At 33.3% G+C, this 144,179-nt stretch overlaps 1 pseudogene; it reads right to left on the bottom strand.

Annotated features, from left to right (window-relative positions):
• Window positions 1-46,478: 46,478 nt before the first annotated feature.
• Window positions 46,479-112,734, bottom strand: LOC149580394 (protein trichome birefringence-like 36; annotated as a pseudogene).
• Between the last annotated feature and the right edge of the window lie 31,445 nt (window positions 112,735-144,179).

The following is a 144,179-nucleotide window of genomic DNA, read 5'->3' as shown; positions in this document are numbered from 1 at the left end:
AAGGGTTTTTCAAAAAAATTTCATTCTATTGGAAGTTAGCAAACACCAAATTCAATCACTAGATACACTATTTGAAGGCTTTTTAAACATTTTTTCTATAGAAAAGGTTAGTGTAGTCCTTTTTAAATATTCTTTGTTACTATAGAGACAAATTTCATAATAATTTGATAAGTTGTTTAATATATAGTGAATTCATTGAAATTTATGTTTGGTTAAATTGTTATTTGGAAATGGTTAGAAATTTGATAGGTTGTTTAAGATATATTCTGTATTTGTTGACGTAATTGACATATAAAAATCATCATCATGCCAAGGAAGAAACCAAAAGCTCAAACAATGGAAGAGAGGTAGAAAGACTTGGCAATTATAAGAGATAAAATAAAACTACTACATGAAAAAATAAAATTATAATGCAATAAAAAAGAATTATCTTTCGAAGAGAAACAGGAACCACCAATACAAAGAAACAAAGAGGAAGAATTGGAAATACAAAGAGAATGAATGAGACACTTACACTCAAGAATACAATTGAATTATAAAGCTACACCATCATCTAATGTTGGAGTCATATCGTCATCGCATGTTGAAGAGATGCTAATTTCTACATCTAACAATGTACACACTCCATCATGTCATGTTGAAGGCACAACATCAATATATCATGTAGGTGATATTCCACCTTTTGCATCCTATTGCCAAGGCACATCATCTTTGACTCAAGGTATGCAAAATACTCAACCTAATGTTGATGTTCAAAATGTTGAGGGAATGGAATAGATTATAACACCTTTTAGATATCATTTTAGAAGTCCAAAATATTTGATTGATATTGATACTGACATTGTGAAATCAATGCCTAACAAGATTAGTAAGCGTAGATGTCAAATAAAAGTTATTCTTTGAAGAATTAAATATTACAACTCAATGCCAATTATTTGTTGAAATGATGAAGAATTTGAAATTCAGGCCCACTATGAAGATTCTTTGTCTAAGAACAATGGATGATTCAAATAAAAAAAGCATTGTAAAGAATCTAATGAGTGAATATGAAAAAGTAGGTTCTAAATCATGCACTAAAGATAGTAATATCACACGACACATACTTACATCAACAATAGTAAATACCCAAATGAATAAAGATCAACTCATGAGAAAGAAAAGAATAACAATGAAAATTGGAAAAGGTACTCTAAGGAGATCTATGGTAAGGTGTGAGAGATTAGAAGATCCAACAAAAAATGAGTTATGGGCATTTAGCGGTAGACTACTACAAAAGGATAAAGAAATTAGTGAAGATTTGAAATTATTGATTGAATATTTTTGGATAAATAACATGTGTGTTTCCCTTGATCAAAGAGATGTTTTAAGAAGGAGGATTAGCAGGCAAAATCACAATCCATGTGCAAAACATTTTTTGAACTCAACTTAGACACATTTTTTTTACAAAATTTATTGGTATGTATCCTCAAATTTGAATAAGTCAAAGATTTTTTGAGATGGGTAAACCTTTTTTTGTGAAGATAAATCACACACACACACAACTTGTTATTGTAGGATACATATTGAATTTTCTAACCATTTTAATGTTTCTAGCCATATATGTGTGTTTTTACATTCTAAGTTTGTTTTGCAAGATTGTGACATGAATGATCCACCTCGATCTTCAAAGGAATTCATATCCAACATTTTATATGAAATAGAAGATGGTTAAAAAATTTACAAAACATCATTCTTGGATGGTACATGCTTATTTTGTGGTTCTTTGTAGCTTTTATCAACTTGTGAACATATGGATAGTACACATGCAATTGGAAATGAAATAGTAGATTATGGAAAATATAAGATAATGATGTATACTCTAAAAGATGGGAAACATGGTAAAATATGTGATTTAGTCATTGAAAAGATTCCAATGTATGAATTCATGAAGATTTTTTGTGAAAAAATTATGTACAAGTATGCAAGGCATACACATAGAGCTTGATGGTTGCATTTGCAGTTCAAGTTTTGCAAGGATACATTTCCACTAGATACCATTGTTTCAATTGTAGACTTTACAAAGAACTACACACTGCAACCACAAAATAAAGTGCAAGGAAGCTAGTATGCTTCTCAATAGATTTCTATATTTTTTTACATAACATTCATGCATTCACCTACAAGTACATTTAATGATAGGAGACAAGAAGATATTGAGGGAGTATTATTTTTACATCAATGATGATAAATCACATTCTATGGAGTTTGTACATGGTTGCTTTTAACTATTTTATAAAGATTTGTCTAATAGGGGCATACCATATTGGCAGCACATTATTTGGTCAAATAATTACACATCTCAATTCAAGAATGCATGGATGTTCTATTGATTGAATAGGATGCATAGGTTGAGCCTTAGCTCATAAAGAAATAAAGTACAAAGATAGAGGAACATTGATATATGCAAAATCTATTATTTAGTGTTGTAATGCTACAATGGGTCCAGGTAAGGAAGGTGTGTATATGGTTCATACATTATTTTGGTTGATAGATAATACTAACATTACACTATATGAGGATTGTTGCACACTAAAAGAATCAAGTAATTTGTACTCTTTTAGAAGCTCTAATGTAGGTTCATGGATTACCCACACACCAAAAATGGCATGTTACCACCCGTCATATGCAAAAGAAAATTGGGATGAGTGTGAGTTGATTGATTGGTGGACAAATGGGATATGTGATTTTTGGATGCAATTGACACCTAATGTCCCCCATAAGAACTGGAAATGGTAGAGATGGATTCATCCATTAACTTTGATTGCTTTCCTAATCTAGTGCAACCTAGTAGTATATTTGTAAATGTAATATGTAACTTTATAACTTTTACCTAAGTATTTACTAAATTAATGACCATTTTTTATACATGTATCACTATAGGCCATATTTTTTTTGTTATTGCATCTAAAGACAATGAAGAAGGGACAAATTATTATTTGTATCATTGTGTCCAAACCAAAAAAAAATTGGTTCACTCAGTTATAGATGGTGAAGTTTTAGAGTACCATATAGGTGTGGTGGTTGTAACTAACACATGACTTAGATGATATTCTATGAAGAACCCTAACTTGTGGTTATTCAAGGATTGAAAAACAAAGAGGAAGATTCTTCATTATTCAAACCTTGTTTTCACATCAAGTTTTGACTTGATAAAATATAGTGGAAAACCACATAATAAGACTCTTTAGAAGGTTTGTGAGTTAGACCATGAGGCAATACTTGAGACATTAAAATGTACAACAAATCCAATTGGTTCATTAGATTGAATATAATTACAAGAACATGGGATTCCAAGGTTAAATGTTGTTAGATTTGGGAAACTATGGTATTTGGTTACCTAATAGGTCCCAATAATCCTAACTGGGGTCCTAAATGAACCTATTTGATTAAAAGATGTAAAGAACAAAAATTGCTCAAAAGTTGCAAAGTTGCTTGAGAAACTTTTCCAATTTTTGGAAAAGGTTGCAAATGATAGTTTGGGAAGTTGTAACTACCCATGGTTGGGTATTTGAGTATGGGGAAGTATATTTTGGAAGGATAGAAGGTTTTTAGTAGGGGAAGCACTCAAATTCCTAAGTTGGTCAAAAGTTGCTTAGTGAGCCAAAAGTTTCTCAATAGGATAAAAATTGTTAGGGATGGGAAACTAATGTATTTTTTTACCTAATAGGTACTAGGAATATTAACTAGGGTCCCATAATATTTGTAGATGGACCCAGTTGACCAAAAGATGTAAAGAGCAAATTTGCTCAAAAAGTTGCTTCAGTAACTTTTGCAATTTTTGCAAAAAGTTGCAAATGGAGGTTTGGCAAGTTTTAACTACTTATGCTTGTGTATATGAGCATGGGAAGCATATTTTCAAAGGTTATAAGGTTTCAATTAGATTTTACACTCCTTTCTGACCAAGTTTCATTTTTGACCAACTTTTACAATTTTGCACAAAAAGTGCAACTTTTGCAAAGTTCATTAGATTTCATTTCTAAGACTTGGAAAAGGTTTAAAATTATTTTAAAAATAACTAAAAATACATAATCCTAGGCTATGTTGACCAAAAACTCTAAAAGACCCAATTTTGCCTAATTAGCAACTTTTTCTCATATCTTACACAAAGTGGCCTTGACATACATATCTTACTCATATCTCTCTCACCATTCATCACATGATCAAATCATGTACTTCATTAGCTTTGAGTGCTTATGTAAGCCCTAGTGCCAAGATCATCCCATCTCATTGAGTGCTTGAATGTTCTCAGCACACCAAACTGAATTGACCCTAAGAGTCATTAAATGCCATAGGGAAACAATCATTGATGGGGCATATCTCAAAGCTCTTTCAAGGTATGGATGCAATTATAAGTGGCATAGGATCATGTTTTTGACACCTAAAATAACCTCTTTCTATCTTTTTAGAGATCAAATTCCATTTTGATTTTGTGGCCCCATCTTAGGTGATACTGAAACTTGTAGTGTTGGCTAGTACAAAGTTCCCAACTAGTGAATCTATCTAATTGTTCATCGTGAGATGAAACTATCTATTCCATTAGCTCTAGGTGTTCAGGTAAACCCTATTCCTAAGCTCTTCTCCTCTTTTTGATTTCTCAAACATTATCAGACATGTTGAACTGAATTGATCCTAAAATTCATTAAATGCCATAAGAAAATAATCTTTGACAGGGCATATCTCAGAGCTCATGTGAGGTATGGATACAAGTCTAGGTACTATAGGATTGTGTTTCCACATATAAAATAACCTCTCTCTCTTTTTGGACATTGGATTCCATTTTGATTTTATAGTCCCATCTCAGGTGATGTTGAAACTTATAGTGGTGGGTAGTACAAAGTCACCAACTAGTTAATCTCTCTAACTATTCATCATGGGATAAAATTGACTATTCTATTAGCTCTAAATGGCTAGGTAAACCCTAGTCCTAAGTGTTGGAAATGATTGAAAAGCTCATGGATGAAGACTAATGAAACTGGTAAAGAATGTTTTCAATCATTGTTTTGTCATTGATGTCAAACTTGCCACTTGTAGGAATGACAATTGCTTTAGTGATCCAAATACTATCAATTAGTTGATTGACAAGGAAGTGACAATCAATAAGATGTAACTAGAGTACATAGAGAAAGGTTGAAGTTATGACGTCGTAATGAAGTATAAGGATCAGCTAAGCTACTGATAAAATAGTGTATTGATGACATACTTTAAGACATAGAGGATGCACACACTGAGACACATGATGTAATGATTAACTAAGTTCTAGTTAGTGCTTAATAGATTCTCAGTTGGAGCCGAGTAGTCTTTAGGTGCCGAGTGAAGATCAAGTGCTGAGTAACACAGTGAGTGATCTTCAGGTGCCAAGCAATCTTCAAGTGCCGAGTGAAGATCAAGTGCCAAGTAACATAGAAGTTCTTCTAGTGTTGAGCCAAAATACTTCAAGTGTCGAGCACCAGTAAATAACATTAAGAAGTTGAGTAACACAGAAGGTGTTGAGCATCAATAAACCAATGATGCCGAGTTGCTGCACTATTTTGAAAAGTTGATGATTTTCTAGATCTAAGGTGACATAGTAGTTATCTAGAATTTTGTGAACCAGATAGAAGATAAGAATGATGAGCTGGTGGCACAAAACACTATGTAAAATGTTTTTGGTGAAAGCTAAAGGATTTATCATGAAGTTTCTAGAAGAAATAATTTGGAGGGAAAACAATACCATTTTTTCAAGAGAAAATTAAGATTTGAGCAGGAAATTAAGAATAGAACTTCTTTATAAGGAGCTACAAGTCAGTGATCAAGTGTGCATGCATGAGAGGGAGTTGGTCATAAGTATATTCATGCAAAGAAGTCAAAAGAAGTAAGAACATAGCATCAAGACTCTGAGTTGATCAAGTGACCAAAGATTGCATTGGCATAACGAGTGGAGGAACTTAAGGAGATAGATCTTGAAGGGTGAACAAGTTGTCACCATTGCAAGGGAGAGAAGCCAAGCAAAGAAAGGGACTAAAGAGTGATCTAAAATCTACATAGTTAGGGTTGCAATCTGTATCAGGTCAAAACTCCTCTAATACTTTCTTACCATTGTATTAGATATTGAAACCCTAAATTGTTATGTTAGCTTAATAGCTAGGAGGATAAGCCTCAGGAAAATGATAGAAGATCTATAGGAGAAGGATAGAAGATCCTCAGGACAAGGATAAAGAGATCCTTAGGAGAAGGATAAAGAGATCCTTAGTAGGAGGACAAGAGATCCTTAGAGAGGGATGAAATATTCTTTTGAGAAGGTGACTGTAAATCCCATGGACTTGGGTGAGCCTAATAGCTCTATGTAAATCCTTTAACAGGGTGACATTCGAAGTTGAATGTTGTTAAATCCTTTAACAAGGTCACATTTAACAATGTGTTGTAGCCTTTAATAGGGCAAGCCTTTAATAGGGCAGACCATCAGAAGTGGTTGAAATCAATTGCACAGTTATTTTGTGGGTATCATCCCCACTCCAGTTTTACCTTCTTATTCATGGAGGCTTTCTGAGTTAACAAATCCTTAGTGTTATGGTGTGATGCATGTTTATTTTTCATGGTTGTTTAATGTTCAATTACATGATGATTTCAGTTATGTGCCATTAAGGATTTGTAGAAAAATTTGAATTTGACATCATTGGACTTTGAATAACTGATTCACCCCCCCCGCTCAGTTATTCTAAATAATTCAAACAATTGGTATCAGAGCCTAATTGCAAATTTTTTTTAAAGTACTAGCAGCAGTAAGATGAAGATCAAGATGTCTAAGAGATAAGTTCCCAAGCTAAACAAAGACAACTTTGTTGCATGGAAAAGTTTGATGAAGCTACACCTAGGATCAATACGTGACTATGCAAAGACCTCAATCACAGTTGATTATATGTAGACTCTATAGGACCCCTCACTGAAGATGACATGAGCAAGAAGAAGGAGCACAATCAAGCGATGTTGAGTATGATGACATCAAAGGATGTGATACTTCACATTAGATGTGGGAAACATTATCAAGAATCTATGGAGGAGATGGCAATGTCAAGAGAGCCAAAAGAGAAAGCCTAAGAGGAAAATTTGATGATATGAAAATGGAAGAAGGAGAGAATGTTGCTCAATACGGTGCAAGGATGAAGGAAGTAGTCAGTGCCATAAGAAGCCTAGGAGGATAGTTAGCAGAAGAAACATTATGTAGTAAATATTTGAGAACTTTGCTTCCTATCTATGCTATAAGAGTATTAGCCATCCAAGAGCTAAGGTGTGTACCAGGAAGCACATTATCATTTGAAGGAATAATTGGAAGACTCTCTACCTTTGAGCTATCTAACTTTGATAACTACAAGCCAGAAAACTTTGAATCTACTTTTAAAGCCAAGATGACAATAAAAGACAATGAGAAGTTTCAAACAAAGAAAAAGAGTGGAAAAAGAAAGTATGTTTCTAGTGATAGCAACACTGATGAAGATGATGTAGATCAATTGGAAGCATTACTAGAAAAAAGATTTCACAGAGGAAAAGGAAAATTTAAAGGTAAGCTACCAATCATTTGTTTCAATTGTAATGAAGTTGGTCACATCACAGCCAGATGCACACAAAAAAAAAACTACAAGGATGGAGGCAATTTCAAGAACAAGAAAGAGGACAACAAGGACTACAAAGGTAAAGGCAAAAGATGCTACATTATTGAAGAAGACTCTAACGAGAATGATGATGAAGTAGTCTATGTGGCTCTGAAAGATGAATTAGATGAAGATGAAGTAACTGCTCTAGTAACTTGCATGAACAAGAATGATAAGTGGATCATAGATAGTGGATGCTCTCATCACATGACTGGAGACAAAAGTAAGTTCATTACCTTTACTCAATATGAAGGGAATAGTGTTAGATTTGGTAACAATGCACCATGTTAGATCAAAGGGAAAGGTAGTATCAAGCTTACTGAAAAGATATCATGTGATAATGTATACTATCTTGAAAGCCTAAGTTATAACTTCTTAAGTGTCTCACAATTAGGCAATAGGATACAAGGTTGAATTTGGAAATAAAATTGCTAAGATCTATGATTCTCAAGGAAGTCTAATAGGAAAAGGTGACCAGACTAAGAGTAATTTGTTTTACCTAGACATGGAAGATGTCTCTTGTTTCATTGTTCAAACTGATGATGTATGGTTGTGGCACAAGAGGCTATGTCATGTAAATTTTGACAATTTGGTAAGCATCAACAAGATGAAGAAAGTCAGAGGTCTGCCAAAATTGAAGAAACTTGATAACACCATGTGCAAACAATTTCAACTAGGGAAGATGACCAAGTCAACTTTCAAAAGCAAGACTTATACTTCTAATGAAGTATTAGAACTAGTTCATACTAACTTGTGTGGTCCTATTGAAGTGCAAAGCTACAAAGATGACAGATACATAATGCTATTTGTAGATGACTATTCAAGGATGATGACAATCATGTTCCTGAAAGGAAAATCAGATACATTTCAAATGTTCAAATGGTACTTGGCCAGAGTAGAGAAAGAAATTGGAAAGAGCCTAAAATGTCTCAGATCTGATAGAGGAGGTGAATTCACATCAAGAGAATTTGAAGAATTATGCAATGAAAGAGGAATCAAAAGGAAGACATCAACACCTATGACTCGATCTCAGAATGGTATAGTAGAAAGAGAGAATAGATCAATTATTGACTGTGCTAGAACCTTAATGATGGAGAAAAATGTTGCACTCAAGTATTGGAGAGAAGCTATAAGTACTGCAGTCTACATGCTCAACAGAGTTCAAGTCAAGAAAGGTACAAATGCAACACCTTTTAAATTATGGTATGGTCATTCTCCTAATGTAAAACATTTCAAAATATTTGGATGCAAATGCTATATATATAAAGAGTTTAGGAATGGAAAATTTGATGCAAAGAGTGAGGAAGGCACACTTCTTGGTTATTCTACTAGAAGAAAAGCTTATAAGTGCTTGAATGTTAATACTAACAAAGTAGTAGAAAGCACAAATGTGAAATTTGAAGAGTTTGTAGAAGTGCAAAATGTTGAGAAGACAAGGAAAGCAGAAGAATACAAGACCTTTGTATACTTTTATGAAGGAATGCATAATAATGATGAAGTTGCAATTTAGAATGATAATTAGCAACAAAATCTAGTGTCTGCTGAGTCTCAGGCAGTGAATGCCGAACAACAGACACATTCAGAAGCTGAGCTGCAGAATATAGAGAATGTTCATTTGGATTCTGAGAACAACCAACATGAAGAAAATGAAGAAATATTGAATGAAAATGCACATGAGGGCTCAGACTCTGAAATAGACAACATACAAACAAGGAAAGAACCAGTATTGGAAAAGTATGTAAGAAGACACCACCCTGCAGATCAGATTATTGGAGACAAAGAAGCCAAACCAATGAAAAGGAATAGAATTAAAATTGAAACATGCTTGCTCAGCAAAATGGAACCAAAAATAGAAAATGAAGCCATACAAGATGATTACAGGTACAATGCTATGAAAGAAAAAATAGAACAAACCGAAAAGAACAAGACATGGACCTTGGTCTCAAGACCAACTGACAAGAATGTGATTGGAACCAAGTGGGTGTTTAGTAACAAGTTAGATGAAAATGGTGAAATCACAAGGAACAAGGAAAGATTAGTCTACAAAGGATATGCACAAGAAGAAAGGCTAGACTATGGAGAAACTTTTGCTCCTGTTGCCAAAATGGAAGGAGTAAGGACCTTCTGGCATATGCAGCTTTCAAAGGATTTAAAGTCTATCAGATGGATGTTAAGTCCATATTTCTGAATGGTATACTTGAAGAAGAAGTCTACATAGAGAAACCAGAAGGTTTTGTTGATGAAAAGAACAAAAACAAGGTATGCAAATTACACAAGGCTCTATATGGATTAATGCAAGCCCCTAGAACTTGGTATGAGAGACTTCACAAGTATCTAGTGCAAATAGGATTTGAAAGAACTGATGATAACAACAAAATGTACATCAAATCAGAAGAAGGTAAGGATATTCTTGTATCTAAAATATTTGTGGATGACATAGTGTTTGGAGGAAAGGAAGTACTTTGCAAAAGTTTTGCTAATAAAATGACACAAGAGTTTGAAATGTCTATGTTTGGAAAAATCAAGTTCTTCATAGGATTGCAAGTCCATCAACTAAAATAGGGCATATTTGTGACACAATCAAAATATATCAAGGAGTTACTCAAAAATTTTGGATTAGAAAACTCCAAACCAGTTAGCACACCAATGGCAACAGGACATAAGCTATCAAAAAATGATGAATCTGTTGAAGTCAATCAAACAATGTACATATCCATGATTGGAAAATTATAATATGTTGTACATAGCAGACCAGAAATAGCATTAGCACTTGGAATAGTGGCTAGATTCTCTGCTAATCCTAAAGAAAATCATCTCATGGAAGTAAAAAAGATAATGAGGTATCTTAAAGGAACTGATGATTTTGGCCTATATTACAAAAAGAATGAGAAATTTGAGCTCAATGCATACACAGATGTAGATTGGGGAGGCAACATTGATGACAAGAAAAGCACTAGTGGTGGAGCATTATTCTTAGGTAAAAGGCTAGTTACTTGGACTAGTAAAAAACAAACATGCACATCTCAGTCTACTGCAGAAGCAGAATATGTGGCAGTAGTAGTCAATTACACAAACATTGTGTGGCTCAAACATCTATTAAAAGGAATGGCAGAAGAAGTAACCAAACTTGTGATATTGTATTGTGATAATACAAGTGCTATAAACATATCCAAGAATCTTGTGATGCATGCAAAAACCAAGCATATTGCAATCAAGTATCACTATGTCAGAGAATTGGTGGAAGACAAACAAGTGAAGATGGAGTACATTCACACAAAGGAACAAACTGTAGATATATTCACCAAACCATTGCCAAAGGATGCTTATGAATATCTTAGAGGAAAATTGGGGGTAATACCCCTAACTCAAGTAGTTTAAAGAAACAAAGAAGCTGCCCTGCATCAACAGGAACAAATCATTGAAATATCAAAACAATGATGCAAAGGATAACAACAGGATCAGAAACTCTAGATTAGTCACAAGCATGGTAATAGAGGGAGAAAATATGAGATGCAAAGCTTATATTTTACATGTTAAAGATACTACATCTTTGGCATTTATGTCATAGAGGGAGATATATGAGAAACTGATCAATACAAAGCAAGAAGGAGATATATATGAAGGATCAGGAATACAGAATAAGGATCCAATAGTCTAGAGGGAGAAGAAAAACAAAGGATTCAGGTTATTTTGGTGGTAACTAAGTTGATCAATTGATCAGTTTGGTTTTCCATCAATGCCAAAGAGGGAGATTGTCGGAAATGATTGAAAAGTTCATGCATGAAGACTAATGAAACTGGTCAAGAATGTTTTAAATCATTTTTTTTTCATTGATATCAAACTTGCCACTTGTAGTAATGACAATTGCTTTAGTAATCCAAATAGTGATCAAAATACTATCAATTGGTTGATTGACAAGGAGGTGACAATCAATAACATGTAACTAGAGTACATAGAGAAAGGTTGAAGTTATGATGTCATAATGAAGTATAAGGATCAGCTAACCCACTGATAAAATAGTGTATCGATGGAATACTTTAAGACACAGAGGATGGACACATTGAGACACATGATGTAAGGATTAACTAAGTTCTAATTAGTGTCGAACAGATTCTCAATTGAAGCCAAGTAGTCTTCAGGTGTCGAGTAACACAGTGAGTGATCTTCAGGTGCCGAGTAGTCTTCAAGTGCTGAGCGTAGATTAGGTGCAAAGTAACATAGAAGTTCTTCTAGTGTTGAGCCAAAATACTTCAGGTGCCGAGTGCCAGTAAATAACATTAAGAAGCCTAGTAACACAGAACGTGTTGAGCATCAATAAACCAATGATGCTAAGTTGCTACATTATTTTGAAAAGCCAAAGATTTTCCAGATTTGAGTCAACATAGTAGTTATCTAGAATTTTGTGAACTAGATAGAAGATAAGAATGATGAGCTAGTGGCACAGAACATTGTGTAAAACATTTTTGGTGAATGCTAAAGGATTTATGATGAAGTTTCTAGAAGAAACAATTTGGAGGGAAAACAATACCATTTTCTCAAGAGAAAATTAAGATTTGAGGGGGAAGTTAAGAACATAACTTCTTTATAAGGAGCTATAGGTCATTGATCAAGTGTGCATGTATGATAGGGAGTTGGTCATAAGTATAATCATGTGAAGAAGTCAAAAGAAGTAAGAACAGAGCATCAAGACTCTGAGTTGATCAAGTGACCAAAGATTGCATTGGCATGAGTGGAGGAACTCAAGGAGATAGATCTTGAAGGGTGAACAAGTTGTCAGCATTGCAATGGAGAGAAGCCAAACAAAGAAAGGGACTTAAGAGTGATCTAAAATCTGCACAGTTAGGGTTGCAATCTGTATCAGGTCAAAACTCCTCTAATACTTTCTTACCATTGTATTAGATATTGAAACCCTACATTGTTAGGTTAGCTTAATAGCTAGGAGGAAAAGCCTCAGGAAAAGGATAGAAGATCCCCAAGAGAAGGATAAAAGATTCTCACGAGAAGGATAAAGAGATCCTTAGGAGAAGGATAAAGAGATCCTTAGTAGGAGGATAGGAGATCCTTAGAGAGGGATGAAAGATTCTTTTGAGAAGGTGACTGTAAATCCCATGGACTTGGGTGAGCCTAACAACTCTATGTAAATCCTTTAATAGGGTGACATTGTAAGTTGAATGTTGTTAATCCTTTAATAGGGTCACATTTAACAATGTGATGTAGCCTTTAATAGGGCAGGCCTTTAATAGGGTAGACCATCAAAAGTAGTTGAATCAATTGCACATTTATTTTGTGGGTATCATCCCCACTCCAGTTTTACCTTCTTATTCCTGAAGGGTTTTTGGGTTAACAAATCCTTAGTGTTATGGTGTGATGCATGTTGATTTTTCATGGTTGTTTAATGTTCAATTGCATGATGATTTCAGTTATGTGCCATTAAGGATTTGTAGAAAAAGTTGAATTGGACATCATTGGACTTTGAATAACTGATTCACCCCCCCCGCCTCTCAGTTATTCCAAAGAATTCTAACACTAAGCTAGTCTCATTCTATTGACCACTTGAACATTTTCGAGCATGTTGAACCAAATTAACCCTAAGAGTCATTAAATTCCATAGGGCAGCGATCTTTGATGGGGTATATCTCAGAGCTCCTATGAGGTATGGATGCAATTCTAGGTGCTATAGGATCATTTTTTCAACACCTATAGTAACCTCTCTCTCTCTCTTTCTTTGGATATTAGGTTCCATTTTGATTTTTTGGCCCCATCTTGAGTGATGTTGAAACTTGTAGTGTTAGCTAGTACAAAGTTTCCAACTGGTGTATCTCTCTAACCATTCATTGGGGGGTTGAATTGTCTATTCCATTAGCTTTAGGTGGATTTGTAAACCATAGCCGTAAGCTTATCCTATCCTATTGATCACTTGAATGGTCTTGGGTACATTGAACCAAATTGACTCTAAGAGTCATTAAATGTCATAGAGCAGTGATTTTTTATGGGGCATATCTCAAAGCTTGTGTGAGGTATGGATGCAATTTTGGGTGCTACAAGATACTATTTTTGAAACCTACAATAACCTCTCTCTTTTTTGAGATTGGATTCCATTTTTTATTTTGTGGCCTCATCTTGGGTGATGCTAAAACTTATAGTGTTAGCTAGTACAAAGTCACCAACTAATAAATCTCTCTAACCATTCATCATCAAACTATCAATTCCATTACCTATGGGTGGCTGGGTAAACCCTAGTTCCAAGCTCATCCTATCCTATTGATTGCTTAAATTTTCTCAAGCATGCTGAACCAAATTGACCCTAAGAGTCACTAAATTCCATAGGGAAGTGATCTTTGATAGGGCATATTTTGGATCTCCTATGAGGTATGGATGCAATTTTGGGTGGTACAGGATTATCTTGCTAACACCTGCAATAACCAATCTCTCTTTTTGGAGAGTAGATTATATTTTGATTTTGTTGCCCCATCTTGGTTGATGCTAAAACTTATATTGTTGGCTAGTACAAGGTCACCAACATGAACTAACTTAATCCAAGGTAAAATTTCAATGTTTAATGCAGTTTCCTCTTTGGCCTCACCCATGAACATTGTGTTTGAAATTTTTCTAAGAGTTCTAATTAATACTACAATATTGATAAGCAAGAAATATTGATATCAAATTTCATGAATAAATCAAAAACTATATTTCAAGTCTTCTCTTGTTTTGAAGATAAAACATAAATAAAATCTTCAAATGTTTATGATGATAATAAGCTTCAAGCTTACACATCTACATAATACAACCAACTCAAGAGTCAAACTTAAATGTTAATTGTATAATAGTAATAAGAATTCAAGTTTTGATGTTCTAATCCCATGAAAAACTCCAAATAAGTTAGTCATAATCAAAAGTACTCATAACCTATACAATTTAAGTACAAATAAATATCATAGCCTTATTCACATGTCAAAAGATACTATCAAATCTTATTATAGTGTTTCATACCCTTATTTTGCGGTGTAGGGAACCTAGGTTTATTTTCTTTTTGTGAATATTTTTACACTTTTGTGTTTATCTATCATGGTGGATGTGCTTTGTATGAAAAACCCATAATATCTTAGACAAAAATCAAATTTTTTTTGTAGATTATGCAAACTATACAAGGGATGCATACAAGTGTTCATTTCAAGTGTCAAGGAGATTAGGTAAACACAAATGGCTATAGTTTGAATTAGTCTATACATTTCTCTATTGTTTTTGACTTAGTTCTAAAGTGTAAATTGAACAATATGCATCTACCCTATCATTTGATAGATTTATGATATACTAGAGATTAATATGAGCTTTCTTCTTCATGAGAACATATTCCAACATGGGTACCTAGGGAAGTATTCGTGGTAGATTCCCATTTTAGCTTAAAAGATGTAAACTTATTGTAACAATTGTTTGATTTATTTGGATGGTAATGTTGGGGCAACATAGTATAATTGAAGATAGTGGGCTCTTTTTGATCAATGTTTTCGATACCCAAGTTACCCAACTATTCAAATTTCTTTTATAAGCCTTCAATAGATCCATGTCACTATACATTTGATTACATATCTATATCAAGTCATGTCCCTTATTGGACCCAGTATGAGTCCACCTTAGTGAGGACTCCAAAACCAAAATATATACTCCTTTATAGTATGCTCCAATTTTTATGGATAGAATTCAAATGTAGAATTTTTTTCTCCTATTTATTGTCATTAAAAGAAACCAAAAATAGGGCCCCAAAGTATTCTATGGAATCCTAAGAGTCTAGGGATTTGAATATTTTAAGTGGAAATTCATTAGAGAAAGATATCTTCATGTTTGGAATTATTATCAATAGGAAGACCATGGATTTCCATTGGTTTCAGCTTGTTGAGACCCAACAAACATTAATCTCTTTTCTCTTATTCTTTCTAGCATATCCCTAGCATTGAATATATGTTGACATAATATGATGTGTTTATTTTCCAATCAACCTGAGTCAATCATCATATGAGCCTCCATGAGAGAAAGATGACATACTAGGCATGGATCAACCATATGGCCATCATCTCCATTTTTTATAGTCAAAATTTGGCTTCCCATTTTTTACACAGTTGAACTTCACATCAATGTAAGAGCATTGCACAAACTCATAAAGAAGATTTGACTTTGTGTGCACCCATGGTCCTCTAAACAAGTTACATTTCATTTCATCCTTCACTTCATTCTCTATCACTCTTGAATCATTACTAGATGCTTGCTAATAATGTTCAAAATCCTTGGTAACAATGCCATTGTTGTCCTAGAGAAGGTAGAATTAAATCACAAAAACAATATTAGAGACCTTCATGAGATCCATAATAGAAGAACACATGTATGAACTAGAGTGCATTGGGAAAATATATATATACCCAACAAGAAATGCAATAGTGGCTCCTATAAATGAATAATTTTTCCTTATTTTTAGGGCATTAGACATTGTTTTCAACCCTAATATTAAAATCAAGCACAAAGACATATATTATGTTGTCTTCTTATGAACGCAATTTCTTGGAGATAAACTACATAGAATTATAATCATTATGTTATGGAACAAAAATTGACCGAGAGGAATAGTCATGTACCCATAGGATAGTGCATTACTTCCCAAATTAGGGAGTATCAAAAAATTTCATATGGTTTTAATCAAATGTGGTGCAGATTAAATTTATATTTTTTTGAAATGAGTATTCCTTGCTTATTCATATAGAGAAAAGTAGGAGATGTTTTATCAACATGTTTTATAATGAGAATACTTCTAGGAGTTATTCATAGAACTATAGTTTTACATGATGAAAATTGTTGTCTCGTAAGCAACTTGATTTTGCAAACTTAGTATCTACATTCATAGCATTCATAAAAGAAAATATTGGAGACATCAATTTAAAACTAATATCTATTTAAATAATCATCTAGGTAGGAAATTATAATTTGATTGGTCCTCCATACCACCATTTTGCTATCTTAAAAGTAATCTTATGTTATTATATTAGTAGATTTTAGAGGTTTTCAAATTTTTGTAATGAAGAAAAATTAAATTATAAGGGAATCCATTCTTTAGAAGAATTCAATCACAAGAAGAGTCATTTATAATATTGCAATTGTAATAAAAGGTTATCTTCACCAAATAGATGATGGGAAATAATTAAGTGGGGAAAATGAAATCTGGTTTAATGAAGGGGCTAGAAAGGGAATACTCTTCTCCATATTCAGGTATGGATTCTACAAAATTAGAAGACCCAAGAATTAAGAAGATGTGGTAAGGTTATAGAAGATCAATTGAGGCATGAATTCTAGTTAATCCTTGCTAATAAACCACAAATATGCAATCCAAGCTTACAACAATTGATTAAATGTAACTCATAATTTTACCCGAAAAAATTGTGATGTATCCTAGAAGGGGAAACTATATTGAATTTAGTAACTAAAATTTAATTAGCACTTAGGCCTACCCCCACAAATGAAGTTTCCTTAGTAGGTGATTTATGTCAAAGTAGTGGTCTAAAATTCTTGTTATATTGTTCACATTTATGATCTCCAATAACAATGTTAGGGAAGGTTCAATAAGTTAGGGAAAAGGCTAAACCATGTTTTAGTTCCCTATATGTTGATGAGAGGTGAGTATGTTTAATGTTTTCATGTTGGCTTTATGTAATAAAATTACAAATAAGGTGTCCAAGATCAACTTCAACAATTCTCTTATATCCTATTGCTTATACTAACCGTACATAAATCATATCCACATTATATTGTCCCTTTCAAAATATGATTAAGATTATGCATTAACAGACATCAACTGATAAGTTATATCTCTCCTTCCTCATTGGTATAATGTGATCTTATAGCTCAATGAGTTATTCTTCCTTATAAAACATGGTATCGATAATCAATCAATAGCACCACAAGATTCAACTTTAGTCTCATTGTCTTCCCTTAGCTATTGGATGGCTCTCTTCACTAATTTTCCCTCCTCAATGCCCTACCTCCATACTAGCATGGTTAGTTTCCCTTAGCTACAAAAAGAGAAGAGCACATAAGAACACAAAAAGATAAGGATTTTGTCCAATGGAACCTAAAGATATAACCCACAACCATTAGAGCAAGGGGCTATAGATACTAGGTCCATCCCACCATTATAGAGATAAAATCATTGACGAGGAGGACTAAGGAGACATGAGAAACACTAAAGAATTCCTTATTTTTACAGGTACACAAAAATTGGCTAATGTAGTTAAGCTAAGAACTCAAGAAAAATAACAATCTCTCTTTTATAAATAATAGGAAAACCTTTTTTATAAAAATTATGCTAGAGATCAGTTGAGATGAAAAGGAAGAAACCTAATTCAAAATAGTTTCACCTACCAAGTGCCACCAATCCACCGTCTAGACCTCTATGATGAATTAACTTTTGTTGAAATTAATACAATACAATATTCCTCAACCTAAATGCCACTTCAAAAGTTCAAACATTAAGAATTAGTTAGTATTGAATATCTAAATTTACTTTATCAATAATCAAAGCAGTAATATTTTTGGTATTACCTAATGAATCTATCATATGTCCCCTAATTATAATGGCTATAGAATAACATGTGTTCTCAATTTGATGTATGTTTTCCCCTTCTAATGTATTATTACTAACCTTTTTAATGTTTGTAGGAATAGTGTTTTATTCATTTCTAAATAAATTATAGGCCCTGACAGGACCGGGCATATTTAGTCCATCACAAAAATTGCTATGGGTTGGATCTAGACCAAATCTAGAAAATCTATGTGTGTACAATAGAATCTATATTGGAGAAGTAAAAAGTAGACTTATATGAACGAATACAATTAGAAAAAGAAAATGTTGTAAACTCTTGACCTTGTGTAGTTTATTACCTATGGTAAAAGCCAAACCAATGACATTAATACTTAGCATAGATCCACATTCATTCATGGCATCACTAGCCATTATTAGGTCAATGTACACAATAAGACTTTGGATTAAAACCTTGCTATACATGTGTGTGTGCGTGCACGCGCGCACGCGCGCGCGCGCGCGTGTGTGTGTGTATGTGTATTTATGTATGTATGCATGTATTTATTATCACCTAGTAATTGGATCAGTATCCTCTACTAGGAATTCTATTAGGTCAATGTACATTATGCATAGTCAAGGTCCTTTGTTAGAAATATGAACTGCAATGGCTATAGGATATGTACAAAATGACCTTGTTGAGTAGGCCTTGAAGAATTTTAGGCAATTACAACTAGTTGATGTAAAAAAAAACTCCATAGCCTTTACTAGAATCCTTTCTTTTGTGCCAAAATAGAAGCTAACAATCATTAGTCTAATACTCAAATAGGTTAGAGATTAAATTGTAAACACTTTTCTATGTGTGTGTGCATGTGTGTGTGTGTGTGTGTGTGTGTGTGTGTGTGTGTGTGTGTGTGTGTGTGTGTGTGTGTGTGTGTGTGTGCGCGCGCGTGTGTGTGTATGTATGCATGTATTTATTATCACCTAGTAATTGGATCAGTATCCTCTACTAGGAATTCTATTAGGTCAATGTACATTATGCATAGTCAAGGTCCTTTGTTAGAAATATGAACTGCAATGGCTATAGGATATGTACAAAATGACCTTGTTGAGTAGGCCTTGAAGAATTTTAGGCAATTACAACTAGTTGATTTAAAAAAAAACTCCATAGCCTTTACTAGAATCCTTTCTTTTGTGCCAAAATAGAAGCTAACAATCATTAGTCTAATACTCAAATAGGTTAGAGATTAAATTGTAAACACTTTTCTATGTGTACTTTGTAAATTTAAATCTATAACTTAAGTGAATTAAAAATCTATTTCAATTTGTTTTTTGTTATTTATAAATGTTGAAGTTGGTCCATTGCAATAGAAACATTGTTTAATTCAAAAAATATTTAGTAAATTAGAACTTGAGAAACTCTAGAAGCTATATGATAGTGTGCCTAAAAATTATAATCATTAAAAGGTGAAAAGGGAGCACAATGTTTTTTAGCAAATAGGTTTTCATGTTGCATTGCCTCTTTTTTAGAATATAAAAATTATAAGACTAGGGACTTAAGGTAGTAAATTTGAATTTATTTCCAATAGCTCATAGCCTATGCAAAATTGGGAGCTTTTGGGCAGGGTATCAACATCCATCAGTGCATAATAGATAGAGTATTTTTATCAAAAGTTAGAGTTGCATCTTTCACGGTAGAAATACATACAAAATATTAAAGTATATACACTAAACTTGAATTTTTGAGAAAATGAATAAAATCTATGATTGGATTTATTGAAAAGGTTTTTCTTTCTCTCATCACTACTTTACTTTTATGGTCTTGTATTTTTCTTTCTCTCATCAGTGCATATATTTAAATATTTTGCTTATTTGTTGGGTAGATTTCTAATATACATATTATTCAAGCCATAGATTTGTGTTAAAGTTGACTAGAAGTTTGATTCTAAAATAGAATTGAAAAAGTTAAGTTCTTTTTTTTTTGTTTCTTCCAGGTTTAAGAAGTAAATGTGGGTAGAAGAATCATGAGAGTATTTTGTCACTAGCTACAATCATACTACTTGTATAGTTTACTTATAATTTCATGTGAGATTTGTAGTATAAGTATTGATGAAACTATATCATCTTAAAATGGAAGCACTTCCTTTTAAGAATTTTTATCCTTCTAATTAAATGGTCTGGGATCATGTCAAATTCCTTGAAGAGGTCTTTGTATGGATCAAACTATTTCCCCCCTATTCTACTTCTCTCTTCTTGTTTCCAGCCTCTTTCTAACAACTTTCTCTATGAAATTGAAGACTTTGACTTTATAGGTCAAGGACAACCTAAAGGGCTGAGGTTGATGTTGAACTTGACCTAGGTTAAGGATGAACTTGACCCTAACTTAGGACAAGGTTGACCTCATCCCTAACACCATGTCCAATTTTCAAATTCTGGGAGTTTTGGGATATCAGGCTTTAGAAAGTTCCATTTACCCACTTCTAAGTTAGTTATTTTAGGTTTTTAAATGGTAAACTCTTAAATTATATTTAATCTAGGTCCATTTATAGGGGTTAAGGTTAATTGGGATTTAATTCTCCAATTGGCCTTCTCTAGAAGTTTGCACCCTCGATCTCTATATAAGGAAGCCTTCTCCTTTCATTTTCTCTAAGGCACATTATGATATCAGACTAACCATTATTTAGTGAATCTCAAGAAAGCATTCCAAAAAAAATTTCCAAGGAAGCATCTATATTCTACCATTCAAGAATCCAAGTTATTTATTGAAGATCAAGGATTTAAGCATCTAAGCCTTTGAAGGGATTTGGTTTAAGCATTCAAGATTCATTATTCAAACCCTAGATCTAACCATCATGATGGTGTGATCTTCCTTCAAGATGCTTAGTTCATCTTCTAGATGTATTCATTCTTCTCTCAAGGTACATTCCAAGCATACAATCATGGAGGTTTTGAATTACACTTTCTAATGTTATGTTTAAGCTTTCATATCAACATACTTGTTTACATTTCAAATACAATTGCATATCTATTGAATATCATAGGTTCATTGTTAGATTTACTTCTACTACTTACTAGCATTCCCTGATTCAATTCCATTATTAAGGTTGATTACAAATTGGGGTTTGACCAAGGTAAACCTGCCATTCAAACAAAAAAACCATTTTTCTTATAGGTACAAGTAGATGATAGCAAATTAAAGTATAGATTTTGATACTCTTTTTTTCCAAACTTGCAGGATCCGTGAAAAAAAATTTCATTGGAGGAGTGTAGGTCAAGGTCAACATTTTGGGGTACAGTTGTGTTCTAGGGTAAGATTGTTCCCCAGTATCTAGGTCAGGGTTGACTTACCCTTGGGAAGCATAAAAAAAAGGGATTTCTCCATCTTGACATTTCCAGTCCAAAGCATGTTCTAGAATTTCCTGAAACTGTACATAGACATCAAAAATTAGCATTTTCCATATTCACACTACTTTGAGGTTAGTATTTATCTTTTTTTTTTATTCAAGTTTTTAAGTGTTTTCTTTCTATAATAGAATATAGGATTTCCTTCTTCCTTCATATTCTCCATTTTTTGATTCTTTTGTGCATTGATCACTTCCTTGTACTTAATCAATCTAGATAATTTCTTTTGGGAACTTGGGTTAAGCATAGATCATATATTCCCTCTCGTATCATATTTCCCCTATATATACACACCATATTTTTTTTTATTTTGGTGAACCCATGATGGACAAATCTTTCTTTGTGGTGTTAGATCTTTTATTTCATTTTATGTTCTTGCATTTTAACATTCAGTAATTATATATATATATATATATATATATATGTTGGAAATCTGATTGAAAAGATCATTGAAGAAGATTTATTGAAAGAGGGAGATTGTTGTTAAAAGAATATTTTCAATCATTGTTTTGTCATTGATTTAAAACATGCTATTTGTATGAATGGAAATTTCTTATAAGATCCAAGTACTATCACTTAGTTGGTTGATGAAGAGGGTTTGATCAATAAGATGTAACAAGAGCACCTAAGGGAAAGGTTGAGTTATGGTTTTATAATGAAGTGCAAGGATCAGCTAAGACAATGGTTAAATGATGTATTTTGAAGGTACAAATGTTGGTCACACTTAGAAACACTAAAAGTATAAGTTAGAACAAGGTTGACTACAAAGCTTAAACTAAGTTCATCAGTGGGTGCCGAGCAAGCTAGTTTAAGCCGAGAAAACTTTTAGTTGGAGCCAAGAAAATGGAAAATCTAGTGTGTGCCAAGTAAACTTTAGGTGTTGAGTGATAGAAAATATTAGTAGGTGCTAAATAAACTTTAGCTACTGAGCATTAGTACAACAAAGTTGATTCCAAGTAACATAGTGTGTGCGAAGCATTGGAATTTCAATAATGTCGAGCTATTGCATTATTGGAAATAACAAAGATTTGTCGAATCTAAGATGATAAAGTTGTTACCTTGAATATAGTAAACTAGTTGGAGGATAAGGATGATGAGCTAGTGGCACATAGTTTTATGTAAATTGTTATTGAATGAATTCAAGAAGATTCTTCATGATGTTTCTAGAAGAAACAAAATATGGGTCAGATTCAATGAATTCAACCTAATCCATACAAATTAAAATTAAAGGAGGGAAGAATTAATCAAGAAAAGGAACTCCAAGACTTCTATTCAAGGAGTCATAGGCCAAGAAGTAAGAGCTGTTATAGTGCCAAACTGTGAAGTGGTTGAAGGGGGGTCAAGGAGAAGACATCTAGGAGATGGAAGAATAGAGAATAGAGATTACTTTGACAAGTGGTTAGATTGCACTAGAACATTGAGCATGGAGACTCAAAGAGACTAAGCTTTAAAGGAGGGCAAGCTATCAGAGTCGCAGAGACCAAAAGCCAAGCAATGTTATGAGTTGAATGGTGATATAAAATCTGCAAGTTAAGTTGTATTCTATAATCAGGTCAAAACTCTTATTGTTACTCTCTAGAAATTGTATTAGTTAGGGTAAAAGAAAATCCTATGGACTTAGGTTGGTCTAAAATCCATTTATAAATCCTTTAACAAGGTGATATTCCAAGTGAATATTCTAAAGTCCTCTAACCAGAACCACTTCTAACAAGGTGGTTAAATTCTTTAACTAGGTCGCATTTAACAGTGTGTTGTAGCCTTTAACAAGGAAAGCCTTTCATAGGGCATCACTTCATAAGAGGCATGTTATTGGTGGTTTTTCCCAAATTGGGTTTCCATGTAAATTAGTGTGTTGTGTGTTGATCTTTTATATGTTATGCTTGCATGTTGATTTATAGTAACTTGATGAATAGGAAAGTTAAAGATTGGATGAAAAAATAGTTAAATGGGAAAACTTTACTTCATGAAAAAGTTTGAAAAGGATATTTTGGAACTTGAATAATTGATTTGCCACCAGCCCCCCCCCCCCTCTCTCAGTTATTCTAAAAAATTTCTAACAATTGGTATTAGAGCCATCTACTAATTTAGTTTCAAGGTACTAGAAGTAGCAGGATCAAGATGTCCAAGAGAGAAGTTCCCAAGCTCAACAAAGACAACTTTGTTGCATGAAAAAGTCTGATGAAACTGCACCTTGGATCAATAGGTGATTATGCAAAAACCTCAAGTGGAATAAAACATGTAGACCTAGGTGCACCTCTTACTATAGTTGATTTGAACAAAAGGAAGGGCCACAATCACGTAATGTTGGAGATTGCCTCTACACTCAGATATGTTGAATTTCATGATATCAAAGAATGTGACACTATATTCAAGATGTGAAAAACCTTGTCAGATATGTATGGAGGAGATTATAATGTCCAAAGAGCAAAGAGAAAAAGCCTCAGAGGAAAGTTTGATGACATGAAAAAGGAGGAAGGTGAAAATGCTACTCAATATGCTGCTAGAATGAAAGAAGTGATATGTGTTGGAATTATAGATGGGGTAACTGAGAGGGGGGTTGAATCAGTTACCACAAAACAAATCCATAGATCCCTTAGATTTCTTTAATACTTATTTACTATTGATACTCAGTAAACAATGTAGGAATACTATAACTCGGTAGATTAACTAGTTACTAATCATCTAGCATTCATAGTTATTAATGTGCATGCAAAAGTTAAATAAAATGAACACAAGAGATACCAAATTCAACATGGAAACCCAATATGAAAAAAACCACCAAGTAACTAGCTACCAATTTTTCACTCTTCTGAAGTGAGCCCTATCAGGAGCCAATCCTATTAAAGGTTACAATACACACTATTAGGCGTGACCCTGATAGGAGTGGCCTTGCTAGAGGTCTTTAGAATTTTTTTACTAAATAGTCACCTTGTTAGAGGATTTACAAAATGGTTTTTAAACCAACTCTATTAAGAGATTTGAAATCACTACTACAATTGTTAGAAAGTAACAATGAATTAACCTGAATTAAGATGCAACTACTTTTGTTGATTATAGGTCTCTATTCATCATCATTAGATCCTCCTTGATCAAATATAGCTTTGCTATTCCCCAATGATCTTTGATCATTCTTCAAAATTCACTTCCACAATAATCAATCTTCATCTCATATCAAGTCCATCTCACGCACACTTAGAATTCACAACTTGACCTCTTAATTATACCATTTAGATTGTCAAGTCAGCTCATTCACATGTTACATTTACCAATAAACCATACATCAGTCAACTAAAACATATTACTCTAAACAAATAAACATTATTTCAAAAAATAATGAAATCCTTTATTGGCCGACCCTGCTTGGTAAATACTGCTACTAGAAATTTCTTGAGTTAACCTTCTTGACTTGGTTAACCTTGCAATATTTGTAAAATCCTTTGGCTGTCAAGTTTACTTGGTAAGAACTAAATTCATTCATGAGAGCTTGGTAAGAACTAAATTTCTTTGATTACCTTGAAAGCTTGGTAATAAAAATTTACTCAATAGATACTGCAAGTTTTCTTTGACTAACTATCTGAGCTTAGTAGATTTTGTCCTTTGCCTTGCTGACCTTTTGAGCTCAGTAGACACTGTTCATTGTCTTAGTGACCATTTGAGCTCAATAGACACTGTTCTTTGACCATCTGAGCTTGGTAGACATTGTTCTTCTATCCCTTGCCTTGCTGACCTTCTAAGCTTGGTGGATTCTATCTGATGATTGATATGACATTTGTGTGACATCAAAGAAAACACACAATTTGAACAATTGTATCCAACAATTTCCCTCTTTGGCATTGATGGCAACACAATATGTCATAGCAAAATGAAATTTGAAAACAAGTCTTTAGTGACAAAATACTTCACTTTCTTCTTCAAATACATCAAACTCTCTCTTTCATAATAATCTCTCCCTCTAACACAAACTCTTAGTATATTACAAATTTTAGAAAGATATGATAGTATATTCTCCCTCTTTGACATCACATGCAGAAGAAAACATAAATCACCTAAATAGCATTGTACCTGATGTAATGATTCATATGCAATGCCTTCATTACTTTGTTGCATCAACTGATAGATCTTTAATTTTGTTTTTGTTGATTCATCACTAAAACTATATTTTAGTGAGCTTCAGATAGGGGAATGGCCCCTAACTTACCTCTAAGATACAAGAATGCATCCTTGGGTAAAGGCTCTGTGAATATGTTAGCAATTTGTTCCTTTGTATGGACATATTCCAATCTAGTTTCCTTTTCTTGTATCAATTTTCTAACAAAGTGATACTTTATGACAATATGCTTGATTTTTGAATGCATCACTAGATTCTTGGAAATATTAATTGCACTTGTATTATCACAAAACATAACAATAGGTTCTTTGATTTCTTACTTCATACCTTCCAATAATTTTTTGAACCACACAATGTTTGAATAGTTTGTTGCTACTGCAACATATTCAGCTTCTACTGTGGATTGGGATGTACAATTCTACTTTTGACTTGTCCAAGAAACCAACCTTTTTCCAAGAAAGAAAGCTCCTCCACTTGTGCTCTTTCTATCATCAATATTTTCTATCTGATCCTGCATTAGTGAACACTTTTAAATCTATATTTCCTCCAAGTTTATATCATAATCCATAATCTTTAGTTTCTTTTAAATATCTCATGATCCTTTTGATTGCCATCAGGTGATTTTCTTTTGGTTTTGTTGAGAATCTTGCCACAATTCCTACTGCAAGGGCAATGTTTGGTCTTGTATGCACTACATACTACAACTTTCTAATTATAGATCTATACAATGTCTGATCCACTTCCTTTGATTCATCATCTTTGGTAAGTTTCAATCTAGTACACATAGGAGTCACAACTAGTTTGCAGTCTTCCATACCAAACTTTTTCAGTATCTCATTAATATATTTAGATTGAGTAATGTAGATGCCATTCTTACTTTGTTGAATTTGAAGACCAACAAAGAATTTTATTTCACCAAACATTGACATTTCAAATTTCTTATTCATTTGTTCTAAAAATTCTTTGCAAAGATCATCATTTCTTGTGAAAAAAGTATCATCTGCAAATATCTCTTCTAAAACAATATTATTATCTAGTCCTTCCTTTATGTACAAACTATTATTATCATTAGTTCTTTGAAAACCAATCTGAATAAGATAGTTATGCAATCTTTCATACCATGCTCTAGGGGCTTATTTTAGACCATATAATGCTTTATGCCATTTGTAAACCATATCTTTCTTGTTTTGATCAACAAAACCTTCAGGCTATTTAATGTAAACCTCTTCATCCAATATGCCATTGAGAAATGTTGACTTGACATCCATTTGATAAAATTTGAATCCTTTGTATGTATCATATGCAAGTAAGGTTCTAACACCTTCCAATCTTGTAGCAGGAGCAAAAGTTTCTCCATAGTCTACACCTTCTTCTTGAGAGTATCCTTTGCATACCAGTCTAGCTTTGTTCTTTGACACTTTACCATCTTCATTTAACTTATTTCTAAATATCCACTTAGTTCCAATCATATTTTTGTCTTTAGATCTAGGTACAAGAGTCCATGTTTTGTTTTTCTCTATTTGTTCTATCTCTTCATTCATGGCTTCAGTCCAACTTTCATTTTCTAATGCATCTTTGAAATTTCTAGGTTCAAAATTAGTAAGTAAACAAGTGCCTTTCAACTTACTTCTTATCATTGTTCCTTCTAATTAATCTTTGATGATCTGATCTAATGCATGATGTTTCTTGACATACTTGGCTAACACAAGCTCCTTGCCTTTTGAATTACTTCAATTGTAATGCTTCTATGTCTCAACTTCTGGTTCTAGATTTGGTTGCCCAAGCTCAATAGATGTTGATTTGATAGCTTCTATTTGCAACTCAGGTTCTTGCAAGTCGATAGGCATTAGCTCAGTTTAAACATCTTATGACTAAGTTACTGAAGACTCTAGAGTTGAGGATTCCTAATTAATATTAATACTTGGCATTGTATTAGGTTCAATGTAAACAAATCTCATGTAGTCTTTAGGTTCACTTTTGCTTTCTTCTTCAAATCTTTCTGCAAACTCATCAACTTTCATATCTACACTTTCTATGACTTTGTGAGTAGACAGATTCAAACATCTATATGCTTTACTTTTGCAAGAATATCCCAAAAATATTCCTTCATTACCCTTTATATCAAATTTACCTTTTCTAGATTCTTTCAAAATGTAACATTTGCTTCCAAATACTTTTAGGTAACTTACATTGGGTTTGCAGCCATACCATAACTCATAGGGAGTCTTGAATGAGTCATTTTTTAGCTATACTTGGTTCAAGGTATGAACTGCAGTGTTAATAGCTTCCTTCTAGTATTTGATAGCAATGTTCTTTTCAATCATTATGGTTCTTGTGTAGTCCATGATAGATCTATTCCTTCTTTTAGCTATTCCATTTTGTTCAGGAGTTCCTAGTGTTGAAACCTATCTTTTGATTCCCCTTTCAATACAAAAGTTATTGAATTCATGTGACATATATTCACCACCTCTGTCGAATCTTAAACATTTCAATCTTTTGCCTATTTCCTTTTCCACTCTGGCCAAATATCATTTGAATTTTTCAAATTTTTCTAATTTCTTTCTTAGGTACATGACAGTCATCATTCTTGAATAATCATCAAGAAAAAGAATGAAAAATTTCTCACTAGTATAGCTTTCAATGCTAATAGGTCCACACAAATCAGTATACACAATTTCTAGAACTTCTTCAGACTGATAGTTCTTGCTTTTAAAGCTAGTCTTTCCTATTTTACCAATTTGATAATTCTTGCATAAACCAACCTCAAGTTTCTTTATGTTAGGAATGCCTCTTACTTTCTTGAATTTACTTATTTTTACCAAGTTGTCAAATTTTACATGACACAACCTTCTATGCCATAACCAACTTTCTTCAAATTGAGCAATAAAACATGAACATTCACCAAGTTCAAGATAAAACAAGTTACCTTTAGTTTGAGTGCCTGATCCAATCAGCTTTCCTTTTCCATCCAATAGTCTTTCTTTTCCATGCATAAATTCCACTTTGAATCCATTATTGTGTAGCTATGCCACACCCAACAAATTATGCTTTAGTCCTTCTACACAATATGCATTATCAAATACAAGTTACTTGATCAGTGAGATTCTTCCTTTTCCTTTTATACAACAAGGTTTATTGTTACCAAATCTTACACTGCCACCATCATAGTCTTCAAAGTGTTCAAACTTAGTTTTGTCACCAGTCATGTGATGAGAACAACTGCTATCTATAATCCATGTATCATTTTTTCTCACATGAGAGATGAGTACCATTTCTTCATTACTATCAGATTCATCTTTTACAACTATCTAAATAATTTCATCTTTTTCTTCATCATCAGAATCATTAGAATCTTTAGCCATGAAACATGTTATCTTACACTTGTGACCCTTTTTCTCATCCTTGTTTTTCTTATTTGGGCACCTAGCAGAAATATGTCCAATTTCTTCACAATAAAAATAGATTAGAGGAACCTTACCTTTGTATTTTCCTTTGCCTCTTGACTATTTCCTTGCTAGCAGAGCTTCAACCACTTCAAGATCACTATCTGAACTCTATTATGATTCTTTATCACTATATAATTGAGGATCCTTTAATTTTTTGCCTTTTTCTTTGAGTGAAAGCTTGGCTTCAAATGTTGATTCAATGTTTTTGGCAGTTGGAACATAATTATCATAGTTGTCTAGCTCAAATGCAGTCAATCTTCCAACTATGGCCTCTAGATTTATCTTATGATTTGCTTCACATCTTCATTGTTTAATTGCAGAGACTCTGATTGCATAAATGGGAAGTAGAGTTCTAAGAACTTTACTTATAACTATCTCCTCCTTGATATCTCCTCTAGATTCTTTGATTGCATTAACACATGCTTTGACTCTTTCAACATATTTTGCAATGTTTTCATCCTCTCTCATCCTCATTTGATCAAATTTTTCTCTCAAACTTTCTACTTTGGCTCTTCTCACATTATCATCTTCTCCATAGATTTATTTTAGCTTGTTCCAAATTTCAAAGGTGGTTTTGCAATCCTTGATGTCATCAAATTCTTCATAACTCAAAGCATATGCTCTATGTATCATCATGTTGTTGTGGGTCTTCTTTTTAGCAATATCATTGATAGATAATGTACCAAAAGGTTCTACATATTTTTCATCAAGGTACTTCAATCCTATATCTCCAATAGAAGCTAGATGAAGTCTCATCAACCCTTGCCATGCTGTGAAGTTGTCCCTATTAAGTCTAAGAATTTCCCTCTTATAAGACATCCTAACCTTTGGCTTAGATCCTTGAAATCTTTTCTTGCAAGCACCAAAAGCTCTGATACCAATCATTGGAATTATAGATGGAGTGACTAAGAGGTGGTGGTGAATTAGTTACCACAAAAAAAATCCACAGATCCCTTAGATGTCTTTAATACTTATTTACTACTGATACTTGATAAATAATGTAGGAATACTGTAACTCGGTAGATTAACTAGTTACTAATCATCTGCATTTATAGTTATTAATGTGCATGCAAAAGTTAAATAAAATGAACACAAGAGACACTAGATTTAATGTGGAAACCCAATATGGAAAAAATCACCAAGTAACTAGCTACCAATTTTTCACTCTTAGGAAGTGAGCCCTATTAGGAGCTGACCCTATTAAAGGTTACAATACACACTATTAGGCATGACCCTGTTAGAGGATTTAATCACCCTGTTAGGAGTGGCCTTGCTAGAGGTCTTTAGAAAAATTCAACTAAACTATCATCTTGTTAGAGAATTTAGAAAATGGCTATTAAACTAACTCTATTATAAGATTTAAAATCACTGCTACAATTGTTAGAAAGTAACAATGAATTAACCTAAATTAATATGCAATTTTTTTTGCTGATTAAAGGTCTCTATTCATCATCATTAGATTCTCCTTGATCAAATATAGCTTTGATGTTCCTCAATGATCTCTGATCATTCTTTGAAATTCACTTGCACAATAATCAGTCTTCATCTCATATCAAGTCCATCTCATACATGCTTAGATTTCGCAACTTGACCTTTTAATTATACCTGTCAGATTGTCAAGTTAGCTCATTCACATGATACATTTACCAATAAACCATACATCAATTGGCTAAAAATGTTACTCTAAAAAAATAAATGCTATTTCAAAAAATAACGAAATCCTTTACTGGCCAACCCTACTTGGTAAATACTACTACCAAAAATTTCCTGAGTTAACCTTCTTGACTTGGTTAACATTTCAATATTTGTAAAATCATTTAGCTATTGGGTTTACTTGGTAAGAACTAAATTCCTTCATGAGAGCTTAGTAAGAACTAAATTTCTTTGATTACCTTGAAAGCTCGATAACAACTATTTACTCAGTAAATACTGCAATTTTTCTTTTACTAACCTTTTGAGCTTAGTAGATTCTATCCTTTGCCTTGCTAACCTTTTGAGCTCAGTAGACATTGTTCTTTTGTCCTTTGCCTTGCTGACCCTCTAAGCTTGGTGGACTCTATCTAATGACTGATATGATATTTATGTGACATCAAAGACAACACACAATTTGAACAATTGTATCCAAGAATATGTGGAATAAGAAGCCTAGGTGGTCAATTGGAAGAAGAGACTATCAATAGGAAATACTTAAGGACCTTACTCCCTATCTATGCTATTAGAGTTTTAGCCATCAAAGAGCTATGGTGTGCACAAAGAAACACACTAACATTTGAAGGAATTGTAGGAAGACTCACTACATTTAAACTATCAAATTTTGAGAACTACAAAAACTAAGAACCTTGAATCTACTTTCAAGGCCATGCTAACATTGAAAGACACTAAGGAGGTGACATAGAGAGAATTTTAGAAAAGGAAAACATGTACCCAGTAATAGTAGCATAGATGAGGAAGATGTGGAATGGTTAGAAACACTACTAGCTAGAAGATTCCATAGAGGTAAAGGTAAATTTAAAAGTAAGCTGCCTATCATTTGTTTTAATTCCATTGAAGTACATCAGATTGTTGCAAGGTGTACATAGAAAAAGAACTATAAAGAAGGAAATAAGTACAAGAACAAAAGAGAAGATGATAGCAGAGATTACAAGAACATAGGCAAAAGATGCTATATTGTTGAAGAAGATTTTGATGAGAATGCTGATGAAGTAGTGTATGTAGCAATGAAGGGTGAATTAGATGAGGTTGAAGCCACAACACTAGTGACCTATGTGAACAAGAATGAAAAGTGGACCATAGATAGTGGTTGCTCACATCACATGATAGGATATAAAAGTAAGTTTATTACCTTTATTCAATATGATTGAAATAGTGTTAAATTTGGTAATGATGCTCCATGTCAAATCAAAAGAAAATGATCAATTAAACTTACAAAGAAAATTTCATGTGATAATGCATAGTATTTTGAAGGATTGAACTACAATTTGTTGAGTGTATCGTAGTTAGAAAATGTAGATTGGAAAGTAGAAGTTGGAAACAAAACTGCCAAAATCTATGACACTAATGGAAATCTAGTAGCAAAAGGTGAAGAAACTAGGAGTAACCTATTTTACTTAGATATGGAAGATGCAAATTGTCCTGTTATTAGACCTGATGATGTGTGGTTATGGCATAAGAGAATGTGTCATGTTAACTTTGATAATTTGATTAATATCATGAAAAAAGAAGAAAGTCAGAGGTTTGCCTAAACTAAAGAAGCCTAAAAATACAATGTGCAAACAATGTCAACTAGGGAAGATAACTAAGTATAGTTTCAAAAGAAAAACATAAACTTCCAAAGAAGTACTAGAGTTAGTCCATATAGACTTATGTGGTCTAATAGAAATACAAAGCTACTTGGGAGATAGATACATAATACTATTTGTAGATGACTATTATAGGATGATGACTACTATGTTCTTAAAGAAAAAATCTAATGGATTAAAAATGTTCAAGTGGTATTTAGCTAGAGTTGAGAAAGAAATAGGTAAGAGTCTGTAATGCCTAAGATCAGACAGAGGAGGAGAGTTTACATCAAAGAAATTTGAGATATTCTGCAATGACAAAGGTATCAAAAGGCAAACATTAGCACCAAGACTCCACCTCAGAATGGTATTGTTGAAAGAACAAATAGATCAGTAATAGACTATGATAGAACCTTGATGATGGAGAAAATTTTTGCTCTAAAGTATTGGAGAGAAGTTGTAAGTACTGTTGTTTACACCCTGAATAGAGTCCAAGTCAAGAAAGGTACAAATGCAACACTTTTTGAATTGTGGTATGGTCACTCACCTAATGTAAAATATTCCAAAGTCTTTGGTTGTAAATGCTATATTCTTAAAGATACTAGAAATGGCAAGTTTGATGCAAAAAATGAAGAAGGCATATTCATTAGATACTCCACTAGAAGTAAGGCATATAAGTGTTTGAATACTAACACTAACAAGATTGTGGAAAGTGCAAATGTGAATTTTGATGAGTATCAAAAAGTCCAAGTTGATGAATCCAAGAAATTAGAATATTATAGATCTTTTGTATACTTCTATGAAGGAATGATTATTGAAGATAATGCTACCAATTAAGCTAGGAATCAACAACAAATCTCAATATTAGCCGAGTCACAACTAGTGAATGTCGAGCTGCATTCAGAAGCTAAGTTGCAAAATGAAGAAAATGCACATTCTAATTCTAAAAATAGTATACATTAAAGAAATGATGAAGTACCAAATGGAGAAGAATAGAATGACTCTAAAGTTGAAGGATCAAACATGGAAAGAAGTACATAACCAAGGTTAGCTAAATATGTGAGAAGAAATCACCCTCCATATCGAATCATTGGCAACAAGGATGCAAAATAAATGACAAGGAATAGTCTAAGGAATGAATCATGTTTGAAAAGCAAGGTTGAGCCCAAAATAGTGAGAGATACTCTACAAGATGATCATTAGTATAAAGCTATGGAAGAAAAGATAGACTAGATTGAGAAGAACAAAACCAGGACACTAGTTCCTAAACTAGCTGATAAGAATGTAATTGGTACCAAATGGGTGTTTAGGAACAAACTTGATGAGAATGGTGAGATAACTAGAAAAAAATCTAGACTAGTTTACAAAGGCTATGCATAAGAAGAAGGACTGGACTATGGCAAAACATTTTCCCTTATTGCAAGAATGGAAGGAGTCAAAACATTACTTGCTTATGCTGCTTACGAATGTTTCAAAGCCTACCAAATGGATGTGATGTCAACCTTTTTGAATGGTATACTAGAAGAGGAAGTCTACATAGAACAACTAGAGGTATTTTTTGATAACAACAACAAGGATATGGTTTGCAAACTGCATAAGGCACTTTATGGTTTGAAGCAAGCACCTAGAGCATGGTATGCGAGACTACACAAATATCTTGTGAAGAAAGGATTTGAGAGAATAGATGACAATAGCAACCTGTATATCAAAGCAAAAAAAGGTAAAGACATTTTAATATCTAAAATCTTTAAGAGCTATAAAGACATTATGATGTAAAAAAATTGGTCACACAATCAAATCCAGATAGAAAATCACAACATTGATGGATTGTGGAAATCTACTGATGTAAATAAATTGGTCACATAATCAAATCCAGATAGAAAATCACAACAAATCTGAAATCTTTGTTGATGATATAATATTTGGAGGAAAAGATTCTCTATGCAAAGATTTTACTGATCAAATGAAACATGAATTTGAAATGTCAATGTTTGGAGAAATCAAATTCTTTGTTGGTTTACAAGTACATCAATTGAAGCATGGCATATTTGTGACCCAATGAAAATACATCAAGGAGATATTGAAGACATTTGGATTGGAAGACTCAAAACCTATTAGCACACCAATGGTAATAGAACATAAGTTATCAAAGAATAATGAATTAGCTAAAGTGAATCAGATAATGTATAGATCAATGATTGGAAAGTTGTAGTATGTTGTACATAGTAGACCAGACATTACATTAGTTGTTGGAATAGTGGCAAGATTTTTTACAAATCCAAGAGAAAATCATTTGATGGTAGTAAATTAAGAGAATATTGAGGTACTTAAAAGGAACTAATGACTTTGGTTTGTACTATAAGAGAATTGAAAAGTTTTAATTAAGAACCTAAACTAATGTAGATTGAGGAGGTAATATTGATGATAGAAAAAGCACCAGTGGAGAAGAACTTTTCTTGGGAATAAGATTGATTACATGGACTAGCAAAAAGAAAAGTTTTACCTTACAGTCCACTGCAGAAGCTGAATATGTTGCATTTGTTATAAATTGCACTAATATTGTATGGATCAAACATCTATTGCAAGGTATGAATGGAGAGGTAAATGAGCCTATCATAATACAATTGCTATCAAAATATCAAAGAACCCTGTAATGGATGCTAAAACTAAGCACATTGCAATCAAGTATCACTATGTAAGAGAATTGGTGGAAGACAAATAAGTGAAGATGGAATATGTTAGCTCAAAGGAATAGATTGCTAACATCTTCACAAAAGCACTACCTAAAGATGCTTTTGAGTATCTTAGAGGCAAGTTAGGAGTGATAATCCTAGCCAAGGCTACTTGAAGTAAAAACAAGACTCCATTGCATCAAATGGGTTGATTCTTGAAATACTACACATTGATGCAGAGGATATTTTCTTTAGGATTCATGCCTAAAGTAATTGAAGTGATAAAGTACCAAATCAGTCACAAACAAGGTGATAGAGGGAGAAATTGAATGAACTTGCAAATGTTACATGTGCATGATAAGATGTTAAGATGTCAATATGTCTTTGGCATTGTTGTCAAAGAAGGAGAAATATCAAAAATTGATCAACAATTGAGGGAGAAAATGAAGAAGCTAATTAGAAAATATGGATAGAGAGAAATAGAAAAAGATGAGCAATTCATACAGAGGGAGAAAATGTAAGAAAGGATACAGTAGCTAAGAAGGAGAAATAGAAGTAAAGCAATCGAGAGAGTAGATCAAGAGAAGGAGATGAGACAACTAATTGTAACACAATTTCCTTTTGGCATTTGACTCACTATTCTAACCTAGTTAGCACTTTGATAACATAGTTGAATAGTTTGGTCTGATAGTTGATGAGTTTGGTTTTCCATCAATGCCAAAGAGGGAGATTGTTGAAAATATGATTGAAAAGATCATTAATGAAGAAGATTGATTGAAAGAGGGAGATTATTGTTAAAAGAATGTTTTCAATCATTGTTTTGTCATTGATGTCAAACCTACTATTTTTAGGAATGACAATTGCTTTATAAGATCCAAATACTATCACTTAGTTGGTTGGTGAAGAGGATTTAATCAAAATAAAATAAAATTCAAGAGCACCTAAGGGAAATGTTGAGCTATGGTTTTGTAATGAAGTGCAAGAATCAGCTAAGATAATGGTTAAATGATGTATTGATAACATACTTGAAGGCACAAAGGTTGGTCACACTTAGAAACACTAAAGTATAAGTTAGAACAAGGTTGACTAAAAAGCTGAAACTAAGTTCATCAATTGGTGCCGAGAAAGCTTGTTTAAGCCAAGAAAATTTTTAGTTGGAGCTGAGCAAATGGAAAATCTAGTGTGTGCTAAGTAAACTCTAGTTGTTGAGTGATATAGAGGGAGTTGAGTGATAGAATATCTTAGTAGGTGCCAAGTAAACTTTAGGTGCCAAGCATTAGTAAAGCATGATTGATGCTGAGTAACACAATGTGTGTTGAGCATCATATTTCAATAATGCCAAGCTATTACATTATTGGAAATGACAAAGATTCACTGGATCTAAGCTGACAAAGTTATTAACTTGAATTTAGTGAACTAGTTGTAGGATAAGGATGGTGAGCTAGTGGCACTGAGTTTTATGTAAACCATTTTTTAGGAAATTTAAGGAGATTCTTCATGATGTTTCTAGAAGAAAAAAAATATGAGTTATATTCAATGAATCCTACCTAATCCATATGAATTGAAATTAAAAGAAGGAATAATCGAGTGGGAAAAGGAAATACAATTTTTTTTTTAAGGAGTCACAAACCAAGAAGCAAGAGCTATTGGAGTACCAAACTATAAAGTGGTTGAAAGGGTGTCAAGGAGAAGGCATCTAGGAGAAGGAAGAATAGAGGATAGAGATTGAGGATAGAGACTCTACTTTGACGAGTGATCAAAGAGAGAGGATTGCACTGGTACATTGAGCATGGAGACTCAAAGAGGCTAAGATTTAAAGGAGGGCAAGCTATTAGAGTTGTAGAGACTAAAAGCCAAGAAATGTTATGAGCTGAATGGTGATCTAAAATATGCAAGTTAAGTTGTATTCCATAATTAGGTTAGAACCCCTTATTGATACTCTCTAGCAATTGTATCGGTTAGGGTAAAAGAAAATCCTATGGACTTAGGTTGGTCTAATAGCCATTTGTAAATCGTTTAACAAGGTGACATTCCAAATGAATTTTATAAAGTCCTCTAACTAGGCTGACTTCTTATAGGGTTTTAAATCCTTTAACCAGGTCACATTTAACAGTGTGTTGTAGCCTTTAATAGAGCAGGCCTTTCATAGGGTATCACGTCAAAAGAGTGAGAACTAAGTAGCATGTTACTGGTGCTTTTTTCCAAATTGTGTTTCCACATAAATCACTATGTCATGTGTTGATATTTTATGTGGTATGCTTGCATGTTGATTTACAGTAACTTGATGAATAGGAATGTTAAAGCTTGGATGAAAAAATAGTTAAATGGGCACACTTTACTTGATGAAAATTTTGAATAAGACATTTTGGACCTTGAATAACTGATGTACCCCCTCCCTCCCCCACCCCAAAGTTATTCTTAATAATTTATAAAAATTGATATCAAAGCCATTTTCTAATTTAGTTTCAAGGTAATAGAAGCAAGAAGATCAAGCTGTCCAAGAGAGAAGTTGCGAAGCTCAACAAAGACAACTTTGTTGCATGGAAAAGTCTGATGAAACTACACCTTGAATCAATAGGTGATTATGTAAAAAACTCAATTGGAATAGAATGTGTAGTCCCAACTATACCTCTTACTACAAATTATTTGAACAAAAGGAAGCAACACAATCACACAATGCTAGAGGTTGCCTCTATAGTCAGTTATGTTGAATTTGATGATATCAAAGAATGTGACATTGCATTCAAGATGTGGAAAACCTTCTCAAATGTCTATGAAGGATATTAGAATGTCCAAAGAGTAAAGATAGAAAGCCTCAAAGGAAAGTTTGATGACATGAAAATGGAGGAAGGTGAAAATGCTACTCAATATGCTACTAGAATGAAAGAAGTGGTAAGTGCAATAAGAAGCCTAGGTGGTCATTTGGAAGAAGACACTATCAATAGAAAATACTTAAGGACCGTGCTCCCCATCTATGCTATTAGAGTTTCAATCATCCAAGAGCTAAGGTGTGTAGAAGGAAACACACTAACCTTTGAAGGAATTGTAGGAAGACTCACTTCATTTGAGCTGTCAAATTTTGACAACTATAGACCTAAGAACCTTGAATCTACTTTCAAGCCCAAGATGACATTGAAAGACACTAAGGAGGTGACATCAAGAAAGAAGAGTAGAAAAGGAAAACATGCATCTAGTGATAGCAGCATAGATGAGGAAGATGTGGAATAGTTAGAAGCACTACTAGCTAGAAGATTTTGTAGAGGTAAAGGTAAATTTAAAAGTAAGTTTCCTATCATTTTTTTTTAATTGCAGTGAAGTAGGTCATATTTTTGCAAACTATACATAGAGGAAGAACTAAAAAGAAGGAAATAAGTGCAACAACAAAAGAGAAGATAATAGCAGAGATTACAAGGACAAAGGCAAAATATGTTATAAAGTTGAAGAAGATTCTAATGAGAATGACAATGAAGTAGTGTATGTAGCTATGAAGGATAAATTAGAGGAGGATGAAGCCACAATACCAGTGACCTAAGCTATCAAGAATGACAAGTGGATCATAGATAGTGGTTGCTCACATCACATGAGAGGAGATAAAAGTAAGTTTATTACCTTTATTCAATATGATGAAAATAGTGTTAGATTTGGTAATGATGCTCCATGTCAAATCAAAGAAAAGGCTCAATTAAAATTACAAATAAAATTTTATGTGATAATGCATACTATGTTGAAGGATTGAACTACAATTGTTTGAGTGTATCACAGTTAGGCAATGTAGGTTGTAAAGTAGAATTTAGAAATAAAATTACCAAAATCTATGATACTAATGGAAATCTGATAGGAAAAGGTGAACAAACTAGGAGTACCCTATTTAACCTAGACATGGAAGATACAACTTTTCTTTTTGTTAGACTTGATGATGTGTGGTTATGGAATAAAATATTATGTCATGTTAACTTTGACAATCTAATTAACATCAGCAAAGAGAAGAAAGTTAGAGATTTGCCTAAATTAAAAAAGCCTAAAAACACAATGTGCAAACAATGTCATCTAGGGAAGATGACTAAATCTAGTTTCAAAAGCAAAACATACACTTCCAAAGAAGTACTAAAGTTTGTCCATACAGACTCATGTGGTCCAATAGAAGTACAAAGCTACCTAGGAGATAGATACATAATGTTATTTGTAGATGACTATTTTAGGATGATGACTAATATGTTCTTAAAGTAAAAATCTGATGCATTTCAAATGTTCAAGTGGTATTTAGCTAGAGTTGAGAAAGAAATAGGTAAGAGTCTAAAATTGCTCAGATCAAATAGAGGAGAGTTTACATCAAAGGAATTTGAGATATTCTAAAGTGACAAAGCTATCAAAAGGCAAAAATTAGCACCAAGAACTCCACCTTAGAATGGTATTGCTAAAAGAAGGAATAGGTCAGTAATAGACGGCGCTAGAACCTTGATGATGGAGAAAAATGTTGCTTTAAACTACTAAAGAGAAGTTGTAAGTACTATTTTTTACACCTTGAACAGAGTCTAAGTCAAGAAAGGTACAAATGCAACACCTTTTGAATTGTGATATGGTCACTCATCTAATGTAAAATATTTCAAAGTCTTTGGTTGTAAATGCTATATTCTTAAAGATACTAGAAATGGCAAGTTTGATGCAAAAAAGTGAAGAAGGCATATTCCTTGGATACTCCACTAGAATTAAGTCATATAAGTGTTTGAATACTAACACTAACAAGATTTTGGATAGAGCAAATGTGAATTTTGATTAGAATGTAGAAGTCCAAGTAATCAGAAGATTATATATCTTTTGTATACTTCTATGAAGGAATGACTATTAAAGATAATGTTTCCAATCAATCTAAGATTTAACAATGAATCTCAATATTAGTTGAGTCACAACCATTGAATGTCGAGCTGCATTCAGAAGCCAAGTTGTAGAATGAAGAAAATGCACATTCTGATTCTAAAAATAGTATACATGAAAGAAATGATGAAGTACCAAATGCAGAAGAATAGAATGACTTTGAAGCTAAAGGATCAAACATGGAAAGAAGGAAAAAATTAGGGTTAGCCAAGTATGTGAGAAGACATCACCCTATAGATCAAATCATTGGTCACAAGGATGCAAGATCAATGACAAGGAATAGTCTAAGGAATAAATCATGCTTGCTAAGAAAGGTTGAGCCTAGAACAATGAGAGATCATGTACAAGATGATGATTGGTATAAAGCTATGGAAGAAGAGATAGACCAGATTGAGAAGAACAAAACCTAGACCCTTGTTCCTAGACTAGCTAATAAGAATGTAATTTGTACCAAATGGATGTTTAGGAACAAACTTGATGAGAATGGTGAGATAACTAGAAACAAATCCAAACTAGTTTGCAAAGGCTATGCACAAGAAGAAGGACTGGACTATGGAGAAATGTTTGCCCCTATTTTAATAATAGAAGGAGAAAAAAAATTACTTGCTTATGTTGCTTACAAATCCAAGATAAAATCATCTGATGGCTGAAAAGAAAATACTGAGGTACCTAAAAGGAACTGATGACTTTGGTTTGTATTACAAACAAAGTGAAAAGTTTGAATTAAGAGCCTACACTGATGCAAATTGGGGAGGTAATATTGATGATAGAAAAAGCACCAATTGAGGAGCACTTTTCTTTTGAAGAAGATTGATTACATGGACCAGCAAATAGAAAAGTTGTACATTACAATCCATTGTAGAAGCTAAATATGTTGCAGTTGCTATAAATTGCACTAATATTGTATGGATCAAACTTCCATTGCAATGTATGAAGGAAGAGGTAAATGAGCTTATGATACTTTATTGTGATAATACAAGTTCTATCAACATATCAAAGAACCTTGTAATGCATGCTAAAACCAAGAACATTGCAATCAAGTATAACTATGTAAGAGAATTGGTGGAAGACAAACAAGTGGAGATGGAATATGTTAGCCCAAATGAATAGATTGCTAACATCTTCACAAAAGGAATACCTAATGATGCTTTTGAGTATCTTAGAGGAAAGTTATGGGTGATACCCCTAGCCAAGGCTAGTTGAAGTAAAAGCAAGACTCCCCTACATGAAATGAGTTGATTGTTGAAATATTACACATTGATATAGAGGATATTTTCTTTAGGATTCATGCCTAAAGTAATTGAAGTAATGAAGTTCCAAATTAGTCACAAGCAAGGTGATAAAGGGAGAAATTGAATGAACTTGCAAATGCTACACTTGCATGATAAAATGCTAAGATGTTAATATGTCTTTGGCATTGTTGTCAAAGAGGGAGAAATATTAGAAACTAATCAACAGTTGAGGGAGAAGATGAAGAAGTTGATTAGAAAACATGGACAAAGAGAAATAGCAGAAGATGAGCAATGCATATAGAGGGAGAAGATATAAGAAAGGATACAAAAGCTAAGAGGGAGAAATAGAAGTAAATAAATTAGGAGAGTAGATCAAGAGAAGGAGATGAGACAACTAATGGTAACACAATCTCCTTTTGGCATTTGACTTATTATTCTAACCTAGTTATCACTTTAATAACATAGTTGAATAGTTTGGTCTGATAGTTGATCAGTTTGAGTTGCCATCAATGCCAAAGAGGGAGATTGTTGGAAATCTGATTGAAAGGATCATTGATGAAGAAGATTGATTGAAAGAGGGAGATTTTTATTAAAAGAATATTTTCAATCATTGTTTTGTCATTGATATCAAACCTACTATTTGTAGGAATGACAATTGCTTATGAGATCCAAGTACTATCACTTAGTTGGTTGATGAAGATGATTTAATCAATAACATGTAACAAGAGCACCAAAGGGAAAAGTTGATTTATGATTTTGTAATGAAGTACAAGGATCAGCTAAGACAATGGTTAAATAATGTATTGATAACATACTAGAAGGTACAGAGGTTGGTCACACTTAGAAACATTAGAAGTATAAGTTAGAACAAGGTTAACTACAAAGCTTAAACTAAGTTCATTAGTGGGCTCGAGCAAGCTAGTTTAAGCCAAACAAATTTTTAGGTAGAGCCAAGCAAATGGAAAATCTAGTGTGTGTCGAGTAACCTTCAAGTGCTAAGTGAAGTTCAAGTGCCAAGTGATATAGAGCAAGCCTATGACAGAATATCTTAGTAGGTGCCAAATAAACTTTTGGTTTCAGTAAAAAAAAGTTGATGCTAACTCAATGTGTGTCAAGCATTAGAACTTCAATAATGCCAAGCTGCTACATTATTGGAAATGACAAAGAGTCACCAAATCTGAGTTGATAGAGTTATTACCTTGAATTTAGTTAACTAGTTAGAGGATAAGGATGATGAGCTGGTGGTACAGAGTTTTATTTAAACCATTTTTTAGTGAATTCAAGAGGATTCTTCATGATGTTTCTAGAAGAAATAAAATTTGTTAGATTCAATGAATCCTACCTAATACATATAGATTGAAATTAAAGGAGGGAAGAATCGAGTGGGAAAAAGAACTCCAAGACTTCTATTTAAGGAGTCACAAACCAAGAAGCAAGAGCTACTAGAGTGCCAAACTACAAAGCGGTTAAAAGGTTGACAAGGAGAAGGCATCTAGGAGAAGGAAGAACAGAGCATAGAGGCTCTGCTTTGACAAGTTTTCAAAAAGGGAGGATTGTACTGGTACATTAAGCATGGAGAATCAAAGAGACTAAGCTTGAAAGAATGGAAAGCTATTAAAGTTGTAGAGACTAAAAACCAAGCAATGTTATGAGATGAATGGTGATCTAAAATTTGCAAGTTAAGTTGTATTCTATAATCAGGTTACAACCCCTTATTGTTACTCTCTAACAATTATATCAGTTAGGGTAAAAGAAAATCCTATGGACTTAGGTTGGTCTAATAGCCATTTGTAAATCCTTTAATAGGGTGACATTCCAAGTGAATGTTCTAAAGTCCTCTAACTAGGCCCACTTCTAACAGGGTGGTTGAATCCTTTAAGAAAGTCACATTTAACAGTGTGTTGTAGCTTTTAATAGGGTAGGTCTTTCACAGGGCATCACTTTGAAAGAGTGAGAATTAAGTAGCATGTTACTGGTGAGTTTTTCCAAATTGGGTTTCCACATAAATCACTATGTCATGTGTTGATCATTTATGTGTTATGCTCACATGTTGATTTATAGTAACTTGCTGGATAGGAAAGTTAAAGCTTGGATGAACAAATAGTTAAATGGGCACCCTTTACTTGATGAAAAAGTTTGAATATGACATTTTGGACCTTGAATAACTGATTCGCCTCACCCCCTTTTAGTTATTCTAAAGAATTTCTTTCATTTCACTTACTGTGAAGATTATTAAGATGCTTTGGAGTGTGGTCATGTTCTTTATTAGCCATATTTTAACATCTCTTTACCATACTTATGATGTTTATGAGAGTATCATTCACTTTATTATGTTGATTTATTATTCTTTTAGATTATGTGAAGGATTTTATAGATGATACACCATCTCTTAATGTTTCTAATCCTAATCCTATCATTCTTAATCTGATGCATAATTCTCCATCTATTAATCCTTGTTGTTCCCATACTTATGATGGAATTCTAGCTATACTTCAGGATGTAGATGTACAAGACTTCTTTGGTTTACCTTCTCCTCCAATTCATGAGGATATTAAAGGAAAGGGTAAAGAAACTTCTTCACAACCTATTATTCTACCTTATACAACCTTTACTCTTGAACATGATAATCAATCACCTCCTATCAACTTTTTCATGATTTTTACACTACAAGATATAATATGATAACTAGACAAGGTTATATAGATTTATGACCTAGAGTTAATGAGCAGGTTATTAAGTATCTCATTCATATATCCCCCAAACTAAATTTGCATGGCGTTGGTTTTTTGAGATCTCAAGTTAGGGTAGGTGATGCTAAACATCATCCTCCTCTTCATAATTTTCTCCCTACACTTACCTTGGATAACCCTCATATTCATCAAGAGGTGGATAAAAAGGTGTATGTTGAATTAATGAATTCCAAAAATGAAATCTTTAAACCTACACCAAAAGATTCCTTATGCAAGTATAAATGTCCTTTTCATTATCATGATACACATTTACTTACTGATTGTAAACATTTCAAATTATATTTTCATGAATGAGCTACTTTAGGAATTATATCTCACTCTTGTGTAGTTTTACAATTCCTTCATAATTTTTATATAGGGGATTCACCTTATTTTTATATAATATATATCTCTTCTCCTCTTGTCTATAGACTAGGGGGCAAGAGGTGTATTTTCATCAGTTGTCCTAGGATCCATTAGGCCTTTTATTAGGCTTAATTAGTATTCTTTCCTTTGGTTTTTCTATGATTTTGTATTATTCTCTATTCAAGATATCTTTTCTTATACATTTGTTTTGCGAATGCATCCCTTGTCTTATTCCCTAGGGGAAAGGTTCTTCATTTTTCCTCTTTGTCTATGGAACTACTTTCCTTAGCTTAGTGATGCTTATATATATAGAAATATTATTTCATTATATTGATAGATGTTTTGACTATGGATAATCTTTTTATATAAGAGGTTATTGTACTAGGTCATCACCTCTTTCTTATGTTGAAAATTATGTTCTTTATAAACTCTTACCCTCACTTTGGTGTTAGAGTTGTTTTCCTCATTCCAAAGATTCTTTTTCCTCTTCTTTATAGGAAGACTTGATGACTAAATGTTTGTTCCTATTTGGTTTATCTTTGAAAGATGATATTTTATCTAACAAAACTCCACTATGGTGGGGGTCTTATTGATAGGATATCTTTCTTTGAGTATTCTTTTTCCATAAGTGACATATCCTTTTAATGATTATCTATACTCTTGGATGTATGGGTCAATACCCTTCACTAAGAACATCATGTACATTGTTGTTAACAAGATATCTCCTTACATTGTAAAGTAGGTATCTTCTTCCTCTTCCTTGTCATGTCTAGTAGACAGTGACAATAAGGAGGAGGGCATATATAGGTTCTCCCTTGTACAATCATTTTTTATTTTATATACTAAATCCTCTAAAGGTAATGCACATAAGTTACTAAATCCTGAAGAAACACACATTTTTAAATTTTCAATATGCTAAATCCTCTGAAGGTAACACAGATAAGTTGCTAAACCATGAAGAGACACACATTTTTCAATTTTTAATATGCTAAGTCTTGAGGAGACACAAATTTCATATTCATAGTGATACAAGAAGGTGGATCTATGGGTATTCTAGAAGCCACCAGAAGACATATTACAATTGTAAGCATATTTTGTGGGTGAACTATCAGGTTTGGCCACCTATTTGGATCACTCTCTCTCTCTCTTGGTGATTCATGGTAAGGTGGAAATCTTATTGGGTGAGGTAATCAATTTTTCTTTTTTTTCTTTTTTCTTTCATGCTAGTAGGACTAGATCATGAAGCTATGTTATTTATAGTGATGCTCTTGTCTTTCTTATGTAATCATTTATGCTTTTATGATAGCTTTCCAAATATGATATTAGTATGAGAAATATTTCTTAGAAAGGTTTCTTGTGATAGTTGATTTGGGTTTGATTAGTACTAACATGAAACAAGACCAAACGTATATTTTTTAAGGGTGAATGTATTTTTAGAGTTTTTTTCTTTTGAAGCTACACTTGTAAAACTTAGTTTTGATTCATTTGCAATGAATGATGAAGAGTGAGTTTAGATTAGACAAAAGAATTGATCCAAATATTTGAACAAAAAATGGTTCAATGTATAAAAGTTGTTTAAGACATCTAGAAAATTTCAAACAATACCAAATATTATTCATTAGCATGGTTCATAATCAAGAATTTTCTTTTCTTTTCAACAATTAGCATGGTTCCTGATTTACAATTCAAATCTCTAATTTAAGGCTACCCATTCTCATAAGCATCCACAATCTTACATACTATTTAATCTATGTAGACATCATCAATTTTAAGGAAATAAATGCCTACTTCCCAAAAGAAAAAGAAATTCCCTTATGATCCATCTTTTCCAAGAGTGAGAAGCACATTCGTGAGGTACCTTACTCAAAAGATCCCAATTATTTATCTATTCCTATAAAGATGCAATTATGTTTTAGACTCTTTTATATATTTTCATCATGTGATGGGTTGATGGTAAATAATTGAATATAGCTAAGGTGGGTAGTGATAAAATTGAGAGAGACATTACATTTGCTTGGTTTAGTACTACTTGTCACTTTTAGGTTTTCTTTGTGAATATTTTTACACTTTTGTGTTTCTCCAGTATGGTGGATGCACTTTGTATGAAAAATCAATAATATCTTAGAAAGAAAGTCAAAATGTTTTAGCAGATTATGCAGACTGTAAAATGGATGCACACAAGTGTTCATTTCAAGTTTTAGGGAGACTAGGTAAACATCAATGGCTACAATCTAAATTGGCCTTTGGATTTCTTTGCTATTATTGACTTAGATCTAAAGTGTAAACTAAAGGATGTCCATTTACCCTATCATCCAAGAGATTTATGATATACTAGATATTAATAGGAGCTTTCTTTTTCACAAGAATATATTCCAACATGGGTACCTAGGGAGGCATTAGTGGAAAATTCTCATTTTAGCTTGAAGGGTGCCAACTACTTGTAAAAATTATTTGATTTCTTTATAATTTAATTTTGGGGTGACATGGTACAAGTGAAGATAGTGGATTCTTTTAGATCAATGTTGCTAATACCCAAGTTACCTAGGTTTTTAAATCTCTCTTATAAGCCTTCAATAGATCCATGTCACTGTACATTTTTTTTGTATATCTACATCAAGTCATATCCCTTATTGGAGCCATTATGAGCTCACCAATGTGAGGACTCTAAAACCAAAATATTCAGTCCTTTATAGTATGCTCCATTTTTTTTGGATAGAATCCAAATGTAGAATTTTTTTCTCTTATTGATTGGCATTAAAATCAACTAGAAATAGGGCCTAGAAATATTCTATGGAAGCTTGATAGTCCATGGATTTGAATGTTTTAAGTGGTAATTCATCACAGAAAGATATCTTAATGTTTGGAAATGTTTTTCTCAGTAGGAAGACCATGGAATTCCATTGGTTTTAGCTTGTTGAGACCCCCAACAAACATTAATCTCTTTTCTCTTATTCTTTCTAGCATATCCTTGGCATTGAATATATTTTGACATAATATGACGTTTCTATTGTCCAATCAACCTAAGTCAGTCATCATATGATCCTCCATGAGAGATAGATGACATGTTGGGAATGGACCTACCATATGGCCATTATCTCCATTTTTCATAGTCAAAATTTGGTCTCCCATTTTTTATACAGTTAAATGTCAAATCATAGTAAGGGCACTACACAAGCTCATAAAGAGGATATGATTCATTCTACAACCATAATCCTTTGAACTAGTTACATTTCATTGCATCCTTCACTTCATTTTCTATCACCCATGAACTATTACAAGATGCTTGCTAATAATGTTCAAAATCCTTGGTAACAATGCAATTGTTGTGCTGCAAAATTAAATCACACAAAAAATATTAGAGACCTTCATGAGATCTATAATAGAAGAACAAATGTATGAATTAGAGTGCACTAGAAAAATCTATATATACCCAACAAGAAATAAAATAGTTACTTCTATACATGAATAAATTTTCCTCATTTTTAGGGGATTTGACATTGTTTTCAACCCTAATATTAAAATCAAGCACAAAGGCATATATTATGTTGTCTTCCAATGAATGCAATTTGTCAGAGATAAACTACATAGAATTACAACCATTATATTATGGAACAATAATTGACTAAGAGGAAGAGTCAAGTACTAAGATGATAGTGCATTACTTCCCATATTAGGGAGTATCAACAAATTTGATATGGTTTTAATCAAATGTTGTGGAGATTAAATTTATATTTTTTGAAATGGGTATTCCCTACTTGTTCATACAGAGAAAAGTAGGATATGTTTTATCAACATGTTTTTTAATGAGAATACTTCCAGGATTTATTCATAGAACTAGGGTTTTGCATAATGAAAATTTGTGTCTCGTAAGAAACTTGATTTTGCAAGCTCAGTATCTTCATTCATAGCTTTCATAAAAGGAAATTTTGGAGACTTAAATTTAAAACTAACATCTATTTAAAAAATCATCCAAGTAAGAAATTATAGTTTGATTGGTCCTCTAGACCACCATTTTGGTGTCTTAAAAGTAATTTTATGTTATTGTATTAGTAGATTTTAGAGGTTTTCAAAATTTTATAATGAAGAAAAATTAAATTATAAGAAAATCCATTTGAAACTAACATCCATTTAAAAAATCATCCAAGTACTATTATTGTTTGATTGGTCCTCTAGACTACCATTTTGGTATCTTAAAAGTAATCTTATGTTATTGTATTAGTAGATTTTAGAGATTTTCAAAATTTTGTAATGAAGAAAAATTAAATTATAAGAAACTCCATTTTGTAGAAGAATTCAATAACAAGAAGAGTCATTTATTACATTTCAATTGTAATGGGATCTTAACTTCACTAAATAGATGATGGGAAATAATTTAGTAAGGAGAGAGAAATCTGGTTTAATTTAGGGGCAAGAAAGGGAATACTCTTCTGCATATCTAGATGTGGATTCTACAAAATTATAAGACTTGGGAATTAAGTAGATGTGGTAAGGTCATAGAAGATAAACTAAGAGGTGAATTCTAGTTGATCCCTTCTAACAAACCACAAATATGCAATCCAAGATTACACCAATTGATTAAATAGAACTCACAATTTTACCAAAAAAAATTGTATAACTCCCAAAAGGGGAACGCAGATCTAATTTAGTAAGTAAATTTTAATTACAACTTAGGCCTACCCCCAAAAATGGAGTTACGTTAGTTAGTGGGCCATTTATGTCAAACTAGTGGTCTAACACCTCAATTCTTATTTATATTTTTCACATATATGATTTCCAATAGCAATGTTAGGGGCAAATAAATAAGTCAGGGAAAAGGCTAAACTATGTTACAGTTGCCTATATGTTTTTTTATTAAGAATAGCATCAACAAGTGGGTGCTGACCCAGAGTACAATCAAACCTCTAGACACTAATAATAAAACATTACTAGCACCTAGTAATGAAAGATGCCATGAAATTAGAACTTCCTCTCTTAAAGAAAAAGGTCCAGAAGTGATTGACCTACCAACCATGATTAGTCTTGTCACTGAAAATCTTGGGACAAGCCCACACTATAGCTTCATACTTAAACCAAAAATGACAATGAAGGATTAGAGTATGCCCTTTAAATCTGTTATTAATCACTAAATCACAGGGATAGAAAAACTAAACATCATTAACACAACAAAGAGATAAACTTAGCCCATTTGCACCTATCAAGATCCTAAACAAAAATATATGACCAAACAAGAGTATACCTCCAACCTTGGCAAACATAGGACATATCTTCCAACCATGGGTTCAAGAAAAGTACAGCATCTAGCTTTGGAAATTTTTGTCAAAAGTCTTCTAGCCCCCCCAAAACTCCCACATTGTAATGGAAATGAGAGGATTAGAGAGGAGAAAGATCAATCCCAAAGGTATGAGTTGCTCCTCTTTCTTTTGCTAATGAAGTTACTAAAAGTAGCACAAGTACACAACATTTCAATGAGAGTCCCCTCTACTTCCTAATGCCTAAAAATGATCTCCACCATAATAGGAAATTGGTCCACCTCCATAGGAGATGTGAATGTAGAAGAAAAGAGGAAGACCCAAGCTAGCCTCAAGAGAGGTAGCACCCATCTCCACACCAAAGCATTTATTTATGGATTCATACCTTCTTCACCACATGAAGTATAATGTTCAAACACACTCTGACCATCTCAATCAGTTGCAATATGAAAAAGATAGTTGCCAAGAATAAAAGGAGAGTACTTGTTGAACCCATTCACCACCACTTTCCCCTAGAAAATAGCTACCTCCATAAGTTTTTCCCCCACCTCAATAGGATGCATGAAAGTGAAGGAGAAGACCAAAGGACACCTCCACCAAAAAAAAAGGTTTTTATAAGGGAGGAGAGATTTAACCCATCTATTAAAGGAAGAGAGCCCCTCTATCCTAAAACATAACTCCAAAGAAGGAAGTCCCCTAAAGGCCTCCATAAAACACCACAATCCCCACATAGTAGAGTTTTACATAGAGATAACCCCAACACAGAAAGCTATAGAGAAAGAAGAGACAATTGACCAATAGGAACCAATCTCTAGCACTAAAAATCACTAACAAATCCTAGGAAAGGAAAGATAACAGAGCCATAAAAAGCCCCTATATGCTACACTAGAGATCACCAATGCATCTTAGGAAAGCATAGGGAGTTGGGAGAAAATCCCCCAATCTATTGCAACAAATATCACCAATGCATCTAGAGAAAGTAGAGACAAGATGGCAAACAATCCCCAAATTGTTTCCTCATATACCACCTATCCAACAATGAAGACAACAACAAGATCCATTTGGGTCTTCAACCTCATCAGAATCTACCTACAAAAATGTACAACTACTTCAAACCCTAATATGGCTCTACCTAGCACAACCCAACTCCAAAACTCTATCATAAATCTACACAATCTAGATCTACCCAACACAACCACAATCTAAGCTCCCAACATAGATCTGCCCAAAACCAACCTACCTAGAACATCCCAAGGCCCCAAAAGGAAGATGCAAGCATTCACCATCATCCTCACCTTCACTATCCTCCCCTTGGCTTCCATTTCTTCCCATTAAACCCTAGCATCATTGGCTTCACCCACTTCCATAACACTTTTTATAGTTCTCTATATGTTGATGAGAGGTGAGCATGTTTGATGTCTTCATGTTGGCTTTATGTATAAAAAATTCAAATAAGATATCTAACATCAAATTTAATAGTTCTCATATATCCTATTGCTTATCTTAATCATACATAAATCATATCCACATTATACTATATAGAGAGGTATTGTCCCTTTCAAATGGATGATTAAAATTGTGCATGTACAAACATCAACTGATAAGATATATCTCTCCTTCCTCATTGGTATAATGTGATTTCGTATCTCAATGTGTTATTCTTCCCTATAAAACATGGTGTCAACAATCAATCAATAGCACCACAAGATTTAGCTTAAGTCACATTGTCTTTCCTTAGCTATTGGAAGGCTCTCTTCACTACTTTTCCATCTTCAATGCCCTACCTTCATACTAGAATGGTTAGTTTTCCTCAACTACCAAAAGGGAATAGCACATAACAAAATAAATAGATATGCATTTTTTTTTATGGAACCTAAACAAATAACCCACAACCATCACAGAAAGGACTATAGATACTAGGGCCAACACACCATGATAGAGATAGAATTGTTGACCAAAAGAACTGAAGAGACACAAGCAATACTAAAGAATGTCTTATTTATATAGGTACACAAAGATTGATAAAAGTAGTAAAGCTAAGAACTAGACAAAAATAACAGTCCCTCTTTTATAGATAATAGGCAGCCCTTTTTTATTAGACTTATGGTAGAGGCTAGTTGAGATGAGAAGGAAGAGGTCAAATTAAAAATAGTTTTTCCTACCTAGTGTCACCAATCCACCATCTATACCTCTATGAGGAATTCATTTTCTTTGCCTTTAATACAATACAATCTTCCTCAACCTAAATGCCACTTCAAAAGTTCAAACATTAAGAATTAGTTAGTATTGAATATGTAAATTTACTTTATCAATAATCAAACTAGTAATATTTTGGGTATTACCTAATGAATCTACCATATGTCCCCTAATTACAAATTCTATGGAATAGCATGTGTTGTCATTTTTATGTATGATTTCCACTTCAAATGTCTTATTACTAACCTTTTTAATGTTAGCAAGAATAGGATTTAATTAATTTATGAATATGTTATAGGCCCTAACTAAATTAGGCACATTCAATCTTTTCCAAAAATTGCTATGGATTGGATTTAGATCAAATCTAGCAAATCTATATGTGTACGATAGAATTCAGATTGGAAAAGTAAAAACTAGACTTATATGAATGAATATGATTGGAAAGGGAAAATGTTGTAAACTCTTGATATTGTGTATGTTATTGCCTATGGTAAAAGCCAACCCAATGACAATAATACTTAGGATTAAAAACCTTGCTTGACATAGATCCACATTCAATGATGGGATTATTAGCCATTATCAACTCAACATGTACACAATAGAACATTGGATTAGAACCTTGCCATGTGTGTGTGTGTGTGTGTGTGTGTTATCACCCAGTCATTGCATCAATATCATCTACTATGAATTCTATTAGGTCAATGTACATGATGTGGTTAAGGGCCTTTGTTAGAAGTACAAACTACAATGGCTATAGGATATGTACAAAATGACTTTGTTGAGTAGGCCTTGAACAAATTTAGGAAATTGTAACTAGTTGGTGTAAAGCTAGACTCCATAGCCTTTGCTAGAATAATTTCTTCTTGTGCCAAAATAGGAGCTAACAATTGTTAGTTTGATGCTCAAATAGGTTATAGATTAAATTGCAAACTCCTTTTTGTGTCTACTTTTAAAATTTAAATGTGTAACTTAAGTGAATTCAAAATTTTTGTCAATTTGTTTTTTTCTATTTATAAATGTTGAAGTTGGTCCATATCAATATAAACATTCTTTAATTCAAAATATATTTATAGATTTAGAACTTGAGAAAGTCTAGAAGCTATATTACAATATGCTTGAAAAGTATAATCATTAAAAAGTGAAAGGGGGGCAAAAAAATTTTAGCAAATAGTGTTGCATGTTGCATTGTCTCTTTTGTAGAGTATAATATTTCTTTGTAAGGCTAGAGACTTATGGTAGAAAATTTGAATTTATTGCCAATGACTCATAGCTTGTACAAAATTGGGAGCTTAGGGGTAGGGTATTGGCCAACATCCATCAAAGCATAATAGATAGAGTATTTTTATAAAAAATTAGAGTTACATCTTTCCTGGTAGACATGCATACAAAATATTAAAGTATATACAGTGATCTTGAATTTTTTGAGAAAATGCATCAAATATATGATTGGATTTATTTGAAAGGTTTTTCTTTCTCTCATCACTACTTTCATTTTATTGTCTTGTGTTTTGCTCTCTCTCAGCAGTGAATACATTTAAATATTTTTCTTATGTTTTGGGTTGATTTATGATATACATATTATTCAAGCTAGAGATTTGTGTTAAAGTTGATTATATGTTTGATTCTAGAATAGACTTGAAATTTAAGTTATTTTTGTTTTGTTTCTGCCAAGGTTAGCAAGTAAATATGGGTAGAAGAATCATGATAGTAGTTTTGTCACTAGCTACAATCATACTACTTGTATAGTTTGCTTAAAATTTTATGTGGGATCTATAGTTTTCTTTAATTTAATTAATTTTTCTAAAATAGAGAAATTTATCTTTTTAAAAGTGGTGTAGTCTCTTTTCCAAAACTCAAAAGTTGTCTTTTTTGTAGAAAAACAATAAAGATAGAGGTTTTAGTTATCAAACAATAGGTGAATTTGATTGTGATAAAATCTTCAATATGTCAGCAACGACATCAATGGGCATGGCAATGGCAAATAACCAAAGTTTATATCCTAGCTATTTTTATTACAATAGTCGGTATGCCTTAGGAAACAAAATCTAACTTTTTACAACCATTACACAAGAAACACTAAATGTTGACCCTTGGTATGATATAACAATCTATACTTGTATAGTTATTGCTCTTTTAGATATGTTATTGTTAAATTTTTAGTCAATTTAGATGCCCTTATCCTTTATATATGTGTGGGTATGTGAAGGATCATGGTGTGCCAAAAAGTAGCAATATGAAAAAAAATGGAGTTTGAATACATCTAAAATGTTTCAAAATCTACTTTGACTTTTTTCCACCCATCTTGATACAAGGCTAAAAAGTTTGGGCCAAGCCTTTTTAGGTATTTAATTGATAATCAGGTATCCGATATGAAATTGGATACCTAAAACCTATGACATTGATTTTTAAAAAAACCTAGCAGCTATTTTGCATTGCACTTTTTTTTGTTTTATTGTTGAGCTCCATTCGAGTATCAAATTTTTAAATGGGTATTAGACAAAGGTAAGTTTTTAAGAATATTTTGAATGAATATTATTATAAATTAGTTATTTTAAATAGAAATTGTTAAAAAGAAGTTTTGTTTTAATAAAAATTGTTGAAATTTAGGTTATTTTTAATAGAAATTATGTTTTGTAAAATAATAGGTATGGCTAACCCTAATGATGATACTAATGTAGGAAACAATATCCCTTGTAACCCTCCACCAAATGATCTAGTACCACCTAAAAACCATCTAGAAAATGATACCCAAGCCCCCAAAGCCCTCCCTAAATTGAAGATTTGATATTTGAAAATCTTGCCAAACTGAGGGTTTTGTAAACCACATATAACAAATATACCTACATTGGCTCCCATTTTATCCATGTTAAACACCGTAGTGGATAATATTGAAACACTTACCAATGAACAAAATGTTGCTCTTTACTGAATGCATGCCATGTTTGATGATGGGTTGGACTATGATGAGGTTTCTACCCTCAATATAACTAAAGATGATATAGTTAGCCTTTTTGGGGACCCAAAAGCTGGTAAACAAGTAGAATGCACAAAGCCCAAATTATCAATTAAATGGTGCACAAGTGAGGCTATGTGTGAAAACTTTTGCGATCATTGGTGGATGGTTTTTGACATCCCTCCACACAAAAATTTAGAGGTGTCATTCTATTTTATTAAAAAATTGAATGCAAATTTTTTTGTTATACCTCAAGCTGAACTATTGGAGCATGAGGCCCAACATGGGTGTAGGAGGAGGAGCTCCTTAGAATAGACCCTTTTCCTAGCAGAAGAAAGCTAGCACTTTTATCCCCCTACTAATGTCTCCCCCACTTCTCCAATGCAACATCCTAATATCATTCTAGATGCTAGCTCTCAAAATATTAGAGCCATCCATAGATTGAGTAGCCTATTGATATCCTAGGCTAGGTCATTGTTACTTACCCATGTTGATGATGCTAGTGCACGTTGATCATTGGCAAGCTCATCACATGTTTGTGTGCCCCAAACTTGCATAATGTGCAAGAATATTTATTTGGGTCCCATAGGTGATATTTCTAAGTATAAGTTTGTATTTGAGGAGGATACACTAGATGCATGTATAGAGGCTACACACCCTAACATGAGAGAGAAGGCACATGAAGAGGCATGGAATCCTTCTCTGTCATGACATTTTTATTTTTTTTATATGACATATGTCATTTAAAGTTAATATTTATAATAGAGTAATTTTAACCCATATGGACTTATACATGTATGTGAAATTCTTTCATGTTTAGTTGATGACTAAGGAGGAGCTCAAACAAGTTGATAATGTTACACCCTCAGCTATTTCATTTGGCCTTGAGACATTTATAGTATATTATGTCATGTTCTCATTGTTTTTTCTATTTGATATTGGAGCATATATGGTTTCTAATCTTTCTTTTCTCTTGTAGGTATCACCTATTAGTTGGGGGTAGAGTGTAGGGTGTGAGGCATAGCCCATTGATAAGGGAAAGGTAATTAGGTTCTTTTAAAGTGATTAAATATCAATTAATTCTTGTAAAATATTTGTGGTAATGAAATTTAACTACATTCTTTATTGTATAGGGCATGGCTATAGATGAGGAGTCTAGATATATTCCATGTTGCATGCCCTCTAGCATTTGCATTTGTAGTGAGAGCCCCATCATATGTATATATATCATTTATTTTATATTTTTATTATTTTCATAAATAAATTTAAAACTAGTTTCTATGATATTAACAACTAGTATTTTGTATCTCATAGGAAACACCTAGTGCACAGGAGGCTAGATGCCAGAGTTTTGTATCTTTGTTGATGCAACCATTATATCCAGAGGAGTTGAAAAGGTAAGTTGTAGTTTGAATTCTCAATTATATGTTATAAATTTTGCATGCTATGAATTATAATGTTATAGTTTAAGTTTTAGATTCATCTGCTATTGAACATACACAATCCATAATCAATGAGGTTCAAGCATTACGAAGAACATATGAGAGGACTCCTTAGTGGCATTGGAGGTCAATGAGAAAGGTATTTATGGTGAACGTTTAATACTATGAATATTCATTTAAAAAAGGATAATTATGCATTTGAGTAATTCAATGTTAGATACCTAGAATCATATAAATTTAGTAGTCTATCATTGAATTTTCCTTTTTTTTTGTAGGAGGCATCTAATCCACCTAGTGTAGTGAAGAGGCTACATTTTGATCATCCACTAGTAGCATAAGATAGTATAGTTGTCATAGGATGTGTCATGAGACATTTTGAGATGGCATATGCCACATTGTATATGGAAACATTGATATTATGCACATTCAAATGGCATGATCAGCCACATTTTGTATATGGATCTATGTATTTTGTTATTTATTTGCATAATTTGTCTATGGATACAAGAACTTTGATATATGTTTGTGTAATTTGTGTATGGATACATGCATTTTGATATATATTTTTCTCATTTATGTGCATAATGAAATACATATTAATATAATATAGTATTGTTCAATTTGTCCTAGATCATGTCTTTTGTTCATGTTTATGGAACATCACTTATTTTGATCATTTTTGTTATATTTGATTCAAATGAAATAATTTGTGAATAACATTTTAACAACCTTTATTATCAAATTTTGATGCAATGTTTAATTTGAAATGATCTCTATAGTCCCTTAAGATGTCACTATGGTTCACCCACCCAAATTCACTTAGAGAACCTTGGAAATGAAATAGGTTATTGTAGGCCTCAGCATGACTATCCTATAGCATTTGACATTTCATCAATAGCCCCCATGAGCTCTGAGTTATGACCCTCAAAAGACTAACCTCAAAATACACTTAGAGCACCTTAGAGACTCTTTAGTATGGGGTGGCTATGAATGATGGAGGATCTCTATAGCTAGAACAAGAGTGTTAGTAGGGTTGACATGCCCATCTAGAGCTAATGTTACTAATGATTTGATGCAAATATTAGTGGTTTCAAAGTTACATAGTCATACACCTATGAATTGAGGGACACTGCAACTTTTGGAATTGAGCGAGATTGTTGTGTTGAATCTAAATCAAATGTGATCTCTCAAAAATGAGATAGGTTATTGTAAGCCTCAATATGACTATCCTATAGAGTTCGACATTTCATCAATATCCCCTATGACCTTTGAGTTACAACCCTTAGAAGATTGACCTTGAAACACACTTAGAGCACCTTGGAGACTCTTTAGTACATGATCACTACAAATGATGGAGGCTCTCCACAACTAGAAAAAGGATGTCACTAGGTTCACTTTCCCATCCAAAGTTAATGGAGCTATTTATTTGATGCCAAGATCAATAGTTTCAAATCTACACAGTGATGCACCTATGAACTAAGGCACATTGTGAGTTTTGGCATCGAGTGAGATTTTTGTGCCAAATCCAAATAAAATGTGATCTCTTAGAAATGAGATAGATTATTATAGGTCTCAACATGATTATATTGTATCATTTTAATTTTCATTGATAACCACCATGACCTTTGATTTACAACCCTTAGAAGATTGACCTCAAAACACACTTAGAGCACCTTGGAGACTCTTCAATAAGGGGTGGTTGCAAATGAAGACTCTCTGTGGCTAGAAGAAGCACGCTACTACAATTTTGTCATGCCTGACCACTACTATTATTTTTCTACTTAATAGGATTTAGTGGTTAAAAGTTTCTTCCTATTTTTATGTTCGTATTATCTATAGAACTTGGTTTTATATTGTCCTTGGAACATGTGTTTTATATCAAAATTTATTGTAGTCTCTAGATTATCAAGTTTGATATCTCTGATGTTACGTTATTGTTGTGAATGCACAATATTTTATTGGATTGATATTAGAAATATTGTATTTCAGTTCGATTTGAATTAACAGCTAAAAGACATTTATATTTAATTGTGATGTTATGCTTCAGTTTGCGTTTTACTAATGCATAAATGATAAATGATCTATTTGCTTCAAATACATATGTTTTTTTTATAGACTTACATAGTTTTGATTTCAGAGCTCATTCAGTCATTTGTAGAGACTATGGAGAATATAACCCTAATTTAATTTACATGTGATTTGTGATATTAGTAAGGTTTTTTTTTTTTTTTAATATATTATGTAATTCCAATTTGATTGATTATCCTAACTTAATATCTTTGTGTTTATAAGAACTAGAATATCCTTATGGTTCTAAGGTATATAAATATAACACCTATAGTATATGATTATCTATTTGTTGTGGGTTAGGAATGAGGGATTTTAGTGGTAAAAACCCTTATGGGTTTCAAATGCATTTTTAAAGGAGTTAATGTTTTGTTCCTGCCAAATACATGGCATTGGAAGAGGGCTGCCATATCTATGGTTCTCTATAGAAGGTTATGTTCATTGAATGCATTTCATAGTGGGGTTTTCAATGGCATTGAAGTTTTCATCACCATACTTTTTCAAGCTTGGATCTATGGTAACGATGCCGCTAATTTGGCATTTTTGTTCTAGGAATGTATACCACTTGTTTTTGAATGCTATAAAGTCGGCAAAATGCAGGGGTTGTAGTTGGAAAGAGATTATTTCATATGGGGATTGAGCAAGGTTTTATTGCATACATCACAAATTATTATTGCCTTTTCTGCTATCATTTCTTACCTCTATTACGAGCTTGTTGGTTGGTGTTCATTTTGGGAGTTTGGTTTGGAGTTGTGTATTTGGGGTTTCAACACCGAGCTATAAAGCAAAGCTGGTGTGAGCATTCTTCATTTTGTGAATTCCAAGTAGGGGCAATTTCTTACCTTCTCACTCTCTCTTTATAACTACATTTTGTCTTGTTTGTAAACGCATGGTTCTCAGTTTAAATGTAGAAGAATCTTTCATTTAAGTGTGGGTATAGACATTGTTGAAGCTCTATGTTATTGTACAGCTCTGTGTGTACCCATACTTAAATGGGAGGCTTGGTGATATGTTTTGGATATGCTGATAGATTATATGGAGTTACTATATTTATAAATTTGTTTTTTTTATCACTATCTTGATCGAGGGTTAAGTTTTAATTCTAAAGCGATGTCTATGAAATTTGGGGCATAGTCATTTTGTCAAATAGTTTGTGTGAAGTAAAGTATAAGACACGACATAGAAATGTCAGATTTGGCAAATTCAGAATATCTTAGGTTTCAAACATTTTATTGTCATAGTTCATACTTCTGATGGTTAACAGTATAGTATCAATTTTGGTTGCATTAACTAATAGATTGTTGATGGTCGGTACTGAGGATTTTTTGTTTTCATTTTGTTAAATAGTTTGCATATACTGCAAGTTCTTGGGTTTTCTATAAATAGTCCAATATCACTCGATATGTGATGTTTTAGAAATAGATTTATAGTTTATCATTGGAATAGGGAAAATTGTGATTTGGTTTTGATAGTTTGCGAAGAACTATCGATTTAAAAAAAGTTTGAACTTGCTGTTAAAACAGCATACCTTCAGTGTTTCTCTATTCTTGAATCTTGAGCTGACAGCCGAACATTATCTATATCAAATAAGATATAAAATGGTTTATGATAATATATTATTGTCATATAAAAATGGGAAAACCTTAAGTTGACTGTGATTATTTGAGAACAAATGATAATATGTCGATAATCGATTTACTTTGATATAACGGTAGATTTTGTTTAATTGAATACCAACAATTCTTTGGTTACTTTTATTTTATTATTTTATACATAGTAGATTGGATAGTATTGTAAAGAAATAAAAAAATTAGTTATTAAGAAAACAATAGGTATTGTTGAATAATGGAGTTGTAAGTGTCAAAAAGAACATCCTTATATTTGGAAAATATGGTCTTAGTTGACAGTTATATAGAATACTATAGTAAAAGTTTTTATAAACTTAGAAATTTGACTATGATTAGAAAAAGAAGTCATATTGATTTGAATGTATAGCCAAAAATGTATGACAACATTGTTATTAGTCAACTGTTCAAACAATGATGGGATCTGAATTTGTAAGAAAATTGTCAATGGTGTTAGAATGTTGTATTACAATTCAGTCATAATGTTGAAACAAAAAGGAATTTATTTATATTAAATGTTGTACTCTATTTTATTAAGAATCAAATTTTTTTTCTAGATTCTATTGAAATGGAAAGTTGATTTCATTTTAAGTTTCAATTATGAAATATGTTGATGAAATTCATTTTCAAAATGAAGGTATCTTTTGTACTTGATATTACTAGTTAGCTATTTCAAAGGATAAGTAAAGATTGTTATGACAGCAGGGATAAATAGTATAGTACTAAGATCAGTAAATATCATTAAGTTAAGATGTCAATTTAATTGTATTTACGGGTTCTATTATTATAATATTTATTTCTGTTGTTGTAGTAGTCTAAATTTACCTTGGAAATAGGCAATGTTAAGATATGTTCGAATAGATTAAAGGATGTAGTATCATGTTGAAAACTGAGTTATATCTGTAGCATGAACATTCTTAGAAAATCTGTTTGATGTGTGTTTTAAGATTAGCTATGATGAAAGTATATCAGGGTGGCTGAATTTGGTTTATCCTATTTAGTTAATTAATTCAGTGATAATTATAAAATGAATTGGGTGGGTTAATTACATATAAAAGATAAGTTGAGCTTACCTATGACTTAAACCTATATGGTTAAGTACGGAGAACAAGGCATATCTCTATTCTGTCGATGAAAAGTATAGTAGAGAAACTCGTTATGTGTTGACTATGAGCATACCATACATGGATGTAGTATCTTAGTGCCATAATGATGACACCTCAGTATATATATGTTTCATTTACATGTTATTCTTAGTGCAAGTTTAATTTTGCAATAATGAGTAAAGGTTTACTTCTTGCATATTAATTTTGGAACTGCACTATGTAAAAGTGAATTAGATATCTGCATTATGGTTTTGTATATGATTGGTCTAACATGCATGTAGGTGGATTACGCTTTTCAACTCAGTGTGTACTGAGCCCTCTTTTGTTTTGTGTTGCATCTTGTGTGTTCCCAGGTGCTTCGAGTTTACAAGTAGCTAAAGATTCTTATTGAAGTTCTTCTTGAGTCATTATTCATTTTCTTGTAGGGTCTATATTTTGGACATAGGTATTTAAGGATGAGATTGTACTTAATTATTGTACTAAACTCAATATGTTTTAGAATCTTTATGGAATCATATTTGGATGATGTTTACTTGTATTTTGAGGTTTTCAAATTGAGAGTGGTTCAATCTGTGTACTTGTACTTGTATTAAGTGGAGTTAATAAAAAAATATTTATTGCATTCTTTGTACTTGTTATTGGATTCTTATTTATTGGTTTTGTTAGTAGTAGTGTTACAAATTTACTCACCCATCCAGTGCTAATGGCATTGATGATTTGATGCCAAGATTAACAGTTTCAAAGTTATGCAATGAGGCACCTATGAACTAAGGCACACTGCACATTTTGGCATCGAGCAAGATCACTATGATAAATGAAAATGGAATGTAATCTCTCAAAAATTAGATAGGTTATTGTAACACTATCCTATATCATTTGATGTTTCATCAATAGCCCCTACAAGCTCTAAGTTATGACCCTCAAAAGATCAACCTTGAAATGTAGTTAGAGCACCTTCGAGACTCTTCAGTATAGGGTGGATATGAACAATGCAAGCTCTCCATGGCCTAAACAAGCATGTCACTAGGGTTCACTTTCCCATCTAGAGATAATGGAACTAATGATTCAATGCCAATATCAATAGTTTCAATGTTACATGTTGTGATGCACCTATAAACTAAGGCACATTGTGAGTTTTGGCATCGAGCAAGATCATTGTGCTAAATCCAAATAGAATGTAATACTCTAAAATGAGATAGGTCATTGTAGGCCTTGACATGACCATCCTATATCATTTAATTTTTCATCGATATCGCCCACGAGCTCTGAGTTACAACCCTTGGAAGATTGACCTCGAAATATAGTTAGAGCACCTTGGAGACTCTTTGGTATGAGGTGATTACAAATGATGGAAGCTCTCTATGGCTAGAAAATGGGTGTCACTAGGGTTCACCCACCCATCTAGAGATAATGGCATTAATGATTTGATGCCAAGATCAATAGTTTCAAAGTTATGCTATGACACACCTATGAACTTCAAAGTTATGCTATGACACACTTATGAACTAAGGCACACTGTGAGTTTTGGCATCGAGCAAGATCATTGTTCTGAATCCAAATGGAATGTGATCTCTCAAAAATGAGATAGTTTATTGTAGGCCTCAATATGATTGTCTTATAGAATTTTATGGTTCATCAATAGCCCCAATGAACTCTAAGTTACAACCCTCAAAAGATCAACCTCAAAATGCACTTAGAGCACCTTAGAGACTCTTTGGTATGGGGTGACCATGATTGATGGAGGCTCTTTGCAACTAGAAAAAGGGTTTCACTAGGGTTCACTTACCCATCAAGAGATAATGGAGCTAATGATTTCATGCCAAGATCATTAGTTTCAAAGTTACGTAGTGATGCACCTACAAATTGAGGCACATTGTAAGTTTTGGCATCGAGCGAGATTGGTGCCGAATCCAAATGTAATGTGATCTCTTAGAGATGAGATAGGTTATTGTAGGTCATAGCATGAAAATCATTTAGCATTCAACATTTCATCAATAGCCCCCATGAGCTTTGAGTTACAACCCTTAGAAGATTGACCTTGAAATGCACTTAGAGCACCTTGGAGACTCTTCGATACAAGGTGGCCATGAACAATCGAGGCTCTCTGCAGCCAGAACAAGGGTGTCACTAGGGTTAGTATTAATTATAACATTATTTTTTACCTCTCTCAAGCTTTTGGCATTGGGCAGAATGCAACTTTTGGTGTTTGTATGTAATAAAATCATCATTTTTTAGGTCCCTTCAAATAAATTTCATTAAGAAAACTCATCTTTGTTTCTTAAATTATTCAACAAGTTTACATTTAAAATATCCCAAGTGTTTCATCATTCTTATAGCAATACACAACTATCAAAAATTTTAGTGTCAAAATTGGTAGTGTCAAAAATCATAGTGCCAAAAATTGTAGTGTCAAAAATAGAATAGATTTTTCTTCATTGTGCTCCTTATTTATTTTTTTATCTTCATGCATGGCTACTCTTTGTGATGTACCTATATTCCAATATCATAAAAAATATTAGTAACTTATTGTATTAAACAAGATAATCATTAGTTCACCAAATCATTATGATCAAAAGAACATAAGAAGTAAATATCTCTAGTTGAGTGTTCCTAAAGGGTCCTCTCTCTATTTTAGGGTCTCCAATAGGACTTCATGATCAACATTAGCAATAGTAAAAATTTATTTTACTTTTTATTTTCCTTGATGCTTCAAAAAATTCACATTTTTTGCTATATAATAAGATGTGAATATATGAGAATTGTTTTGTGCTACTGATAGTCTTCGAATGTAGGAATCCAATTCCTTCAAAGCATGTATGTTTGCAACCATGTTCCAACAACAACAACTTAACTAGTAGGATATGTGAATCCATCATCATCTATGATCAGTTGTGCAAGCTTTTGTTTACCTCTTACATAATGTGCTAACCAATATTTTGATTTCTCATCATTCCCCTCTGGTGCAAATAATGGAAAGACATGTCCTAGCTAAAGAAGATCCGATCGATGGTCATGCTCAAGTGAACTTTCTATATCATCATTTTTGATAGAGGGTATGATAAAAAATGGAGTAAGATAACATGGAGCCCATATGTCTACCTACTCACTTGGCTCATAGTGATCCAAATCATGCTAGAAACAACTAAGACAAAAGAAAACTAGTTGTTGTGTCCAAATGGACCATGTACTAAAATCAATGCTTCAGAATGAATGCATTTTTTATGAGTCTCCAACTATAGCATAATTTGATCTATCAACTATGGACCCTTCATCAACCAACCAAAAGAACCTATGTACTATAGAATAAAGAGTTCCCCCCCATGATAGTATTGAGCTACACCAATTAACAATGCTACAAGAATCAACAAGCTCTAATCCTGAAATCGTCAATTGCTCCTTAACTAGAGCTCTCTTCACACATTTTCCTACTCCATAATGTTATCCTTTCCCATGGTTGGACTACCAAAAAAATCCAAATATGAGGCACCCACCTCTCTTCATGCATCTTACACAACCAATAAAACATGCAAGCATTCTTGAATTGACTTGTGCAATTATCTAACCAAATGATTTTTCTATCTATAGCAATGTCATACTCTAGTAAGGAATCAAAATAATTCTTGAAACAATGTTGCAAAAAATCATGAGAATGAGATCTATCATCATTCATATAAAAATGCTACTCACTAATAATCTTGTAATTATCTTCCACACTATTAGGGGCATGTCTATATGTTATGTGGACAAAAATAGAAATCTAAATGGAGTTGTAATACTTAATTTTTTTCTCATTTTGAGGTTGCAATGTATAATTCTAATAAAAGTCAACAACTGATATAATAGTGCCAACAAGATAACTCTCCTTACACATTCTAAATTGTAAATCCAACCAATGAGAATTGGATTATGACATGCATACTTGTAGAAAAGATTTTTTTTTAAATTTGAAATAAAACTAGCCACACTAATTTCTTTTGTAACCAATTTAGATATAGATCCCTCACCCCCACTCTTCATTGTGTATTTCACTATTTCATATACCATTTTTTTTACTATTGTCTTCCCAATATCTTGTTTGCACCCCTCATGGAAACATGTGTCAAACTTGGATAAGCCACCATATTTTGAACACTTTGCATTTAAGCAATAATTTCTATAAAAGAAAAAACCATCAATTCTATGACATAAAAAATGATTTAGCAAGTCTATTGATGATTTTGGAATCCCACTAGCACCACAATTCTCCAACATTTCTTTACTATGCAAAGTAGAATGAATGGAGTATAATATTTCATGGTGCATAGAAAACTCAACATGATATTTGCAGCAACATGCATTTCAAATTTTAAGTAGCACACAATAAAATGGCTTCAAAGATTCAAAAGCCCTTTTGTGATATATGCAATTTTGGATGACTCTCTCTAAATTCTTTGAACAATTTAGTTTGACTTTCCTCCAAATAATGTTTAGGATGTGGCTTGCGGTCTCTAACACCAATTATCAACTTTAACACATCTTTAGCATTGGGTGATACTCTTGAGCTAGAGTGCCAAAACTGTTTAATTTCTTCCTTCACATCATCAGATAGCTTCTTATCAAAATGTAGAAGTCTCCTACCAAAAGCTCATGTTTCATTTTGAAAAGGATCATCAATTCTCTCTTGTCTACTAAGTATTTTTCTCAAAGTAGTATGAATTAGGTTCAAGTCAATACAATTTTGTCTCATATATCGACCCTTTCTCAAATGATGACTTACCAAAGAGGTTGTAATAGTCCTTTGAGTAGCTCTTTCATACTTCTCCTAGATATTTTTCCCAATGCTATTGAGAGCACCAAAAATATTCTTCACAATAATGGCATTTATTTCCAATTTTATATTGACATCAATCTTCAATTTGGAAAGCATAGGTCTGATTTTTGCATCTTTAATAAGTGCATAAAAAGTTGACATTTCTCCACCACTATCTTGTTGTCAAAAAACATCTTATCTAGTCTTGAAGCCCATAACCAAATGGTTCTTTGTGATTTTTTCCTTCCAAATTGGTAATAATCATTTCATTAATTTCAATTGTCTATTTTGGTGTTCTAGGACCTTCATGTCGATTATAATTAGGAGATATGTAATGTTTCTATGCATTTTCATTTTTGACATGGTCAATCATGCAATTTACATTATGAATTGCTAATAAAAATTTCATTCTCCAAATTTTCATTCTCTAAATTTTCAATCCCAATATTATCATTGTCAATTGGTACATTTTCTTTCCCCAACTATATATATTCATTATCCAAATCTATAATTTGACCTTTGATCAATACATTATCAACTTGACTCAAGTTTAACATACCTTGTCTCTTTCCCTATATGTTACAATGTCTTCATTTGATACCTTCCTTTTGTGTTTAGCCTTCGACAACTATTGCTCCCCATTCAAAAAATAATATCAGATACGTAATCATACATTATAGAAACATTTTCAATCATATGGGCCCCAATAAATATTTTTTCTCCAAACCTATGAAAATGGCCCCTAAAAAATGTGATTGTCAGATCTATAGTGATAGAAAATATTTTGGAAAAAGTATGCCAGTATTTTAGGTACCTAATATGATATTGGGTACCCAAAATGGAAACCCAAATTTTGGAGGGAAGTCAAAATTTGGAAAGTGGGGGCAATGTGAACAAATTTGTATACTATTATATATTAGTATTTTATTAAATATAATATACTAATATAATTATTATTATGAATATTATTATTATGATTATTATTATGATCTATAAATATAATATATTAATATATATGATATTATATTATATATGATAACCTATGACCTATTACATTCATTCGAATGGATCAAAAGGGGTCATAGGATAAGCTATGAACCCTTTCGAAGCATTTCATGACAACATATGTCCCTAGGGGTCCTAGGACCCATAGGGACCTATTTCATTACTTTAAATGCATTGAAAGGTGTCATAGGATAACCTATGACCCCTTTTGACATATTTTATGACAATATGTCTCTAGGGGTCTTAGGATCCCTAGGGGCCTATTTGGTTTGATCAAATGTGTCGAAAGGGGCCATAGGATAACCTATGACCTGTTTTGATGCATTTCATGACAACATATGTCCCTAGGGTCCTAGGACCCCTAGGGACCTATTTGGTTCAATTGAATGGGTTGAAAGGGGTCATAGGATAACATATGATCCCTTTTGATGCATTTCATGGCAAAATATGTCCCTAGGGGTCTTGGAACCCCTAGGGACCTATTTGGTTAGATGGAATGGGTCAAAAGGGGTCATAGGATAACCTATGAGCCCTTTTGATACATTTCATAACAACATATTCCCCTAGGGGTCCTAGGACCCCTAGGGACCTATTTGGTTTGATTGAATGCATCACAACAAGTCATAAGATAACCTATGACTCCTTTCGATGTATTTGATGATAATGACCTATTTGGTTCAATTAAATGGGTCAAAAGGGGTCATAGGTATTTCAACACATTTCATGACAATATATGTCCCTAGGGGTTCTAGGACCCCTAGTGACCTATTTGGTTTGTTTGAATGCATAAAAAGGGGTCATACGATAACCTATGACCCCTTTCAACTCATTTCATAGCAACATATGTCCCTGGGACCCCTAGGGACCTATTTGGTTTGATTTAATGGGTTGAAAGGGGTCATAGGGTAACTTATGACCCTTTTCAAAGTATTTCATAACAATATTATATTTTATAATAATATAATACTATATATTTTTATATTTTAATAATATTTTTTTCTTTTTAGGCAAAAAGTGGCAAGCCACTATAATATTTTATTAATCTGATTCAAAAAGGTCAATGGGAAAAGAATCAATGAAAACCCAACATCGTCCCTTATATATATGTATGTATGTATGTACGTATGTATGTATCTATATATGTATGTATGTATATATATATGTATGTATGTATAGATATATATATATACATATCTATATACATATACATATATATATATATATATGTATATATGTATGTATATATATATGCATATATGTATATGTATATATCTATGCATATATATATATATATGTATATATCTATGTATATATATATGTATATATATGTATATATATATATACATATATATACATACATATATATATACATAGATATATATATGTATGTATATGTATATATATATACACATACATATATATATCTATGTATATATATATATGTATGTATATATATATATATATATGTATATATATGTATATATATGTGTATAGACACACACACACACACACACATATAGACTTCACATAATTTTTTGAAGCTATTGAAAAAACATAATTACAATAAGGTGTATCAAATACCACCCAATGATACTCCATCAACTATCACAAATTGAGTATCAACACTTCGAAAATTATCTAGCAAAAACTAACAATAGACACATTCCAAATTCTTGATAACATTTAATCTAGAAAGAAGCCAAAACTCAAAATCATACCCAAAAAATTAGCTTGAGATCCTTATTCATTCTTCCATATCATCATAACCATGAAAAAACTTACCACCCATTTCAAGCAAACCCTCCCAAGCAAATATACTATCACATACTAAAGCACCTTACCAACAAACTAGATTGACAATAGTAGCATTCTAGCCCCCACTATAATCACTCTCAGGTCCCCAGCCAAAGCACGCCACCTTAGATAGGTTAGGAGACCTCAAACTAGCATGAGACGTCATGTGTGAAGGGATAACTAATTCAAAAATTGAATTCCAAGAATTCCTTTCATCAAGATAAAGATTGATATTTCCCAAACTTAGCCCCTGAGGATGAATCAAATTTGAGACCCTTTGCAGATCTATGAGACCATATCCCACCTTCTTGATTCTCTCTCCAAGTTGAAAATCTTGGGCATGGGAGGCAACTTGCAAAGAATTTTTCATGTGAAAGGAACTACAATTATCTATTGATTTCTTGATAGCTTTGAATAGAATCAAACATTTGTGCTTGACCAGTAACTGAGAATGAGAAAATAATCCTCCCACCAATGCCATACCACTCCAGTGATCATAATGTTGCATAGCAATAGATAGTTTGTTATTAGCAAGAAAACTACCCTGAATTACCTTTTGAGCTAGTGAATGAAGTATCATGGGAGATTGCATAAGGTCCATCATGTTGGACAAGAAAATGGAGACAAGGTGCAATGGATAAAGGAAATGGGGCACCATAGAAATCAGCATTTCTTCAACAATTACATGTCGGATAGCTCGCCTAACAGTTGGAGAGTGAACTATAAACATTAGGTCAAGCATTGCATCACTAACATCATGGGGCAAAATACCTTCATCAAGGCTCAATGGAATCCAAGTGCAAGAAGTCTTCAGCTGGAATAACCTAATTTTGGTTGTGGAAAAGCTTGTAAGGAACAACAATACCCAACCCTCTCATCATTTTGGAACAAACAAAAGATTGCAGAATAGAGTTGTTAAATAATCTAGGAAGAAGTGTGGTTTGGAGAAGACATAAATGAAAAATGTCAAGTCTCTTTTCGTAAAATCTAGAATGTGGTATAACTTTTCACCATAAGAACCATGTGAATTTGCATGCAAAATTTCCTTTAATAAAGCTTAATTTTGTACTATCGAATGATACCATAATTGCTCAAAATTTTCCACTCAAATCATGTGTTTAATAAATATGACATGTACTAACTATGCCACAACATGATCCAAAAACTGATGTGGGTGCAAGTAGGCAATCTTGTCAAACTCTATTAATCTTTTGAGATCATCATATTTTTCTAACATAGATATTGGATGAAGTGATGAAAATAATAACGCATCACAACCCATATTTGATAGAGAATCAACAACTTGATTTCCTTCCCTAAATGTACGTGAAATGTAAACATCTTGACAATCATCTAAAAGCTTCTAGATTTGATTGAGAATGTAATTTAATTTCCATGAAAAAATTCTCCTATGTATACAAGCTTCTATAATGACAAAAGAATCCCCTTCAATATGCAACAAATGAAAATTACCTTGTTGGCTAATATGAGACCAATTAGTAGAGCTTGGGCCTTTGCCATGTTATTTGTACCAATGGGCAAAGGGGAGGCTATAATTGCCACTACATCTCCATGGGAGTCTTTGATGCACGCACCTAGACTAGAAATACCAGGGTTTCCTCTAGATGCACCATCAAAATTTAGTTTCCAATGTCCCACATCTGGAGGTCTCCAAAATATTTTTCTATGAGATAAGGTAGAAGAGGTTGTATAATTAATTTTCCAACCATCTGGAATGAAAAACTATTTCCAATTATGAATCACTTGAGAGTCCCAAGAAGTAACAATAGGATTAAATTTTGAATTTCTCAAACTTGTGTTTGTCACCTCTGAGATTTTTCTTTCAATTCCCTCTAGAACTTTTTCTAAGGTATGAAACTCTTTTTTGAAAATGCATTTGTTCTATTCCCACCAGATAGCCTAGACAACCAATGCCGAAATACATATCCAATGATTTGTAAATAATGAATTTGGATAAAGAAGTGGCCAAGCTTGAAAAAGATCCCAAAGATTATTTTGGAGTGGAGTAATATAATTTAATCTATTAAAAATGAAACTCCAACACTAATAATAAAACAAGAATGAAACAAAGAGATAATCCACTAATTCATCATACTTTTACAAAAAATGCAGTTGAATGATGGGGCAATGTGCAATCTATTCAATCTATCACTAGTCAAAATCCTATGCTTTAATGCAAGGCAAGTAAAATAGCTTGCCTTTGGAAGCACAATATGGTTCAAACAAAATGTAAATGCTCTACTAGCAACTTTATTTGATACATTTTGCTATAAGATTTTATATCCCTCCTTTACTGAATAGTGGCCATCCTTAGCTAGAGCTTGGGCAAATAATCTTATCTTCATCTAAAAATGATGACTTGTCTAGAAGCCAAAATATCTTTAAATTGATTAATCTCCTAATATTTCAAAGGTAATGCATCAAGGTTCTCCAAGACACTTTCCCTAAAAATTCACAAACATTAGCTACAAGATGATCAAGTTGAGTACCCCAATAAAACTCAAACACCTTGATAATATTAGGAGAGATCAAACTATTTGAGAGAGGAATCTGACCATTCCAAGAGTCCCTCCAAAAATTGACTCTACTATCATTATTAAGTTCCCAAGAAACATATTTAACCACAATATCTTTAGAAGCTATCATGAAATCCCAAATAACTGAGCCTTTTGGAGGATCCAACATAGAGAAAATTTTGGAGGGATCATTATTATCTAAATATTTTTGTTGGATAATCTTGTACCAAGTGGATTGAGGCTTGTTGTACATTATCCAAACTAATTTCCCACCAAAAGCTTCATTTCTTTTGGTTAGATCATGCACACCTGCCCCTCCTACTTCTGGGATATGTGACATATCTTGAAGAGAAATAAGTGGGATTTTTTGAGAATCATTCATATTACCTATCCAAAGGAAACCCTTAATCATTTTTTGGATTTGAAGTAAAATTTTAGGGGGAGCTTTAAGAATAGAAATAAAATAATTTGGAATTTCTACTAGGACTAACTTGATCAACAAGATTCTACTAGCCAATGACAACCATCTAACTTTCCAAGCCACAATTCTATTTTGAATATGTTGAATGACTAAAGACCAATAGCAAGATTTATTTGAACCCATAAAGAAAGGAATTCCCAAATATATGGATGGTAAGAAATCCACCATAAAAATCAAAATTAGATTGATTTTGTCAGATATCATTTTGTTTATATTGATGAAATAGATTTATATTGAATATCCTTACCCAGAGTTCCTAAATTTAGTTGAACATCTTGTTCATATGCTTTCCAAGAACAACTCTTTGGGTCAAAACAATTATCTAGGAATATTGCTATATCATCAAGATCACCTATTTGGCAAAAGGTGTTGAAATGACCAAGATTGTGTTGATATTTATTAACTATACTTGCATCCTAAATCTTAACTAACTGGCACTAATTACCCCATTGAGATATCAGAGATATAGAAGTTGGAAAAGATTTGCACATATCAATTAACAAACAAAATCTAACTTCCAATTATGGGCATTCAAAGGGAATGGGGTAATGCTTTAGAAAAATTCCCAATTTGTTGGCTATAATTTCAATTATCTTTGGATCACGATATTCAAGTGGCAAACAGGGGAAAAAGATCAAATGTGGGAAAAATTGAATAGATGTATCACATGGATTAAAATTTGGAACCAGCATCATAGTATGTAAACCAACAACTTGACAAAACCAACCTTTCTATTTATGAACAATATTTCTCTCTTCCTTATGCACAAATAAGGCAATAAAAAACTTAGATTCCATATCAGTGTAGAAAATATCCCTAAGCCTAGGCCAAGAGGCAAATGCCCAGTTCTTAATATCCAAAAATGATAAGGAATGAGAGGATAACTTACCAATGAGAGCCAATTGATGAAGAATGTCAATCGAATACTATAACACTTTACAAGGGAAACTAACATGTAATTGATTTAGGCCATGCTTAAGATTTTGTTGTGATTGGGCAGCATTACCTTGAACTTTCTTCCACCAAATCTATTTTGGAATGAAGGGGGCTCATGCAGATACATTTGGTAGAGCCTCAGGAACTCCTTTAACCACCTTACTTTGAGTAATTAATAAACTATCTTACATTTGTATCGGTAAAATAGGAGGAGCCCCCTCACAAATATCAAAAATGGGCTACATGTGGATGTTCCTATGAATGGATTTTCTCTATGCTCTAGCTTTATTATTGCTTTTGAATTGGGGCCCCTACCAATAAGTGCAATCAAAATAGAAGCTAACTTCTAAGAAGCCAAATTTTCCCACCCAAACTTATTTTGAACCACATTTTCCCACCCAAAATTATTTCGAATCTAAGATCGATGCAAATTGTGGATTTGGGTAGAAGATTCACCTTATTCAAAAGTTGATGTTTCCTTCTAGGGTTTAGAAGCTACAAAATGTTTATTGTCTCTAGCTTGAAATTTTGAATCCAACCAATGATTATGAAATCCCAGATGAAGAAAAATAGTTTTTCTAGTTGAACTGTTGCTTTACCCTTAAATTTTGATTTTCCATTACCATTCTTTGATCCTCCTTTATTGACATTTCTAAAAGAACATTTCTAGAAGGGAAAATCACTCTAGACAAATTTAACCAGCTAAACCACTAGTGTTGAAGAAAAAATACGAGTTAAATCATGATCCCAAAGTGGTTGCACTACTGGTGTAGAGGAAAAAATACAAGAGATGTCAAGATGATTTGAAAAAGAATCAATCTCTTGCTACATGCCTTTGTTGTGTCTATCAAAATATTTCATATGATTGAAAGCCAGACTGGAATCTTGGTCACCCTTGTCATGACCTGACAACTGATGTTCCAATCACTTAGTCTGAGGACCTAATCATCAATCAGAATAGCCCATACCTAATTTTAGACCTAGTTTCGCTCCTCCCGCTCTACTCCTCATTTTATTCGTCTATTAAATTATGTTTATATTATAATAATAATATATTACTAGATTATATAAAAATAATAATCATATATATTACTATAATATATTTAGTAATAATAATCATATTTATTACTATATTATACTTAATAATAATAATCATAACAAGAGCTTTATAGAGCTATAGTATAGCCTTGTGTACAAAGGGAGAAGCATGGCACATTGTAGTAATTATTTGAACATAAGAAAATGGGGTTACAAATTCAACATTGATATTAAATGTTGATTTGGAAAAGTTGCAAAAGGAAACCTACATAGTTAAAATAATTAAAACATTAGTCTTCTAGGATAGAGTTCAAGAAAATGTTATTGTAAAATATAGCTATAAGAAAGTGTAGCATAATACTATGATGAAATGAAATAAGAAGAAATTAAAGCTGATGAAAAACACTTCAAAAATCATTAGTAACACATGAAATTTAGCTTGCATAAGATTTCTTTTTAAATCTAATAATAAGTAAAATATAAATTTACAAATAAAATTTTAAATATATAATATTATGAGCTTTTGATTTAAAAATATATTTAAAGTATCTTGTATAAGAATATTTAAAACAAATCTATTATCAATGATAAGAAAAATGATAATATAAATTTCATATAAATCAAATATATAGTTTGACATGGTTATAAGACTATATTTTATCATTATTTTTAATTCATAAAACATGTAATTGTTATAAAGTAATATACTATTTACATATAAATAATCACAAATGATATATATCTTTAAAAATAAATTCTATTTCATGAGTCAAAGGATGAATGATGTTTGAAGATTAAGCATCCTTATTGAGACCAACAATGGAGATTTTGAAACAATTTTATTAAACTTGAAATTAAGTTTATATTTTTCAAGTATAGGTTTTTTGGAGGGGAATTATGATAAGGAAAGATAATCATATAATAATAAAAATTAATAATATGAACAAGAACTATTGAAAAAATATAGCTTTTAAATGGCCATCTTGGGGAAAGGTGTGTCAACATTGTACAAAGTAAAAAAGGAGGACTTCAAAATTTTCAAAACATGCACAAGAGCCATGTTGGAAGCTACATGTCCTCCAAGTTAAAGAATTTTTATATTCTTTTCAAAATTTAGCAGGTAGGGAATGAATCATTGTCAAAACATTGGTAAACCAAACCCTTTTGACACATTTGAGAGGGAGTGTGACAAATTCAACTCCTCAAGGCAGAAGCTTTCTAACATCTATTATAGCTATCACAAAACAAAGATAGGAGTGTCATAGAAGACAACATCAATTGTCAATGGTCTAAAGATGGGCTTCATGGTAAAATATTCTAGAAAAGATATTCAAACCTACTGCTAATTTGGAATTAATTTATTTTAGCGCTCTACTCCACATTTGTACAAATTCAGATTGATGCTTGCTTTTAAAATTTATTCTAGAATTGTAGCTACTAAACATCTTCATAATCTTCCTAAATTTTTTTTTATCAAAGGTGAACACAACCATGAAAAGAGGGAGAGAAATCTACAAGGTCTAGAAGCTTCAAAATTTTCCTATTTTGCTAGCAAACATGCAACTGGATGATGTGAAGGTTGAAATGAAGAATGGGGCTTTGCAGGCTTTTTTTCTAAAGATTGAATAGGTGAAGAAAAGCATGTTATTATAGTCAATATTCAAAACTCTATAATTTTTGTCTCACACTTCCTAGTTCTATATGAATTAAATGGTTCTCTAATATGAACGAGTATCTTGCACTATGTTCTCCTCGAGCCTAGTCAATCTAACCATGGCTAATATTTCTCACCAATCATAATGCATCTAGGCTAGCTCCTATTATTTCTATTTTACTTAAATATCTATTTAGACTTTTTGTGTGGGCTTGATTGTGGTTCTATTTTAATAAATGTTTTAGACACTTGCTGGCATTTTTCTTGAGATTTAGTGAATATTTATTTGAGATAATCTTTGTGTATTCTATCGAAAATTCATTAAAGAGATCTTACATTGCATCTCTTATTCAAGGCTTTGTTAATTCTGGAGCTCTAATTTGGCCAAAAATGGACAATGTACTACATTTAGTGTTTGTTAATGAAAATGTTCTAGTTGATGGTTCCTGTATAAAAAAAATCTACTACATCTAGTTAAGGATTTGTATGAATTCTTATGGTTACCATGCCAATGATTTATAATTAATATGCTTCTATTGGAATTTTTTTATTACAACTATTAATTTTATTTTTTTCAATTAAGTAATTTCTGGCCCAAATTCATGAGGAAGATTCCAAAAATATTTGATCAATTTATTGCCCAAACTTAATTCACAAGGAAGCTTTGATAATAGAGAGAAGCTTCAAGAAGGATTAGATCATACATTAGAAAGTTAGAAATAATTTTTATTACATGCTTGTACTTGATTGGCCATACATCTTTTTTTTAGAATTTCTAGATTGAAAAATGAAAAAAAATATATAGGCAAAAATATCTGTGGCCAATCAGAAAAAAGGAAATATTCAAAAAAAATTAAAAGTAATAAAGTAGTTAGCTAAAGACTTCACAAACATTGGATATTTATAAAAAAAAAAAATTGATAGCACAATTTTCAATGCAAACAAATAGTTAAACGTCCATGCGAAAACATTAGTTTTTGCCTATAGATAGGCAGGACTAATAATAATTATATATATTACTATATTATATTTAATATTAATAATAATCATAATAATCATCATATTTTAATAATAATAATCATATATAATAATAGTTAATAATAATGCCCACACTTTGGAACAATTTTGGCTGCCACTTTTCAAGTACTTGATTTCACATTGGGTACCCAATCTAGTAGCGAGTACCTAATTTGAAATTGGGCACCCAATTAGGCTTGGTATTTACCAAACTTGTTTGGTCAACTCAAAAAATGTGTTTGATACAGGTTTCACTAACATTTAGACTTTGAGTAGACATTTGACAATACTATTTTTATTAAAATTCAATGAAATGAAAGGGACTTTTTATAACACTCTCAAGATTTCATCCATATAATTATTGTCAAATTATGAGTTCAATAAGTATTTATTAGTTAATTTTTAATGAAGATGTCTGTAAAGTGTTGATTGACATAGTGATTAAAAAATAGCTATAACTTTCAAATGGTATAACATTTTTGAAATTCAAAAGTTGTATCACATTCTATGGTTTGCTTAATGTAAGGAAAAAAAAACTTAATTTAGTAAAGTTTTCAATTAGTTAAGGTGGTCAAACATGAGAGTTTTTTTATTACTGAAAAGTTATAGTAGATAATTCATATTTAATTATTTATTTAGAATAAAAATACCCAAAAATATGTGTCACATCTAGCCATGAGTCTTCTTGTTTTTACCCATAATTATACTAAAAAATATTATCATTTGATTTTGATTAAAGTGGTCACATATATTCTTACTTTTTATTTTTTCCCTAAAGTTTTTTCAGTATTGCATTAAAATCCAAACTTTTGACAAATCAAATTACTTTTTCTCTAGATAAGGCCTAGTAGTTTAGAAATTATATTCAATTTCCTACATATTGTTTTGTTGCAAATTTTTGATATAAAGCCCATAACTACTTTAAAATTACATGTCAAGTTAACATAACCCTGATTTGCTAGTTTTTCACTACCACTTAAGACCATAGTTTGGTTGACCATGATCTTGCACATACTCATGTGTTCATCATATATTAGATATAGTCTATATGTAAGTTTATTATTATTTGAGAGAAATTAATATATATATATATATATATATATATATATATATATATATATATATATATATATATATATATATATATATATATATATATATATATATATATATATATATATATATATATATATATATATATATATATATATATATATATATATATATATAAACCCTTGGGATCAACATAAGAGTTCCAATCAAAAGATTGGCAATGATAAACATAGATTATCGAATTGTCAAAACTATAACCATGGAGTTTATATTATATCTCATTTCTATTTTGGAAGGTGGTGAATCAGAATGTCAATACACATGAAAGCACTGACATAAGGGATCAAAAAAAAAAGAGAAACCACAAAGTCATCACTACTACATACAATAGTATTTAAAGATGGTAGTTAAAGACAAAATATCAATTACATCTTTAACATATTTTTTGATATTTAAATAATCTTTTGATTTTTTTATTTTTTTAAATAAAGACAATAGGTAAAGCCGATACTTTTCACAAAATGACTAATTGTTATGTTTCCAAAACTTTTGGCCCTCGATGAGTTTAGGCATTCTCAATAGGGCTTCACCAATAGTTTTGAACAAGGCATCACCAACAATTCTTAGTAGAGGCACAAGGATTTATGATGGATATGACTGCAAGTCATTACAATTTCTAGATTTGTGTCACACTTTTAATTCTGATCTATACATTATGCCCTAGTCATCGACATCTTCAATGGGAATGATTCAAATCCACACAATAAAAAGGTTACTAAATACCCTAAAGATCTTTGTTTGTTTAATATTTTTCACTTGATTTCATCTTGTGAGGCCTCACCCTAACCCATGCTAGCATCGATGATACATTATTATTTTGATACTCATGACTCGATATGTCAGAACATTATTTGATGCGCTGAACATTATTATGCTATTTATGATGTGTGATGCTTACTTTTAGATATTTCATTTCATCATTTAATGCTTTATAAACATGTATGATGATGAAGTGGATGAATGTAAAACTAAAACTTTGAATTTTCCAGTTTTAATGAATAGAATAAGATAAACAATTGAATTGTAGAAAATGGATGCTTTAAATTACATGAATTTCTTGATGCATATTTTTATATATATGTATACATGTGTTTCTTGAACTACTGATGTGTGCAATGAGTGTGCATGAAATTTAGTCAGGAAATCCAATGGAAAGATAAAGCTGAACCCCCTTGTTAATTTTGTGTTATCTTTGTATTGTAATTCTTTAAAAGTTGTTATTTGGTCATACTATTTTCCATAGATTTTGTTTGTTCTTATTAAGTCTTTAAGGCTTAAAAACATCAAATTTAAGTACCCTAGGGGTAAGGGTATGGGTTGGGGACACTTTCCAACCCCTTAATCTCCTTGGTTGACTTTTAGGGTCACTCAAAAACCCTACTTTTGGTTGATTGCGAAAATGGATTGTGTCTTTACTTGAGTTGGTGAGCCAAAACTCCATCTTGAGGTTACTTGAACTCTAGTTGAGTTAAGGATCATACTTAGAGGCATTTTTGAATTGGTTTTGTTTTTGTCACCCAATCTCTAGTTTTAGAGAAAGTTTGAAGATTGAATGAAAAAAGGGAAAAGCTCTTCTCAACTTACCATTTTACCATAACTCTTTGTGAAGGTAGGAGTTCTTCACTCTTTTGGTTTTTCTCTTCATGTTGATCATGTTTGAATCTTGCTTAAGGTGTTGTGTTTTTCCTTTTTTTACTTGCTTGTGTGTGGGGATTGATTTGGAAGGGTTTTTTTTCGTTTTTCTTGATGCATTCTTTTGCTTATCTTGATGATTTGTTTTGAGAGGATTTCATGGGGATTGTTTTAGCATTACTCACCCTTGGATAGGGAAGAAGTGGTCATGTATGGGGGTAGGGCCTTAGTTGGAACTCAATGGTGAGAGTCTCCTTTCATGGTGAAGGAGGGAAAGAAGGTAGGGAGTATGGGCCCCTACTTGTAATCACATACCTTGTTGATATTTTGAAATCTTGAATATGAAAAGGAATGAACATCCTTGTGATAGTAGCCTCGAAAGAGCCTTGTAAAAGAATGGAAATGTTTGAAGTTTTAGCCCCAAAAGGGCCATGTTATGGTATAGTGATTGACATCTTCCATTGGGAAAATCCACCTCCCCCCTAGTCAGGTTCTATGTTTGGATCTATTGTACAAAATCGGGTTTGGGTGTATGCTTGAATTGCTTTGATGTTGTGTTGTTCACCCTGGGTCAGCTCTTGTCTCCTCCTTGTATTTCCTTGAAGTTTTGAAGGTATCGGAAGAAAGCATTTATGAAGGATTTAAAAGAGATTTCATTTGAAATGTAATATTATGAACAAAAAAATATATTTGAATTTTGTTGTATTGGCAATGACATCAAGTTTTCTTACTGGTTCTTTCCTGATGGAGCCTTGAACTAGGATGAATAATATTTTTTTTAAAAAAAGAGATTATGAAAACCTCATTGTATTTCTCTCATGTGATTTCAAGTTTTGCATGTGTTTAGGAGAAAATAGAATGATAGATAATGCCTTTGAATTCTGAATTTCCAAGTTTTCAATTATGTTAATGAAAAGCAATTTGATATGTTAAAGTTTTCAATTTGATGTTATAAGTATTAAGAGGAAATGGAAATCCTACATTGTGATCACAAAGTTAATTCTCTCATTGTTGAGTTTCATAATTGACACAATCAATTCGATCAAGAATTATGCATCACCTTGAGTTTTGAATATAGGATCATATTCCTTGTTATATAATGATTAATAAAACATAAATTTTAGGAGGAAAGACAAAAAGATTACAACCTTACTTATACCCTTGTATTATTATGCTTGTTAAGAAGAAATCAAGGTTACAACAAGGATAGAGAGCACTAATTAGACAACAAAAAAACATTATAGCTTAATGAGAAAATTTTTACTTAGATAAAAAAGGGCTTCAAAAAAATTGTGCACCTCCGGGAGCAAAAGCTCTCTAGAAAATGTATGGAGAGGAATTTTATTTCCCAAAGACCATAGAGAATATTCCCTAAGTTATTATATTAGAATTTTAATTAAAATTATTGCTAATTCATTTAACAATATAACTTAAATACATTAAAATATATATATCTCTTTATGCAATTGTTGTGGCATTTCTTAGTGCCTTCCCTCAACCATATAACTTTATTCATTAACTCTCCTAGCCACCTAGCCTCCACTAAATCAAGTTTCAAATCTCCTCTACCAATTTGGGCACAGGTCTATTGCATCAGCATTAACTTCATATGACAAAGGGGAGGGTACTTGCTTTCAGCCTCAAATCTTGTCTCTTAATAAATCAATTTTTTTAAAAAAAGAAATTAATATCTCACCCACTTACAGTTTTCTTCCCACATGTCTCTTTCACCCTCATTATGCAAGGGTAGGCGTGGACCCCACCAACCTCTTGCCGACCAAGCTCACATGGGGTCATGTCTTGGCTTTAAGGAGGTGAAGAAAGTTTATTAAAACAAACAAAAGAAAACTCTAAACTTCTCACCCACCCCTTGTACATGCTTCCATCTTCCACAAATGCATGATCCAATGTGTGGGGACATAAGGGAAGGGACAAGTCTATGTGCGCAGGCCCTTGGGTAGCGCACAGACCCTTGGGAAGTGGGGCCTCATGTCATGCCCACTTGGCATAGGGGTGTAGGGGGTAGATCCTAGGTAGATCTTAGGTCTAGGAAGTAAAAAGGGTAGTATTAGTGTTAGGTTATCTTGTTTTGGTTGTTAATATAAAATGTTAAATATTTCAGTTAGTATGTAGCTTAGGATAGATATTAAATGGTAGTTAGGATTTAAATATATGTTTAATTTTAATAGGGATGGTATCAAAACTTTAGTTAGGGTAGTAGATGTTGGTTATATTAGGAAGAGATATAATGTCTTTTATGTTAGTGTGGATGGTAGTATTTTTATAGTGTCTTAGTTGTTAGAGTATTAAAGTAGTTCTAATTTAAAAGTTTTAAATTTGAAATTAGAGTACTTAAATTAAAATAATTTTTAATATCGTCTTAAATAGTTTTATGCCATTGTAATAATTACTAGATTGACTTTTATATTGGCAATTTTTAATGTGAACTTAAATTTTGTTTTCATACTCATAAAGTTTAGATTAACTTGTAGATTTAATGAATTAACTCTAGGCATCAATTTCAATTGTAAATGATAAATTACTGAATTAGATTGTAGACTAAAGTTTAAAATGTAGATAGCATGCATTGTATAATAGATTTTATAGATCTTCTATAGTTTAAATCTTCTAATGTTAAATGATTAAATTTCCAAATTTGATCAAGTTATTAGTTAATCGAAGGAGGTCTAGCTAATTGAATCATTGTTCTTAATTTATTTATTTATTTATTTTTTAAATTGTGCATTTTTGCCCTTATATTTTTGGCATGACACATCTATATTTGCATTATATTTTTTTGGTTTTTTAAATTAATCTACTATTTTGGATTTTGGGTTTTCAATGTAACAAAAAAATTGCTTGGGTTGGAAATCATTGACTACTCAAAGCCTTGGACAATCTTAAACAAAATTTGTTGAGGTAAGATAGTTATCGTGGCTGCAAAAAATATTTAATGGGGTTTGTTTGTTTTTTATAACTTACCATGGGCTATCTTGATCATTCAATGTTTTCATTGAGATTGTATGTTTTACATTGTTTTGCACTATTTTGACATGATCCATTACCTTTTAACTATTAGCACCATGGATCCTCTAAGGGTTTGGACTGATCAAGTATTTTTGTGTGGATTACATGATTTTTTTAGTATTAAACTTAGAAACCTAGTTAAAATTACTTGAATTCATTGAAATTGATCTAGCCTCCATCTTCTAAAGGCATTACATTATGCAAGATGTGACACAAGATACATCCAGCGTATTCCTCATTTAAATTGTATTATTTAAGGTTACTTAAAAGGGATTTTAGCCTAGGGATCTAGCCTCATAATAAAACCTATGGTACAGATTGTGGGTTGTTTAAAATTTTTGTTCCTTATTTTATGATGGGATTCATATATTCTCCAAAGCTCTTCTATCTAATTTAGCATAAATATGTTAAGTTAACATTATGGATTACAGAAGCATGAAATCTTCAAACAATAATATTGGGCTCCTCTAATTCAAACAGAATGTGATTCCTAGATCTATAACATGACTTAGTTCTATATGTTTTATGGAAATTGAGGTCAAGGAAGAAATTATTACCTATTATATTTCACTAGCTACAATAGAATTTTTAGTAGTTCTTAGGCTTGAACAATACACCACTTCTCCTCTTCATTAGCCAATTCATTACAAAATGGCCCAGATCAACCATAAGAATTTCTATTTTGAAATTGGTAGTTGTGTATAATTAATCTATGAGAGCACCTTGCCTTTTCTTGACTTGTTAGCCTCCATTTTGGACTTGTAAAAAAATATGTAAGATTGGTAATTTTTCTTTAGAAATCTAATTATGAACTTGATATCTCAACTAGTAAGACTACAAAGTTGGAGAATTCTTTAATGTATATGATTTAGTATAGGCCCTTGCACATGTATTATGTTTGTGTGGTACATATTCTTCTTGCCTAGAATCGTCACAAATGATGTCCTCTATAATACTCTTTTGCATCATAATCTTTGGTTATGAGATGATTTAATGTGTGGTTTGATTGGTTGTAGCTAGTTTTCAAATTCATTTATTTCATTGTTGTTGCATCTCACTTTGTCACTGTTTTGATTGACTTGAATATCATCATTAATCTAATTTTACTTGCATAAGAAAAAAGCTATTGGTTCTAAAAAATGAGTTTTATATTTTATAACACATTGACTATTGTGAATTTGGTTATTCAATTATTTGTATGCTGATGAAGAGTACCCAAAATTCAAACCATAAGGACTTCCAATCCCATATATGATAGTGAGGTCTCTTTCCTTTTGTAATGTATCCAACTTTCCTTGTGAAAGGTTCCTCCAAATAGTGATAACCTTATTCAAAATTTGTTTGAGTGATTCAAACACAAAACCTGACTAGAGTCCATCTCTAATTGCATTACTAGTTAATTGATCACCACATATAGTCTTTTTTTTTATTGCTTGCATCTCCCCAAGTCTGGTTACTCTCACGCAATCTTGCATCTATCAACCTAATTCACAATTTCACACCCTATCCTCTTCCAAAAACAACTAGTATCTCTTTGACCTTTCCAATTACATACTCTATCCACAAGTTATACTTTTTCCATGCCTAACCACTACTATCAACTCACATGATAACCTAGATTGTACCTCTATTACATATTCCAACTCCTCGAATGCACATTATTTGGAAAGTCACATCTAACACCCTTATCTTTGTGTCACTTCCATCCACAATATTGGAACACTATGTTTACACATTCCTCATGCCTTGTCCACACTCAAATCACTTTACATACCCTACATAATATTAGTAAATACAAAATAGAGAGAATTGACCACTCTATTCTCATGTTCAATGGTCAACTAACCTTGTCAAATGAACTTCCCTAGCCCTATATAAAGGCTTAAAAACCCCTCCACTTACTTCTAATAACAAAAAATACTTCTCCTTTTATCTTCCTATCTCTCTAAGTCTCACTTCATCTATTAATGGTGAAAAATCCCTAATCACCCAGTGACAATCAAAATCTTCCCACTTTGTGACTGTTAAAGTCAAAGTTTCACAATTGGACATCATGCGGAAAATATTGCATGGTTTTCCTACATGGTCTTGAATAGTTTATAGACATCCTCTCCAAAATTTATGCACATGTGGAGGGTTTTGTTCTACCTAAAAAAAAAAGGAAAGCTACATTATTTTAGACCTATGGTTACCCTAGTTAAGGGTTCTACTAGTTTTCAAACAAACTAATAGATCTCTCAATATAATATAACAAATGAGATATTGGTTCAATACACAAAATTCTCTTAAAACATCTAGTATCTTCCACACATGAAGATCCACACTAATGTTTTGAGAACAGAAAATGGGGAAACAAGTTGACTATTAGAGAGTGAAAGACATAAAATACATGAAGAATGACATTTTATCTATTGCAAACTTATGTCAACCATACTTTCAACATAGTCCTTGAATTTAAATTCCATACCATTAAAATGTGTGTTTTTTGGTTATCAACTAATCAACTACTCATATCTACTCGCATACCCAACTTGCTAGAAAGTTTTGTCTAATTAGTGTTTAAGTTATGTTACCAAGTTGACAACAAGGTGTCAACTATCCTAACTAACATCCCTTCTGATTTGCATTTGGTCTTATTATATTAAGATAGTTTTCTAATGACCATATCATCCTATTTTAAATAGTAAAACCATAAACCTCTATGATTAGTCCTTTGGACCTTATTTTGTTTGTATGGTAATATTATAACTTTTTTCATATTTATGGTATTTTATTGTACATTTTAGGGTTAAATTTTTCCAATTACATTGGTTAAATGCCATTTATTTCATATTAAATCTTCCTTGTGTTCTAACAATTTCTCCTAGTACATCATGATCATGTGATATACAATGGAAGACCTGCACAACATGAGCTAACTTGAATCACAATCTCATCCTTAGATAATGTATAAAAATTCAACACATCTTGAATAATCATCAAAACAAATTATAAACATTCCTTGACATTAGAGAGATCTTTATTGTAGCTACAATCTTCAACATCTAGGAGCTCAATGAAAGCATACAAGAGTTCTAATGTCAATGCATAATGCTACTCTATCAAAAAATAAAAAGTTAGTTCAATGATAATGGATTATGATAGATTAGAATGATTGAGAATAAATAGAGAGCTCCCTCTTATGCACACTAAGTTAACACATTGTGATTGGGACATGTGTTGGATACAATTGATAATTGCATGATTGTCTTTGATGTTACACAAATGTCATATCAGTCATCAGACAGAGTCTACCGAGCTCAGAAGGTAAGTACAGCTGTTGACAAAGTTTTTCGAACTCACTCGGTAAACAAAGGATATGAGATAGGTTGTCAGTATTTACCGAGCTCACTCGGTCATCGAAAAAAAGTAGCAGACAGTGAAAAGTAGCAGACAGTATTTACCGAGCTCACTCGGTCATCGAAGAAAAGTAGCAGACAGTGAAAAGTAGCAGTCAGTATTTACCGAGCTCACTCGGTCATCGAAGAAAAGTAGCAGACAGTGAAAAGTAGCAGACAGTATTAACCGAGCTCACTCGGTCATGGAAGAAAAGTAGCAGACAGTGTTAACCGAGCTCACTCGGTCATCAAAGGAAAGTCGAAGAAATCGGTGTTTACCGAGTTCACTCGGCGACTGAAGGATTTCACAAAATTCTCTGTATTAACCGAGCTCAGTCGGTTAACACAGGAATTATTTTCTGTGCAGTATTTACCGAGTTAAGTCGGCCAGCGAAGGATTTCTCGAAGGTTAAGTAATTAAAATTAATTACTTTATATAATATATGAAGCCGACTTATAGCACAATTATTTATAATTGTAACTTGTATTTGAGCCGACTTGATAATCTGAAAGGTATATATGAAGGATCAAGTTGCGAATTCAAGTATGAAGTATGAATGTGAAAAAGCGAGCAGATATGATTGAATATCTAATATGCGAATTATAAGGAAGGTCAGAGCAAGTTTTTGAAGGATCAGAGATGCAGAGTTGCATTTGATCAGAGAGGAACAGAATAGAGATCTATATCAGCAAAGATAAGTTGTATTTATTTCAGGTCACTCATTGTTACTTTCTAAAAATTGTAACAGTGTTTTCAAATCTCTTAACAGAGTGGGTTTAACAGCCTTTTGTAAAATCCTCTAACAAGGTGACAATTCAGTTGAATTGATCTAAAGACCTCTAGCAAGGCCACTCCTAGCAGGGTGATTAAATCCTCTAACAAGGTCGCACCTAACAGTGTGTTTTGTAACCTTTAACAAGGTTGGCTCCTAACAGGGCTCACTTTAGAAGAGTGAAAAACAGTAACTAGTTACATTGGTGGTTTTTCCCATATTGGGTTTCCACGTTAAATCTGGTGTCTCTTGTCTCTTGTTTCTTGTGTTTTCAGTTTGATCATATGTGTATCAGCAATGAGTATTTCCTTTGACATCTTAAGGGACTTGTGGGAAAAGTTTTTGTAGTAACTGATTCACCCCTCCCCTCTCAGTTACTCCATTCTCATTTCCAACAATTGGTATCAGAGCTTATTGGTGCTTGCAAGAAAAGATTTCAAGGATCTAAGCCAAAGATCAAGATGTCTTACAAGAGAGAAATTCCAAGACTCAACAAAAATAACTTCTCTGCATGGAAAGGATTGATGAAACTTCATCTGGCTACTATTGGTGATACAGGACTGAAATATCTTGATGAAAAATACAAAGAACCTTCCGGCACATTATCTGTCAATGATATTGCTGAAAAGAAGACTCATAACAATATGATGATAGACATTGCATCTGCACTAAGCTATGAAGAATTTGATGATATCAAGGATTGCCAAACCGCTTTTGACATGTGGAACAAGCTGAAAGAAATCTATGGAGGAGATGACAATGTGAAAAGAGTAAAAGCAGAAAGTCTAAGAGGACAATTTGACCAAATGAGAATGAGAGAGGATGAAAACATTGCAAAATATGTTGATAGAATCAAAGCATGTGTCAGTGCAATCAGGGCATCTAGAGGTGATATCAAAGAAGAGACGGTTATAAGCAAAGTTCTCAGAACATTGCTTCCCATCTATGCAATCAGAGTTTCTGCAATTCAAGAAAGAAGGTGTGAAGCAAATCATAATATCAATTTGGAGGCTATAGTTGGAAGACTAACCGCATTTGAACTAGACAATTTTGACAACTATGTTCCAACTTCTAAAAACACTGAATCAACATTTGAGGCCAAACTTTCACTCAAAGATAGAGGCAAAAAGAAATCAGAGTCAGAAAGTGATGATGAATCAGACCAAAGTTCAGACAATGATCTTGAAGTAATTGAAGCTCTACTGGCAAAGAAATACTCCAGAGGCAGAGGAAAATATAAAGGTAAAGTTCCTCTAATCTATTTTTCATGTGAAGAAGTTGGTCATATTGCAGCTAGGTGCCCAAACAAGCAAAACAATGATGAAAAGAAGGGTCATAAATGGAATAAAAAGAAAGATTACAAGTCATTCAAGAACAACGGTAAGAAATCATGTTTCATGGCTGAAAATTCTAAGGATTCTGATAATAGTGAAGATGAAATTGTTTATATCGCTGTGAAAGATGATTCTGATCATGATGAGGAAGATAAAATGGCTCTTATCTCTCATATAAGTATGAATGATACATGGATTATAGACAGTGGTTGCTCTCATCATATGACTGGTGATAAAACTAAGTTTGATCAGTTTGAAGATTATGATGGTGGCAGTGTAAGGTTTGGTAATAATGAACCTCGTTTCATAAAAGGAAGAGGAAGAATCTCTCTAACCAAAGAACTTATATGCAACAATGCCTATTGGGTTGAAGGTCTTAAACATAACTTGCTAAGTGTGGCACAATTACTCAATATCGGATTTAAGGTGGAATTCATGCATGGAAAGGCAAGACTGTTGAATGAGCAAGGAAAGCTGATAGGATCTGGCAAACAAACTAAAGGTAACTTGTTCTACCTAGAACTTGGTGAATGCTCATGTTTTATTGCTCAAATTGAAGAAAGTTGGTTATGGCATAAGAGGTTGTGTCATGTCAATTTTGATAATCTGGTGAAGATAAGAAAATTCAAAAAGGTAAGAGGCATTCCTAATATAAAGAAACCTGAGGTCGGTTTATGCAAGAATTGTCAGATTGGAAAAATGGGAAAGACTAGTTTTAAAAGTAAAAGCCATCAGTCTGAAGATATATTAGAAATTGTGCATACTGATTTATGTGGACCCATTGGAATTGAAAGTTATACTGGAGAAAAGTTCTTCATTCTTTTTGTTGATGATTACTCAAGAATGATGATTGTTATGTACCTAAGGAATAAATCAGAAGCTTTTGAGAAATTCAAATGGTACTTGGCAAGAGTAGAAAAAGAAATAGGGAAAAGATTGAAATGCTTAAGGTCAGACAGAGGTGGTGAATTCATTTCACATGAGTTCAATAACTTCTGCATTGAAAGAGGAATTAAAAGACAAGTTTCAGCACCAGGAACTCCAGAACAAAATGGGATAGCTGAAAGAAGAAATAGATCCATTATGGATTGTGCAAGGACCCTAATGATTGAAAAGAACATTGCTATCAAATACTGGAAGGAAGCTATCAGCACTACAGTTCATACCTTGAACCGAGTACAACTGAAAAAGGACTCATTCAAAACTCCCTATGAATTATGGTATGGCTACAAACCCAATGTAAGTTATCTGAAAGTATTTGGAAGCAAATGTTATATTCTGAAAGAATCTAGAAAAGGTAAATTTGATGTAAAAGGAGATGAAGGAATATTTCTAGGTTACTCTTGTAAAAGCAGAGCATATAGATGTTTAAATCTATCTACTCACAAGGTCATAGAAAGTGCACATGTGAAAGTTGATGAGTTTGCAGAGAAATCAGAAGAAGAAAGCAAGAAGGTTCCTGAAGACTACAGAAGATTTATTTACATTGAACCTGATACTCTACCAAGTACTCCAGTTAATCAAGAATCCTCAACTCCCGAGTCATCAATGACCGAGTTGCAGGAAGTTCAAACTGAGACACAGGAAGTTTTTACCGAGCTAAAAGAATTCGAGTCACTTTCAGACTCTACCAAGCAAGTATCTACCGAGCCAGAACAGCAAGAATATGAAGAACAAAGGGACAACAATGAAACTCATTCAAGAAGTAAAGAACCTATGTTAGCTAAATATGTCAGAAGGCATCATGCTCCAGATCAGATCATTGGAGACAAATCTGAAGGAACTCTAACAAGAAGTAAGTTAAAAGGCACTTGTTTACTTGCTGATTTTGAACCCAGAAATATCAAAGATGCATTGGCAAATGATAGTTGGATTGAGGCTATGAATGAAAAAATAGAACAGATAGAGAAAAACAAAACATGGACTCTTGTATCTAGACCCAAAGATAAGAATGTGATTGGAACAAAATGGGTATTCAGAAATAAACTAAATGAAGATGGCAAGGTATCAAGAAACAAAGCTAGACTAGTATGCAAAGGATATGCTCAAGAAGAAGGTATAGACTATGGAGAAACCTTTGCTCCTGTTGCAAGATTGGAAGGTGTAAGAACCTTACTTGCATATGCTGCTCACAAAGGATTCAAAGTTTATCAGATGGATGTCAAGTCAGCATTTCTCAATGGAATACTGGATGAAGAAGTTTACATTGAACAACCTGAAGGTTTTGTTGATCCAGATAAGAAGAACATGGTCTGCAAATTACACAAGGCTCTGTATGGTCTAAAACAAGCTCCTAGAGCATGGTATGAAAGATTGCATAACTATCTTATTCAGATTGGTTTTCAAAGGACTAATGATAACAGTAACTTGTATATAAAAGAAGGTCCAGATAATAAGATTGTTTTGGCAGAAATATTTGTAGATGACACTGTTTTCACAGGCAATGATGATCTATGCAAAGAATTTTCAGAACAAATGAACAAGGAGTTTGAGATGTCTATGTTTGGTGAGATTAAATTCTTTGTAGGTCTTCAAATCCAACAAAGTAAAAAAGGCATCTTCATCACACAGTCAAAATACATCAAGGACATATTGAAAAAATTTGGTATGGAGGATTGTAAACCAGTTGGAACCCCTATGTGTACTGGATTGAAACTTACCAAGGAAGATGAATCCAAAGAAGTGGATCAAACACTGTATAGATCTATGATTGGAAAGTTGCAGTATGTAGTACATACTAGGCCAGATATTGCCCTTGCAGTCAGTATTGTAGCAAGATTTTCAGCAAAACCAAGAGAAACTCATATAATGGAAATCAAAAGAATAATGAGATATTTGAAAGGAACTGAAGATTATGGGTTATGGTATAAATTTGGAGGTAATTTGGATTTGAAAGTATTTACTGATGCTGATTGGGCAAGAAACCTTGATGACAGGAAAAGCACAAGTGGAGGAGCATTCTTTCTTGGAAAGAGATTGGTTTCTTGGACAAGCAAAAAGTAGAATTGTATATCCCAATCTACAGCAGAGGCAGAGTATGTTGCTGCAGCAGTAAATTGTTCAAATATTGTTTGGTTTAAGCAGTTATTGCAAGGAATGAAGATGGAAATCAAAGAACCAGTTGTTATGTTCTGTGACAATACTAGTGCAATCAATATATCAAAGAATCCAGTGATGCATTCTAAGACCAAGCATATTGCAATCAAATATCATTTTGTCAGAGAATTAGTACAAGACAAGGAGATCAGATTGGAATATGTCAATTCAAAGGAACAAATTGCTGACATATTCACAAAGCCACTACCTAAGGATGCATTCTTGTATCTCAGAGGTAAGTTAGGGGTTACACCCCTATCCAAAATTCACTAAAAAAAAGTTTTAGTGATGCATCAACGCATACCAAAATGAAAATCTATCTGTTGATGCAGTCAAATCTGGAAGCTTTGCATATGAATCAGTACTAAAGGTACATTACAATTCATTTAAGTTCTATTGTCTTTGGCATTTGTTGTCAAAGAGGGAGAGATTTACTGTCATATCTTTCTGAAATTTGTGTGAAAAAGAAAGTTCTTATGTAATTCCTCCACAGAGGGAGATTACTGAAAGAGGGAGAGTCTATCATCTTAGAGGGAGAATTGTTGTGATGACACATTGTGCTAATAAGGACTTGTTTTCAAATTTCATTCTGCTATGACATGTTGTGTTGCCATCAATGCCAAAGAGGGAGATTGTTGGATACAATTGATAATTGCATGATTGTCTTTGATGTTACACAAATGTCATATCAGTCATCAGACAGAGTCTACCAAGCTCAGAAGGTAAGTACAGCTGTTGACAGAGTTTTCCGAACTCACTCGGTAAACAAAGGATATGAGATAGGTTGTCAGTATTTACCGAGCTCACTCGGTCATCGAAGAAAAGTAGCAGACAGTGAAAAGTAGCAGACAGTATTTACCGAGCTCACTCGGTCATCGAAGAAAAGTAGCAGACAGTGAAAAGTAGCAGACAGTATTTACCGAGCTCACTCGGTCATCGAAGAAAAGTAGCAGACAGTGAAAAGTAGCAGACAGTATTAACCGAGCTCACTCGGTCATCGAAGAAAAGTAGCAGACAGTGTTAACCGAGCTCACTCGGTCATCAAAGGAAAGTCGGAGAAATCTGTGTTTACCGAGTTCACTCGGCGACTGAAGGATTTCACGAAATTCTCTGTATTAACCGAGCTCAGTCGGTTAACACAGGAATTATTTTCTGTGCAGTATTTACCGAGTTAAGTCGGCCAGCGAAGGATTTCTCGAAGGTTAAGTAATTAAAATTAATTACTTTATATAATATATGAAGCCGACTTATAGCACAATTATTTATAATTGTAACTTGTATTTGAGCCGACTTGATAATCTGAAAGGTATATATGAAGGATCAAGTTGTGAATTCAAGTATGAAGTATGAATGTGAAAAAGCGAGCAGATATGATTGAATATCTAATATGCGAATTATAAGGAAGGTCAGAGCAAGTTTTTGAAGGATCAGAGATGCAGAGTTGCATTTGATCAGAGAGGAACAGAACAGAGATCTATATCAGCAAAGATAAGTTGTATTTATTTCAGGTCACTCATTGTTACTTTCTAACAATTGTAACAGTGTTTTCAAATCTCTTAACAGAGTGGGTTTAACAGCCTTTTGTAAAATCCTCTAACAAGGTGACAATTCAGTTGAATTGATCTAAAGACCTCTAGCAAGGCCACTCCTAGCAGGGTGATTAAATCCTCTAACAAGGTCGCACCTAACAGTGTGTTTTGTAACCTTTAACAAGGTTGTCTCCTAACAGGGCTCACTTCAGAAGAGTGAAAAACAGTAACTAGTTACATTGGTGGTTTTTCCCATATTGGGTTTCCACGTTAAATCTGGTGTCTCTTGTCTCTTGTTTCTTGTGTTTTCAGTTTGATCATATGTGTATCAGCAATGAGTATTTCCTTTGACATCTTAAGGGACTTGTGGGAAAAGTTTTTGTAGTAACTGATTCACCCCTCCCCTCTTAGTTACTCCATTCTTTTTCTCTCTTACAGTAAGTAAAATTTAAATAGCTAGTGTGAATAAAATTGAGATGGTGAATTAACAATGTTAAACACTTGTACACAACAATAGGATGGAAGTGTTTTAAAGATTTATTCTCATCCTTTCCTTTATTCTAGGATTCTTGGAATTTGTACTTTTGACTAATATTCGCTTGCATATTATGAAGTTTCAGGGTCTTATGGTGGTGCCTAATATTTCATCATTCACCATTGGAATCACTTTAAGTTTATCCTAGTGATCACATGGAAGACTAGATGCACACACCCTTTCCAAGTGTCACCACTCAAGACAACTAGGAATTTTCTCATAATCTAGTTGTTGCTTCTACTATATGGCTCCCATATCTATAATGATTTTCCTCAAGAATTTCATTGATCTAGACTTAGACTAACACATTCTTTCCTAATTGAGAATGTCTAGCTTTTTGGGAACCTTAGATCAGACTACCCTAATTTGATATAAAGACTATGAATATTTATAGAGAAAAAGATATTTATGCATACTAGCACTATTTTTTGGAGAAAAATTTATTGTTGTAAACTAAAATATAATGTTTAATGCATACCACTTGTTATGTTTATAGTAAGTTGAACACAATTGAAGTCTATCTGAAATCTAGAAGCAAAAGTAGCAAGGGAAATTATCAGTAAATTACTAGATCTATTTGGCTATCACTTTTCTTCAACTCAAAACCTGGCAATTTCCAAAAAAAGCTTCAACTAATAAGTCAAAGTGCATTCTTTGGTGATCTATAAATGAAAATACAATTTTCTACTTTCACCATAAAAAAGGATCTTAAAAGAGGTTGCTTCTAAAGATAATTGCCATATGCTTTTGAAAATGTGATGTATAGCTTAGATATGACTTGATTAGTCTAGTGGAAGATGAAAAACATAAACTTCTTGTACATATGGTTTTATTCTTAACCTACTACTACCTAGAAGTTCTTTATCATTCCATGGTTGCCTAAGTGTGAACTTCTTGAGCGATCCATTGTCTCCCCATTGAGAGCAAGTCCTCTTAATAATGTCATGCCCAAAAATGCCAACAAGTTATGTTTTAATATTTAAAAGTGATAATAGGATTAAATGTGAAAAAAAATAAGTTTTCAAATAAATTCGCTTAACTTCCTCACACACATGTATAAGTATAAAATTTAAACACAACTCGAATGCAAATTTTCTTAACATTTTAAACTTAAAATTGCATAGCTAAATATATATATCAACATGTTATCTGATTAATCTAATTTAAATGAATGTGATTATCAATCATAAAAACAAATATATAGTAAGGTAACACCATCACATCTGATTTTTAAATTACGTATGCAAAACTGAAAAGAAAGTTATGAGACTCAGTGCAAGCATATTTACTCAATCTGGTTTTTCTATTAAATTGCCTAGTTCAAAGGCTCCACCAGGAAAGAACCAGTAAGAAAACCTGGCTTCGTTGCCACTACAAAAAAGTTTGAAATACCAATTTACATAGGATATCAATCCCAAATTTCAACAATATAATTGAATTTTCTTCATGACCCTCATCAAGGGATTCATAACAATTTCTGCAACACCTTTCTAGAACCATGGATGGAACAGAATTCTGATTAGGTGACAAAAAGCATGACCAAGAACAATTCAACCATGCATATTCACACAAGGTTATCACTATAGGATTCACAATGAATCAAAACTAGGGAAAGGTGGATTCTTCCAACCAGGAGAAGTCAAGCACAATACCAAACAGATGCCCAATCGGGGCTATAAACCAAGAAGTTTCGTTCTTCCATTTCAACATACTATAATCATAAAAGGTTTGTGCTGATAGGTAGGGGCCCATAACACCCTACCCTTTCTATCTCTTCGCATCCTGAGAAGAGACTTTACACTGGTTGGAGTCCGACTAAACAGATCTTTCCCAAAATTGGTCACTTCTGCCCTATCCAAGGGTGAGTAATACCAAAACACCCATGCAAGAAAATCTAAAAATTTCAAAAATAAACATGAAAAGAAATCATCCAAAATAACATGGTTTTCAAATCTTCCCAACATACCCACAAACACACAAACATTCAAACAACAACAAGGTAGCATAAGCATGAAACAAGAATGAAATCTGAACAAGGGAGATGACAATTCCTACCTTCACAAAGAGGTAATGGCAATGGAAAAGTTTGAGTAGAGCTTTCCTCTTCCTTGCTCCAATCTTCCAAGACTCCTCTCTAAATGTAGAGATTGGGTAACAACCTCAACTAGTCCAGGAAGGGCCTCTAAATAAGCCTCAAACTCAACCACCAACCAAAAAAAATAACTTCTCCCACCCAGCTACAAATCTAGAAGCTCCTAACTCAACCCACACTATGGTTAAACACTAAGTGGAGGTGAGGTAAGGCAACTCATGGTAACCACTTGAAATTTTCGCACAAAGCTAAAATGAGACTTTTTGAGTGATCTCAATAGTCAACAAAAGGGGCTTAGGGGTTGGAAAAGACCCCCAACCCATACCCATACCCCTTGGGCATAATTATTTCATGTTTTAAAGCCTTAGGAATAGGTTTAGAACCAAACAAAAGCTAAGAAATAATTAGGACCAACTAACAACTCTAAAATTCATATTAAGCACTAATCCGGATAAGGGTGACTAAACTCGATTAAGAACCCAATTAGCAAAAAGACACTAACTAAAACTAACTTAGGTCCAAAGGTTACACAACTAACCCTAACTAGTATGATGAAGAACATAAGAAAATTCACAAGTGTCAAGTGACACTATAAGAACACAGTTATGAACATTAACATGTATCGATCACAGAAAGATACATACATACATCTCACAATTAATTTAATTACGAATAACAAGGTTTCCAAAATTAGCACATAGAGATCAGTTCTATTCCTCCGTCGAGTTTCTCGGCTAAAATATCTACACACTCATTGTGCACATCGGTAGTCCCATAAAATCACATGTACATATGTATATACATATCAGAAATTCACATAAATTGAAACATACATCAATCAGGGTTCTTTCATCTTACTGATATCCTTAATCATAAAGATTCCAAAATCAATGTGTTAATCCTACATTTTACTTAATTCATCAACATACATATGCATAAAACCTTAAATGACAAATATCAAATATCTAAAAGTAACATCACACACCATGAAATAATCAAATATGTTCAAGCATCATATAATGTCTCAATATCTCTAGTCGTGAGTATCAAAATAATAGTAATGTATCACTATGCTACGATGGATCAGAGCAAACTCAGAACATAATGCTTCAATTACTTAACTATTTAATTCATTTCTACTCACATTTAATCATCAGTAATTACATAATCAATGTGACATATAACTTATTCATTAATTCATATTAAATACAAGAATAATCATTGAGATAACAAAATCAATAACATCATCAATAAGTGAAATATCTTGTATTATTGTTAGTGCAAATTTAATGTTTAAACAGTCGAGACAACATAGTCGTTCTCTAATCTTTAAGTATTAAAGCATGGATGTATCTTTTGTTCTCAATTTTCATTAGGAAATCTATAAACCTACAACATTACTCCATATCCATTCAAATCTCCTATAACAAATTTGACAGAGAAACTCATATTTAATAAATACATGCGAGGAGGGGCCTCACATCCTCCCCCACTAGCCTTTGACTTCCTCCTGGAAGTCACACAACTAGAATTTGCATGAATCTCCTGCCAACAAGGTTTCATTAAAAAGCAACTTGGTTCTTTATTTAGGTTAAACATGTTTACTTTAGAGTTCCCATGACATACTAATTTGTTGATAGGATACTCAATGAGTCCATCACTTCACATGCACCTTTCCATCTAAAAGTCCTTTCGGTTTACCATAACCTTATCCAATTGATGTTGGGTGCAATTTCATTACACAAATATTTGACGGATAAAACTAGTCCTATTCTCAAGTCCTAGGAGAGGGTGGGGCATAGATACTCTCACTAATGACCCCAAACCCTAATGTTAAACATCCACTAAATTGTCAGGAATCCCATTTTGGTAGGCCCATCATATGACACTTTGCCAAAAAAATTTAAAAGAAAGTGCCTCACAAGTTAAATTCAACATCAAGTATGAAACATCCAACGCAAAAGTCAAAAAAAATCAAAGAAATAAAGAGTGGCCACAAGAGAAAAATTTTAATCAAGAAATAAAGGCATAACCAAGAGGTAAAATAGAGTCATCAATAACATAGTTGGCTAAAAAGCCCCACATCACACTAATGGAAAAAAGGAAGAACATTAAGAGTACCAAAATCTAAAATCAGCCAAATAAGGACATAAATCCAATTACTTAAAAATTTTACATTACTAACAAAATGTGGCCATACCAGGGTCATTGACGAACATGAGGGATCTTAGGTCTTCCAAAAACATTGCAGGGATCTTGAATTGATTTTAGATGGTGGTCTAACAACTATGTCGCTCAAACTCTGATTGTTCCCTCATACTAACTACATACTTATCTTCATTGACATCACCCTACAATTAGGGTTTACTACAAGGGTTCACCCTGATCAGAACTCACTAAAAGTGCAAATGCAAGGATACTAAAATGAGGCTCCTTTAATCCTTTGTTGTAATATTGGTTTCTTTTTGAAAATTTTGAATATGTGGAAAACTTTAGTGTCAAGAGAATTGTACCCTAGGTTGTAATATCAAATCTCTAATGCTCAATTTTATAACTTAATCTCACGTCTTTAATTATTTCTATTTATTGAAGTTTGTCCAAACATCTATAGAATGTCAAATTGCAAGACTTCAAAATTAATCCATTACTAAACATACTCAAAACTATAATCTTATTGATGTACATATTTAAAACCAAAATGCTACTAGTAAACAAAATTTAAAAAAAATAAAAATAAAAACACTAAAATAATAACGTTTAAATCTAATGCCTATATAATTATTTTAACACTAAATTTAAAACATAGGCACATACTAAATAATCAAAATGAATATACAAATTAAACCCTACAATACACATTTACACATAATCTATCTTTAACTTAACTTATTTAATCTTACTAACTTTAACATAAGAAAAATTAAAAAATAAAAAATAAAAACTAATACTAACATCAAAATAAAAAACTACATAAATCTATTTAACTAATGCTAATATTAAAATAACATTATACTAAATTACACTTTAAATTGAAATTAAACTAATTTAAATAACTCTTTAATTAACCACAATTCTAAACTAAACTAATTAAAATAATAGAATAATCTAACCCTCCTACCAAATAAATCCTAATAAATTCTAATTCAACACTCACAACAATCAAATTCATAAGCTTAACTAACCTACAACTAAACAACTCTACCTAGGATATGCTTTGAAATTCAATATAATATAACACTAAAACTCTTAACTAATACTTAGATAATACTAATCCCAATTAATTTTTAAACTACCTAACTTTTTAATCATGTCTTAACCAACCACCTAACACCCTATCTTATCACCCACTAACCACTAACCTAGTCTTAACTAGCCCTACCCCCTAAACATCCACCAACTCCCTACTTCCTAGTCCTGCCATGCAAGTGGGAATCCCACTTCCCCACGCTTTACCAAGCACAGGTCAAAGGCTAAGGGGACTATACGTGGCCTTAAAAGCTATCCATAAATTGCTGGCAGCGAAGCACATGAAAGGGGGAAAGTAATATTTTAACCCTGCATTGAAAAAGTTACTATGTTTGCTTTGAAAACTCCATTCTTCACCACTTGCAAACTGGCACTTTTAATAAAAAGCATTTAAGGATTTATGCCAGGATAAAGAGTCAAGGGGGGGTAATAATGACATGCCTGCCAAGGAGTGTCAGAATGCATTCACAGACATTGTTGGGCAGAATTCGCATGTGGAAAAAGAAATAATAAAGTCAATGCAATCCAATGATGGCCCAGCCTCATTCTTGGATTAAATACATTGACTTCGCTTTTTAAACTCCAATCTATCCTTGCACATCACATGCTGACTAAAGGGATGAATTCGAGGCAGATGGGCATTTTTTTCCTTGTAACACCATTGATTTTGAGCTTTTAATACATTTGTTTGTTTTGAAATTCTTACACTCCCCTTCCTTCCAACTTGGCGCCTAGGGATGTACTATGCAGAGAGTGATGTGTCGAGTTCCCCATTTACTTAATGACCAAGTGGGATGGATCGATGAAGACTTAGGGACAAAGTAGTAATGTTTAAAAGTTTTTTAGGTATAGACTTAAGATATACATAGGATAAAAAGTATTTTATTGATTTTCAAGCATTTATTTATCTATTTTGATATTAATTAAATTTGGTAATAGATTTTCAAAGAGAATCTAACAAGAATATCCTCTGTATCAATAAGGGATCAATTTTTTATTTTTTTTCCTCATTCAATTTCCAGAGGACTCATTTGCTCTAACAAGTCTTTTTTTTTTTTTTTTTTTGTTAAGTATAAATTTTGAATGCAAATTATATTTTTATGGCAAGGGGGTATATATATATATATATATATATATATATATATATATATATATATATATATATATATATATATATATATATCTATATATATATATATATAGAATTATAACACAGGGTTTAAAGTTTTGTTTGTTTATTCACATGGGTCTAATTCTTCTTTCAATCAAATAGGAAAATGTGAGAGGAGGTTTAATTCATGTAGTTTTAGACGTCCACACTTTACATGGACCCATTTATTGCCCCAATGTTACGAAACTAGGCTCTGATACCAAAATGTCATGCCCAAAAACACCAAAAAGTTATGTTTTAATATTTAAAAGTGATAATACGATTAAATGTGAAAAAAAACAACTTTTCAAATAAATTCGCTTAACTTCCTCATGCACATGTATAAGTATAAAATTTAAACACAACTGGAATGCAAATTTTCTTAACATTTTAAACTTAAAATTGCATAGCTAAATATATATATCAACATGTTATCTGATTAATCTAATTTAAATGAATGTGATTACCAATCATAAAAAAAAATTATACAGTAAGGTAACACCATCACATCTGATTTTTAAATTACGTATGCAAAACTGAAAACAAAGCTATGATACTTAATGCAAGCATATTTACTCAATCTGGTTTTTCTATTAAACTACCTAGTTCAAAGGCTCCGCCGAGAAAGAGCCAGTAAGAAAACCCGGCTTTGTTGCCACTACAAAAAAATTTGAAATACCAATTTACATAGGATATCAATCCCAAATTTCAACAATATAATTGAATTTTCTTCATGACCCTCATCAAGGGATTCATAATAATTTTTGCAGCACCTTTCTAGAACCATGGATGGAACAAAATTCTGATCAGGTGACAACAAGCATGACCAAGAACAATTCAACCATGCATATTCACACAAGGTTATCACTACGGGATTCAAAATGAATCAAAACTAGGGAAAGGTGGATTCTTCCAACTAGGAGAAGTCAAGCACAACACCAAACAGATGCCCAATCGGGGCTATAAACCAAGAACTTCCGTTCTTCCATTTCAACATACCATAATCATACAAGGTTTGTGCTGACAAGTAGGGGCGCATAACACCCTACCATTTCTCCCTCTTCTCATCCTGAGAAGAGACTCTACACTGGTTGGAGTCTGACTAAATAGACCTTTCCCAAAATTGGTCACTTCTGCCCTATCCAAGGGTGAGTAATACCAAAACACCCATACAAGAAAATCTAAAAATTTCAAACATAAACATGAAAAGCAATCATCCAAAATAACATGGTTTTCAAATCTTCACAACATACCCACAAACACACAAACATTCAAAAAACAACAAGGTAGCATAAGCATGAAACAAGAATGAAATCTGAACAAGGGAGATGAAAATTCCTACCTTCACAAAGAGGTAATGGCAATGAACAAGTTTGAGTAGAGCTTTCCTCTTCCTTGCTCCAATCTTCCAAGACTCCTCTCTAAATGTAGAGATTGGGTAACAACCTCAACTAGTCTAAGAAGGGCCTCTAAATAAGCCTCAAACTCAACCACCAACCAAAAACAATAACTTCTCCCACCCACCTACAAATATAGAAGCCCCTAACTCAACCCACACTATGGTTAAACACTAAGTGGAGGTGAGGTAAGGCAACTCATGGTCACCACTTGAAATTTTCTCACAAAGGTAAAATGAAACTTTTTGAGTGATCTCAAAAGTCAACAAAAGGGGCTTAGGGGTTGGAAAAGACCCCCAACCCATACCCATACCCCTTGGGCATAATTATTTCATGTTTAAAAGCCTTAAGAATAGGTTTGGAACCAAACAAAAGCTAGGAAATAATTAGGACCAACTAACAACTCTAAAATGCAGATTAAGCACTAATCCAGATAAGGGTGACTAAACTCAATTAAGAACCCAATTAGCAAAAAGACACTAACTGAAATTGACTTAGGTCCAAAGGTTACACAGCTAACCCTAACTAGCACGCTGAAGAACATAAGCAAATTCACAAGTGTCAAGTGACACTATAAGAACACAGTTACATACATTAACATGTACCAATCACAGAAAGATACATACATACATCTCACAATTAATTTAATTATGAACAACAAGGTTTCCAAAATTAGCACATAGAGATGAGTTCTATTCCTCCGTTGAGTTGCTCGGCTAAAATATCTGCACACTCATTGCACGCATCAATAGTCTCATAAAATCACATGTACATATGTATATACATATCAGAAATTCACATAAATTGAAACATACATCAATTAGGGTTCTTTTATCCCACTGATATCCTTAATCATAAAGATTCCAAAATTAATGTGCTAATCCTACATTTTACTTAATTCATCAACATACATATACATAAAACCTTAAATGACGAATATCAAATATCTAAAAGTAACATCACACATCATGAAATAATCAAATATGTTCAAGCATCAGATAATGTTTCGACATCTCAAGTCGTGAGTATCAAAATAATAGTAATGTATCACTATGCTACGATGGATCGGGGTGAACTCAGAACATAATGCTTCAATTACTTAATTATTTAATTCATTTCTACTCACATTTAATCATCAGTAATTACATAATCAATATGACATATAACTTATTCATTAATTCAAATTAAATATAAGAATAATCATTGAGGTAACAAAATCAATAACATCATCATTAAGTGAAACACCTTGTATTATTTTTAGTGCAAATTTAATGTTTAAATAGTCGAGACAACATAGTCATTCTCTAATCTTTAAGTATTAAAGCATGGATGTATCTGTTGTTCTCAATTTTCATTAGGACATCTAAAAACCTACAACGTTACTCCATATCCTTTCAAATATCCTATAACAGATTTGACAAAGAAATTCATATTTAATAAATACGTGCGAGGTGGGGCATCACAAATACCATGGGGTGTATTTTCAAACTTTAGTGAAATGGAAGAATAGGTAATTGAATGATGGAATGGATACATAGAGTGCATATCAGAGTAGTTAAATTCATTTCCTTAAGTTTAGGTTGTATTTTTTGCTACAAATGTAGATGTTTTTTTCAAGAGATACATTATTTAATTAAAAATTAGCCAAATTGTATGTCATTTTTATTTCTAGAATCTCTAGGCACTGCCATTTTGGATTGCATTTTGACTTTGTAACCATAAAAGTTTTCAATTTTTATGTACCTTAGATCTTAAGACTAAGTTAGATTATGTGATTCGACTCATTGGCTTATTTTCATTTGTTTGTTTTCTAAGGACAATGTTGGATAATACTTCGAAATCATAATGGTGGGTTTTATAGGGACAACTCGGGGCCAATCCAGCTTGCTCAACTCTAATTGTTGCTAGCTTTGGTCCAACTTGCACTGAGGCAGAATTGGGTTATGTTCTTTCATGGTAATTTCTAGTGACCTGGAAAGTTATTAGACTAGTTGTAGTGGGAGCATGATAATGGATATTTTGTGTATACCCTAATAATTGTCAAATGTCAACTCAATGTCTTCATTTTGGCCTGTCATGGATTGCACATTTTATTTTTGCATTATTAAAGTCCAAAGTTCTAATTCTATATTTTCTTATTTTTACTTGAATAGGTTGAAGGGCTTCAAGATGATGTAAATGTAGACAAAAGGTGGAATGCTGGTTGCTTTTGTGGACTTTGAAGTCCTTATGCATTTTTTTTTCAAATTACATCTTTGAACTGCATTTTAAACCTTAACTAAGATCTAGATTTTGCAATTTAATGATGACTCGGTGCACTATAATTTATTTGGATCATGTTCTTGCTTTCTTTTTTATTTTAAGTCATCCATGTGCAACTATAGCCATATCATTGAAGCAAGTTACAAAAATAAATCAAGAAGTTTGTCTATAATAAGATTCTACAAGTTTGATTAAAACATTATACTGTGTTGACATTAGAGGTCATTTTCAATGGGAACAAAAGTTCTTGTGTTAATTTGCATAGAATGTGGACCATAGGAGTGCCCTTTAGCATATGGGAAAGCAATATCAAATGTATCCAAATTCAATTATTGACCAAGTTTTTTTTGAGTTTTGAATTTGTGTATTCACAAACTAATAGTTATTCCACTTGTTGTAGGAAATGAAAAAAAAGGATAGATCGTCTTGCAAACCTTTCTTAGATTGGCTACCATGTTTTCTAGCTAAAGAATTATTTGTTTCTTATTAGTTTTCTTTACAATATATTTCTTGGTTATCTATTTATCTCACTTGTATAGAGATTTATTTTTTGTTGTGTTCTCAATTCTTATTTTTTTGAAAAAATTTGTCTTGCTCTTTATTTGTATGCATTTTCATTAGTGATTATTCATTGGTCATATAGAAATTTATGTGCTCAATCTCATGGAGAAATATTTTGTTTTGTGATTTATTCTCTCTTTGATGAGTGCAATGACTGTCTATGCTTTCTCAAGATTGATAGAGTATTCAGCATGTGAGTTGCTTGATTTGTAGCATGTTACATATGTTTTGTTGAAGCCTTTTAGCTAGAATTATTAGCTTCAAGATAATTGCATGTCACATAGTTTACACAAAAAAGTACGAAATATTTTAAAGGTAATTAGAATATAACAATTATTCCATCTTTAAATAAAAATAAAAATAATAAAGTATTGCATGTAGGTGTATAATAAGTTAATATGATTTATGAATAAATAATCTTGGATGATTATAATCAATTTTATAACTACAAACTAGTTATAGTCTAGAATTATAGATAGGAAGGTGTTTCTAGCCTTTTGAGTCATGGGTGGTGGGAGAGTTGTCCTAATTTATAGCAAGCATACTACCATGAGTTTTAGGTTTGTGAGTTGGGAGGAAAATGAGTGCTCGAAGGCTTGTTAAGGAAGGAAATGCTTAGACATCTTATTTAGTGCACCACTTTTTGATACAACACTAATGGGTTGGGTGGTGATCAAGGAGTGTTTGATATCTCCAAGGTGTCTTGAGGGCTAGAGTTGACTTATGATCCTACCAAACACCATAGGATAAAGGGAAAATGAGTCCCCTTGGGCTTTGGGAATTTCTCGAATACACCAACTTACAATAGATTGCATGGGCTAGGGAGCAGATAATTTCCCTTAGTCTTGAGAGTTTTTATCAAACTATTCTAACATGCAATAGACGGAGTAAGGTGTACTTAAGTTGTTGTAGTACAAGGGAATTTTTCCAAAAACTATGGTTGGCATACATTTCCTCAAATTTCTAAGTTTGCTCTCAAAGGGAAATTTTCTTAATAGTCATTTGATTTTATTGTATATATAAAGTTGAAAATTTTATTTTATGATTAACAATATCTGTTTAGAGTAAAATTTGAAATTAAATTATGTTCTCCAAACTTGAGTTTGAATTGTTGTCTTGGGAAAATTGTGAGTGGAGCTTTAAGAGTGAGGAGGGAAATCACAATAGTATTAGAGTTTTGAAAGACTCAAAGAGCATATGAAAAAAAAGAAGCAAACTTGTAGCAAGCAATAATTCTACTTAAAATAATGCAATGGGTGGATAGTTGGGAGACAATTTGAGGGCTTTCATGGAACAAAATAAAAGAACAATGAATTCTTTTGTTAAGACAACCTAGTTACTCCTACAAAACCTTAAAAATATAAACAACACAATTAGTACTCATAGATAAACAAAAAATGATGGGAGTGATGTAATCTCTAACCACTTAGAAAATTACTAGAAGATGTTCAAAGATCAACGCCTAGGTTAAGTAGACGAACATTCTTACTCAAAGAAGAAGTAACCTACTTGAAAATGATTTTAATGGATGTGACAACTAATTCCTATTCAGATGAAGAAATTTAAAGAAATATTCCCTTTAGAGATTTGTGTGACACTCACACAAGAATCACATATAGGAGGGGAAGGGGCAAGCCAAATCAAGAATATTAGGATAAACGCCACTTTTTTTTGGGTCCAAATGTGAGTGATTTTTCCCTTAGCATAGTGACCAAAGAAGACACCATTAAATTTGCTATCCTACACTTCAAAGGAATCATACTTGATTGGTGGCATCATGGTATCATCATTGAAGGTCACCCAAATATAACCATGGATACCCAAAAGCTCATCAAAAGTATTGACCAAAAGCACCTTGGGAGATATTATGAAGAACTTAATCAATTAAGACAACATGGGTTTGTTGATGACCATGGAAAAAAGGGATCTCAATCATGGTCCCTAAGATTACCAAAAGAATATTAATTCACCTATTTATATAGGGACTACCAAAATCCATTCATGGCCTAGTAAATGCCCTTGCTTTCACAACAATTCACAATTTTTTTAGGGTCATAGGGAATTTCTACACTAACTCCCCCAAACTTGGATGATCAACTTATGCCATTTAATACACCCAATATTATGCAAATGGTACTTGATTCAATCATATGCTACTTTGGGTTTGACTATGTTATTAGCCCTATTATGCCACTTGAAAGATTTGTGTTTGTTCTTTGTAGAATATGGCAAGTAGATGTGTCATGCCCTCTACATCTCAAATAGATACACCTACACCAAGAATGGTATCAAGCACAACACCTCATAATATTCCTTCTACATCAAGCATGGGTTGTCCTAGTGTCCCTATTCAAATTGACATGCACACCCAAGTTACTAGTACTCCACAATCAATAAATAATCCATCAAGTATAGATTCTATCAAAATTATCCCACATTGACCTGAATAAGCTTCCTTGAGGAGTTTGATAGAATCACAATAAAAAAATTTAAGGCTCCTATTAGACACTCCTAAAAATTTTGACTATAGGAAATAAATACATAAACAAATTAAGTTATGGGAGAGGAAGTTGTTGGGGACTACACGACCTACTATAGATGAACATGTACAATTATTTAGAACTAGAAGTATTATTGTATTACTATTCATTGTAATTTGGGTTTCTATTCGTAATTGTACAACAAAAATGGCAACTGCAACTAGATTATAAGCATTGAAACTATATTATGCAACTTTTATGTTTTTTGAAACTTTATGTTGATATGTGTTGAACTCATTTTTTATTCCATGATGTCTATTAAACTCTAATTCTAATATATATGCATGATTGGAATTTTTTCATATACTTATTTTACAAGAAGCATCTAATGGTGTGTGTAAAGGTTTGTAAAAAAAATACTTCCTCATTTAAGGAGATATCATTCCTAGTGTTTCATAAATAAGTTTGCAATGAAAAATCATATTATGAGTAGGCTTATTTGTAAGTTAACCATTTCCAACCTAATCATATGTGGATTTGAAGCATTAGAATTTTTTTCTTCAAAATCTATTAAAATTTACAAATACCCATGTGCTTAGGATCTTTTTGCAAATTTTTGTGAATTTTTAGATTTTCTTGTCTTCTTGTGAGGGGCTAATTGTTTTGGTGAAATTGTGTCATGTTATCTCAACCTTGGTATCTTGTGTTCAACCCAATCATCTAGTCTATCTTTGTATTAAACCTATTTTTTGGGTTAGGATGCCTTATCTTCCACTGTAGTATTGAATTTATTCTTCTTCATAGTCATTAATTTTTTTACCAATACTTTATTGGCCTTTTCTTAGAAATAGATAGTTTTATCATGTCACTTATGCTTGTAATCAGATTGCTTTAAAATTTGCAAGGCTTTATTAGTAAAAATATGGCTACAAATGGAGGGTTGAATTTGGCTATGTCTATAGATTTGTGGCTCTTAATTGTTTTGGGGCTACTACAAAGATTGATGTTGTAGTTAATTTCACAAAATTGGTTTACTTCTATACTCATAGTCAAAGACCTTCTCTTGTGCATGCTACCCTCAATGATCCTATCAAAAAGTGCTACCACTTCAAGAGAAGCTCCACTCTAAAAAGAAAAAAGAAAAGGTCAAGACATATCAAAATGGTGACACTAAAAAATAATTGAAATAGTGGGTGAACCCATGAGTAGTTCACCAAAATATTTGTTGAAGACCAACAACTGTAATAAAAATAAATTGTAATTTGCTTAATAGAATGCAAAAAATATACAACCAAAGAAGCACATAATAATTTATGCAATCTTATGGTCCTACACAACTTTGATCATCTGTAATCTCCAACTTAACTCAGGTTATCTATGGCTTTTGAAGCTACACATTGACCTCAATAGATAACACTTCATAAACCTCCATCAACTAGGAGTTTTTCCTCATAGAAGTATGTAAGGACTTGCTAAGGAATATGGGTCAATAATGTGGCTAAGGTTACATCCAAAATACCACTAAATTTTCCTAGTAAACAATATATTTTATATTGGGAGCATCCACCATAGATAGCCACAAATTTTATAGTCAAGGTTATTATATATGGAAGGCTCATTTATGGACAACCCTCACTGAGACTATATGCACTTGATGATTTTTTTGTGACATTATAGAAAACTATTTGAGTGCACTTTCCTCACCTTCAATTATTTTAGCAATAAGCCAAAATACTCATGCTTGGTTTAATATTCCAAAACTTGATGCTGCAATTCAACTTCTTATATTCAAACCCATTAAAAATCAATTTTCTCTTTACAAAATTTATGAGGTTCCTCATCAAATCTTGTAAGTGATTTTGTGTTCAGCCTTTTTATGACATTCTTAGAGCAAACCATAATAGGAAGAGCTTGACAATTAGAAGCTACAAATAATTCTAGTGGTTGTATGTACTTTTGTAGTTGTCCTGATTGGTGGTAGTAGTTGAGAATGTGTGTGTGTGTGTGTGTGCACCCTCTTGTTCCCTCTCCTTGGCAACAAACTACTGACATGTCACACTTTTTTGAGAGAGACATATTAGAAAAGTCTTCTTGCTATTGTGTTCAATATTATATCTCGTTATGAATGACTGGTGTACAACCATGATTATGGAGACTAGTTTGATATGGTGAAATTAAATCTCTTTTTTCTAATATATTGTGTACTCAAAGTTTGTGTTTGTCCTATCAATTACTTTTGGTTGGACGATCATTAAATTTACTTAAATTTTATGTCCAGCAATTGTACTTATGGATAGAAGAATGACTGCATCATTTTGTTGTTATCTCTATGAAAAATAGGTACATGAGTTTGACAAGGTAGTAAAATTAAGCTATTGTCAGAAGTATGGTGATTCTTTGGTATAAAAGATATTATATTGTCCTATTTTTTTTTAATTTCTTTTTATAAGAATACACAGTAATGCAATTTGATTTAGATGAGAAGTACAAAAAATTATTCACTAAAATCTTCTAATTTATATCAAGGTAAAATGATATGGTGTGGAAGCTATTTTTTGTTTTGGTAATTTACATTTGTCTACTCTTTATGCTTGATTTTCTAACCCCTAAGTGTTTAATGGCTACACAATATCCCTTGGGTAGGGCCTTGTGACTCTTTGATCAATGTCCATCATTTCAAGTACACAATGTATCTTTCATACTTTTTAGTCATCCTATAAGTTTGTAGAACATTTAAAAGTTAGAGATTTTTATAACCCTATTGTTTGGTCATTTTATTAGGTTTTGGTTCAAAGTTATCTAGATGACTCATTTAAAATATAATGGTTAAATCCTAAAAGGGACTTCCTATAGAAATTTTCCAAAGTCTGAAAAGATGACCATGACTACATTGTTGGAGGCTTTATGAAATGCTATAGAAGAATTAGCCTTTTATTTATAATTTAGAATTAGTCTAACTTGAAGGTAGTTTGGCAATCCCCTTCTCTTTTTGTTCCATATAAATGCTCCATTGTAAGTCTCAATATGTAGTAGATTAATCCTTTCTATAGTGTGGAGGAAGGTTTCAGAATCTTTGTCCAAGCATCTTATGCCTCCCTTGTTTTCTTCAAGGATAGTGATCATATTGAAATCCCTAGTCACTATCTAATATGTGTAGGTTAGTGATGAGTGGATGACCTAGAAGGAATCTAGCATGTAAACTTTTTCATCCAAATGGTGTGGGCCATAAATATTCATCAGATTGATGGTGTCTGCATAGCCAATGATCTAAACAACTACTAAAAGAGTGTGTTGAGTAAATATTTCTTGGAGAAGGTTGATTTGTTGCATGTTCTATAGGATGAGCATGCCTCTTGCTACAATTTCTATTCTGTCATATCCTTGCCAAAACTACTTTTGGAGATAGGTGGTTCAATACAAAATACAATTTTATTTCTTGGAGAGTAACATTTTTGGTTTTTTTCCTCCAAGATCCTATTTTTAAGGATTCTATGCTTTAAGGAGTCATTGAGGCCTCACATATTCTATGAAATGACTTTCATTAGGAAATAGTAGAGTGGGGAGGACAAGTGCCCTTACTTATCTTCATCTATTAATATGGCCCTAAGTTCTTGGAGGAGCTGTTGGGTAGATCTCCAACCTTGTTTCTTGCCACATCCTTTGGGATTTTATTGGTCATTTATTATGCAACTTTCGTCCCCAATTTCTATGTCTCACCATGTTCTTGTTTGAAGCCCACTTTCTTCAACTCCTCATGGTAGAGGTTTTTTTTTCATTCTTTTCTTGGTGGTGTCCGAGAATGCTTATCACCCCTTTCTTGTCACAAATCATTAAAATCTTGTTTAGATCAAGATCTCCTGGATCCATTTCTTCATTTTTCTTTATACTTATGTAGTTCTTGTTTCATCCATGTTAACATCCATTTTTTCTTGATTAACTTGAAGGGACCCTTTAGATTGAGTTGGCCCTACCTCCATGGCTGTAATATCCCTTGCTAAGGTGGCCTTAACTTGCTGCTTTAAGGGTCATCAAATATAGTCAAACACTTGTCATGAAACCTCAATTTTTTTGTTATTTGTTTTTATATATATCTTTTAATTATTGTTTTTAGTGATTAATATTGAGATTTAGTTCAAATCTGAATAGTTTAGTTCCATAGAATATAATTTTAGTGTAAGAATTTGGTATAGCTCTAGTATCATGTAAGAATTTTGTATAGTTCTGATACCATGTAATAATTTTCCTAAGGTAATAATTCAATGCCAAGATCAAGAAGCTCAGTAGATAGCACAAGAGAGACAAATAGTGATCAAAAGAGAATCTGAATAATGATCAAATGATAATGGATATCAAATGATTGGATAAATGCAGCATAGAAGTGCCTTGTATATAAAGGTAATTGATAAGTCTAGGAGTCATAAAAGAGATAAGCATAACAACTAAGCATATGTCCACCAAAAGTGGATTATCCTCCATTGTGCATAGATGTACGTGCAACAATGAGAGGATAAGAATACAATGGTGTATCTCATAAAGAGATGTAGTAGACAACATGTGCTTGATTGGAGTACAAACTACTGTGTTGTCTACATGACAACTCATATAAATATGCAAACTCCTAGGTGTCTACATGACAACTAATATGCTAATGCATTAACCTAAGTAAACTTAAGTAAAGTGTAAATAGTAAATACTTATTTACACAAGCATTTAGTAATTATTTTTATATTGATAGGAAAAGAAACTAGAAAAAGATTAACTAGAAATATATAATAAAATTTGAATCACAATTAAGAAATAAGGAATAAGAGAGTGATAGAACCTAAACTTTCTTATTAATAGAATAAAAACCTTAATACAAGGACTAAACAATGACTACACAAAATAAAAATTAAATCATAGAATATACAATTATCTTATATTAAAACCCAATGGTCTATGTCTTGAATCAAGGAGTTCTAATATTGGATGGATGAACTTATAATGATATTGATGGGTGGGTTGACATCTAATGCAATATTTATCATTCATTTGTCCTTTGAAGCACACATGTTCTTTACAATGAACAACTCATAGTTTATTTTTAACATTAGCATATTTAATGATACCTCTTTTGGGGGGCTCTAGTTAGCAATGTTTTTCCCAGGATAGCTGTATAAGAGAAAGGTGTTAACCAAGAGTCTTCATGTTATTTTATTCTTGTTTTCTTCAACCTTGTTTATCTATGAGTGACATTGAACTTCAGAAAGCATTAGAGTCATATTTATCATCAGGACTTGTTTAATCATGTTCCCACTTAAAATGGAATGAACATTTTATTCGGCTCATTATTGTATTAAAAATCATTTTATAATTATAATCGCTACACCCTTGCGGAAGCCCTTTATGTTGTGCTACTTTTTACTACAAACCAAATGTAACCCAAGGGTTAGAAAAGAAAGAAGATACACGAAATAAGAGACAAAAAACATTGCATTAGATGGATCTGTTGATTTACAAGGGAGACCAGTCTTCATAAGCAAGAGTGGAGGGTTGAAGGTATGCTATTTTATAGTGAGTATGTGTGGAATCAATCTGTTCATTTGTTAATTTCTGCAGTGTGGCATGAATTCCATGAGGTTACAAATGGATTATTTGATCTTCATTTTTGGAATGAACATACATGAGATTTCTTTTTGTTTTGCTTGCTCTCACATTTATTGAAGACTTCTGTTTATTAAGGCAATTGTGATGCATTATTCATCTCTGATCTCTACGATCAGCTGATCTGATCATGAGATTAAGAAAATTTTATAATTCGATTTGAACGAATAAAATATTTTTAAAAATTTATTGTTGTTACAATTTACCTCTACTATTTATTCACAATCTGAGTATTTGTTAAGCTCAAGAATATTGTTTCTTCATGGTATAATTTTTCTCAATGTTTGGATTGAACAGGGTATGAGTTTTGTGAGAGGCTGGCTTATGGTGGGATATTGGCTAATATGTTAATTTATTTCACAACCACACTGCACGAAGACAATGTTTCTACCTTAAACTGATGTCACCATTTGGACTGGTACTATGTCAATTATGCCTCTCCTTACTACTTACATTGTTGATACTGACTGCGAATGATACTAGGATGCTTACATTGCTGATAAATGAATTTCTATCTTTGCCACAAGATGCTAAGATTTCCTGAGAAGATACATTTTCTTTAGCATAAAGAATGCCTAATCTTAGTTTCCCAACAACATTTCCATTCTTAATGGTTTTAGCATTATTGTTTGAGTTTGCTTTGGGAGATGACAAGCCTCTTTAACAGGGCAGCAAGGCCTTTTGAGGCATTTGTTTAGTTGGAATTTGCAGTTGTAAGCCAAATAATATTTCATAAACCCTTGAAGGATGACCATAATTGTAGTAGTAAACCGTGTTACACAACTGACCATCAAATACACGATCCACTAAAGTTACTATATCTTGTGTACTAGGCACATGGTTTGTGTTTTCATATGTATTATCCTTAGATGATCTCAAATCCAAAGAAACAGATCCATTGGACTTTATTATTCGTAATTCTTCTGTCCGTAAGCAATCAAGTAAATATCTCCATGATTCATGGCTATATTGCTGCTAAAATCCATTGAATTGTGATGCTTTCTCACTGATGGCATAGCAAAGAGCATTGGGGTTGATGATCCCCTTCACTTTCATTCCATTTTTAGACTTACCGAGATATCCTTGCCCCAGCCCCTCTGAACTTGTTTCAAAATAAAGCTTTCTTAGAGCTAAAGTCATGGGTCCTTCTTGACTATGCTTCCACATTCTGCTTACATGTCTATCATTGCACTTACAACTACTACATCTGCCAAAAGTCCTCTATCCTTTATGCTTTGATGGATACCCATACCCTGTTCGAAAGCTCCCATTTTGGTACATGTAGGGAGTATGCTGGCAAAGGTAGTAGAGTCTCACTTTACACTTGCCAACTATATTTCCTCGAAAGTTTCAAAAGCCTCCTCAGCAAATTCATTTTTTGCAAATCCTGTAGTCATTACATTCCATGCAATGACACTTCTGTGAGGTATTTTGTCAGATAGTTTACACACTTTGTCTATCCTTCCACATTTGGCATACATGTATAATAGGGCAATTGCAACCACAACTTGTTCCTTGCATCTAGTGAAACAGTGTCACTACCTCATGAGGATAGCCATGTATTTTGTGTGCTGTAATAATCATATTCCATGAAACCTTGTCCTGTTCTCTCATATGGTCAAACACTTTTCAAGCATCTACCAAACTTCCACACTTGACATACATGCAAATAAGCCTATTATGAAAGGGCATTTTTAAGAATACGAGTTTCTAGTAATTGAACATATGCAGAGGAATTTTGTGGTGGGATTTGCCTGGTAAGTAGAATTTGTAGTGCCTCCTTCAACTGACCATCTCTTCATAATGCTCAAAGATTGAGATGAATAGTGGATTGCAATGACATAACTAGAGCTTGGAAAATGTGCACTCTTAGTTACATTTTCAATATGTAAGTTTTTTCTCTTGAAATTACCCTATTTAGAAATAAATGACAGTACCGACCACTCAAAGGATCATTCAATCTTTTGTCTTCATGATTTGTAATGTAACAGAGTTGTAAGGCCAACTCCAATATTTGTATGTTTGTTGAAGACTTGCAGGCTAATGTAGCCATTTCTTTTCTTCTACATTTGACTCGACACGTTGGAATGGCCTTAAGAGAACATTATTAATTCAAAGTCCAATTAAGGTACAACTTAGATATGGACGACTAATCAAAGTTTGTGTCAATAAAAATTGACTTTTAAAGGAAAATTACGTTAAACACGTATACTATAAGAAAAATTGTCCATAAATTTACATTGTGTTTAAATATCATTTTAATGATCTTATTGATCAAGAGCATTTGTGACCGAATGATCTTGTTGATCAAAGAGTGTTTGTAATCACAACAATAAGATGGGTTGGTCTAATAGAGCCTTCTCCAAGAACCCCTTATATAGATGACTAGGTGTGTGATGTTCCATGAGCACTCCATAATTTCCCAATAAAAAATCAACATCTAGACTACTCTCTTATTAGATGGGATATGCAAAAAATAAAGTGCTTTTCGATTTTAACCTTTTGGAAAGAATAGTATCATAAGTGTGAAAAGCCCTTTCACCACAAGGACCATGGTAGCTATGCCTTGATGATCATGTGGTGAAAGGGTACCCTCAATTTACTGAGAGGAATCTCTTAGTCCAATGGTGTAGAATACAAATATTATGGGCAATGATGTCATCCAAAATATGCAAAAAATACTTTGAATAGAATCCCATCTTAGGGCCTTTTTCTGTTGAGGGGTAGAGATCGCCAAGTAACAAACTTTTTGTTATAAAATGTTTCCTCTAATCATATTATTACTAAATTTTGTGTTGCACAAGATGTATCCCTTTCCCTAAAATAATTTTTTCATCCCATTCCATGTTTTTAGAAGATTCTTGCATATTTTTACTACCAACTCTTTTGCACCTAATTTGGCACATCATATGTAGTACATGTAAATCATGCAATATTACTAGTAAAAATATCAATCCTTTAAATCACTTGAATTGGACTCAACAAGGACTTGTGTAAGTGAGACCATGAAACTCCCTTTAGGTGTAAAAAGATTAATTGTTAATGGACTGTAGTGCTTAGCAATCTCTAGCACCAATTTTTTCCATTAAGTGATATTGGGAAATCGACCACTTGAACTATACTATTCTTGATCATTCTGTTCACCTCTTTGGATAGATTAAATCCAAACATTATTCCCTTGTCAAAATCATATCAAATTGGCAAAGGTTTGTATCACCAATATTTTGTCATGTTGATGTGAAGCTCCTTTCCGATGTCAATTCTTTTATATCATGTTTTAATTAGGCAATTTTTCATACTTTCGTACTTGTCCTTTCTCAGCTTGCCATACAACATTATGTATTAGATTTTTGTATTTTTATAACAATGTTAGCAACCACAAATTAACAAAGTTTAATTTTTTATTTATTTTTGGATAAATTTGTGAATTTCATTTAATGAGAATTTTTTTTTAAAAAAATAAATCAACTTTACAAAGTTTCACTACTCTGTGATATTAGTTTGAAACTTACTGAACTATGTTCCCTTAAGATTGGATTCTATGTGAAAGTTGAACCAAAATTAAAATACTTTACTGCTACTAGAAGATATTAAGTCTACACCTACAAGTCTCAACATTGGATTTTATGTGAAACTCGTACCAAAATTAGAATACCTTGCTGCTGATGGAAGATATTAAGTCTACACCTATAGGTCTACAAAAAAGTTGATCTTTCACACTTTGTCTATCATCACACGGTTCTAATTTTAACTGCTAAGCATTATGAATTTCAACCTTCATCTATACTAATTAACCTCAATTTGATGTAATTTTCCTAACACAATTTATTTCATGCTCGGAATGGCAATTCACAACCCTCTAATATTATGGTTTTCTTTAAAATCAAAGTTTAAATAGCCTAGATTTGTCCAGTTTGATGATTTTTCGATGGATTTTTCAACCTCTGCCTACTATGATGTGCAATTTTTATATATCCGCTCCCTAGTTTTGTAAATGAGAGGGCCTAGTTTCGTTATCAAGTCTACTATTAACACCTCTGAATTATTAATAGTAATCTTTTCTTCTAGAAGTACAATCTTCTCTACAAATGGTGAATTGGATTTGTTTTTGTGGTTGTAATGAGGTAGTTTGATTCCATCTATGCTCATAGAGTCCAAAATGCATGACTTCTTACATAGGAAGACTTGGCTTGGGCTAAACATATAGAGTCCAAAAAAATTGCCTTGCAAAAAAGAGAACTAGAGCTATATCCAAGAAAAGGTGAAATTAAGTTCATAACATGCATTGATCATTAAAGTGATTGAATTAAATAACATAGAATTAATTATTAAGTAAAATTACCACATGACACTATCTATCACATTGTTGGCCTTCAAAAACTAATGTTGGGGAACATTTCTTCTCATACACAAGATTACTAGAAGAACAAAAAATTTCTTGAGAAGTATACACACTCATACATATTTTAAGTTTTGTGATGAATAATGATGTGTTGTATGGTTTTATCATAGAATTATTGATTGTGGTCAATCAAACAAGATTTTTCACCTAGATTACATTCCCACATCTCCTTTTCCTTGGATATCTTGTAGCTAAACTTCTATTAATGGATTCTTCTTTTTCCTAATCACTGTCTTCTAATATGGAACCCAATTGTACTGGAATTTATTTAGGAACATTTGAAATTAGAGACTTGGATCTCCCTACAATTCAATCACCATTAACATAGCATGAAGACCAATAATGCCTATCACAATGTACCACCAAGGTTGCAATGTTGTCCCTGGGAAAGAGCCTTTGAAAAGGTACCTATGTGGAAATATTGGAAATTTCACGAGCCAAAATTGGAATAAATCTGAGAAAGGCTAGTACAAAAGGAATCCCAATCTAGCCTCTCAAATTCCAAAGTACTAGTCTGAGATAGGGGAACCCATTTTAGCTCAGAGAAGAACTGGATCTTAGAGAGAAACAAATTTTTTAGTAGTCCCCCTCTACTTTGAAACTCTCCTTTAGCATTGCTTAAGAAAATGTTGGCATAGACACAAAAAATAGTTTTAACTACCTTTACTATGTCTGTGGTATATTGTGCTAATAAATCTACTTGATAAAGATCAAGGAATTAACCCTATGCAAAGTCAAAGAAATGAGTCTAATTTTTTTTGACATGAGCAACACTTGAGGAATAAAATATGCTAAAGGTCAAAGAGTTCTTGATAATTTTTATTCTTTCTTTTCTATCATCCATTGTCATATAAAAAGTAGGACTTCTTTAGAGTTAAATTTTAATTTAATCCCTCCTCTCTCTTAACTCCTCCATTTCACAGTGTCAAAAAATTGAAAGGAAACAAGGGAGAAAGTTTAGATTAGGGTGAATTTTTCATCAAACTTTCCCTAAGCTCCAACAATTCTACTTGAAAAATATTTAAGAGAAATCTAAATCTGCACCATTAAAAATAGATAATAAATTTCTCATTTTTACTAGGGTCTTGGATTTATTTGTGGCTTTGTGTTCTTGGAATATTTCCATAGCTAGGGATCCATCTCCTTGATTGAAATGAGGGTTACAAAAATATTTTTCTATTCTCAAGTTCTATGTTTCAAAATTTGGGTTTCAAATCTCAAATCCTAGCATCAGTCAACAACTTCATGTGAGTATTATGCTTCTAGAATAGCTCTAAATACACTTCTCCATGCATGTTACATTGATATCGTTGTTGACCTTCCTAGTTGACTCATATTGGTTTACTTGAATTTTTCACTAGTTAATATAGTCATGACCCCTATTTTAATTTTTAGTCACTTTACTATCTTTTACACTCATAGATCTTCCACTCTATATTACAAAGCTTCTCAATTTCACTTCTATATGCTATAGTAGGTAGTTGAAATATATGACAATGGCATTTTGTCTATCTAAACTTCTAATGCTTTATTTTTAAATTTGTTCCTGTAGTACTTTTCATGAGTATTGTTGTCAATAGCATCAAAATAATTGTCCTTCTAATTGACTACATATGACTATGTATAGGTTTATTTCATCTCTAGCACAACTTCCTTTCTCATTTTCTTCCTTTTTTTAGCATGAAATGGATGATTCATATTCCTCAAACTTCATAGGAGTTTTCTAATACTGGGACACCTTTGTTTATTTCCTTTGCCAATGGAAAAATACTAAATATGCCATTGGACCTCTTGATGTAGCTAATGTCACATTTACCTCATTAATCTTAGAATATTTGATCAACATTTTTTGCCTCTACACTTTTTAATAATAGTAGCTTGATTCTTATCATTGATTGTCTTCTAGAAGACATTATCTACCACAAGACATAATTTTTATGTATTCTATTACTTAGTAAATGATCATGCACCTCTATTTTTAAGAGATCAACAACACATGCTTTGGGATTTCTTTTTCTTTATTTGTGTACATTAAAGGATCATTCATTCATAGCATGATACTTTAGTGAGTAAATCTTGGGGCTTTATACCATCCCCATTTTAATGGAATATTTTGTGACATTGTCATAATATATATCTTTTCTAATGACCTTCAATATTAGCTACAAATGTGGCTAACTATCATTCAATACAGTGCACTTATATAGTCCATCAACCATAAATCTCCTCCAATTTCCAATACTATAATTAATTAGTGCTAACACCTCCATTGTACTATCATGTCAATTTATACAACACATTTTCCTTTCATGAGATATCAATGATAAGCATTCTATTAAGGTTTCTTTTATTTTTGATGAATTCCTTTGATTTGGGACTACTTAATTATAGCTTGAACTTCTATAGTTTCTTGTTACCACTACAATGTCATGTTGTCCTAGTGCTATCATCACTGATGCAACAATTACTTCAATATATTTCATAAGATTACTGTACAGAGTTTCTTTAACATTTTTCTCAAACTTATATCTAGATTGATCAATACAATTCAAGTAACATTGGTCTTGGTGTATCACAACATACTATAGAACTTTTCCTTTGCAAAATAACATGCCTCCTTGATTGCTTTGGCCATTATTTTCACACATTATCTTTGCTATGTCATTAGTGTTGATGGTTATATTATTCTTTTCTCACAGTACATGATTGTATATGTATTTCAATTTGATGATTAATGTCACTATTTGGTAATGCTTCCATAGTCACAACATCTTTTTCATAATATCACTGACAGACATATACATAATTGAACTATCTCTATTATGAACTAACCTTGATGTCGTGTTACCATGTAATGATGAGCTCTTCTTCATTGTTTTATAGTTGTAAAGTCCACTATTTTGGTGAACTATGCTATGTCATCTTGTGGCCTTGTCCCCCTAGTATAGCAGCATACCTTTACATGTATACTTCTTTCATAATCTATCTTCAACATATTCATATCACTGACAATGTCAGATCTTCTTTGACACATGTGAAATAGCATTTTGATCATCTTTGAACACCTTTTTGTTATTTTCTTGATTATGTATATGGATGAAATCCTACACAATCATCAAGAAAGTTGTAAAGTCCACTAGTTTGATGAGCTATACTCTGTCACCTTTGTGGTCTTGTACCCCTTGTATAGCATCATACATTTTCTTGTATGCTCCTTTCATAATCTATCTTTGACACATCCATATCACTAATAATATTATATCTTCTTTGAGGCATGTACACTAGCATTTTGATCATCTCTAACCACTTAGTTAATATTTCCTCATATGTCTATATGGATGAAACCATGCAAAATCATCAAGAGTGTAAACATACATCACTTATTGGTTGTCCTATTTATGATGTTTCTTTTCTCCACCTCTTACAATTGCTCTGTACATATGGTCTTGACATAATGATCTATTTCTTTGCCATCCTAGTTGTCTCATGGTATAATCATTTTTTGTGTAGCATTCTTAACACTCTTTCATGTTTGTAATGATCTATTCTTCAAGGAGCACTTTTAGATTATGACACAAAAGCATTAACTTGTAAGTGGCTATTGATAGAACTACCCTAAATGAGTAAAGCAATCAATGACATTGATCCCAAAAGAATGATATTGCTCATTGCATCCATGAATGTGCTCTAAACATGATATGGATGTTATGCTCTAAACAATAAAGAAATAAAATGTCATTAAAATCCATTGATTTATGATTCTCACATAAAATCAATATTTTATTTCTTAAAGTTTCTTTTTCCTTGTTTCAAATGAAGTATCAAATACAACTATAGGAGCTTTAAACCTCTTTTTAATATTGACCAAGTCAATAAAACAACATACTTTTGGGGACAAGCTTGAAAACTACATACTTTAAGCAGTTAAAACTTCTTGGTGTTCTTTCCTCCTATCAACATACTTTTGGGAACAAGCTTGACAATTACATGCTTTAAGCAGTTAAAACATCTTGGTGTTCTTTCCTCCATCACTTATGTCTAAAAGATAAGAGATACAATTTCTTGCAATTACTTTATATAACATCTATAACCTTTGTAAAAAGACCTAAGAATTTTTACAAGCCTATTTTTAGCCTCCACATCAAAAACAAGGTAATAGATTTATACATACTTTAATTTGAGTGATCTCTATGATCCACAACATTCTCTACATGTTTTCTTTGTTGATGAATTTTTCCTATATGAGCATCATCATTTGATTAGTTGTCTTATATCCTTACACTTTTTTTTCTCTTTTAGGTTAATGGAAAACCTTGAAGAATGTGAGATGCTTCTTGTTTGGCTAAATGATTTTATCCTTCAACAACAAAAGACATATCAAGAAAATGAGATGCTTCATGTTTGTTTCAAAACCATTTTTGGGTAATTGCACCTAGATGTGCGTATTCTAGATGTGGCATGTTGAAAGCATTACAACTCTTAATAAGAATATGTATTTAAATCAAGGATCTTTTTTACTACACCATTATACTTGGTGGACATGTGGATAAGTGGAGTATGAAGCTGTTAGGGTCAATTTAAGTACTTCATATGAGGTTATACAATAAAACAAAATCAATGTTATTATTCAATGATGGTTATGCCACATTTGTGGTATACTTTATTGGTTGTAGTGGAGGAACACCCACATCATTTTGTAAGAAACAAAGTATTTGAAATATATAAATTAATATATTATTTTTGGCCAAGTTAGTTTGTTACACTAATTTTTTTATTGTCTTGTAAGAAACAAAATATTGTAAATAATTATAGTGAATATTGTATTATTTTGAAGAAACATTAGATGTTTAAAATATTAGGAAAAGAACACTATTAATTTAAATTTATTTTCTATTTTGTTAATATAATAACATCTCTAGAAAGGAAACATGTATTGTCTCTCTAGAGACAATAGTTGGGATTAAAGAAATATTGTCTCGAATGAGACAAAAGTGAACAAGATTATTTTTGTTTCATATTGTCTTATAGAGACAATATTTTAAGACATATTAAAGACACTCACTTAAAAATGATATTTGAGATGATACAAAACACTTTTATTGTCTCACATTAAGGAAATTAATTAAGGATTTGTCTCAAAAAATGTCTTTAAACCCCTCTGTATGTAGTCGTGTGCATGCATCATGAACACATTGTTGAACATTCACTATATAGATAGATGGTGACCTTTTGCCCATGAATAAGATAGTAGGACACATTTCGTCTATGATTTTCCTAATTACAATAGAGTATGATCACCCAAACAACACAAGAAAGTGCTATCATCATATGAGTTGTACTGCACATCATCATTGGAGTTAAATAATTGATCACTAATTATTTGAAAGAGGAGTTCATGCTAATAGATATTAACGACAAGAAGGGCCTTCCACATGTTATGTTATTTTTAGGTATCTTGGACAACTGTTCTTCCTCATGTGATTAATTTGAAAATAATTGTTAGAGTTATGAAAAATAATTATTTGTTAATTAATTGACTCCTAGAAGCCACTAGTAACCTATTGGTTAGGTTGTTTTAGTTAAGAAGCAACTAGAAACTTCTTGGTTGAGTTTTCTTGATCAAGAAGAAACTAGAAACCTCTTGGTTAAGTAGTATAAAAGGGGGTCGAGGGAGGCATTTAGAGAATAGAATAGTACAAAGAACAACAAGATTTGAAGAAGCATTTGCAGTATTAGAAAATGAGTTTGTAATGATAGCAAACAATCTTGCAGTGTTAGCAAGGGCGCAGTGATAGCATTGGGGATAGTAGTGGAGAATATCAACAAGAGAAATTAGGAGGTTGTCTGAATTATGCCAGTGAGAGGTAAGGAATTTTGTATCTCTTGACCTGTTGAAGATAATATATTTTCCATCTACAGAACTAGTTTTCCCTTAGCGGTTTTTCTAGGAATGATTTGTTCAAAAATATTGAGTTTTCTATGTTCTAAATTTATTTTAGTATTTTATTGGTGAAGTTGTAGTTGTGTTATTTTTTGATATTAGGTGAGAATTTTTTCCAGTAGTTTAATAATTGTTTACGATAGGAGATTAATAATCAATGACTACAATAGTGTTAATTTTCACATGGTATCACAACATTATTAAGAGTAAAAGAGTTTTTCCCTAGGAAATAAATTTTGGACTCTTCAAAATTATTTCTTTAAGCCCTTGAGATTGCTTCAACTAGTTTGAGAGATTAGGATAGATTGGATGGTGTCTCAAATATTGGTGTCTGGGAGGCCAGAATTTCTTTATTTTTGGAAGAGAATGGTATCAAAGATTATGCTACCACTGGTATGGTTGTACCTATAGATGCTATATAGATTGCAAAATATAAGAAGGATGATGCCAAGGTGAGGATAATTATCCTTGATGGTGTCAAGGATCATATTTTTCCACATATTATAGAGCTAGATACAATGAAGAAGATTTGGGATGCCATTCTAAATCTATACCAGAATGCTACCACTAACAAGAAGATGATTCTTAAAGAGAAGCTAAAGAATACCCAAATGAGCCAGGAAGAAGATGTTACAAGTTACCTCACCAGGATTAGACTTGTCAAGGACAAGTCAGTAGCTATTGGAGATAGTCCCAGTGATGACGAGCTAGAGAGAATAACCCTAAATGAGTTTTCTAAATAGTGGAGTATCTTTGTTTAAGTTGTTAGTGGATGAAATACCTTACTAATTTGGGATCAACTATGGACTAATTTCACTCAGGAGGAGTTTAGACTAAGTCTTGTCAATGGGTCCAACAAGTGTCAAAAAAATGAGGTGGAACAGGAAAAATTTTCCGAGCAAGGAAAGGAAAAGCAAAGAACGGATCTAGCTCATAAAGTGAGAAGAAGAAGAAGGGCCTTTCTAAGTTCAAGTGCTTTGGATGTCATGAGTATGGTCACTATGTCAAGGATTTCCTAGAAAGGAAGAAGGTAAAGAAGTAGGCAGCAACTTTAGCAAGTGCAAAAGAACCCTCCAATAGAGTAGAAGATGAGTTTGCACTTATAACTTGTATAGTGAGCTCAACCTCACAGACTATTCGGTATATATATAATAGGGCATCATTTCATATGATAGGAGTTAGAGAGTACTTCTACAATTATAAGGAGGAGAACACCAATATCTAAATTTCTATGGGAAACTTGTGCAAACTCAACCCAGGTGGGAAAGGGACTATTCAGAATGGAAAAATAATTCTAGTTCATGATGTGTTGCATATGTTAGGCTTAGGTATGAATTTGAATTTTGCATCTATTCTTCAAGATAGTGGGTATAATGTACTCTTTAGAGGAACACATGTATTGATTAAAGCACAAGGATTGGAAATCACCCATAACTATTGGAGTTAGGATTGGTTGCCTCTATAGGTTGCAGTTTGATACTCCTAAGGAACTCATGAGCATCACTAATCCTAGAGTTCTTGGAGAGCTATGGCATAGGAGGATGGGCCATATTCATCATGGAGCACTCAAATTGCTTCATGAGATGGTGATAGGTATTCCAAAGGTGAGCATAGAGCATGATGATGTATGTAAGGGATGCATGTTGGGGAAGTTTACGAAAGCATATTTTCCAAGGAGTGACACCAGATCTAAAGGTGTTCTTGATCTACTACATTCAGATGTATGTGGACTACTATCAACAAAGTTCATCAAAGTATATGAGTACTATGTTACTTTTTTCGATGATTTCTCAAAGAAGACCTGGATATAATTCTTGAAGACCAAGGATGAGGTTTTTAGTTGGTTTCAAGAGTTCAAGGCTCTAGTGGAGAACTTGATAGGAAGGAAGATAAATGCTCTTTGGTCAGACAATGGAGGTGAGTACAAAGGAAATAACTTCCAAGAGTTCTATACTAGGGAAGGAATAAAGAGATAGTGGATTGTTCCTTACAATCCATAGTAGAATGGAGTTGTTGAGAGGAAGAACCATTCTATATTAGAGCCAGTAAGACCTATTCTACGTGACCAAGATATGCCCCGCTACTTATGGGTAGAAGCATGTAGTATAACAGTCTACATCCAGAATAGGGTTCCACTTAAGTACTAGGGAGGATGACATCAGAGGAATCTTTCATATGTAAGAAGCCTAATGTTAGCCATTTCAAAATATTTGGAAGTTGGTCATATTGTCATATTCTAGGTGATATACGTACCAAGTTAGATCAAACTGCATAGAGGGGGTACTTTTTTGGGTATAATGAAACCTCAACAACACATATGATTTTTAGCCCTAGACCAAAAGAGTTATTGTCAGACATGATGTTAAGTTCATGGAGGACAAGGCATTTAGAAGGTCCAGAGATTTCCTACAAATGATTAGAGTCAGCAGCCAATAGAAGCTCCAAGGCCTAGTCAAGGGTAGTAGAGCACAAGTACCATTACTAGTACAAGTGTAGGCTTAGGTGGTGAAGTTTTACAAAGCATGGAGTAGTAGGTGTAAAAGGAAATGCATCTAGAAGACTTAGAAGCTAATATCACATCCTTTATAATTAGTAGTAGGAACCATGAGGTTCAAGAGACATTAAGGGATACTCAAGAGTTTGTGGGAGCTCCTAGGAAGAGTACTAGACAATGGAGACAACCAAAAAAGTTTAATGTCTATGTGGCATTACTTAGTTGGTAGATAGTGAACCTTCTAGCTACCAAGAGGCTATATAGCATTATGTATGCCAAGATGCTATGGTTGAGGAGTATTCCTCAATAATGTGGAATGATGTGTTGGAGGTACTTCCTAGACCAACAAATAGAGCAATAGTTGGATTACACTTCATCTATAAGATAAAGTATAGTGTAGATGGTACCATCGAGAAATACAAGGCAAGGTTCGTGGCTAAGGAGGGAATAGACTATGGGGAGACATTTGCTCTAGTGGCCAAGTATACTTCTATATGAGTTATGATCTCATTAACAACATAGATGGGATGGCAAATCCATCAAATGGATGTCAAGACAAGATTCTTTAATGGTGAGTTAAAAGAGGAGGTATACATGGAGCAACTAGAAGGCTTTGTAGTACATAGCAAAGAGACCCACATGTGCAAATTGAAGAGAGCATTGTGTACATTCAAAAGTGTCCCACTCTAAACCCTTCTATCCAAATGATTCCATGAGTTTGGAATGCTTGGATACTGGCATAGAGCTCCCTATCCATAGAGTGCAAGAGAGTGTATTTCAAGTTCAAGGGCTCTCAGCTAAGTCTTAGGAATACTCTTCTTGCTAGTAAACCATGCAATGGGAGGTTCCAAACACAAGATGCAAGAATGAAAATGTCTCAAGGAGTTCCTCAAGAATGCAATGCAATTATGGAAACTAAGCTAAGATGAGAATGCAAAATGTAGCTATGCTAAAACATGTATGAGAGTGTTACCATCCAAATATTAAGCTATGTGAGATAGATTATAGCAAAATAGAAGCTAAACTAACATGCAACATGAATCTAAGCTAAAATGCTATGGTATGAGAGAATGTAGACAAGAAATAGAAGTTCTCCACAAAGCTCCAAAGAAACCTATTAGAAAACCTATAGCATAACAATACTCAAAAGATGGATCCCTTGAGGGGGAAAGCTCTCTTCTTTTTAAAGTCGCATGGATGGTAGAGATCAAGATGGAGATGATGGATGATCAACAGTTGAATTCAAAAATGGGAGGGATCCATGTGCACACACAAGTCAACCAATAGAATATAAATTGACTTTTCACATAAGACAAAAGTCTCACAAGCCTTTTCTTTTAATTGTAAAATAGAAAAAGGACTTTATGTGTGCACTTTAAGTGGGTTAGAAGAATGGGGTCTTTTATTTAATTAAAAGGGGACATGTTCTTTTAATCAAATAATGAACTTAGGATAGCATAGTCAAACTATAGGTTATAATCAAATTAATTGATTACTTAGCAATTTGGTCTAGATAAATGATTAATTAAAATAACCAAAATGCTAAGAAGGGAGCTAATAGTCTAGATGACCATTTTTAGATGATTACATTTGCCCCTTTTTGACTAATGTGTTATCGATCTAGGAACACATTACGTCAAAGAAAACAGAAGCCAAGTAGGCAGCAATAGAAATAGATACTTGAATCCAAAAAATGAAATGCAGAAAGAGATAGAAAATTCTGAATGTATAGTCTAATAGTGGTAGTACTAAACACTAGGATAGAGATTATGTCAGAATTCAAGAAGAATACTAACACCTAGCAAAGAAAATAGATCAAGAGCAAGTGAAAAAATCAAATAGATGCTCCTAAGAAGTAGATAGCTATAGCAAGTATTGATAGACTATGTTTGCCCCCTCAAGATCGAAATTGAAATGAAGTAAGGGGAATGTAGAAATGAGCTAGAGATGAATAAATCGAGATATAGCAATGTCCAGGATGATAGATGAATGATTAAAACCCAAGAATGACTATAAGAAACTGATAAAATGCCCCATTTGACCAAAGTTGACCATGAAAGATAAATCATTAAAATTAGGTCAAATTGAGTAGAAAGATGATTTAGACATGAAAAGGTAAATAGAAGTAGATATGAAGCATCGAAATGATGAAGACATGAAGAAATGAAGATGCCCTAGCGATGATTCGAAGATTAGACCTCAAAGGGTTAGCTAATTGCTTAGAAGAAGGTGGAATTTTAAAATGAAATTTTGACCATCAAGATGAACTCAAATTTTGATTTCAATCCCAAAAATGGATCCAAGATGTCAAAATTAGCCAAGGGTGCAATTTGCGTGCAATTTTGAGATGTTTGAAAATTAGGTCAAAATGAGGTTAGAAGCTATAAAAGGGGCCCAAGTGTCATTTTCAAAATCATTTTTATTTTGTGCCTTGTGCAGAGCTTTTGAGTGGTTGAGAGGCAATGATGGCTTTAGCGAACATTCCACTTCATCGACACCATTTTGAGTGTAGCTGGTTGCACAACAGACCAGAGCAGTATGGGGTGCCGGTAAGTAACCACTTTTTTGTCATGTTTTTGAGCTTTTTTGGTTTTTTTGCAAAATTTCATGCAATACTTAAAAAGTATCGCATGGCTAGTTTAAAATGTCACATGACAGAATTTTGCAAAAAAAGTGTTGCGTGACTATTTTGGGTTCTTTCATATGGGTCATACCCATAGGTCACATGAACTGGTGTGAAATGTCATGTGATAGAAATGTTTCGCATTGCTTTAATAAAAGTATCATACAATATTGTTTCAAAAAATTGTATCGTCTTATTGGAAAAAAGGATCACATAGATGCATTTTGGCATGCTTTTATGAGTTTTGTGCATTAGGATCATATTTTTGATATGTTACTGATGTTTGCATGTTATGCATTGACAGGAGGTATTTCTGGCATTGCATATCAGAGCCCCCAAGGTGGTGGGGCTACATGTTGTAGACCTTTTGAGCGATTCAGAGTAGGCCACTATATTTGCTATAGGTTTGTGATGGGTCGCATGGATGCCCCATATACTAGCAAACCATGGATTGCTGACTGTGTTGGTTAAGTGGTGGCATAGTGAGCATAACACCTTCCATTTACTGACCGGAGAGGCATCTATTACACTGGAGGACATGTATCGCATCTTGTGAGTGCCTTTCCATGGAGAGCTGGTAAGTTTGTCTAATTTATTGATCATGTTTTAGCAAGTTGATGTTGATGCCAGTGATACTGATGTCAAGTTTGGTGGTATGTCACAAGTGTACTATGAGGAGACCTCGATAGAGGGACGAGCAGCTATGTAGTAGATGTTTGAGGATGTGACCATCCTAGACCATCATCTAAGTTGGGAGTGACTAATTGATGATTATGGTGTTGGCTATCCTCTGCTCAATTTGTTATGTTCATTGGTTGCTCAAGCCTTGTTGACCAATAGGAGCTAGAAGGGCTTCCCACTAGGATGGGGTAGACTGGTGGAAAATTTGATTGCTCGACCGTGCAGGATGGCATGGGGGTTGGTGATCCTATCCAATATATATCATGAGCTCCATGAAATAGTATACCATGGTGGTGGTTCTTGGGCATGTGGAGCAGTGTTGGAACATATTTGGGCTTAGGAGCACATTGTAGTGATCCAACCATAGGTATAGCCATGAGAGAAAAGCTTTGTTATAGAGGTTTTATCTCGCAGAGACATAGTGGGGATGTGACCTATTATCGACGAGTATTTGATGAGCTGACAACGTTCACATGGCATCCGTATCGAGAGTACCAGTGGTGGTCAAATTCATGGGAGCTAGACTCCATGCAGTATAGTAGGCCATTGGTGGGTCAGAGCATAGATATTGTAGAGCGATTCATGATTAGCCGAGTATAACAACAATTTTTAGAGTGACAGGGAATATTGGTGGAGATGACCACCTATGCTCGGATGCATGTTGATGAGGCCCTAGGATGGCTACTGATGCTGGAACATTAGAGAGTGATATGGGATATAGTAGCCCTAGTGGTGACTCCCTGGGATTATCGCCCAGATGTGGCAGATGCAGGGGCAAACCCGATATACCTTTATGAGAGGAAGACACACCCATTCCCATAGTTTATAGAGCCTAATGCACTACCTGCGAGAGGTGGACATGGAGGGGGCAGAGGCGGGAGACGGATGGAGGTCAGAGAGGGATCTCAGGCAGGGATGAGGAAGACATGGGCACAGGCTGCGAGGGAGATGGAGGAGGAGGAGGAGGTGCCACTGAGGCCATGGTGGGGGGCATAGGAAAAGGAGGTGTAGGCAGAGTAGCCAACGCAAGTAGAGCAGGTGCAGGTAGAGCAATGAGCACAAGGAGATGATGATCGGGATACGAGGATCCATGCTCTATTGGAAAAGCTATAGATAGCTCGGGTAGCCATTGTAGTGTGAGACTAGCAGTTAATAGATGAGAAAGCATTGGTGGATGACCTCTGGAGGGAGCTAGACACTACCAAGTGAGAGGCAGCACATCATGGTGCATGTGTTGCTTATTATTATGCCACCTATAGGAGTGTGGTGCCATAAGGGCAAGGACTTCTTGATTATTTAGAGTGAGTAGGTAGATCAGAGAGTGCGATACAACTACCAGATAGGAGACAGGCTCCACCACCAGGGCCACCACCTCCTCCTACTGCAGAGGGTGCTAGTCAGTCATAGGCTGATATTTTTGACATTTTGAGTGTATAGCGTGTATTTTTGAGATAGATATCCAAATTTTGGATCTTATTTTGTATATGTACTATGACACATTAAGATATATATGAGATACTGGATTTTGATTTGGCAGTTTTGTGTAATTATCTCAAATGGATGTTTTTAGTTTTCATGTCATGTTTCAATTTTAGTTTCTTGCCCATGTATGTGTTTGTTTGGATATTTATGCTCTTGTATGTTTCTTATGTGTGATGTTTTTAGCTCTTACATGTATGATGTAGACTTTATGTTTCTGAAAACATGTGACACTTGGATAAATTGAATGTGATGTTTAGATTAACCCCTTATGATGACAAGATAGCAAGATAGGAATAAAAGCTTAAGAAGACAAAAGATAAAGGAAGCAAAGAAGGAAGTGAAAATAGTTAGCCAAAAAATGTCCACAAAAGGATGAAGAGAGAGCTCTCCCCACATGCAAGACTAGACTAAAAAATGGACCTAAAATGCAAGCTAATATGCAAAGTGGTTTATCAGCAAGAAGCGCATAACATTTAGACTCTTAATTTCATCATTAAGCATTTATTAGGGACATCATGGGATCATACAACCATCACTAGTATAACTATGAGGATATGAATATGATCGATATCAGATAGGTATGTGGGAATCCAATCTAAGGATAAAAGACATAGAAGTCAAGATGACTATGCAATTAGATTCCCTAAGTTTAGTATAGAAAGATTGCACCTGTATCAAGGCATAAAATCCAGGATAACCCCTAAGTGTGGTCTTTCAAAAATAGTCAAGGATGGTACGTTTATAATTCAAAGTGTCAAATAGGACAAGCATGAATGCTTAAAACACTATGGACAAATAAAGTATACCCACAAGTAGAAATCAAGAAAACATGCCCCATGCCCCCAATCTCCTAGTCAATGACATCCTTGAAAGACTATTAGGGATGGAACATATAGTAAAGAAATCATCATAGACAACACACAAAGTAGATAAAGATTAGCATAGCTCAGTCATTTAAGTGTTTAAGTGGGTGTGTGTAAGTCACTTGGCCATTTCTTCAAGACTTGGTCCTAATAGTGAGAAATATTGTGACATCAAAGACTGTAGGTAAGCTATCTAAGAAGTGTTGAGAAACACTTGATGTCAAGTTGGGGGGGGGGGGGGGGGGGGGGGGGGTAGTGTTGAGAAACACTATTTTGTAAGTTGCCAAAGAAACTCTAATACACAAGGACACCTCAAAATAGGCTAAGTAGTTGTACCCTCAAGATGAGGACAAGAAAACAATCCCAAGCTAGGAAATGTGTAGCAAAATGCATGATTGAGGCTGATAGACATAGGTGCAAGGGTCTCAAGTAGCGCGTGTTTCCAGGTTTTCACCACTTGGCAGTTTTTTTTTTTTTTTTTTAAGGAAATCTTTTGCTTTTTAGGATTTTTTTTCAGGATCATTAATATGTACAAGATAACTGAGCAATGAGCCTCTAAGCATAAAACTTCTTCAAGTGTAGGATGTTGATAGGTTCTGCAAGCTCTTCCCCTTCAGGAGTAGACAACTGATAAGCACCTGACCTGAATATTGTTGTGATAATGTAAGGACCCAACCAGTTAGGTTTAAATTTTCCTTTCTACTCTCGATGTTGCTAATTTTTAGGATTCTCTCTAAGCACGAGTTTGCCGACTTGAAACTCATGAGGGTGAACTTTCTTATTAGACTAAGTAGACATGCACTTCTGATAAGCTCTCATGTGATCAAAAGTAGCTTTACAACATTCATCAAGAGTCTCTATTTCGTGTACTCGCATAGCTCTATGGTCCTCATTAGTTATCAATCCATGTAAGGAGACTCACGAGGAGGGGATCTCGACTTCCAATGGAAGTATAGCCTCAGATCCATAGACTAGAGAAAACTGTGTGGCCCTTGTAGGAGTACAAATGGTTGTTCTATAGGCCCAAAGTGCTAGATTAATCTATAGGTGCCAATCTCTCCCAGACTTATGAACTATGTGGTGTAATATTTTCAGCAATATTTTATTGGAAGCCTCTACTTGACCATTCCCTTGAGGGTAACAAATAAAAGACCAAAGTTGTTTGATTCAAAATTTCTTGCATAACTGTTTGAGGTCCCTATTTTTAAATTGTCCTCCATTATCAATAACAATGGAAAAAGGAATACCACAACAGCAAATGATGTGGTTCAATATGAACAAGGCAACATGTTTGCTTGTAGTAGTAGATAGTGGCATAGCCTTGACCCACTTGGTGAAATACTCAATGGCTGTAATGATGAACTTGTTACCACTAGATGAACTAGGGTGAATCTTGCCTACCAAGTCAAAGGCCCATTGTTGGAATGGCCACTATGTCATAGAGGGAATTAGCTCATGTCCAAGAACATGAACTAGGTTGCCATGAAGTTGACATTTCTGACAGGACCTGGCATAATGAATAGCATCAACTTGCATAGTAGGCTAGTAATATCCCACCCTAAGCAGTTTTTGAGCAAGTGCAAGGCCATTTGAATGTGCCCCACAAATTCCATTGTGGACTTCGGCAAGTGCCTTTTTAGACTCTTCTAGCTCTAAAAACCTAAGCAATGTTCCGTCTAGACCCTTCCTATTCAAGTCACCAGAGACCAAGGTGTAATGTGAAGCATTGCAAAGGAGTTGGCATTTTTGGTTGCACATGAGAGTTTCAGGGATAACTTGATCATGCAAGTAAGAGAAGATATCTGAATAGCGGGAGGAATCGTGACCTACAATAGTGTAGATCAATTGGTTGTTGAAACAATCATAAGCTGGATGATGTTGTTCTTCCACCAGGAACTCAAATCGTAATTCATGTTCTTGTAGTTGAAGGATAGATGCTAGAGTAGCCATAGCATCGGCATCCTTGTTTTCAGCTCTAAGAATTTGCTGGAATGTCACAAAAGTGAAATAGTTCCTTAGAGCATCTATCAACTTCTTATAAGGGATCAACTTGTTATCTTTTGTTTGATACTTATTTTTCACTTTGTTTATAACAAGTTGAGAGTCTCCATAGATATGCAATTCAGTTATCTCCATTCAAGAACCATTTTTATTCCATTTGTGAGTGCCTCATATTCTGCAACGTTGTTTGTGCAAGGGAATAAGAGTTTGTAAGACTTGTGAATCATATATCCATGAGGAGAAACAAACAAGACACCTACTCTAGCTCCATTCTGTGTATGAGACCCATCAAAGAACATTTTCCAAGTTTTGTCAGTGATGTACATGATTGAGGCATCCAAAAACTCAATTTGCATGGGTGTTATATGCTCTAGTGGAAAATTAGCTATTTGGTCAACTATGGCCTATCCTTTGATGGCCTTACGTTTGGCATACTGAATGTCAAATTCTAAGAGAATCATCATCCATTTAGCTAGACGACTAGTAAGGGTAGCTTTGCTTAATAAATATTTCAAAGAATCAATTTTAGCAATCAGGTGAATTGTATGTGCCAACATGTAATGGCGGAGTTTTTGAGAAGCAAAGACTACTATAAGATAGGATTTCTCAATACTGGTGTAGTTTATTTCATACACAACCAAAGTTTGACTGATATAATAGATAGCCCGTTCTTTACCAGTTTTATCACTTTGGGCTAATAGCACTCCTAGAGAAGATGTTGTAGCTGAAATATACAAGATCAAAGATTTTCCTAGAATAGGTGGCATTAAAACTAGAGGTTTAGCCAAGTATCCCTTGATTTGATCTAGACTTTGTTGACATTCATTATTCTAGATATGAGTGGAGCCTTTATGCAAATTCTTATTGAAAGCTTGAGCTTTATCAGCTAATTGAGACATGAATCTTCTTATGGATTGTAGATGTCCTTGCAAGTTTCTAAGTTGACTAATATTTCTTGGAGCAGGCATTTCCATGATAGCTTGGACCTTTTTAGGGTCAACTTCAATACCTTTTGCTGAGATAATGTAGCCTAGTAATTTTCTAGATGTGACACCAAAGGCACATTTTTTTTGGTTCAACCGAAGTTGGAATTGTTCAATACGGTCCAATATCATACCAAGGTCTTCAAGGTGTGTGTCTCATTTTCTAGATTTTTCCAAGGTGTCATCAACATAGTCTTCCACATTTTTATGCATCATATCTTGGAAGATGGTGGTCATTGCTCTTTGATAGGCAGCGCTAGCATTTTTGAGCCCAAAAGGCATGACATTCCAACAGAAAGTACCCCATGCACATGTAAAGGTTGTCTTCTCTGGATTAGTTGGAGCTATCTTGATTTGATTATACCCATAAAACCCATCCATGAGAGAGTACATTTCATAACCCACAGTCATGTCCACTATCATATCAATGTTTGGTGGCAGAAAATCATCCATGGGGCATTCTTTGTTTAGATCTCTGAAATCAATACAAACTCGGATTGATTTATCATGTTTAGACACAGGTACAATGTTGGAAATCCACTCTACATAGTCAATAGCTCTAATAAAGTTTGCACTCAAAAGTTTTTCCAACTCTGCTTTGACAAATAGGGCTACATGCGGATGCATCTTTCTAAGTTTTTGTTTAACAAGTTTGATATCAGGAGAAATAAATAAGTGATGCATGATAAGATCTGTGTCAAGCCCTGGCATATTTGAGTACATCCATGTGAAATTGATCTTCTTGTCTTGAAAGAATTTGAAAAATTGTTCTTTCTCCTCAGCTGATACTGATTGAGCCACATGACTAATTTTAGGAGATTCCTCTGTCCCCAAGTTGATAGGCTGTGTAGGTTCAATAAGAACTGAACATCTATCTTGAAAATAGCTTGGCAGACTACCAAGTACCTCATCTACAGGTGCCTCAGGGAGGTTTTCACCATTAGATACATCTTTGTTTTTATTTTTTTTAGGTTTAGACACTGCCACAATGTGGTTTTTTCCATCTGACCATTTGTTTCTACTTTTAATTTTATGACTGAGGTACTTGATATCTGATTTTGTCATGTTAATCACGGGTTCACTGGTGGAAGAAGTGACAAGTTCAATGGCATTTAGGTAGCAAGCAATCTCATAGTCATTGCGGCAAGATAGGATTTCTAGTGCTTGGCATTGGATAGACCAATCTATGAGATTAGGATGGATCAATGAGAGTGAGGTGGAGGCTTCAAGGTTATTGATGTGGAAACAGTCATCTCTAATGACATGTGAAGGTGAGCCTATATTGAACGTTGCAAAGGAGTCCAAATTAGGAATAGACCTAGAGGGACCAGCATGATCCATGAAAGCATATTGTGAGCCAAATTCATCTAACCCTATGGTAGTCTCATCAACTACATTTGGTTGGGTTGCATAGGTGTGAATAACATCCACACCTAGTTCACAAGATGCATCTGACAAGTTCTCCCATTCATACTCATGAGAGTCTATACTTTGATCTCTAGCAAGTAGGCGAGCGATATTTTTCTTAATTTGTCCTCTATTTATGTATTCATGGTTGGATTTGTCTTGTTCTGGTTGTTGAGAAGTGGAAGCTTCAGCATCATTATTAGTAAGTAGTTTTTCTTCTCCCCAAAGGAGAGAAGTCATGGGCATAAAGTCTTCATTTTGGAAAGCAGTAGTAACAACAGGAGGATCATCATCTTCTGAGTCACTAGATATGGGCACATCTTGATCAAATATTGGTGTGTCTTTTTCTAACCCAAAACCTAGGCCAACAGTATCTCGAGTATCGTAGCCTTGAGTATGACTTAAAGGTTTGGCTAGAGCCTTTTTGTTACTAGTTAAGGATCCATGACCCGAATAACCCATATTTGCGAGCATCTTATATCATTTTCCATACCTTTTGGGGGAAATGGGAGTGGTAACTATAATCTCCTCCTCCTCATCCTCTCTCCTATATATCTAGTCTCTAATGGCTTGTTCTTCTTTCTCTGCTTCCAAAGGAATTGAAGACTAGACAAAGGTGCCAAAAAGTGTCATGGCAAATGCAAAAGGTTTCTTTTTGGCAAACAGTTTCCCATAAGACCAAGGGGAAATAGGTAAAGTAGCAATAGAGTCTAGAGTATATTCGCCCATACCCAGGCTCATCATCTTCAATTTTTGTTCACACTTTGTGAAGGATGGTTGCAGCTTGTGAGAAGAGCAGTTATGGGGAACCAATGTTTCTGCAACAAATAACATGTTGATTGACATTGAGTTGTCACTAGGGACAATTACTTCAGTACCACTGAAAGGGAACTTGATGTACTAATGGTATGTAGAAGGCACCGCTTGCATGTCATGAGTCCATGGTCATCCCAACAGTAAATTATAGGTGAGTGGTATGTCTAGGACTGACATTCTTCTTGACTAGACCAACTTTGATTGGAAGCACAATTACACCTTTGGAAGGTCTTTTGACCTCATCATAGGCTTTTATAGTAATCTTGCATTTAGGGTCAATGGCAAATTCAGACATGCCCAACTATTGAATTACATTGAATGAGATGATGTTTAACCTTGCACCATTATCTATAAAGACTCGACGAACTTGGGTACGAAAGATTTGGACTTCAACATGGAGAGAAAGGTTGTGGGGATGACTAAGAGCCCAGTCATCTTCTTCAGAAAAAGTGAGATAGTGGGGTAAAGAAATATGGTTCACCATAGCTTGGAATCACTCTACATCAAGTTGGTGGGAACATTGGTAGAACGTAAAGCTTTTCCGAGGATGTCCTTGTGCAAGGGGGATAATTCTAACAACTCAAAAATGGAAATTTGAGCTGGGGTACGTTGCAATTGACTGACAAGGTCATAGTTGGAGATCCTCAAAGTAGCTGATTGTTTAGAGGATGAAGCATTCTTAGGATCATGAGAAACTTTAAGGACAACCTTGGATTTCCCCCTAGTGATGGCATTAAGTGGTTCACTCTATGAAGAAGAGGATTCGGCCACTCGGAGCACCACCTTAGGTCTAATGTCATTATGGTGTCGAGGAGTGTTTCTCATTTTTAGGACAACTTTGGGTCATTCATTCTTAGTATCATAGTTGGGTCTATCATCATCATGAGGACTAGCCATGCATAGATACTCAATTGGTTCAATCAGGCTAATGATGTTGTCTATGTCAGCATAAGCATAACTAATCTTGGCATCATGATTCCTTTTAGCAGCTTTTGAAGTTTCACCCTTCTCATATTCTGGCAAGGGTTGTTCAAAAGCTTTGTGGTCAACATTTTTAATGAGGCCATCTATGACAACTTTCCCTTCCTCAATGAGATCTTGAATTACACCTTTGAGCTTAAAATAGTTTTCAGTGTTATGGCCCTTGCTTCAGTGATGACTACAAGTGTGGTCTTCTCTCCACCATAGAGGTTTGACAAGTGGATCATAAGGATGAGAGTTCTCTGGTAAAGTAACCAATTTTTTTGCAATCAAAGTTTTCATAACCACCTCATAAGGCTCAACCATAGGCATGTAAACACGTCATTTCTTGGTAGACTTAGAGCTTTTGTCAAATATTTGTGTTTTTGAGATTTCTTGTTGTTTCACAACATAGATGGTGCTAGAAAGGTTAAACATAGGTTCCTTGGTCTTAGGAGTGTCCACTACTCCATTGTTGACAACATATTTGTTCTTATTCCAAGGTTTTCCTTTGTCTTTACCATTCCCATTGTTACTTTTGTCCTTGTTTATAACAATGTTGCCTCTTTTGATAGCAACATCCTCAATGTGATATGCACTCTCCACCATGGCATTGAAGGATGTGAATAACTATTTTCTTAGATCAAAGTATAACTTGGGTACAAGCATATTGATAAAAATTTCAATTTTTTCAACCTCGAGCACTTGTCGAGGATACTGAGAGTATAAAGATCTCCATTGTTGAAGGTACATTGCAAAAGGTTCTCCCGATTTTTGTTTGATGTTGCATAAATCTAGCATAGTCACAGAATGTTGAATGTTGTATGAATATTGCTAGATAAAGCATTATGCAAGTTTGTCAAATGTTTTAAGAGGAGGACTCAGTTTTGTGAACCATTCCATAGCTTGTCCCCTTAGACTCCTAGGAAATAATCTCATAAGAAAGGTATCTTGGTGTATAAAATCCATGCTAAGAGCATTGAAATGTCTCACATGATCGTGAGGATCACCATTTCCATCATATTTGTCATACTTAGGAACCTCTATATCTTGAGGAAATGGTAGCATGCAAAGACTCATATCAAATGGAAGAGTGCAAATTGATTCAACAAATGATGTCTTAGGTGGCTCCTTTGAAGTTTGTAGTTGTGTGAATTGTTTCCTCAGCTCTTGTATTTCTTGCCTTAGTATCTCAGCTTCAATGGGTTCTTGTTTTGGAATGATGTGTTCCACATCAAAATCTTTAGGAAGTTTCCATCCTCTAGCTACCATGTACCAGAAATCTTGATCTCCATTTTCCTCTAAATCTCTAAGCATCATTTTTTGGGCAAAGTAGTCTTGTTAAAATTTTATAACATCTTTGCTAGTAACCTCTTCATCACTGTCATGATGAGAAGGGCATGCGCCCGTGGTGACTCTAAGAGTTCTTGGTAGTGTGTTATTGCCATCATTTCCATCAAAGGGATTTCGAGAGCAAGTCCTCTTGTTTCCTTCATGGAGGGTGTTTTTGTTTTCATTTTGTTGATGTTCTTTTTCCCTAGCATACATAGCTTCAAAAATCTTTTGGTTTTCACGTGCTTGTTCCTCTAGATGACGTTGGACTTCATCAGGGTGCACCATGGTGACCAAACCATTCTCACCTTGAGGTGTCTCACAAGGTGTGCCAAATGGGTTCTCAAAACTATAAAGCGAATTATGCCTAAGATTAGCTATTTGTGTTTGGGTAGACTCGGGATCTTCCACACAAAGTTGTTTGCAAGAATGCTTAGGTGGTGTTTCTGATTGCCTAAAAATGAAAGGGGTATGATTACCGTCACCACCTTAATGTCTAGTTGTGATCGGCATGTAAGGATTTGTCTTTCCTTAATAGGATTAGAGATGTATGTTAGATTTGAAGCTATTACAACCAAGATTAGTCACTTGTCAAGGTATATCAGAGGGCTTGTCAAACAGAGCTCAAGAATTTACAACACTATTGACTCAAGCCGAGAAGACGAGCAAGAAGCTCTATAGTGAATAGCTAGAAGAGAGGACACCGAATTTGACAAGTGATTCATCAGGGATGTTTTAAGACTTACATTTGATAGAATAAACTCATCTTTTCGACTTAAGACAACTTCCTAACATGCAAGTGTATGACCAAGACTTAGGAGATGGAAGTAACGAGATTGTAGATCAAAAATCAAAACATAGACCTTGTTTTGGCCTCAAATAGTTCCAAGAAACACTTTCTTAGAAACCATGTGATAGTAGGACATCATAAAATTTTGTACGACATAGTTTAAAACATCAAGGTGACACTTTTCTCGAAAGCAACAGTTTGCAAAAGTTGGTGCGATAGAACTCAGTTTACAAAGGCAATATAACTCACAACATTAGGATGACAGAATTTTAGAAAAATTATATCATACAATATTTCTTTAGAGACCAAGTGGTAAAGTGCCAGTTTGTGTGTACAAAAGACCAATTTTGACTCCAAATTTTGTGTTTTAGTCTCGATAGTCAGGTGGTTTTTCAAATCAGATTGTGTGCATTTCAGTTCGTGTCAGTTATCAGCAAGGTTTGCAAATAGTAGGTGTTTTGACATGTCTTCAAATACTTGATCAAGGGTAACAAAAACCTTGTCAACATGCACTTGTGATATCAAAATAGATTTCCTACCAATATTACCGAAATGTTTATGTTGCGAGAACGTTAACACTGGTCAACATTCAAAAAGAGTAGCCAAGCAATCTACCTTAAGGTCATGGTTCATTACTCAACAACTTGGCCCATGCTTGATGCTCCTTCACTTCACACCAAGCAGTTATCCAAAAGAGATATTGGGGGTATGTGCAGGATCATGGTGTACCAAACTATGGCCTTAAGTGGCTGTGAAAAATCAGCAAATCAGGTTTATGTCAACTTGGCACATAATTTTGAAGTGGTTATGGACTTTATATCAAAAAGTTGTAATAAAATAATTTCTAGAAAATTGAATGTTGTTTCTAAACTACTAGGCCTTATCAGGAGAAAAAATAATTGATTGGTCAAAAGTTTGAATTTTAATGCAGTACTAAGAAAATTTCAGGGCGAAAATAAAAATTAGGTGTATGTCTGACCACCTTAATCAAAATCAAATCATAATATTTTTCTAATATAATTATAGATATGAAAACTAGACTCATGCCCGGATGTGACGCATATTTTTTGATATTTTTATTCCAAACAAATAATTAAATATGAATTTTCTACCAAAACTTTTTTGGATTAAAAAAAGTCCCATGTCTGACCACCCTAACTAATAGAAAATTTGACCAAATTTAATTCTTTTTTTTTTTTTTATACTAGGTGAAGTATAGAATGTGACGCAACTTTTAGATTTAAAAAATGTTATACCATTCAAAAGTTATAGCTATTTTTCATTTAGTATGTCAATCAACACTTTACAATAATCTTCATTGATAATTAACTAATAAATACTTATCGAACTCAGAATTTGATAGAAATTATATTGATGGAATCTAGAGAGCGATGTTAAAAAACTCATTTCGTTTCATTCAATTTCGATTAAAATAACATTGTTAGATGGCTACCCGAAGTCTGAGTATCACTAAAACTCTCTATAAACATGTCTTTGGGGTTGACCAGGCAGGCTTGGTAAATACCAAGCCTGATCGGATATCCGATATGGCTCGGTAGTCAAATTCAAAAAAATTTCAAATTTCAGAGGGAAATTTGATTTAAATGTTCTAGTTTTTTATTTTTAAATTATTTCACCTATATTAATATGTAAAGGCATATTTTAATATATTATATATATAATAACGTAATGTAAACATACAAGATATAATCTAGCAACATATAATAATATCTTATGTTAATCTTATTACAATCTATAAATATAATTTATATTATTATTTATACTAAATATAATAAAGTAATTTATATATATATAATATGTATTATATATTATTATATTAATATGTATAATAATATAATATATATATATATAACAACGTAATATTCTATTAAATATAATATATATTATAAATATTATTATATTAATATGTATGTTATTAATATATCTATATAATAACGTAATATTTTCATTAAATATAATAATGTAATATATATATATATATTATATTAATATGTATATTATTAATATATAAGAGTCAAAGGGGGTCATAGGGTGACCTATGACCCTCTTTGGCCCATTAAATGACGATATATGTCTCTAGGGGTCCTAGGACCCCTAGCGACATATTCGAATGGATAATGTTGGTCTAACTTTTTGTGTAGTAAAAGTTTTCAGTTAAATCATAGAAAAGTCAAATGTTCTATTCCTAAGTGAAGCATAGGGTTTTGGATAAATCATCCATAAGAAATAATCGTCATATAAACCCTATATCATTTCTATTCATAAATTGTCGAGCGCAAAATTTTGAATTTTCAAAAGAGACGAATATGCTGTCATATTCCTTTTCTTTTCTCCCGGGTTACCTTTCTTCCTATTTGTCCCAACCGTCAGATCCGACTAGATCTACCATTGGTGTTACCTCGCTATGTCAAGTTGCATGCTTATTAAGTATAGCGAGATAACGAGTATTGAGTATTTTAAGCGGCGGGACCGTAAAATGAAGATGCGGCGATCGGAGATTTGCTTATTAAATGTTTTATTGTACAGGTACACTTTGCAAGTCACCGTCCAAAAAGGATAGGGACCCACTAGAATATCTAACATCAGAGCCGAAATGATGGTTTTTTCAGACGTTTCGCCACCTCACTATCAAAAAATTCAGGCACTTCACCGTTAGCGAAGTAGCGAGGCCACATGAAAATCTGAAAATGATGACATTGCATCTTGCTTGTATCATAATTACACCAGGTGGCATGACCAGTCATAAATACCGTTGTCAGAATCAGTTTTAATTAATAGAAGTAATTGCTGGGTAACCCTTGCATTTTTTGGCACAGAATCCTTTTAAGTGCCGGAGCTCGCTACCTCGCTATCGGAAAATTTAGGTGCTTCACCGTTAGTGAGTTAGCGAGGCCTTGTAAAGTGGTAAAAGATCGGCAAGATCTTTGATGACGTGGAATGACAGATGACTATGATAAATTTTGACATGTGCCAACTATGCAGAGATTCGATTCTCATTAATACCTATCTGACTGAATGTACAAAAAATCCTGAATGTCAGCTTGAAGTGGATCAACGAAGCTCGCTACCTCACTATGGCAAGTTGCATGCTTGTTAAGCCATGCGACATAGCAAATATAAATCAGGAGATCTTGTGTTTCTTCTTCACCTTTGATTTGGTAAGTGATCAATGGCTGTCGTCTCCTCGCTATGAAGAGTTGCAAGGGAGATAATTATAGCGACATAGCGTGTTGGGCTCACCGCCTTCTTTCTTAAGAAGCCCTATAGCGTATCTTTCGATCATTTCTTGATCTGATCAACGATTGTCACCGCTTCGCCATGGCAAGGTGCTTGTTCTTTATGCATAACGAAGTAGCGACATGCTGACACATGTTCTCCATCGTTAGTGGGTCCAAATATAAGCACCATCAAAGAAAGAATTCTGTACGTGGCAAGTTCTCATTGGGTAAAATAACTGACATGGCAAATATAACTCCTAGTTGTTCTCTCTGTACCGCATGATCATAGGATCTTTGAAGATCGACGGTGCAGTTTTAAATGAAAAATATAGTGCCATTCTCTATATTAATTAGACAAGAAATCTTCATCCATGAGGAAAAACAGAGTATAATACAGAGAGATTTCATCAGTTTCATTTCACGCGAGAAAAGATTTGGAGCCATTCTTGCGCAGAAGCCATTACTGAAAGAAAAGCATGCCAAGGTTTGATAAAAATTGTCAAGTTGTCTGTTCATGGAAAATTTGCAGGAATACAAAGGAGAACAGAGACAGAATTCAAGTAAGTAAAACTACCATCATCTTTGTGAGCTTTTAAGTTCTAAAAAGATAGCCCAAGATGCCTCCGAAGAAGGGATTTACAGGTGCAATAAACTACTTGGATAGAAATGTGCATGATGATTTGCTTGAGTTACTTCCTGAGTCTACTATAGAAATGGTGCAAGTTAAGAGGTTAACCTCACTGAACCCTAGGCTAAGGATAGCTGATGGATTGTATGATAAGGGTAATTGGGTTCAGGATGCTCAAACTTCTCAAACTGGTTTGAGTTTATTCAAAAAATGGTTTGCGGAAAGGAAGTTATATGCCCCTCATGCCAATATATGGAATTTTGATCTTGGAAAGCTTGTTGTCCCCAGTGTGTTTATGGATTTTGACCTACTTGAAGCTATAGTGAAAAACTATGACCAAGCCACTAAGGTAGTGAGAAGAATGGATGGTGAGGCTTTAGTTACCATCAGTCCCGAGGAGATTAGGAAGGTTTTCAGTCTGGGACCTCTCACCATGTATCATGTGCCCATTAATTTGATAGAGTTATAAAAAGAATATATATCCAAAAGGGATGTAGTTAGATAGGGTGCAGTGAAAGCCCACATAGGCCGGATTGGAGGCCTCCCAACCATAACATTGTCTTCTAAAGAACCATTCAAGAAATCATGCTTTAATGCCAGGGTAGTAGAGATATATAGGACCCTGTGTAGAGTCTTCAGAGAGGGAGAAGAAGATTTTATTCCGGTGAGCTTCATGTATATGATCACCCAAATCTCCTCTTTTGGTGTGGAAATAATTTTTGATTTTGCATCTTACTTGGCTAATGAGATTCACCAGGGATTGGTGGGGATTGCTAAGGGCAAGGTGGAAAAGGTTTGGGGTCAGTACTCCCTATTGATGCATATGTTTCTTTTTAAAGGGGCCACTTATTTTGGTAAAGAAATGGTTTTAAATAGGGAACAAGAGGGGGAGGCACTGCCAGTCCAATTATGGAGTGCAGACATGACTTGGGAAGCGAAAAATGCTAGCTTTGTTAGATTTGATAGGCACTTTGCCTCCAAACTAAGATGCCTCATATTGAGTGATAATCCCAGAATTCCTAAGGCATTAATGCATCTTGTTAGGCCTATGGACAAACCCCATAATCTAAAAGTTTCACATAATTGCGGAGATATTATCCCATATTCAGTCTCAACTATCATCAAGGTCTATGGATTCAAAGGAACACCCCATGTACTACCCTATCAGGTACCTTTAAAGGTAGGGATAGCTGAATTTTTGTGGCAGTTGGGAGGAGTGGAGGAGGCCTTTTTGCACAAAAGGGGGACAGGATCAATTTTTCCTACTTGCACTATAGCCCATCAGTTTGTGATAACTAAAGAAGGGTGGATCTTTCTCCACAAAATTTTGGATCAATATAAGATGGCAGTGTCTCATGCTCGTTTTTGTGATACAGAAGGTTTCTTTAACTCTGCTTTTAGATTTAGAATCAAGCTTCATCCAGTTCAACATGAATTCTATTTTCCTGAAGATATAATAAGAAATGAATATTCTCTCCATGAGCAAGAAATAAAGAAATAAAAATGAAGAGTCTATTCAAAAGTTTTCGAATTTATTAATTGTTTTGACAAAGATTACAGTCCTCTTAGTAATGTTGCAACCAATGCAGATAAGATAAATAAGCTCATGAGTACTTTCTCTGAGATAATGGAAGTAATGAATGAGAAGAAACAACATTTTATTGATTCTTTTCTAGATAAAGCCAGAGAGGTTATGAAAAAATTGGGTTTCACCCCCAACATTGGAATGGGTCGACTGGTGGTACGAAAGAAGACAGGATATACTATTGTTCGGCAGTAGGTGCCCATTGTACACAAAGAAAAATAGATAGTTGAATCCACCAGTACTGTCCTGGAAGAAAGACCCCCTGAACCTTCTCCCAAAAGAAAAAAAATAATAAGGGAGGAAGAATCCCCTGATGAAGGTTACTCACCTTCTCAAACCCCAATGAGAATTGAGGAAGAACAACTCACCAATGAGCAATTCGAACAAATGGGGTCACAAGGAGAAATTTTTGTTACACAAGCAGAAATTGATGAAGGGAACCCCCAGGAACCTCCTGTGCCAAGTTTTGAATTAACTATAGTAGATTTC

The sequence above is a fragment of the Cupressus sempervirens genome, chromosome 1, assembly GCF_028749045.1.
Source record: "Cupressus sempervirens isolate cs-2001-9-10 chromosome 1, ASM2874904v1, whole genome shotgun sequence".
In the NCBI taxonomy this organism is placed as follows: Eukaryota; Viridiplantae; Streptophyta; class Pinopsida; order Cupressales; family Cupressaceae; genus Cupressus; species Cupressus sempervirens.
This window is presented reverse-complemented; position numbering and strand designations above follow the sequence as displayed.